General features: G+C 41.9%; 1 protein-coding gene across 2 annotated transcripts; it reads left to right on the top strand.

Moving 5' to 3' along the window:
- Positions 1–3,432: 3,432 nt before the first annotated feature.
- Positions 3,433–93,546, top strand: sec24a (SEC24 homolog A, COPII coat complex component). Of its 2 annotated transcripts, XM_068043705.1 has the most exons (23): positions 3,433–3,703; positions 8,494–9,075; positions 25,644–25,817; positions 27,974–28,051; positions 28,501–28,646; positions 30,212–30,393; positions 30,911–31,013; positions 31,384–31,510; positions 33,494–33,603; positions 38,013–38,125; positions 42,546–42,664; positions 46,606–46,661; positions 48,106–48,312; positions 50,196–50,319; positions 53,102–53,260; positions 53,499–53,672; positions 67,888–67,998; positions 70,048–70,232; positions 77,453–77,590; positions 77,680–77,784; positions 85,639–85,731; positions 86,028–86,131; positions 91,730–93,546. In XM_068043705.1, exons 1-23 carry the CDS (start codon positions 3,448–3,450, stop codon positions 91,842–91,844), a joined length of 3,561 nt encoding a protein of 1,186 aa, XP_067899806.1. In that variant the 5' UTR covers positions 3,433–3,447; the 3' UTR covers positions 91,845–93,546. The 2 variants fall into 2 exon arrangements, with proteins under 2 accessions (XP_067899806.1, XP_067899807.1); XM_068043706.1 differs by lacking the exon at positions 25,644–25,817.
- The last annotated feature ends 27,354 nt before the right edge of the window (positions 93,547–120,900 follow it).

Below are 120,900 nucleotides of genomic sequence, written 5' to 3'. Positions count from 1 at the left end.
TTCAGTGAAATCCATGATTTATTTTGGTTAAAACGTAAATCTCTTACCGATAATAAATTTTAGTCGGTTTACAATTTACATCGAGGTTTTGCAATAAAACAAGTGCCTCATTATGGCTTTGACAATAGTGCACTTTGCAAAATTGTTTGTAACTGGCAGCGCAGAAATGCTTTATCAACTGCACATGTAATTGTGGAAACCATAGGCTGAAAATTATTAAGAAGTGTTAAGTAATATTGCGCTCCAGAAATTACGCAATTAACATACATTTATCAGGATAATTTAATGAAACAAAAAAGCAAATTGTCTCTCTTAGACCAGAGTCAATATGGAGATTGTTGCCAAGCCAGGGAAATGAGAATATAAAGTGAGGGTCCGAGGCATGCATTTAAATGGTGAGGTGAGATGAGCTTTCATTCCTTTTTTTAATGCATAACTTTTTTAGCTTCTTCCCATAATTGAGATGACAGGTGGATGCCTGTTCCAAACCTCCCCTCAAAATGCTCTTCAGCCAATCACTATGAAGACTCCCCCGTCTGAGATGCATAAACTTCAAAAGCACAAAATTAAATTTTGCTGTCACAACTTGATTTCGCAATTCCCAATTGCTCTCCCTTCCCTGAATAGGCTGCAAGGGGAATTTTCTGTAAAAAAAAATTACACTTTGATATGCTTCTCATTTCTCTGGGAAGAAGCTTAAAAAAGTTATACACATGTACAACTCCTGTACAGTTAGATGTCTAAAAAAACAATTTGAGACTCTCCTTCGGGCTAGATGGAGTTTTGTTTTATAGTTGTGCATACTGTGATGCCATGCTTAATAATGAAAACATGGAAACAAGTCGACCTTCGACGGCATAGTTAATCCAATTCCAATGCCCTTCTTTGGTAAGCTGCATGGTTAGCTGGCTAAAGTAATACCCCAGCAAACACTTAGGAGTCCCTAAATCATGCACTGCCAATCTGTACCTAAACTTTCATAACTTAGATAAATGTCTGTATTGATCAAACAGAAACACTACAGATTTATTGAATCAGAAACTCATGGTGCGGTTTTCCGTGTCTATCAGACATTTATTTGGCTGACCAAAACAAACATCCTGGATGATAAGAACATAAGAAATAGGAGCAGGAGTAGGCCATTCAGCCCCACAAGCCTGCCCTGCCACTCAATATGTCCCAGGCTTCAACTCCTCTTTTGGGCCTGCTTCGCATAACCCTCGACTCCCCGAGATTTCAAAAATCTATCCACCTCCTCCTTAAATACATTTAGTGACCTAGCCTCCACAACTCTCTGAGGTAGAGAATTCCAGAGATTCACCACCCTCCGAGAGAAGAAATTCCTTCGCATCTCAGTTTTAAATGTGTGACCCCTTATTCTGTAACTATGTCCCCTAGTTCGAGATTCCCCCACCACTGGAAGCATATTCTCAACATCTACCCTGTCAAGCCCCCTTAAAATCTTATATGTTTCAATAAGATCACCGCTCATTCTTCTAAACGCCAATGATGATTGTACTGAGGAGGAAACAACAGCGCTGACTTATTATAGAATATTCAGATGAGATTTATCATCAGTAAGAGTGACACAGAATTGGTATAGCACGGAGGGAGGCCATTCAGCCCATCATGTCTGTGCTGGTTCTCTGCAAGAGCAACTCACTTCATCCCACTCCCCTGCCTTTTCTATGGAGCCTTGCAAATTTTTTCTCTTCAGATAATTATCTAATTCCCTTTTGAAAGCTAGAATTCAATCTGACTCCACCACAGTCTCAGGCAGTGCATTCCAGACCATAACGTTGCATAAAAAATAATTTTCCTCATGTCGCCTCTGGTTCTTTTGCTAATCACTTAAATCTGGTTCTCGGCCTTTCTGCCAATAGGAAATTCTATCTACTCTGCCCAGACCCGTCATGATTTTGAACACTTCCATTAAATTTCCTCTCAACCTTCTCTTTCCCAAGGAGAACAACCCTAGCTTCTCCAATCTATCCTTATAACTGAAGTCCCTCATCCCCAGAATCATTCTCTCAAATCTTTTCTGTACCCTAATGCCTTCACATCCTTCCTAAAATGTGGTGCCTTGAATTGGATACAATACTCCAGTTGAAGCCGGACCAGTGTTTTCTAAATGTTCACCATAACTTCCTTGTTTTTGTACTCTATGCCTCTATTTATAAACCGCATGATCCCATATGCCTTATTAACCGCTTTCTCAATTTGCCCTGCCACCTTCAATGATTTGGGCACATATACCCCCAGTAACCCTTTATACTTCTCTGCATTAGATTTCATCTGCCATGCGTCCACTCATTCCACCAGCCTGCCTGTGTCCTCTTGAAGTCTATCACTATCCTCCTCCTCCCAGTTCACAATACTTTCAAGCTGTGTGTCATCTGCGAATACTTACAAGTTTTATGTCATCTGCAAACCCATTTGAACAGATTTATTGTATGTTTCATTTTTCAGTGTAATCAATGAAAATGGATCCAATTTTCTCCATTCTTCTTTTGAAGGAACTATATACAATTGACAAAATAGAATAGTCTATTTGACCCAATGAGTCCATGTTGGTGTTCATCTTCTACATGGGCAGTAGTCCTAAATCCACATGCCTGTCCTGTTCCCACATCCCTTTTTCCTTTAACCATCTAAGCTATTCTTAAATGCAGACATGGTCTCTGTTTCAAACATTAACTTCATTTTGCATTGCACATCCTCAGTGTAAATGTTTCTCCTACTCTCTGACATTCAATCATATCTACATCCCTTCATTCTAGACTCCTCAATCTATGATTCTTTGAATTACTGGGAAGTTGTTTCCATATACTTTGTCATATGCCTTCATCATTTTGAACAACTCTAATCAAAACACTTGGTAAGCTAACTGAAAAAAACTCACTTTTTGAAGTTTTTCTTTAGATTTGAATGTGCTCAATCGTGGGGTTATGAGTCAACAGATATCTGTGGTTTTCCAGTTACTTGTCCATAGGGCCAAAATGTGTAACGCGAGACAGTCAAGTGTTGGCAAGCTATTTAATACAGGAACCATCAAAGCTGCCTGATCATGGCATCCCCCAGTAAGGACCAAGGATAGTGAGCAAGAACATGACTGATTTTCTCGCCAGTAACCCAGCACTGCCATGGCCAATTGTAGCATCTGTCCAATCCAACTGAGATCACAAAATTAACTCAGGCAGGGATTCCGACCTGCAATCTTTAGTTTTGTATAGCTCAGAGCTACACTGTGCAGTGCACACACCAATTAAGGCATCAGGGAAGAGCTATTTTTTTTTAGCCAGAGATACATTCCTGAGAATGACACTGGAGAGGTGTGTGCAAGGTATTAGTAACTGCAGGTCAAATACTTCGAGCCAGTGACGTATTTAGTTTCCCTGACTTCACTTTAAGGTGTGACGCCGGAACTGCCACGTGTACTGAGTGCGCATGTGCGGGAGTTGGGCGCTCAGTTTCCGCCAGCCCGATTTTCACCTGATCGGAAGCTGCGAGCGGCCTTCGCGGCTGCGGTGTCACAGCCGGACGACGTCACGGCGAGTGTTTGAGTCACAATCAAGAGGCTCGGAGCGTCAGAGCGGAGCGCAGGCCCGACACCCAGGCCGTACTGTCAGAGCCGGCATGTCAGGGGAGAGCACCGGCTACAACCGGCCCAACATCGGAGGGGCCGCACGGCCCTGTCTGAACGGTGAGTGAATTAGTCTGAGAAACCGGAGTGAACAGCAGGGAAAACCGCCAGGGGTCGTGAACCAGGCCCTGGGGGTGGGGGAAGAAGAGTGGCACTCCGGAGGAGGTGGTGGGGTGTTGGGGTGGGATGAGAACGGGCCCCTGGGGGTAGAAGAAGTAGGGGGAAAGGGGACTGAGGCTCCTAGGCCTGAACTCCCCCCTTCCCTGAGTGAGCCGGGCTGATTTTCCCCACCCTCACCCCTGATTTCGGACAGTTACTGAGCGGATCGTTAGGTGTGGCAGAGCTCTGCGCCCAGCTCCTGTTTCCCGGATTTATTGCTACTTGAATCGCCCTCTGTCCGAGAGCAGCGCCCTCCTGCTCCGCTCGCCCTCTGTTCCCTCACCCAGATCAGCCGCCTGCCTTTCCCGGGCCTGTAAACGTGTCAGTGAAACTCAGTGACGCCCCGACTCTCACCATTCCCCCCACCCCCACCCCCATTTGAACAGCTGCAGTCTTTCGAAACCATTGAGCTGAGAACACTAAACCTCCATGTTGCAGCTGAATGAGGAGTTACTTATTATCTATTCTGTATATGCATTATTTAATGTGTTTTTTACTCGTATCTTTGGTGTGTTCGTTTTCCCAAGTGCTTTGCAAATAATGGTGCAGCGGTGTCTCATTCAATCTTTAGTGGGTTTTCTGTGGGCAGTTATATGATTACATTCAGCTATCACAGTTTTTTCAGATTGTGTGTTGGCGGACTGGCCCAGTGTGTTCTACTCCCCAACTTGAACTGCGGGCTCACCATTGCACTATAGTGGCGGATGCCAAGTGTAGTAATGTAACCCAGTAGTACACGAATTCCAGAAGGGGCATTTTGAAGGTACTGTTGGAAGATGCCAGTAGCTTCTGTCCAGGTTATTGAAAGTGTTGGTGTCGGAGGGGTCTGGTGGATGCCACTTTTAGCTTGGATGTCATTTCTTTGTGACTAAACTGGGGGGAAAGGATGTTTGGGGGGTTGTCATCAACAACTGCAAAACCTCAATTCTATTTGTTGGGTTTCCATACATGATTCTCTAAACTAATTAAATTGCTGGTCAAGCACCCAGCTGACCGTAGGAAAGTCCCAATTTTTCACAGACTGAATGTACAACTATATATAATTAATCGTTTCCTCTTTCACACTATTGCAAAATACGGTCGGAAAGATCAAACTTTTGTATTCACCTTGTTTTACTTTTAGTGCCGATAGTGGAGAATCATAAATTTCTTAAAGCAAAAAACTGCAGATGCTGGAAATCTGAAAAACGAAAAGTGCTGGAAATACTCAGGTCTGGCAGCATCTGTGGGGAGAGAAACAGAGTTAACGTTTCAGGTCTGTGACAGTCTGTTTCTCTCCCCACAGATGTTGCCAGACCTGAGTATTTCCAGCACTTACATTTTTTGCATCATAAATTTCTTGTCATTGTTTCTCTGCTGGTGGCCCTTTTCTACAGTGCTTCTAAGATAAAAGCATTATGTAAATGCTGTCTGTTTTGGCGGGGTGGCAAGAGACAAACTTGCTGCACAATTAAAATGGGACTGGAGCCATTGGTGGTTATAACAGAAGATGTAAGAATGTTTATATCTTTACTGTACAGATGTAGTGAGGGTATTGTAGAAGTTTTGTTTTGATAATTTGGAGAATTTGTGTGCTAATCCTTTGTGGAACTACAAGACCTCTAAGTCAGAAGGTTGTGTGATCCTATCCTGTCTCTAGAGGCTTGAGCATATAGTTTAGGCTGTGCAGTACTTCAGTGCATTAATAATGGAGTGCTACACTGCCAGAGGTACTGTGTTTTGAAGAGACATTAAACCAAGGCACTCCCTGCCCCCTTGGGTGGATGTTAAAGATCCCATGGCACTATTCAAAGAAGAGCAGAAGAGTTTTCCCGGTGTCTTAGCTAATACTTATTGCCCAACAACATACCAAAAATAGGATGTTTGGTTGCATATCTCATTGCTGTCAGTGGGATCTTGTGTGTATAAATTGGCTGTCACATTTGCTTACATTACAACAGTGACTACACTTCCGATGTGGTTCATTGCCTGGAAAACATTTTGGCATGTCCTGACGATGTGGAAGCCTGTATATAAAAGCAAGCTCTCTTTCTCTTTAATTTGCTCTTGCAATGAGGTGACACTGGCAATTCAACTTTCTATTCCTAGTCTCTGAGGGCATAAAGCATCAAACATGTAATGTGGGGCTGGAGTTGCATGCAGTCCAAACAGGGTGGGATGACAGGTTTGCAGCCTTGAGTGACTTTTTAATGACAATCTGTAGCTTCTATATTTTTTGTTGTGAACCCATAAATGACCAGAATTATTGCTTCCACAACTTGCCATGGATTTGAAGTCTAAACCTAGCAGCATAACCAATAAGCTATGATACCCAGTTGTCAAATGAAGGTATGGCGAATAAGCAGACGGGTACTTAATATGCCAAGATTTGTTTTGCATGAGTCAATAGTGAGTGCTCTCAAATGTATATTTGGAATATGCAGCTGACAATGGTAAACTAAAATTTGCGCAACACTTTTTCTTCCCAATTTTCTTGTCTCACCTGGCTGTCAGCATGAAAATGTAGATTTTCATAGGGTTTAAAGATAATGGCCACATTCTCAGTGGGAATAAGAAACTTTAAAAATCAAAACTTGAAATAGAAGGTTCAGAGGGACTATGTGGGGGAAGTGGGTTCATTGTTGTGATGGTGAGTTATCAATAATATGGAGAGGCTTGCCTCCATAACTAAATGAGCATTTCAGTATTGGAAACAGGATCAGTTACTATTTGTTTGTCCTTGCAATTGATGGACTAAGTGATGATTCTAGTTTCCCCACTACCCTTGAACACCTCTGTAGTACCTTACCTTTCACGCGCTCTTCTTGCTTACTCTTGACCGAAGTGTAAACTTTAAAAAATACTTAAGCAACTGGGATGAAGAAATCGATGGGAATCCTGTTTTCACGAGCACAAGGTCACAGTCATATAGTGACATCACAAAGCCTTTTGCGTAAAATAAAATTTCTCTAGGCAAAAATTAGCTGTAAATCTGAATACTGGGTTTACCTTAAGTGCTTAACAAAAGATTTCCTATCTCGAGGCATTTGTTTAAGAGAAACATTAAGTTGTCTGGTCAGATTTCAGTGTCTCATTGCTGAAGTGCTGGCAGGGTGCTGTAGTTGAACCGTTACGGCAGCAATACTATGAGGCTAAATAACAGCCAATTATCCTGTAAGCCTCATTTGTAGAAACATCTCCCTATTGCAGGACAGGTTGATAATGAAACCTGTATTTTTCTTCAGATTTGATTATAGATTTCAACATTTAATTGTTGGGTGGGGAAGGGGAGATTAAAGATGTTTTAAACTTAAATTTTCTGTCTTTATGACTCAATTGGTTTATACCATGAATTGCTATGTGTCCCTAACAAGGAAGTTCCCAGGTTTGATTCTTAATGTGGGCGAGTAGCTGATTTCTGCCTCGGCACCATTGGTCAGAGTTGCTACTTCTGATTGCTTTCTTTCCCCTGTGCTGGAGGTCTACATGTGTTGGCATCAGATGAGGACAGTATTGAGCTTGACTGTGATGTCTGTACGTTCAGTAGCTTGCTAATGCTCATTGTCTAGGCTTACAAATGAAAAATAGCGACTGGAGCCTGTGTAAATGTGCCTCCCTAAAAGTCAAACTCCTTTTGGTGAGGAGCGAAAATTGATGATGAAAGCATAAAGAAAAACTTCATGCAGTGTGTCCAGAGGCTGTTTTGATTTAGGTTGATTCATTTCAGGCCTGATTAAAAATGGTGTTTTCTGTACTCTTGTCCGACTGGAATGGCAGACCAACTTGTTTGTAAGGTGTAACTGGGGCTGGTTTGACGAACCCTACCTTTCCATATATATTTAAGGGGAGGTGTTTACCATGCCAGTGAATATTCTGTCCTTTTGTTTGACATATGTTATTGACTTGTTAAAACCTCCAATATGCATACTTTATGTACAATACATGTTTAATCCTTTTGCAAACAAAAAAAACTACTTATTGCCATATAACATCTATGAAAGAACTGATTTCAAACCACAGTTTAAGTCATTTTGTTGGTGAATTAAGACTCCAAGATCATAAATGGATTTGGAAGCTACTTAAGATGCCCCTGCAGTATGTTTGTTCCATTGTAAAGGAAAAGTTGTATGGGGGTGGACTTGTCTCTTAAAGATCGACCATTCCCTCTCCAAGACTAAGGTTGAAATTTGTTTCTGTTCATGGCTGTATCTTGGTGTTCCCTTAAGTAGATTTTTTTTTAAATGGGTGCCCTCCTTGAGCGAATAAACTTACTTGAAGTATTCTCAGCTTTGAGTTTGCAAGTCTGTGGGTTGTCTCAAGTAATACGGAAGGACATATAGTTACATGCCAGAAAAAGGTGATTGTCAGGTTTTACGAGAGCGCAGATGGAGAACAGATAAACAAAGTTATGCTGCAGAGTATTTTCCCCTTATTTTTCATTGCTGTGCTCAATGTTTTGCAGAACTGTTAATGGACTTGAAAATCCACCTGAAATATTACCTTCACCTTTTTTCAAAAATTAAAATTAACTTTGTCCTCACTCTGCACAGGATCTTTTTTCAGCATCTTGGCACTTTCAGGTTGCTGTTTTACTGAGACAAATAAATTCCAGAAAAAGATTTGCTTGCTTCCTGTAGATCTAAATTTATCTACATCAGATTTTTAAATGATAGGAGTAGTGTTCTGATACCCTGCATATTATCTCTTTACAGGCCCTTTGATGAATCAACATCCTCCAATCCCCACTGAGCAAGGACATAATGTGGTCCCAGCAGCACCATATTCCCAACAATTACCAGCAAAGAACTTTCCACTTCTTGCCATTGAACATCATAACTATGACTACCATCAAAATCTTCAACCTATTGGTAATTTTCAGAGCTTTGGACAGACTGCCAGCAGACCTCCACTAAATGCTACCCAGTTACAGAAGGGTACCTCTGCTGATGGACAGAATGCACCTTTGGCTGCATATCCAGGTTCTTACTCAAGAATGCCACTGCCATCTCAAGGCTCATTTGCGCCTGCAACATCCAGCAACATTCACCCTGGAGCCTCAGTCCTTCCACAACCAAGCTGGCAGTATAGTCCTCCGCAACAGTCCCATCCTGTCAGCCAGCCTCCAGCAAGGATGCAAGCAAATCATGTAGTTTCAGTTGCAGGAATTGGTCAGGGGCAAGTACTTTCAGAGCCCTTGTCTTCGACTTATGGAAGTGTTGGTCCAAAGCCAGTGATGGGCAGTCAGTATGCAAATACAGCTGGAGGATCTGTTGTACAGAACTACACAAACCAAGGTAAGCCAGAATTTATGGTTCAGTTTCCTCTAATGGTGAAATATTGATATGGTTACTTATAAAGAAAGAGATGACTTGTACTCAAACAGACTGTCGTTTCTTCCTAAAATAAAAGCAGAATACTGCAGATGCTGGAAATCTGAAATAATAACAAAAATTGCTGAAAATACTCAACAGTTCTGGCAGTGTCTGTGGAGGGAGAAGCAGAGTTAATGTTTCAGGTCAGTGACCTTTCATCAGAACTGACAAAGATTAGAAATGTAATAGGCTTTAAGCAAATAAAGCGGTGGGTGGGACAAAAGAGAACATAAGGAAAGGTGTTGATGGGACAGAGGGTCACACAGAATAACTGACGAGGTCATGAGGCAAAGGCAAAGAGTGTGTTAATAGTGTGGTGAAAGACAAAGCGTTAGCGCAGGGAAGGTGTTAAATGACAGAATAATGAAAGACCTAGCCAAAAGCACAAACATGAAAAAAAAAAAGAGTGGCAGTCACATGGTTTTAAAAAAAAGAATGATGAAACAAACTGAAATAAAATAAAAATTAAAAAGGGGGTGGGGGGGGGGCTCAGTCATGCTCTGAAATTATTGAACTCAGTGTTCAGTCTGGTAGGTTGCAGCATGCCTAATCAGTAAATGAGCTGCTGTTCCTTGAGCTTGAGTTGATGTTCACTGGAACACTGCAGCCAGCCCAGGACAGAGATGTGGGAATGAGTGCAGGGGGGGTGTGTTAAAATGGCAAGCAACCGGAAGCTCAGGGTAATGCTTTCGGACTGAGCAGAGGTGTTCCGCAAAGCGGTCACCCAGTCTGCGTTTGATCTCTCCAATGTAGAGGCGACTACATTGTGAGCAGTGAATACAGTATACTAAATTGAAAGAAGTGCAAGTAAATCGCTGCTTCAGCTGAAAGGAGTGTTTGGGGCCTTGGATAGTGAGGAGCGAGGAGGGAAAAGGGCAGGTACTACACTTTCTGCGATTGCGTGGGAAGGTGCCGTGGAAAGGGGACGAGGTGTTGGGGGTACCGGAGGAGTACACCAGGGTGTCGCAAAGGGAACGATCCCTTCAGAATGCTGACAGGGGAAGATGCGTTTGGTAGTGGCATCACACTGGAGGTGGCAGAAATGGCAGAGGATGATCCTTTGGATGTGGAGGCTGTTGGGGTGGAAAGTGAGGACAAGGGGAACCCTGTCGTAGTTCTGGGAGGGAGGGGAAGGGGTGAGGGCACAGGTGTGGGGAATGGGCTGGACACGGGTGAGAGTCCTGTCAACCACAGTGGGGAGGAATCCTCAGTTGAGGAAAAAGGAAGACATATCAGAAGTATGTTGTGGAAGGTTGCATCATCTGAACAGATGCGTCGGAGACAGAGAAACTGGGAGAATGGAATGGATTCCTTACAGGAGGCAGGGTGTGAAGAAGTGTATTTGTGGTAGATGTGGGAGTCGGTGGCCTTATAATGAATATTAGTAGACAGCCTATCCCCAGAGATGGAGACAGAGGAGTCGAGGAAGGGAAGGGAAGTGACGGAGATGGACCATGTAAAGATGAGAGAAGGGTGGAAATTAGAAGCAAAGTTGATAGTTTTCCAGTTTGTGGCGGGAGCAGGAAACTGCACCGATAGTCATCAATGTGCTGGAAAAAGTGTTGGGGGAGGGGGCCTGAGTAGGACTGGAACAAGGAATGTTTGACATATCCCACAAAAAGACAGCCATAACTGGGATCCATGTGAGTATCCATAGAAACACCTTTTACTTGAAAGAAGTGAGTGGAGTTGAAGGAGAAGTTGTTCAATGTGAAAACAAGTTAACAGGTTCGGCCAGGCAGGGGAGGGTGGTGATGGATGGGGACTGGTTGGGCCTCTGTTCAAGGAAGAAGCGGAGAGCCCTTAAACCGTCCTGGTGGGGAATGGGATGGATGCTCACATCTCTGTTTTGGGCTTGCTGCAATGTTCCAATGAACATCAATGCAAGCTCGAGGAATAGCACCTCATTTACCAATTAGGCTTGCTACAGCTGACTGGACTGAACATTGAGTTCAGTAATTTCAGAGCATGACTGCCCACCCCCCTCCTTTTTTTATTAGATTTTTAAATTTTTTATTTTATTTTAGTTTGTTTCATTCAATTTTTTTTACCATGTGCCTGCCCATGTTTCTTTCTTTGTGCTTTTGGCTAGGGCTTTCATTATTCTGTCATTTAACACCCTCTCTGCACTAACGCTTTGTCTTTCACTACACCATTAACACACTCTTTGCCTTTGCCTCATGACCTCCTTGTCAGTTATTCTGTGTGACCCTCTGTCCTATCAAAACCTTCCCTTATGTTCTCTTTTGCCCCACCCCCGCTTTATTTGCTTAAAACCTGTTAGATTTCTAATCTTTGCCAGTTCTGATGAAAGATCACTGATCTGAAACGTTAACTCTACTTCTCTCTCCACAGATGCTGTCAGACCTGCTGAGTATTTCCAGCAATTTTTGTTTTTATGTTTCTTCCTGTAGGGACAATGCCACTTTGAGTAAGCAACATGTCTGCATTCCTCAAATAGATGCAGTTATTCAGTTTTGTTTTAGAATTAAAGTATGCTGTATGCTCTGATCCTTTCTGGGTCAAATTACAGGTGCCTATCACTTCTGATGAATAAGATTTCTCGAAAGTAAAATACAGTAGAAACAGATCGATGACCTAATCAGAGTTTGTGGCTAGTGCAGCATCTAAAGAACAGAGGTCTATATTTGTTTGTACAATGAGGATTCCAATGCACATAGTATTTGTATCAGGGCTGGGATGGAAAATGCATGTGGGGTACCTCAAATCTGCCTGCTTGTAAAAAGAGTAAATTCATTTTTCTCTGGTAGTAAAGCAAAATTGAACTGAATTGAGGTTTTTCTCAATGGGATTATTGAAAATGGTGTAAAGCTGTAATGGGACCAATCAGTAAAAGAGTAATCAAAAAGAAAATGCAACGATGATACCAGAACTGAGGAGTTATACCTATCTGGAAGAATTGTTCAGACTGGGGCTCTTTGCTGTCGGAAAGATAGCTGCGGGGTGACTTGATAGAGATCTTTAAAGCTATGAAAGGGTTTGATAGGGTACATGTAGAGAAGATATTTCCATTTGTGGGGAGACCAAAACTAGAGGTCATAAATATAAGATAGACACTAAGTGCAATAGTGAATTCAGGATAAATTTCTCTACTTCGCTATCACAGGGAGTAGTTGAGGTGACTAGTGTAGATGCATTTAAGGGAAAGCTAGATGAACACAATGTAGAAAGGAATAGAAAGATATGCTGATAGGTTTAGATGAAGAGCTGTGGGAGGGGGCTCTTGTGGAGCATAAATGTCAGCAGAGACCTATGGGTTGAACGGCCTGTTTCAGGAGTGTAAATGCTATGTAATTCTATGAATATAAGTTAAAACAGCAACGACTCTCTTTTTTTCCCCCCCCCCTGCCGCCCTCAAACTAAGTACCAAGGTTGAGGTTTTACCTTAAAACAGTGACTGGGCTTCAGAAGTACTTCATTGGCTATGAAGACTTGGAAATGTTTGGTTGTCATTGAAAGTGCTATATAAATGCAAGTCTCTTCTGGTAGAAATGCTGTGTCTGTGCCTATACCTATGCCCATGTTGGTGGTCTGCTTTTTTTTTTATAGGACATGAGGCCTCTTGTGCATTTCAAGCATTTTCCATTTCAGACATAGTGCATCTTTTAAAATATTTTCATCAATTTGTGTTTTTTTGCCCTTTTTCTTGCATAGGCCTTTCCTTGTGACCTTTCACTATTCAAGTGGTTTGGACCTTCTTTTGCGTAATGCTTTTTCATTGCCTGAGATGAGCTTTTGTATAATTAAGTTTTCTGCTTTTCTATTAAACTGTTTATAGATCATTCAGACAATTAACTCCCCTCTTGATATCTGGTTTTCCCAATCCCTCTAAAATACTTGCTTCTCTATTGCTCTGATGATTGTATCAGGGCTGTGATGGAAAATGCAGGTGGGATGATCTGTCTCCTCTCTTCACTGGCCTGCTGTAATTTTCGAACATTTGTGGTTTTGTTTCCTTTTAGTACCCAAGGTTGTGCCTACCTGGAATTGTGCATGCTATGTTACAAGCATCATATCTTGATTTGTGATTGATATTTTCTGACTTGGATTTAGCTCTGTGTGTTCTCATTTTTTTGATAGCTCCATTTTCCTTTGTGTAGTTGACATATTTTGAAAGATTAGTCATTGGTGCCTGCAAGTGTCCATATTTGTAGAGTGTCCCCCACATAATATTAGAAAATGACAGCTTTACAAAATACAGGCTGAGTTAACGTGGTTTCTTCAAGAGATTTCAATTAAAAAATATTAGTCTCAGCTCTTTTGGAGGCAGCAGAGCAGTTTAGGTGTTTAAACAAAGTATTAATGTCTTTGCAATGATTTAAATGAGATCTGGCCAATGTCTGAAGTTTTTTTTTAATAGTGCTCTGTAACTCAAGCCGTTACTGATGGTTACAATGCATTTAGAAAATGGGTTTGTCTGAGAAATGAAAGGAAACGCATAGCTGACAAGAAGGAAACTTCTTTCCCCTTCTAGTAAATACTTATTAAGTAGAAGTTTAAAGGAGTTGAAACATTTTAACATGCTGACTATAACTGGTTTATCCTTTGCATTGTGTGGCCTGTAACTTTGTCCACTATTGTATTATGCTTTAGGAAGCACAGACTTGCTTACTCATGGAAGGTGACTTGTTGGATCTCTCCTTATAGGATGGAAGTGAAAGGTTGCTGTTGTTGGAGGTGAACATTGACCTTAGTTCTGTTGAACATTAGGCAGCCAACATAGCCTGGAATGGTCTTTGTACTGAGTGAATATTGAACTGAATTGAGAATGCCCTTTGGCTTAATTATTTAGGCAATTTTAATTATTGCTAGCTGAAAAAACATACTGAAGTGCACACTTGTTCATATAGTATTCATGTTTCAAAAATGATCCATGCATTTTTCTTTTACTCTTCTTGGAGTATAATGCCATAGTGCCATTTCTGATCTGAGCATATAACCATAGAAAAGTTAAGGCATAGAAAGAGGCCATTCAGCCCATTGTGTCTGTGCCAATCTAATCCCATTTTCCAGCACCTGGTCTGGAGCTTTGCCAGTTACAGCACTTCAGGTGCAGGTCTAGGTGCCTTTTAAATGAGTTGAGGGTTTCTGCCTCTACCACCAATCTGGGCAGTGAAATCCAGACACCCACCACCCTCTGGATGAAAAAGTTTTTCCTCATGTTCCCTCTAATCCTTCTACCAGTCACCTTAAATCTGTGCCCCCTGGTAATTGACCTCTCCGCTAGAGGAAACGGGTCCTTCCTGTCTGCTCTATCTAGGCCCGTCATAATCTTGTACACCTGTTAAGTCACCCAAGTAAAACAACCGTAGCCTATCCAATCTTTCCTCATAGCTGCAATTTTCAAGTCCTGGCAACATTCTTATAAATCTCTTCTGTACTCTCTCCAGGGCAGTTATGTCCTTGTTGTAATGTGGTGACCAGAACTGTACACAATACTGTTAGAATTTTATGCATATATGCTGCATCCTGATCTTTGTTTATAGAAAATAATTTGTATTGCTTCAATGTATTGCTGGACAAATGTGGCTTGAGTTGGAAGTGATAAGGTGAGAGGAGGTAATCAGTTGTCTGTTTGGGTTCCATGGCCCCACATTCCCTGGGGATTGAGTGCTACTGATCAAAACCTAGGAGTAGGGAAATAAAATCATTTACGTTGCTTTTGCGTCTACAGCTGATGATTCAAACATTAATGAAGTTAGTGAGTGTAGCTCTGAATCTGAGGTACTATTGCCTGGACACTTTCAATCAATTTAGCTTGGAACTAAGAACCTGAACTCTGATTTAACAGAAATCCTTGAAATGAGGGCTAAAACCTTTCCCAAAAAAAAGCACTCTTATATTGGGGCTCATTTAGTTTGGATCATGGGAGAGTAGCATTTGTGTGCCAAATCCCTGCTTTTACATTGGTTCTGCTAGGCTCTTTATCCTGGGAACAGTTGTAACCCTACTGAAATGTGGGTGGAGGTGCTATACCTCCTAACTGGTGTGGTGAATGAGTTCTGGATTCTTTGAAAGTCTATGTCCAGCCATTTATGGATAATGAGATCCTAACGGTTCCTGGGGCATTCCATTAGCTACTTAGAAACATTTATTCGTGAATGTCCATACTCCTTGTATCAAAATAGAATACAATAGAGTGTACATGTTCTGTAGCTTCTTTCATGAGATTGAAACTTGTTTGCATAACTTGTCAGTGAGAGAGAGATTAAAAAAAAAACTGGTTAAGATTTGCACGGCTTAGACGCTCATATCTTCCATGTTGATTAACACTCTCTCTGGCTTACTCTTGTCTTGGTATGACTTTTGACATAAATTCCTGCTTACTTTATTACACTTAAATGGATTAAGCAATGTTTGGATGTTTAATGTTTGTATTCACACCTAGGAGGTAGATTGCCCCCTCTAATATTATACTTCCTAAATTTTAAGTACAGCAATTACTTTTCCTGTACATATGTTCAGGGAACATTGTAAGTTGCAAATGAACAAATATCTTGCATGTTAAATGTCTTGCATCTTAATACAGCTGGAGGGGTCTCAGTTAGTTGCAGATTTTATTCCATTTCTCAACCTAGTTGTATTCACTCATGGAGGTAATGCTGATCAGATGTGAAAGCCTGACCTCTGTTTAGTTCCTATGTTTTTCCTGCATCCTTTCACCTGGGTTGAGAACATTTAAAGCACTTCTTGCATCACATCTAAGGCTGGCGAATTTGCCATAATGTGAAATTGAAGCCAAGATTCTCCTGGTCTTTATGGCTCTGTATTGCGCTATGTGCTGCATATACCCACCAAACATTTGGGTGTAGCACTATGACAGTATGCTTTAACATGGTACAGCCTGGAGAGAATTTGGGTCATGAGTTTGTTTAGCTATGGTGTGTCTGACTTAGAAGTGACACTGGATTTTCCAATTGGAGTACTTTATTCCCTATGGTTTCTATTTTGTGGCTTGAACACAAAGGCACTTTAAATTATTGCTTGTATGTTGATTTATGTCACAGGACTGTATGAAACCCATACCAGTGTAAGTTAGCTCCTGGGGAGAAAAATCAAAAATAAACTTGTGACAGTACCGTTGACTTGCTGATTAAAAATGAACAGTTTCAGATTCTCCTCGTGTTAATTTTAAGATTTTGGGGAGGGGCGACTCAAGATTGAAGTTTAGTTTCTGAGCACAGTTGATAAAGCTTTAAAAATGGACAATATTTGACAAGTATTCTGTGCAAAGTGAACAGATTTGTGTCTAATAGCTATAAGTTGTGGCTCTTGCCACTTAAATACACAATAGAACAAAAATGAAGTGATTTTAATATAAGGCAGCTAATCCCTGACTTAAATTATAGAAAATTCATGCCATTTTGAGAAACTGTACATGAATAGAGCATTCAAGTTGGCTTCCCTTGAAACAAATGTAAAGTAAGCTGAATGGTGTTGAATTGAGTCATTTTCACATAGATCTGTATATGTTATATGAATCTGAAACTACTTATCTTGCCTAAGCTGCTGAATCACAAACTATCGTAGCTGTTGATTTTCCTTTGTTTTTTTCCCTCCTCCTCTGCTCCTGCAAATGACACTGACTTGTGTCTCGGGATGGTTCCGCAGGTACCAGATGCTCTGGCACCTCACCCATTGACTATTCCTCAGGAGAGCAAATTATGAAGATGGCAGATAAATGAAAGCATTACTCCAGAGTATGATCTGGTCATCCTTGATATCTTATACTGTGCTTTTTTTTCTTAAAGAATGTTTGGGTCGTGATCGGGAGTGGGTGGGTGGGTAGGCATCAAACTCAGGACTATCCTGGTTATGTATAGGTTGCACTTTTGCTAAATGAGCCATTGTGATAGCTGACCATTTGTCATCCTCTGGTAATTTAGGCAAGTGCTTGGGCCTTGAAACCATGGTGAGACTGGAAGGAGGAATGTTTAACTGTTCTAAGATCAATAGGACTTGTGTTTAAACTGAAAAATTACAACTGATAATTACTGTTTGGCTAAATATATGTATTGTGTTATTTATAAATAGTTATATAAAACAAATTTATGTATAAATGTGCTGATGGTGAGATCAGATGAACAGTTATAGAAGATGTGCAAGTGGTGTACAGAGGAAACTTCCCTGGTATCTTTTTAAGCCATTTAAAAGCTGGTTGATTTAGTGATTGTTGATTTAAGAGCAGTGATCGCTATAAGCAAGCAGTATTCTTTTGTGCTGGAAGCCGCCCACGTTGCAAACCAAAAAGATTTTGGGGAGGGGCGACTCAAGATTGAAGTTTAGTTTCTGAGCACAGTTGATAAAGCTTCAAAAATGGACAATATTTGACAGGTATTCTGTGCAAAGCGAACAGATTTGTGTCTAACAGCTATAAGTTGTGGATCTTGCCACTTAAATACACGATTGTAGCCAAAATGATGCATAATATGTTTCCCTGTGTTAACCCTCCCTCTGCAGTTTCAGGTAATTCTGTGTACTTAAATACTGTATTTTCGAAACCTGAATGTCCAGAAAATATAGCTTGTTTAGACTTGTTTGTTCTGTTCTGGGTTTTTTTCTGATAAAGATGGCTGCAAAGAGAGCATGAAACTGAAAGTACTACAAAGATATCATTTATTTAACTATAAATCACTGTCAAATATGAATCTTTTTTCAATTTTCTTCCCAAGCAATAGCCCATGCTGAGCTAAACAGACAGTGAGCCATTCTTCAGGTGTTAGCCTTAACAGTGAGTATGGAGAAGCTAATTAATGGGAGGGTACATTGCACCTGAGCTGGAACCTCTCTTTTTCTAAGTCATTCAGTAGGACATACGAACATATGAATTAGGAACAGGAGTAGGCCACTCGGCCCTTTGAGCCTGCTCCTCCATTCAATAAGTTAATGGCTGAACTGATTGCTCCACATTTCCACCTATTCCCGATAACCTTCCACCCTCTTGCTTATCAAAAATCTATCTACCTCTGCTTTAAAAAAAATATTCAAAGACTCCGCTTCCACCACCTTTTGAGGAAGAGAGTTCCAAAGACTCACGACCCTCAGAGGAAAAATTTCTCCTCATCTCTGTCTTAAATGGGCGACCCCTTATTTTTAAACAGTGACCCCTAGTTCTAGATTGTCCCACAAGGGGAAACATCCTTTCCGCATCCACCCTGTCAAGGTCCCCCAGGATCTTGTATGTTTCAATCGAGTCGCCTCTTACTCTTCTAAATTCCAGCGGATACAAGCCTAGCCTGTCCAATCTTTCCTCATAAGACAGCCCGCCCATTCCAGGTATTAGTCTAGTAAACCTTCTCTGTGTTGCCTTCAATGCATTTACATTCTTCCTTAAATAAGGAGACCAGTACTGTACACAGTACTCCAGATGTGGTCTCACCAATGCCCTGTATAGCGGAAGCATAACTTCCCAATTTTTGTATTCAATTCCCCTCGCAATAAACGATAACCTTCTATTCGCTTTCCTAATCATGTGCTGTACCTGCATACTAACTTTTTGTGATTCATGTATTGGGACACCCTGATCCCTCTGCATCTCAGAGCTCTGCAATCTCTCACCATTTAGATAATATGCTTTTTTTATTCTTATTGCCAAAGTGGACTATTTCCCACATCATACTCCATTTGCCAGGTCTTTGCCATTCACTTAACCATCTATATCCCTTTGTACCCGCTTGATGTCCTCTTCACAAGTTACTTTCCTACCTATCTTTGTGTTATCAGCAAATTTAGCAACCATACCTTCGGTCCCTTCATCTAAGTTGCTTATGTAAATTGTAAAAAGGAGTCACTGGATAGTGATAGAAGTCCTGAGACAATTGAAGCCATTACAGTGTCACCTGCGATCCATTAACTCCATAGACCAGCAAATGAACCTGGAATTTTATTGGGGGTCTCTTGGAACATAGCTTTTATACAGCAGCTGAGCAATACTGAATTAGATGCAAAAATGTGGAAACAAGATGAAATGGTATATAAAATGAAAATATTTTTTTAAAAACTTATTAGACTAAATTAATTACTTGTTCATCAAGCTTTTCTTCACTTGTGCTTTTAGTTGAAACAATAAGCTTTGAGTCTTAATGGAATATAAATGCTTTGTTAGGGCTTTGTGCTGAAACAATTCAGCTTTTTTCTAAAACAATTACAATTAACTGTATCCATGAGATAGTATCAGAAATTGGCAATCCATATCTGTGTCTTGTTGGAAATTGGTGCTTGGTAGTTCAGTTTATAAATTGCAGTCACTTGTCTTTCCATAATTTCTAATATGTGTATGTTTCTGAGGAGATTTTGGTATTGTCACAGAGCTTTCAGTTTTCATCAGGTTGGGAACAGGATTTTTATACAGGCTTTAAAGCATTATGATTAGAATGCTAAGTGGTTGGACGTTAAAATTGTTTCCACAATCATAAAACCATAATCAGTGCGTTGGCCTCTTTGTAGTCAGTAAACTGCTCACACCCATTGTGTTGGGAAATGCATGGCCCTGGGTGCTCAACCCAGATTTTTAAAAATCATAAATCAAGCTCCTCTTGAGCTTTGATCACAGGGAAATATGAAACAGACTTTTTAAAGTGGAAAGCCGTGAGGGGGCAAGCTTTCATCAGATTTAGAAGGTTTAGAAGCACAGGTACAAGTTAAAAGTCAAACAAGAAACCGAGGTAGAGAAGTGTACAGAATTTATTATTTGAAAGAAATTTGTACTGATTAAATTGAGTCTGATGATTGTTGCTTTGCTTGTTCACGTGCTGTGAAATAAAGTAGTTTAATTCATATCTACCACTATCTTGCGTGTTTTCTCTTGTCTACCATCAGAAAGATTGGTGAGGTATACAGGGCATGTGTGTAAGACACAATAATTTAGACTTATAGGGATGTTCTTGTTACACCAGTGGGTTATACTGTTATACTGTCATACTGTTGTTAGATATTGGACAGCATGGGCACAATCCCAATGTAAGACACTCAATGCTTCGAGTCGGCAGCACCATTGTACTTGTGAGGATATCAACATTAAATTAAGTGCACTTTATGATCTAAAACTGACATTTGGGTACATCTGGATACATTGAACTAAACATTTTTCTGTGCCAATGCTATCCATATTTGTTTCAGGAATCTTTGATACTGTTACAGCTTGGATTAAGGATCTTTAGTTGTTTTCATCTTCTGTTCGATAAACTGAGATTTTGTATGAAAACTGGTGGATCTCTCCCAGAATTACGTGGTTGACGTTGGGCTGTTTCTGGGGCTGGGTTTGGGTGAATTGGGGCTGAGTAGAGGCCATTGTAGCAGGTGAGAGCAAGGGTGGGTGCTAGTTTGAGGTGTGCAGATAGTGGAGCTGATGCTGGGGAGGCAGGTACAGAGAAAAATTCAAGATCAATTTTAATATATTTGCTAGTATTTCCATCAGTAAATAGATATAACATTTGACGCAAGAAGGCCCAATGATATCTCAAAGACACAAAATGTTTCATAACACAGTTGGTTGCCTGTTAGCTGTAAATTTTACTCACTTCTACCACAATAGAACATGCTCTCTGTGCTGAGAATATCAAAACTCAGTAGGGCAGCTAACTGACTAGAATTTGCTTTGATTTTATTCAGCAGAGTTGTCTAATATGTGTAGCCATTGTGCCCTGAAGAATATAGTAGTGCTCCACAGGTTTTTTTAAAGTCTTTTTATTTCAGTTGAAAATCAACTTCAGTGGGTAATATCAACTGATAACGTGTCTTTGTATATCAATATTTTTAACAGTGCATGTGTGTAAATACACAAAGTGTGGTGAATAAGATTGGTGAACTGCAAGCACAAATAGCCATGTGGGAATATGATGTAGTGGCAATATGGAAATGTGACTTAAAAATGATGAGGACTGGTGCTTAATAGTCAAGGATACAAAGTGTTCTGAAAAGATGGGAGAGGAATAGAGGGAGGTGGGGTGGCAGTACTGATTAGGGAAGACATTGCAATGTTGCAAAGAGAGGATGCCTTTGAGGGGGCAAAGATAGAATCTATTTGGTTAGAGTTGAGAAGCAAAAAGAGTGTGATCACGCAATTGAGGGTATTCTATAGGTCCCCAAATAATGAGCGCGATAGAGGAGCAAAGCTGCATGGAAATGACAGATGTGTAGGAACTATAGATTTGGTGATATTGAGGTACTTTAATTATTTGGGATAAGTAGAGATAATGGATGGGGTGAAAATTGATAACCAGGATGTTTTGGAAAGGCGGGCTATGCCTAGAGTGGATAGGTTGCCTGGTCCAGATGGTTTGCATCTCAGGTTGCTGAAGGGAGTAGAGATAGCAGAAGGCCTTGCAATAATAATCCAATCTTCCCCAGATATTGGAGGGGCTGGTGGGGAGGTGCCAGAGGATTGGGTGGCAAGTGTGACACCCTTATTCAAGAAAGGGTATAAGGGCACTCTTCGTAACTACAGGCCAGCCAGTTTAACATCAGTGATGAGTAAGGTTTTAGAAACAATAATCAGAGACCAACAGGCACTTGGAGAGGCTTGAGTTAATTAGGGAGAGCCAGCACAGATTTGTAAAAGGTAGATCATGCTTGACTAACCTAATTGAATTTTTTGATGGTGATAGAGTAGGTTGATTGAAGGGAAGGCAATGGGTGTTGTCCATATAGATTTTAAGAAAGCCTTTAACAAAATATCACTCAAAAGGCTGGTTTCCAAAATTGAGGCTCATGGAATAGGAGGGTCAATGTCAGCTTGGGTAAAAAAATTGGCTTAAGGACAGGAAGCAGCGAGTTGTGGTAAATGGATATTTTTCGAACTGGCGGATGGTACAAAGGGTGTTCCCCAAAGTTTCAGTGCTAGGACTGCTGCTTTTTTGATGTACATAAGTGACTTAGACATTGGAATGCAGAGTAAAATTTCAACATTTGCTGATACCAAACATGGAGGTATGGCAGATAGTGAGGATGATGCCAATCAATTGCAACAGGACATGAGCTAGCAGAATGGGCAGACAAGTGGCAGATGGAATTTAATAGAAATATGTGAGATGATGTATTTTGGTAATTCTTTTGGGCCTCCTTATCTCGAGAGACAATGGATACGCGCCTGGAGGTGGTCAGTGGTTTGTGAAGCAGCGCCTGGAGTGGCTATAAAGGCCAATTCTGGAGTGACAGGCTCTTCCACAGGTGCTGCAGAGAAATTTGTTTGTTGGGGCTGTTGCACAGTTGGCTCTCCCCTTGCGCCTCTGTCTTTTTTCCTGCCAACTACTAAGTCTCTTCGACTCGCCACAATTTAGCCCTGTCTTTATGGCTGCCCGCCAGCTCTGGCGAATGCTGGCAACTGACTCCCACGACTTGTGATCAATGTCACAGGATTTCATGTCGCGTTTGCAGACGTCTTTATAACGGAGACATGGACGGCCGGTGGGTCTGATACCAGTGGCGAGCTCGCTGTACAATGTGTCTTTGGGGATCCTGCCATCTTCCATGCGGCTCACATGGCCAAGCCATCTCAAGCGCCGCTGACTCAGTAGTGTGTATAAGCTGGGGATGTTGGCCGCTTCAAGGACTTCTGTGTTGGAGATATAGTCCTGCCACCTGATGCCAAGTATTCTCCGAAGGCAGCGAAGATGGAATGAATTGAGACGTCGCTCTTGGCTGGCATACGTTGTCCAGGCCTCGCTGCCGTAGAGCAAGGTACTGAGGACACAGGCCTGATACACTCGGACTTTTGTGTTCCGTGTCAGTGCGCCATTTTCCCACACTCTCTTGGCCAGTCTGAACATAGCAGTGGAAGCCTTACCCATGCGCTTGTTGATTTCTGCATCTAGAGACAGGTTACTGGTGATAGTTGAGCCTAGGTAGGTGAACTCTTGAACCACTTCCAGAGCGTGGTCGCCAATATTGATGGATGGAGCATTTCTGACATCCTGCCCCATGATGTTCGTTTTCTTGAGGCTGATGGTTAGGCCAAATTCATTGCAGGCAGACGCAAACCTGTCGATGAGACTCTGCAGGCATTCTTCAGTGTGAGATGTTAAAGCAGCATCGTCAGCAAAGAGGAGTTCTCTGATGAGGACTTTCCGTACTTTGGACTTCGCTCTTAGACGGGCAAGGTTGAACAACCTGCCCCCTGATCTTGTGTGGAGGAAAATTCCTTCTTCAGAGGATTTGAACGCATGTGAAAGCAGCAGGGAGAAGAAAATCCCAAAAAGTGTGGGTGCGAGAACACAGCCCTGTTTCACACCACTCAGGATAGGAAAGGGCTCTGATGAGGAGCCACCATGTTGAATTGTGCCTTTCATATTGTCATGGAATGAGGTGATGATACTTAGTAGCTTTGGTGGACATCCGATCTTTTCTAGTAGTCTGAAGAGACCACGTCTGCTGACGAGGTCAAAGGCTTTGGTGAGATCAATGAAAGCAATGTAGAGGGGCATCTGTTGTTCACGGCATTTCTCCTGTATCTGACGAAGGGAGAACAGCATGTCAATAGTCGATCTCTCTGCACGAAAGCCACACTGTGCCTCAGGGTAGACGCGCTCGGCCAGCTTCTGGAGCCTGTTCAGAGCGACTCGAGCAAAGACTTTCCCCACTATGCTGAGCAGGGAGATTCCACGGTAGTTGTTGCAGTCACCGCGGTCACCTTTGTTTTTATAGAGGGTGATGATGTTGGCATCGCGCATGTCCTGGGGTACTGCTCCCTCGTCCCAGCACAGGCATAGCAGTTCATGTAGTGCTGAGAGTATAGCAGGCTTGGCACTCTTGATTATTTCAGGGGTAATGCTGTCCTTCCCAGGGGCTTTTCCGCTGGCTAGGGAATCAATGGCATCACTGAGTTCCGATTTGGTTGGCTGTATGTCCAGCTCATCCATGACTGGTAGAGGCTGGGCTGCATTGAGGGCAGTCTCAGTGACAGCATTCTCCCTGGAGTACAGTTCTAGGTAGTGCTCAACCCAGCGGTCCATCTGTTTGCGTTGGTCAGTGATTATGTCCCCCGATTTAGATTTGAGGGGGGTGATCTTCTTGATGGTTGGCCCAAGAGCTCTCTTCATGCCATCATACATTCCTCTGATGTTTCCGGTGTCTGAGGCCAGCTGAATATGACTGCATAGGTGTTGCCAGTAGTCGTTTGCGCAACGCCTAGCTGTTCTTTGTGCAGTACTTCTGGCTGCTTTAAGTGCTGCGGATGTTAAATCGCTGGGGGCTTTCTTGTAGTTCAAAAGTGCAATGCGCTTAGCGGCTATGACAGGTTCCAACTCTTCATTATGAGATTGAAACCAGTCTGCATTTCTCTTCGCACTTTTGCCGTAGGTGGTCAAAGCTGACTCATAGATGGCGTCTCTGATGTGGGCCCACTTGGTCTCAGCATCCCCTGTGGGAGTGTTTTGAAGGGCTGTTACAAGTGAATTTAGAAATTTTTGTAACAGCTGTGGGTGAGAAATTCTGCTCGTGTTGATGCGCGGGTGGCCCTTCTGCTTGGAATGATGAAACTTCTTTGGTCTGAGTCTAACCTTGCTGCACACCAGGGAGTGGTCGGTGTCGCAGTCCGCACTGTGGAAGCTGCGTGTGATTTGAACACTGTTTAAGGCGGCTCGCCTTGTGACAATGGGATAGGGAAAGGCAATATAGACTAAATGGTACAGTTCCAAAGAGTGTATGGGGACAGAAAGACCTCAGCATTGATGTACATATATCTTTTGAAGGTGGCAGGACATATTGAGAGAGTAATTAGCAAAGCATATGGGATCTTGGGCTTCTTTAATAAAGGCGTTGAGTACAAAAGCAGGAGCTTATGCTGAACCTTTATAAAGCTTTTGTTAGGTCCAAACTAGAGTGTTGCGTTGAGTTCTGGTCATCATGCTTTAGGAAGGATGTGAAGGTGGTTGAGAGGATGCAGAGGAGATTTACCAGAATGGTTCTAGGGATGAGGGATTTTAGCTACAGGGTTAGGTTGGTGAAGCTGGAATTGTTATCCTTGGAGCAAAGGAGATTCTGTCATGTTTGCATAGGGTAGACAAAGAAAAGCTATTCCCATTAGCTGATGGCACACCTTGGTTATTAAGTTTTTAAGTGGCCAGTTGAAAACAATGAATTTGACTACCTGACTGTTTGTTTTACTACTTCCACAATCAATTTGCATTCAAAAACAAGTTTCAGTGCCAAGTGCAACCTCCGTTATAGACACTTCTTTGTAATGGGCACTATTTTGTGTAGTGAGGACCAAGTTTTTCAACTTCACCCCGTCTAGTAATACATAGTACTCCAAGCCCATTTAGTATATTTTTTATGAAACATGCAAACATGCATTTAATGTTTTCAGTTTTTATTCCAGTTATTAAATTCTGAGCTTGTTTATGGGTGTTTGAGATTCCATTCTTCGAAAACTTTTGATAGTGTAATAAATTTCAAGTAATGTAAAATAGTTGAAAAGCTTGTATGTGTAACTAAAAGTTTTATTTCAGTTCATTATTTCAATATTTCTGTAGGATCAAGTCATCCACCAGTCAGCCAGCCATTACATCAGATGTATCAGCCTGGCAGGACACCCTTAGGCCCCCCACCATCAAATAGAGGTCCTCCTTTGATCAGACCAACTCATCCTCTGGTAACCACTAATCATGATGCACCACTGGCTCAAAATCTTTCAAGAGACTCTGCAGGTAACGCTTCTAAGGGACAAAATCCTTAATTTTCATGTATGCTGGTACACATGAAGATCAGGGAACACATGCTAACTGTTCCACTATACCGACATGTTCAGAGCCTAAATGCATGCTAGCTCTAAATACGTGAAAACGCTATTCACATTACCATGCATCTCAGACCAGGAAACAATTAATACTTGTTAAGCAGTATATTTGTGTCCTATTTTGAAAATAGTTCGGAATGATACATTTCTAGTTTGAAAAGACTGCGAGGTTTTATCAGGGTTATTTGCTTAAAATCTTGTATATTCATACAGCAAGTTGTAGATAAGCTTACCATTGTTACATTTTATAATGCTATTCTGTGGAAAAGTTTTTATATTTTAGCCAATTTCCTGTTGTGGTGAAAGGATAGGCTATCTTAAACGAAAAGGAACATTCTACAATGTAAAGCATACGTTAGTCAGCTAATGATAGTTGTGTGCCCCTATAAGGTTACACAATCTAATTAATGTAAGTAAACACTGGGTTAATTAATTCAAAGGTTTCTGCTTCTGCTTTGGTTGTGTCGGCATCACGGGCTAACATCCGTATTCTGCCAACATTATGAATGTTGTTAGCGTTTGCTAAACCGGAAATGACCCACTGATATGGTATTCATAATGAGCCGGTTAACTTGAGTAGCTATAGAAGATTTTTTTCCTAATCTCATGATGCGTGAGCTAAAATCTCAAAATGGCTGATTGAATTTGCTGGAGCTGCTTAATGGTGCAGTATAGTCCTTTTGCAGATTACTTTCAGGGAACAGGAGGCAGAAAATGGAATATTATGTACTGTCAGTGTATTTCGAGCAGCAACGCAGTCTTTAGTAATTTATGTGACCTGTTAAGGATATAACAAAATTTCCTCAGAATAACCTATGCTTTTGTGTGCTGTTCTAAGTCTGGAACAGTTACTTTTGCTTACATTCCAACTGTGATGGTACTTGGGCATTGAACTGCTGCTCATAAGGTAAATGGTCCAAAAGCATCTTGAAGCAGGACTGGGGGAACTGCTAAAGGATTTCGGTGGCACAAATTTTAACATGCCTTGACCAATGACTAGCAGTGATATAAAACACAGTGAATTGAATAAGATGAAATACACATTTAAATTAAAGTCATATGTGCATTTTATTTAAAATAGTTCAGTTGGGACAGGCCTGTTGAAATGAAATTGAATATTCAAGCCCTAGCTGTGGCTAAATTAGTCTGTGCCTAATCAGTGTTCTATTAATTGGAGATGTGAACTTGATTACAGTCTGCAGGGATGGATAATGTGTTCTTCAATGGCAACCTTTCTGTTCAAAGAACAACTTATTTTCAGTGAGAGCTCTGTCTTGGTGGCTTAATTTTATACGGAAATAACTACCTAAAATGAAAAGTGAGACCTCTTGACTGCTTGAGGGTTTTGGAATGAACAGCGGAGTCCTTGTCATTTGACATTCATCATTTCCCATTATTATGCTTTCCAAGTATAGCTAGAGCAAGCTGGAATGAATTAAAATCTGCAATATAGAAGATTTACCCAGTAAATAATGGAAGACAATTATCCTACAATTGGGTAATTGTACCTACAAGATCAAGTCAAACAGCATTACAGTGTTTACTTTATAATAGCTGTGCTTTGGTGGATTTCATTAGTCTTTTTGAAATAGTTTTTATATAACAACTACTTGCATTTATATAGCAGTTTTAATGTAGCAAAACATCCCAAGGTGCTTCACAGGAGTGCTAGCAAAGAAAATTTAACACCGAGCCATATAAGGTGATAATAGGGTAGAAGAGGTAGATTTTAAAGAGCATGTGAAAAAAGGAAAGATAGACTGAGCTGTTTAAGGTGGGAATTCTAGAGCATAGAGCCTTAGTAGTTGAAGGCACGACCACTAACAGTGGAACGATTAACATTAGGGATGTGCAAGAGGCCGAAATCGGAGGAATGCAGATTTCTTGAAGAGTTGTGGGGCTGGAGGTGGTTAGAGATGGGGAGGGACGAGGCCATGAATGGATTTGAAAACTACAGAAATAAGTAATTTAAAGTCGTGATCATAATGCAATAGTTATAAAATATTTAACAATAAGTGTGGTTTGTTTTCAACTAAATGTACTTGATGCTTTTTAAAATCTTTTTAGGAGTCAACTCTGGATCGTCTGGTGATCAATCTGTAGCTCCTGACAGTTATGATACTGTAGAAGGAGGGGGTGAAATCAGTAAGTACTACACTTTTAACATTGTCTATTTTTGCAGTTAGATACAGGAGAAATTAATTTGTTTTGCAACTGGATTAAAAGTCAGGGACACTTTTTTGCTGGGGTCAGTGTAACAGTACTTTGCATTGACCTTTGGGAGTGGAGAAGATTATCTGTAAACACAGAAGGCTGTACTCTGGACAACAACTTCAAGTCTGTGTAGAAGCATGCCTATACTTATGAAGGAGGTTGCACTGTGATGCTGACAAGACCGTAGTTTAGAAAATGGATTTTAGCCTGAGATTGTTAGGATGCTTGGAACAATTTTTTTCTTTACACGAAAAGACAATTATATTTGTCCACACAGCTTTCAATGCTTCAGAGCTTGTAAATCCAAATGGAATGTTACTGTGTTCTGACCTACAATTTTTAAGTAAAGTTTAACAACCTGATTTTTATGTTCGCTACAGTGCAGCCAATTCAACAAGGTCTCAAGACTAGAAGGACACTTGGCCAGTCTTATCCCTCCTTACCCCTTGGCTACCAAAACCTGGCTAGCCCTGGAATTCCAGGCGGTCAGCTGGCAAACACAGCAGGACCACAGCAATTTTCTCAGGTATGTGAGGTGCTGATCCTAGCCCTGCAGTACCTCTTCCAGTTAGTGAGAAGTGATGATTAAGAACTGTCGATACTTGGAAATCTAGAACTTTCTTTGTAAATACAATGCAAGCCCTTAAATCCATGGACAGGCGGCACGTGAGTTCCTGCTGGCAATATCTTCTCAGTAGAAGTTCAAGTTAAGATCACAGCAGCCTTCCTGAAAGAGGGACAACTGGAGAAATCATCCCAGTTGCACCCCCCTTTTTTCTTGCTGTTGATTGTGGAGTAATGTTGAAGACCTGGTGCAAGTTGCTTGTGAACTTGCTTGGAGTGAAATATAAAGAGAAGAATTTTTTTTTTAAAGAAAATCAATTTTTTCAAACTGCAAATTCTCATTTAGTGAGAAATATGATCTTCCACCATGCACAAGCAGTAAATGTACAGTATATGTGTAATAAATGTGCAAAGTTTTGAATGTTTGAAAGATTTCTGATTTGCAATCCCACTCTTAATGGAGTTATACAGTAACCCATTTTAGTCAGAGAGCTCCTTCACGATTGTTTCTGCTCAAGTGTGGTACCCGGCTTGTGTAACACACTTAAACAATGTATGCTGAAGATTGATTCTCTGCCATTTTTTATTTACTGCACAATATTTTGGAATAGATTAGCTCTGTGTTTTTAAGACCCAACCCTCCCAATAGTGGAATAAAAACAAGAAATGCTGGAACCACTCAGCAGGTCTGGCAGCATCTGTGAAAAGAGAAGCAGAGTTAATGTTTCGGGTCAGTGACCCTTCTTCGGAACTGACAAATATTAGAAAAGTCACAGGTTATAAGCAAGTGAGGTGGGGGTGGGGAAGAGATAACAAAGGAGGTCTAGATTGAACCAGGCCAAATAGTGGTATTGATCTATCCTTGCAATATTATGGCAACCTTGTGGCAAAGGAAGTTTGAATCTATTTCTGTTGAAACAAACTGCATCCCTACTGCTATCCCATTTTAAAAACTGCCTGCCACTCTGAGGGGTACCTGCAGGGATCTTGAATTGAAATTTTCCATTGCATGATACAAAGGTAATCCCAAAATGTTTTATCTTCCTTTTTTTTTTTTGCGACATCATCTTGAGCAGTCGCAGACCTAGTCGCAATTCCAAAGTGGTTTTTGGTACTCTTGAGTTTTAATAATCTCATTACAATGGCACTCTTGAGATTTATTTTCACAGTCAGTGTACGAGCAGATGGTGCACATTTATGAAAATTTTAAAGCAATTGAGTTATCATTTCTGACAGTTCTTTTCAGTGGACATCATGGGTACTCAATTAAATGAATTTAATTTGCACGTATCACTAAGGAATTTTAAAATACGCTGGTGAGTTAGGGAAAATGTGCAATAATCACAATGTAGACTGACACAACCTGTTTCAATGTGGCAGGTGCAAAATCTTTTACAGCAGCCTATTTATTCCTTGCTGTTTTCAAGAACAATGCCTGCTTCAAAAACTCTGGAAAAGATGACTTATCTGTCTTTATGTTCTGTCTGTACTGCAGCATATTCTTATATTAAAACTTGTTCTCTTCAGGCTCCGCATTTTAATCAACTGATGACTGGCATGGGTGGGCTTAGCTTGCAGCAGGGCCAACAATCAGAGGTAGTGCGACCTCTAAATCTCCTGCAGGAAAGAAACATTCTGCCTTCGACTCCAATGAAAGCCCCTCATCCAAACCTGCACAAGGATCTACAGAAGTTAAACTGCAATCCAGAGTAAGTTGTAGTGGCTTCCAATATAGTTTTATTAACCATATAAAGGTTGTGAATTTGAAGATGGTGGTGAGGGGGGGGTACTTTGCAAGTCAAATCAAACCCTAATAGAAAATTAAGATTGCTGTCGACTCCTAGCCTCTTTCATTTCTTCCCCTTCCCCACATCCAGTTGAATTGACTAAAGTGTGTCCTTCGACTAATGAAGTAGTAGTTTTAATTACTTGCTGAATTATCAACTCATTCGGGTCTTGTTCTAGAACATTATCTGACTATTTTCACTTGCTGGAAAGAGGAACTCTGGATGACCTCAGCCACCAACCCTCCCTTTTTCACATAGGAGTTCGATTATAGTATCCTGACTGCTGTCTCTGCTCAAATCAACTGACTAGGAATATTGACTAGGAATTGGACCTGGAACCTTCAGTTCCTTTATCCATGACATCTTGGAAAAGTTCTGTATCTAAAAAAAAAAGAATGTTTGATAAAATTTGCTGAAATTAAATATTTTTCTATTATAGAGTGTTCAGATGCACATTGACCAACATCCCTCAAACGCAGTCCTTATTGAGCAAAGCTAAACTTCCTTTAGGATTACAGCTGCATCCATTCAGAGACCTATCAGTAAGTGATATGCTACTGAATTATTAGTTAACATGATTTATGTTTGAAAAAAAATGTGCATTGATTTGAGCATTCTCTACTCCACCCGCACTCCTCCTCCATGTCAGGTGGAGTAGCCTGTCTTACACTCATCATCTCCCTGCAGCAATGTGGTTGAGATCAGGAGCACAGTGATGGGCAAACGGGAAACTGAAGCTCTGTGCCAACACCTGATGGATGAATGTGCTGTGCTAACTTAATTTAATTTTACTCTTTTCAATCTTTATTTTAGAAGTACACTTTTTTTAAAATGGAAGTATTTTCTTTCATACAGTTTTAAAAAATGTCTGACTACATTATTGGTGCTTAGTATGTGTGTCTCATATTGCAGCAATTGCCTGTGGTTACATCGAGTACTATTGTGAGGTGTCGTTCTTGCAGAACCTACATAAATCCTTTTGTCAACTTTCTGGACCAAAGAAGATGGAAATGTAACTTGTGCTATCGAGTTAATGATGGTAGGTTCACTTAAAAAGAGCAAAAATGCTTAGAAAACATTGAATATATTTAAATAGAACTGTTTTAAGATGAGGAAAAACAAGATCAGGATAAAGGAGTGGGTGCTGAAGTGTTGTGGTCGACTTAAGAGTGATAACAGATTAGTTGAGAAATTTTTGAAGAAAATGGGAGGTTGTGAGAGTAGGACTAAGTCGGCTTAAAGTTCTGCAAGTTGTGGAGCAGATAAAGGACGAGACACGGGAGGGCAAGAGGGTATGTAGAAATGGTGATGGTTGTGATGGTTATGAGAGAAAGAAATGTGCATTTAGATGGCACTTTATGAATGTCTCAATCAATTACTTTAGAAGTGCAGTCCCAGTTATGTAGGCAAGCATGGTATCAATTGTCATGCAGCAAGGCCTCACAAGCAGCAATTAAATCACCAGGTAATCTGCTTTTGGTGCTGGTTGAGAAATGAATGTAGTAGAATTCATTGCTCCTCTTGAAGAGTCATGAAATTGTTTGTGCCCACTTTAGTAAGCAGAGGGAGCTGCAGTTTAACAAATCCAAAGGATGGCCCCTCCTACACTATAGGAATCCTCCAGTCTTGCACTTCAGTGTTGGCCTAGAATATGTGCTCAGTGGGGCTTGAATCCACAACCTACAGACACAGATGAACAGTGCCATCAACTAAGTCAAGCTGGCATTTAGCCCAGTTGGTGAGGTGGTACCATGGAAGGGTTTGTTGATGAGAATTTTAAATTTGATTGCTCATTGGTTGGAGCTAGTGCAGGTCATTTGGAACAGGGTAAGCATGGCTTAATGCAGGATAGAATGTAGGCAGTAGAAGTTTGGATGATCTGTAATTTATGGGCAGTTAGGAGATTATCAAAGAAATGATGCCTCAATATTAACACCCCCACCCCCCCCCCCAACCCTATGTCGGGCGGGAGTGTTGGTGGGTGGGGTGAAAATTTAAACGGGAAATGCATCCCTGAGCTTCTTGCTGTTTTTACTGCGGCAGGTTTCGTGCTGTACAAGTCTCCCATCTTGGAGAGTTGGGACACTTCATTAACATATTTAAATTAGTCTTGCTGATGGGCTTCTCTGGAGTAGAGAAATTCAAGATGCAATTTAAGTATACGTTTGCACTAACACCAGTGCAGAGCAGTTTCACCGATTCTGAACTTAAGGTGCAGCCTGACTTGGAAGGTGTCTTAGTCTGTTTCATATTGGAGTCGTTTTGGGCCTTTATATCTAATACAGAACTACAGAAGTTTTATGTTGCTAAGATGTAACTATTTTGCAACTATATTAAAATTGCAGTGTAAGTTCACTTTAATAGTGTTTAAAATTGTGACATGTTGCAAGGATAAATAGTGGAAGATCATTTCTACTAGTTGGCGAATTGATAGCAAGGAGCCTAAATTTAGGATTCGTAGAAGCAGTGTGCAGGAGGGTTAGGAAATATTTCACTAGGGCTTTCACACTTGACTGGTGAAGTGGACTCAATCACAGAATTTAATTTAAAAAAAATTAGACTGGAAGGAAAATAACTAAAAACTAAGGAAGTAGCTGGGAAGTGGGATCTTATTATCTTCAGTGTGGAGCCAGCGTCAGCACAGGCACAAGGTGTTAAATGGGCTCCTTTTGTGCTTTATATTTCTCTAATTCAGGATGAAATTGACTACTGGTGGCCACTTAATGGCTTGAATGGAAAATAGAAGCATGACAAACAGTAGAGATGAGCTTCTGAGGTTGATTTGAGCCATTTATAATGACAGGACACAAGTGTGTTGATTTGCTTCTAACAGCTGATCTGAGAGCTGGATGTAGGATCTAGGTACCTATAGTGGGAAATCTTCCAGTATCCAGCACTAACATACTCACTTAGATGAGCAAAAATTTACAAAAATGCAAGCCTCTTAAAAGATAACACTGTACTGTTTTGGTATTTGTGTATTACCTGTGTAAACTTCTGAAACTGTTACACTGATGCCTAGTTCCTGAAGAATTTATGTATAACCCTGTGACTCGATCATATGGAGAACCACATAAACGACCTGAAGTTCAAAGTGCGACAATAGAGTTTATTGCTCCTTCAGAGTACATGGTGAGTCTAGCTTTTTAATTTTTAGACGAATGTATATCTTCATCCTCTTTGCCCAGCTTTTGCAGTGATGCTGAACTGTGTCCCATTTTGTTGATGAAGCATGTTTATAGAGAAGTACTGTTAAATTCCATGAGATTTTAAATTGGCTTTAACAATATGTTTAATGTCTTGTCCATGACACACTTTTCTTAGCTATTTATTGTACTATGTGTGCACTAGTGTAGTGCACCAGGAACCTATTAGCAGCTATTGGTTAAATGGGAAATTTTCTACACAGTCTATTCTGTTCTGTTGAAAAGTAGAGTTATATAAAAGCAAGTTATTTCTTTATCAAATTTCATGATCTCCAGATGTCCCAAAGCGCTTTGAAATATTTTTGAAGTGTAGTCATTGTTCTAATGTAGGGAAATGTGGCAGCAATTTGCATAGTGCAGTGTCTTTTTTTTAAATTCATTCATGGGATGTGGGCATCGCTGGCTAGACCAGCATTTATTGCCCATCCCTAATTGTCCTTGAGAAGGTGGTGATGAGCTGCCTTCTTGAACAGCTGCAGTCCATGAGACGCAGGTACACCCACAGTGCTGTTAGGAAGGAAGTTCCAGGATTTTGACCCAGTGACTGTGAAGGAATGGCGATATAGTCCCACGTCAGGATGGTGTGTGGCTTGGAGGAGAAATTGCAGGTGATGGTGGTCCCATGCATCTGCTGCCCTTGTCCTTCTAGGTGGTCGAGGTCAAGGGTTTGGAACGTGCTTTCGAAGGAGGCTTGGTGCATTGCTGCAGTGCATCTTGTAGATGGTACACACTGCTGCCACTGTGCGTTGGTGCTGAAGGGAGTGAATGTTTGTGGATGGGGTGCCTATCAAGCAGGCTGTTTTGTCCTGCATGGTGTCGAGCTTCTTGAGTGTTGTTGGAGCTGCACCCATCCAGGCAAGTGGAGAGTATTCCATTACACTCCTGACTTGTGCCTTGTAGATGGTGGGCAGGCTTTGGGGAGTCAGGAGATGAGTTACTCACCACTGGATTCTTAGCCTCTGACCTGCACTTGTAGCCATGGTATTTATATGGTTACTGCAGTTCAGTTTCTGATTAATGGTAACCCCTAGGATGTTAGTGGGGGATTCAGTGATTGTAATGCCATTGAATGTCAAGGGTAGATGGTTAGATTCTTTCTTGTTGGAGATGGTCATTGCCTGGCACTTGTGTGGCAGGAATGTTACTTGCCACTTATCAGCCCAAGCCTGGATATTGTCGAGATCTTGCTACATTTCTACACTGACTGCTTCAGTATCTGAGGAGTCGCGAATGGTGCTGAACATTGTGTAATCATCAGCGAACATCCCCACTTCTGACCTTATGATTGAAGGAAGGTCGTTGATGAAGCAGCTGAAGATGGTTGGGCCTTGGACACACTTCCCTGATGAGCTCCTGCAGTGATGTCCTGGAGCTCAGATGATTGACCTCCAACAACCACAACCATCTTCCTTTGCGTTAGGTATGACTCCAACCAGCAGAGAGTTTTCCCCCTGATTCCCATTGACTCCAGTTTTGCTAGGGCTCCTCGATGCCATACTCTGTCAAATGCTGCCTTGATGTCAAGGGCAGTCAATCTCACCTCACCATTTCTTTAAAACTGAAATCAGATTCCTGACCAGATAATCTATTTTAATGATGTTGGTTGAGGGGTAAATATTGGCCAGGACACTGGGAGAGCTGCCCTGGTGGTTCTTCAAAATTTACATGGGATCTCATCTGAATACTGGCACGTTTTATAGTACAGCACTCTGTTAGCACACCACTGCAGTGTCAGCCTAGATTATACACTCCCGTCTCGAGCGCAACCAATCCACAAACTTCAGACTCTCAGTTGAGTATGCTACCACTGAGGCGAGGGTGACGCGATAAATGCTTTAAAAAGTTCCATATGCTTTCTGGGTCCCTGGTTATGCAAGATGTACTGTGCAGCAGCTGTGGAAGTGTCTGTCACTCTAGAATTGGCCTTTATAGTCACTCCAGGCGCTGCTCCACAAACCACTGACCACCTCTAGGCACTTGCCCATTGTCTCTTGAGACAAGGAGACCGAAAGGACTGTGTATGGAAAGTGTTCCCCTGTTTCTCTCCTTCCATACCACCTTGATTTAAAGTATGAGTGATGTGGTAATGCTATATTCTTGCAATAAACCAAACTATTAGAGTCGTAGAGTTATACAGCACAGAAACAGGCCCTTCGGCCCATCGTGTCCGTGACGGCCATCAAGCACCTATCTATTCTAATCCCAAATTCCATTTGGCCTGCAGCCTTGTATGCTATGGCATTTCAAGTGCTCATCTAAATACTACTAAAATGTTGAGGGTTCCTGTCTCTACCATTCCTCCAGACAGTGTGTTCCAGATTCCAACCACCCTCTGGGTGAAATTTGTTTTCCTCAAAACCCCTCTAAACCTCCTGCCCCTTTCCTTAAATCTATGCCCCCTGGTTATTGACACCTCCGCTAAGAGAACAAGTTTCTTCCGATCTATCCTATCTATGCCCCTCATAATTTTGTATACCTCTATCAGGTCTCCCCTCAGCCTTCTCTGCTCTAAGGAAAAACAACTTTAGACCATTCAATCTCTCTTCAAAGCTGAAATGCTGCAGCCCAGGCAACATTCCGGTGAATCTCCTCTGCACCTTCTCCAGTACAATCACATCGTTCCTATAATGTGGCGACCAGAACTGTACACAGTACTTCAGCTGTGGCCTAACTAGTGTTTTATACAGCTCCATCATAACCTCCCTGCCCTTATATTCTTTATCGGCCAATAAAGCCAAGTATCCCATATGCCTTCCTAACCACCTTATCTACATGTGCTGCTGCCTTCAGTGATCCTTTAGCTGATAACCAGTTTGTCATACAGCCGTTTACTCTGCTGCACTCATCAGAACGTTATAATTTTAAACCGGAGCATGCATAAAGTGCTGGAGTTCTGTCCTTCTGCACCCATCTATCTGGCTGTGCTAGAAGTGGCACCGGGTGAAATATGGCACTGGTAATTCACACATTTTACCTGATAGCTAAAAGTGGCAACATGTGGAGAAACTGTTGTGGGACTGCTGTAAGTTGCAGATGTAGTTAAAATGTATTTATTGTCAACATAATACTTTTAAACATGTATTAAATGTGTGCAAAGTTGCATATTCTGTTGCGTTAATCCATCTTTTTGATTAAGGTGTGTTCCCCATATCTATAGTATTAGGGCATGAGGTTAAGAAGCATGCTTGAGCAAGCAGCTGTTTCTCTACTACTCATGACAGTTGATGCTAGAACTACTGACTCCTTTAGTGGTTGAGCACCTGTTTCTAAACTAGAAATCCCAGTTTTGCAGCACTGCAGCTATCTGCCAATGCTGAAAAGTTGTTTTAAGAAATGGTAAAAACATCTGTCATTAATGGGGAGGAAAGGTATAATAAATACCAAATGAAACTAAATTAAGCTTTTGATATCTCAAAGCCAATATTGTATTAATAAGTTAGGTTGAAAATTTGACTTGTTTTTAAACAGCCTAATCAGCTGGGGATATTTCTAGAAACAAATCTACAGCAGTTCTAGATTCCATTTGCATCTTCTATCACTGAGTTAAACATAAAAGATCTTTAATTTGCATTTACAAGTGCTTCGATTTGTTTTACTGCATGATTGTTTTATAAGCCTCCATTACAGATATCAGGCATACTTCAGATTTTCTTTATTCTTTCATGGGATGTGAGCATCACTGGCAAGGCCAGCATTTGTTGCCCACCCCTAATTGCCCTTGAAGTTGGTGGTGGGCCTCTTTCTTGAACCGCTGCAGTTCATGTGGTGTAAGTACAACCACAGTGCTGTTAGGGAGCAAGTTCCAGGTTTTTCACCCAGCAACAGTGAAGGAACCGTAATATAATTCCAAGTCAGGATGATATACAGCTTGGAGGGAAACTTGCAGGTGGTTGTGTTCCCATGCATCTGCTGCCCTTGTTCTTCTAGGTGGTAGAGGTCACAGGTTTGGAAGTTGATGTCGACGGAGACTTGGTGAGTTGCTGCAGTGCATCATGTAGATGGTACACTGCTACCGCTGTGTGCCAGTGGCGGTGTGAATGTTTAAGATGGTGGATGGGGTGCCAATCAAGCGAGCTACTTTATTTTGGATGGTCTTGAGCTTCTTGAGTGGTGTTGGAGCTGCACTATCCAGGCGTGGAGAGTATTCACCACATGTCTGACTGGTGCCTTGTAGGTGGTGGACAGACATTGGGGAATCGAGAGGTGAGTTGTTTGCTGCAGAATTCCCAGCCTGTGACCTGCTCTTGTAGCCATAGTACTTATGTGGCTGGTCCAGTTGAATTTCTGGTCAATGGTAACCCCCAGAATGTTAATGTCAATGTTTGCCTTTTCCAGCTGCGACCACCACAACCTGCAGTTTATCTTTACATCTTGGATGTGTCCCATAATGCAGTAGAGTCTGGATACATAAATATTGTCTGCCAGTCGTTGTTGGATAATCTGGACACGTAAGTTTTTTTTTTTCCTTACAACATCAAGGGTTTTTAATGGAAAGCTTTTATATTTATTCACTTGACTGCTGTGAATCCTTGATACTCAGTCGTGTTTGCTGAATTATCTAGTCATGTGGTTCATTTACAAATACACATTGATCTGATTAGGACAAGAGAAGCACAGGAAACGGAATCTGTTATATTTTTCTGTACTCCTAGACTTCCATGGCACAAAAACTGGGAGCTTGTAATGGGTAGAATAAGATACTTCAGTTGTGCTATTTAGTATATCAAGTAGGTAGTCCTACTTCAGTGTGTCAAACTTTTGCTGAAGACTCCAACAAGCTTAGTTTCATTTCATGAAACGTTAGGATTTCATGCTAAGGCTGGGCCAATTTCAAATCAGTTGAAAAATGCTCCTTTTGACTGTCGAAGATTATTTAATTCTTTTATTGCCCCTTCTAAAAATAAAGATTGCAGAAACAAGCTTCATTTTTAAAATTTCTCAAATATTTTCCAGTTTGTAGTTCGTCAATTAAGGGAACATTACACACATCACGCTCTTTTTTTTTTTTAAACCAGACGCTTTCATCCATTTTTCTTTGCAACTTGTAACTTAAGCCAGTGTGCCTGAGAATTGTTAACTTAACACAGGCCAGAGTTCGAACATGGGACTTTGTGTCGGGTTCACTACTGCATTACATATGTTTTGTTCAGTGAGCCAACAAAGGAGCTCACAGGTTCTTTGTTCTAATTTTCTCAATTTTGCCTTCTGAAGGTGGCAACTCGTATTGTGGCATGTTTTAACAAATTTGATGTGTGTGCACTGGTGTAAAAGGGAGCTTTTTGTGTGATGCTCTGTATATATGCCTGTTAATGGGCAGCACTACTAGGGAAGCTGGAGAAATGTTTTTCTAACCTTTCTCTGGCTGAGGCATTGAGTTCTCCCTCAAAACATGTTTATTTAAGGAGACTTTTTTGATATAGGGGGAAAAAGCCTTCTTGATATTTGCCTTGGGGCTATCCAACTTTGTCATTGCCTTTTATTTAATCAAGCATTGTTGTAATTCCCAATGATAGCTTTATTATAAAGTCTGGTACTGACTGGTTTGAACTTTATAGCTTTCAGCATTATAACATGTGTATGTCTAAGTAGGAAGAATTAGACTACTGCTATTTTTGAGGGGGAGTAAAAATTGATGTCAAATATTTACCTGGCAGTGTTAACGGCATATGAATTGAGTAATGATCATTCAGTCTGTCAGACTTGTTCCTTGCATAGACCGTATGCAATCTACTCAGTCGTGGATGCTATCTAACCCAGTAAACTCTTGGCAAAGTTTCTTCCTGTCCCCACAGGTAAACTGAAAAAAACTCCTGTGCAACCTTGCATCCTACATTATGCAACGTTGGCCAGTTAGCATTTTCAAGATTCTGCACGCCTGATTATTTGTCTACCTCAATTAGTTGCTACACATCATTTTTTTTTTAGTAAGTGTGAACATGGCATTTGCTACTTTATCTGAACGATCCACGTATACTAAGTTCTGAAAAACATTAATATTCTTGGTTGATGCATGCTAATTTTATTCCGGTTGTTGCTTTAAATGAGTGCTTGCAATCTTTCACATTGAAATTCCTAACTGCCATATTTTTTGGTGCACCCTTTGGCTTCTTCCAACCAACAATCCCTTGAGATGGAGTTGAATCTCTTCCTGCATTCCCCACTGAATGGAATCTTTTGTTACCTTGTTTGTTTTTTGGTACAGTAAAAGCAAAATACTGCGGATGCTGGAAATCTGAAATAAAAACAAGAAATGCTGGAACCACTCAGCAGGTCTGGCAGTATCTGTGGAAAGAGAAGCAGAGTGACCCTTCTTCAGAACTGGCAAATATTAGAAATGTCAAAGGTTATAAGCAAGTGAGGCGGGGGTGGGGCAAGAGATAACAAAGGAGAAGGTGTAGATTGGACAAGGCCACATAGCTGACTAAAAGGTCATGGAATAAAGGCAAACAATATGTTGATGGTGTGTTGAAAGACAAAGCATTAGTGCAAATAGGGTGTTAACGGACTGAAGGTTGAACAGCAGCATGTACAAACATGAAAAAGAAACAGTGAGTAAGCAAACTGAAATGAAATAAACATTAAAAAAAATTTTTTAAAATGTAAAAAAGAAAAAATAACTAAAAATAAAAGTAAAATGGGGGGCCCGTCATGCTCTGAAATTAGTGAACTCAATGTTCAGTCCGGCAGGCTGCAGTGTGCCTAATCGGTAAATGGTATCCCTTCTGAATTTTTTGCTTATTTATTAATAATGCCTGAGTGATCTTGTAACGTGTGTTGAAGTAACTCAAGTGACTAGTAAACATATCATAGTTACATGATGAAATAAGTATGTATGCTCAGTAATGACTCCTGCTCATGACTGTTCAATAATTATTGAAACTGAGGAGAAAGGAAAATGCAGGAAATTAATTTCCACTAAAGGATAAAGGTATTGTGGGCATCCAGTCAAGTATTTGAAGGGATTGATCATATACCAGTTGGCCCGTTCTTCCCACTTGATTGAGTGGAACAGCTAGGTAAAAGGGACTTTTTACATAGGCTGGGAAACAACTCTTCCTGTTATTAAGTATCTGTGTTTTCTGTAGATAGGATCTCTCTGGGCCTCCAATGTGAACAAATATATTCACAAAATAACATTCCTGCAGATTAAACAAGCAGCATCTTGTAAAGTTGGCTTGCAGCTGTGGATCTCAAGAATATATATGTTCATACATATATTTATATATATATATATTTTTTTTACTTTAGAGATACAGCACTGAAACAGGCCCTTCGGCCCACCGAGTCTGTGCCGACCATTAACACTAATCCTACACTAATCCCATATTCCTACCACATCCGTCCCTATATTCCCCTACCACCTACTTATACTAGGGGCAATTTATAATGGCCAATTTACCTATCAACCTGCAAGTCTTTTGGCTGTGGGAGGAAACCGGAGTACCCGGAGGAAACCCAAAATTATATTCCAAAATTATTTGGCATTGGATGTTTGAGGAGGAAGGCAACTTTTTATTATGGATAATCACTTTTAAATTAATGGGACCCAAATTTTTAATTATAGTAGCAGAAGCACCTTTTGTGTTCATTGATGATTGCAAGTCCTGAAGCCAAAGAGTGCAATGCAGAGCATGTGCCATGAAAGCTAGCATTTCTTTAGGTGATAAATGCTAGCTAGGTTCTTTTCAGGATCCTTCCTTCATGTTTAGTTTCAGACATTTTTGGGTATATTGCTGCTGCCATTTGGTACATTAGGACCATTTACCCTGAAATTCTTTGACCTAATTGAATTTAAATACCTGGGATTTGAGATTGATGGTTGTTAAAGTTTTGGGTGTAAGATGTTTGAAGCAGTTTTACAATCTGTACTTCAGTCAGCGACCTGACACACAGTCGAGTGTCTTGAAGTAAAGGCTATAGTTGGGTTATTGCTCTATGTATTTGAGCCTTGGAATCAACAATCTAGTGCTTGATATATCTCCTAGCAGGCTTTGTTCAACAAAAATCACAAGTTAGGTTGACATAAACTGACTCGAGTTTCAAGCTGTGTGTTTTCTTTTCAGTGATTTACCCATAATTGAGTAGTGTGTTTGACATCTTGCTCTTGATTTGATCAGTTAATTCAGTGCACGGTGGGGCTTGTTTTATTTGTAACTTTCACCCCATCTGCCATTGCCAACAGCAAATTACTTGTACGTACCATATTCTGTTGTTGCTAAATGCGAACACAGAGCAGAATTCTGCATTATCATATTTCATCCATGAGCTTGAGATAATTTCAGCAAATGAAATTATGTATAAACGAAACTGCTGGCTGCTTAGATTGAACTACAAAGTGGTAGTGCTCAATAGTTCTTTTGGGAGGAAATAGTCTACGTGTGTGTTTTTATTCCCCCCCCCCACCCCCCCTTACTTTCAACATTCTGTAGTGACTATCACCTGTAACCCATAGTGGTTAAGCAACATTGACTTACAGGATTGATTAAAGCTGTGTGTCAAACAAGTTATAGTTCATCCTCGAGTAGAGTTATACTTTTGAACAAATGATATACCAGCTTTTCAGTGATTACTTTCATTACCAACTTTAGAAGTATTATAAATAAGATTGGGTCTATGAAACTGTGAAAGTAGATATCCTCCAAACCAAATTAGAGAGTTCTTTGATAATTATCACTTTGTATGTAAATTCCACTTTATCGTTTGTCTTGCAATTAGATGCAATTTTTGAAGCACAAACAGTGAGGACAGGTTTATAAAAACAGAAGTGCTTAAATGGATTTTAAAAAATGGACAGGTTTCTTGACCAGGAAATTGCAGTTTCAGAAAGATCCGATCCAGAATGATTCAGCTTCCTTTTGAAATTTTCAGATTACCCGGTGATTCACGTACAAGGATAGGGTTTATTACATTTGATAGCACCATTCATTTCTACAGTCTTCAGGAAGGCCTATCTCAGCCTCAGATGATGGTGGTCTCAGACATAGAAGGTATGTTTTAAAGAGGTAATTTTTCATGGCATGGTGTCTAAAGGTATTAGTTACAACAAGATGAATATTTTATATGATTTGTAATAGCCCGTGGAATGAATGTAAATAAATATATGATGAGTGAATCCCTTGATAATTGCAAAACCTGAAATGTAAATGGTATACATAGAAACTGCAAAGCCCCACAAAGCTTGCAAGAGTAATTGGAATGAAATTTGTATGTTATCAAGCTGCCTGATATTGAATTTTGGATGAGCCATCATTTTCTCCTGCTATACTTTTGTAAACTGAAGCCATTGCTTTTATACCTAATCACAAACTCTACACCCTCATCACTTGCCCCTCTCCCCATCCCAGGCCATTATGTCTAGCTAAAGCAGATAGTTTCCAACCTTTGCATCTTGTTTGTCCCCAAGCTGAGTTTCTGACCCTATGTCCTCCATCACAAAGGCTGCCTAGTTTCTCACCTCCAACAATAATTGCGATGACTTCATGGACTACTTTGCCTCCATGATTTAAACTAACCTATCAACTGCCTTTGCCACTTCCCTCCCTTCCCTGAGCCTGCTGGACCAAATGTCCTCGATAGCTCCCCCTGCCCAAGCCCTGAACTCTAGTTTCTCTGCGAACTTCCCCCAAGTGCTCTCTGCGCTCATCTTGTCCATGAGACCCACCTCCCGCTCCCTCAATCCTATTCCCACTAAACTGCTGACCATCCAGCTTCCTTCCTGGTTTCCATGTTAGCCAATATTGTCAACTCTTTTTTTTCTCTTTAGATATTGTCCCTCCTGCAAATCTGCTGTCATTACTCCTCTCCTCAAAAAAAAAAGCCCTTGGCCCCATCACCCTTGCACACTATCACCCCATCTCCAATTTCCCTTGCCTCTCCAGTCGTTGATCGTGTTGCCTCCCAAATCCCATGTTAATCTTTCCCAGAACTCGATGTTTGAATCCCTTCAATCAGGTTTCCATATCTACCACCATACCGAAACAGCTATTATCGATGCCACAAATGATATCCTATGTGACTGAGAAAGATAAATAACCAGTCCTCATCATTCTCGACGTCTGCAGCCTTTGGCGCAGTTGACCATTCTATCCTCTTCCAACATCTCTTTACCATCCAGTTGGGTGGGACCGCACTCGCCTAGTTTCATTCTTATCTAATCGTAGCCAAAGGATCACCTGAAATGGCTTCTCTTCCTGCTCGCTCTCCATTACCTCTGAAGTCCCCCAGGGTCTATATTTGGCCCCCTCCGAATTCCCACTTGCATATTGTCCCTTAGGGACATCATCCAAAAATACGGTGTCAGTTTCAAATGTAATTTGGCAACACCCAATTCTACTTCCTCTCTCTCGACATTTCCACTGTCTCTAAATTATCAAACAGCTTGTCCAAAATTTGGTACTGCATGAGTAGAAATTTCCTCCAATTAAAAATTGGGAAGACTGAAACCATTGTCTTCAGGCTCTGGTTGCTAGCCCCTGACTCCATTCCTCTCCCTGGTCTCTGTCTGAGGCTGAACCAGACTCTTCGTAGCCTTGGTGTTCTATTTGACGCTGAGATGAGATTCCGACCGCATATCTGCGCCATTACTGACTGACTGTCTATTTCCACCTCTAACAATTGCCTGACTTTGCCTTGTTTCAGTTCATTTGCTGATGAAACAGTGATCCACATCTTTGTTACTTCCAGACTTTACTATTCCAATGCAATCCTATCCAGCCTCCTGTATTTTACCCTCTGTAAACTTAAGATCATTCAAAACTCTGCCTGCATCTTATTTGCACCAAGTCCCATTCATCCATTGCCTCAAACCACTCCCCACCCTCTGCTCACTGACCAGGTTCCTGGTTAAACAATGCCTCATTTAAAAAAAAAAAGTCCTGTGCTCCAGAACTTGCTGTGCTCCTAGCCAAGCTGTTCCAGTACAGCTACAACACTGACATCTACCCTGAAATGTGGAAAATTGCCCAGGTATGTCCTGTACACAAAAAGCAGGACAAGTCCAACCCAACCATCAAGCAGCACTTGCTTAGCAATAACCTGCTCAGTGATGCTCAGTTTGGGTTCCGCCAGGGCCACGCAGCTCCTGACCTCATTATGGCCTTGGTTCAAATATGGACAAAAGAGCTGAACTCGAGATGAGGTGAGATTGACTGCCCTTGACATCAAGGCAGCATTTGACAGTGTATGGCATCGAGGAGCCCTAGCAAAACTGGAGTCAATGGGAATCAGGGGGAAAACTCTCTGCTGGTTGGAGTCATACCTAACACAAAGGAAGATGGTTTTGGTTGTTGGTCAAGCATCTGAGCTCCAGGACATCACTGCAGGAGTCCCTCAGGGTAGTGTCCTAGGCCCAACCATCTTCAGCTGCTTCATCAATGACCTTCCTTTAATCACAAGGTCAGAAGTGGGGATGTTCGCTGATGATTGCACAATGTTCAGCACCATTCGCGACTACTCAAATACTGAAGCAGTCAGTGTAGAAATGCAGCAAGATCTCGACAATATCCAGGCTTGGGCTGATAAGTGGCAAGTAACATTTTTGCCACACAAGTGCCAGGCAATGACCATCTCCAACAAGAAAGAATCTAACCATCTACCCTTGACATTCAATGGCATTGCCATCACTGAATTCCCCCACTATCAACATCCTAGGGACTACCATTGACTAGAAACTGAACTGGAGTAGCCATATAAATACCGTGACCACAAGAGCAGGTCAGACGCTAGGAATCCTGCGGCGAGTAACTCATCTCCTGACTCCCCAAAGCCTGTCCACCATCTACAAGGCACAAGTCAGGAGTGTGATGGAATACTGTCCACTTGCCTGGATGGGTGCAGCTGCAACAATGCTCCAGAGGTTCGATGCCATCCAGGACAAAGCAGCCCGCTTGATTGGCACCCCATCCACAAACATTCACTCCCTCCACCACCGACGCACAGTGGCAGCACTGTGTACCATCTACAAGATGCACTGCAGCAATGCACCAAGGCTCCTTAGACAGCACCTTCCAAACCCGCAACCTCTACCAACTAGAAGGATAAGGGCAGCAAATACATGGGAACACCATCACTTGCAATTTCACCTGCAAGCCACACATCATCCTGACTTGGAACTATATCGCTGTTCCTTCACTGTTGCTGGGTCAAAATCCTGGAACTCCCTTCCTAACAACACTGTGACTATACCTACCTCATGGATTGCAGCAGTTCAAGAAGGCAGCTCACCAGCTTCTCAAGGGCAATTAGGGGTGGGCAGTAAATGCTGGCCTGGCCAGCAACGCCCACATCCCATGAATGAATTTTTAAAAAAAAGTTTTACCTCTAACCCTTCTTCTCTTGCCTCCTCCAGACTTCATTATTCTAATTTTAATTCTTTTCTGGCCAGCTTTATCACCTTCATTCTCCAAACTCCTCATCTCAAACTCTGCTGTCTTTATACTGTACAATTCCCACCTCCACCCCACCCCCCCCCCCCCCCCCCAGCCAATCAGTTGTGCCCTTGCTGGCCTCTACTGGCCTTCAACTTTCCAATGTCTACATTTAAAAATCTCATGTTTAAATCCTAACACAGCCTATCTTGTAACTCAGTCCTGCAATACGTTTTCTCTTCTGAATCTAGTTCTTTGACTCCAGCCTCTTGAATTTCTGCACCACCCTTTTTCCCCACCTCTGGCTCTCTCTCACTTTCTTTAAGTGTCGACTTAAAACCCACTTCTTTGACCAAGCTTTTAGCCACACCTTCTGTGCTTTAGCAAGTTTGACAGCCAATTTGCATGCAGCAAGCGCTGTCAAACAGCGAAGAGAGAATGACCAGATAATCTGTTTTAGGTGTTGGTTTAGGTATTGGGGAAATCCGTACAAAGTGAAATTATAAAATTGCTTCAAACTGAAGATCCCAGCTTAAAAGAGAAATATTGCCTGTCTTTTGCAGATATCTTTATACCAACGCCGGACAACTTGTTGGTGAACTTGAATGAAAGCAAAGAGGTAAATATTGGAACGTGATAAATTTATAGAGAACCAAATGGATTTTTTTTGAAAGTACAGAATGTAGTCATCATGAAGACTCTGATAACTGCAACACGCGTGGCATTCATTTATCATGAATTATCAATCATTAGGCTTATCAGCATATCCAAAATCCTTCTCCAAAGGAAACAGTGGCTAAGATTAATGATAAATAAGCCTGATGTGTAACTTTGGGCTTGTTTATAATGTCAAATTGGCTGTTCACCACAGACAAAGATGATTTCTTCTCTTTGATGTGGAAAACTTCGACTTGGCGTAGCAGGTGCTACTTGCATTGCTTGGAGACTGACTGAGACCATATGCTGTCTCACATCCAGGGTTTGTTGTTTCTCCTGATCAGCTTGCAAGCAGCAGCTGCTGGAGCTCCATGCATCCAACTACTGGCATGAATTTCAGTGCAGTATGATGGGTGCCTATACTGTGAGTGATAGTGACAAAGCTTTATGGAGAGCTGTTCTCTTTTTGGTATTTTTGGTCTGACTAGTGAGAACTCATTCCCATATTTAATCTGGTGACTGGGTATAATCCTTACAGGATAGGATGCGTTGGATGGTAAGCAAGGACCCTTTGTGATTGAGGTGGCATCATTGGTGGTGCGAAATTGAAATGGTCAGGCCTCATAGCAGACTTTATAATCCAATACCTAACTTAGACAGATCTGTATTGCTGTAGGTCACTGTTGATTGGCCAACCAGACCAATTAGTTTTTCACCCAGCTCTGGCATTCTTCCCATTTGACTCCAGGTAATCTTGCAAACCAGTGCCCTAATGGATAAGGTGGTTTTTGCTGGTCAAGCAGCAGTAAGCTTACCAATGGGCTGGGCTGACCAGCTATACAGTTTTAGTTGGCTAATCTTAAGTGCATTTGAGCTCTTTCCAACCTACATTAAGCTTTCTGGCCTTGGGTAAATGAACTGTCCTTGTGGAGAGAAAGTGTTTACTCTGTTGGGCAAACAAACACAACCTTTGTGCATTACTTGGTTGATTAATTTGGATTGTCTTAATTATTTTGACACCCAACTGACCAAAATAAAAATAAAAGCAAAATACTGCAGATGCTGGAAATCTGAAATAAAAAACAAGAAATGTTGGAAGTACTTGGGTCTGGCAGCATCTGTGGATAGAGAAGCAGAGTTAACGTTTCATCAGACCAAAATAAAAACACTAGTCAGACTCATGACCCAGTGTACTATAAATTTCCATTTTGGGCTTCATTGTCTCATAAGCTGAAAATATAGTAATTTGTGGTTGAAGCTGTTGCTTCTACTTAGCAAATGTTGCTATTCAGTAATGAATCAGTTGTTGCAATACAGGAAATTAAAGACAACCAGGATAGTTCATTTTGTTGAGCATGTTTTCTTGGAGCTAAAACAGAGATTTATGTTTTCCTTCATGATTTCAGTTGATCCAAGACTTGCTAAGAACTTTACCTCAAATGTTCAGCAATACATTGGAGACTCAAAGTGCCCTGGGTCCTGCACTACAGGCTGCATTCAAGTTGATGTCTCCCACTGGTGGCCGTGCCTCTGTCTTCCAAACACAGTTACCTTCATTAGGTGTCGGTGCTCTAAAGTCCAGGGAGGATCCCAATCAGAGATCCAGCATAAAGGTAGGATGCTGCTCTTCCTCTCTATGTTTGAGCAGCAGGCGTAGTTTTTCATAGGAAATAACTATTACAGTTTACTTTCCATTGATCACCTTTAAAGTTATTTCATATAGAAATTACATACTTTTGAAGTGTCTTAATTAATCAGATGTTGCTTTGATGCATTTTTGTCTCTTGGGAAATTTATGTAATATGTATTTGCTTTGAGATTCCATTTCTTAGGTTTGTTTTAAGCAACGTTAACCTGTTTGATCCTCCTTTACATTAGCATCTTGGCTAAACTGGCTAGTTCCAGAGCCATGGAAGTGCTATCTACATATGTTGGCTTAAAGAAGGAAAAGTATCCGTATGATATTTTGCTGGTAGATAGTTTATTAGTTTCAAATATTAAAATGCCGCTATATTTTCCAATGGGGTGTGCTGAAGTTGTCTCCTGCATCTGCATGAAGTAACAAAGGTCCCAAAATTTTCTGGACAAAAAATGCAAAGGAAGTCTCTTTTGAAAACAAATGTTTTCAGCGAGTTGAATTTGATCAATAGTTAATAATTTTCCTCCTCCCTAACTAAACTAGAGCGATAGTCCAAATAGCAAACCTATCTTGATGTGATTGGTTCCTGACCACCTACCTGTAAGAAGCCTTGTTTTTATGAATATATTTTAGATGAAAAATATATGGGTTATTTCTGCATGAATGTAAAAATGTTAAGTTTGTGTCTAGTTTCCCTATCCATTTATACTCTGTAAACCTGTATTAAAACGTGGCTACCTGACCCGAACCCGACCAGACCTGACAAGTATCTGGTTCGGGTTGGGTCTTTCTTCCGGGTCCAGAGTTCGGGCTCTGGTCGGGTCAGGCTAGATGTGGACAGTGCTGCCTTGCTCTGGGAAGTAATTTTCAAATGAACATTCAGGACATCAAGGCAGGAAACGTGCAGTCTGGACTCCGCACTCTGCAGCAAAGCCTGGCTACCCGACCAAACCTGACTACATGTGTTGGGTTCGGTTCGGGTCGGGTTGTGCATTTAAAAAAAATTGAAGGACACTGACCCGGGTTGGTTTTTAATTTTATACCCGAGCAAGGCTTTAACCTATATGAGTGCTTTGGGATCTTCACAGCCAAACTGTAATGTCTCCCAATATAAATGAGCTGTTTTTTCTTAAACATGGTATGAATACGAACATACGAATTAGGAGTAGGAGTAGGCTACTCGACCCCTCAAGCCTGCTCCACTATTCAATAAGTTCATCGCTGAAGTGATCACTCCACATTTCCACCTACCCCCGATAACCTTTCACCCCCTTGCATTATCAAGAATCTATCTACCTCTGCCTTAAAAATATTCAAAGACTCTGCTTCCGCTGCCTTTTGAGAAAGTGAATTCCAAAGACTCACGATGCTCTGAGAAAAGATTTCTCTTCATCTCTGTCTTAAATGGGCGACCCCTTATTTTTAAACAGTGACCCCTAGTTTGAGATTCTCCCACAAGGAGAAACATCTTTTCCACATCCACCCTGTCACGACCCCTTAGGATCTTGTATGTTTTAATCAAGTCACCACTTACTGTTCTAAATTCCAGTGGATACAAGCCTAGTCTGTCCAATCTTTCCTCGTAAGACAGGCACCCATTCCAGGTATTAATCTAGTAAACCTTCTCTGTACTGTCTCCAACGCATTTACATCCTTCCTTAAGTAAGGAGACCAGTACTGTACGCAGCACACTTGAAAGTCAACAGGTGAAAAGCATCAGTGTCTCATTTTTCAAAGTAATCTTTAAATCTTTTTTTCTGATTTGTGAGCTTTTCTTAATCTGGTTGATCATGCAAACATTAAATGCATTTTTTAAAAATACAATATAAAATGTATCTTTTTTTTATATTTTCTAAGGATGTGCAGCATCTTTCTCCAGCCATTGATTTCTACAAGAAGCTTGCCTTGGACTGCTCAGGACAGCAAATTGCAGTGGACCTCTTCATGTTGAACGGTCAATATTCTGATTTGGCCTCTCTGAGTAAGTGAAACTAGAATTTATAAAATAGGAAGTTAGCCACTATTACAAGAGTTACACAGTAATTGCTCTACTTGTAATGAAGCTAGCATTGTAGTAATTTTTGTTTAATTCTAAAAACCCCTCCTGGCCACTGTTCGCAACTTCAATGTACTATTTGATCCTTAGCTGAGCTTCTGAATCCAAGAAGTCTGCGTTCATCCAACTCTTGGCCTCTTGTGCATTCCCCCACTTGCTTCGTCCTAGTAATGGTGACTGTGCCTTCAGCTGTCTAGCCCCTTGTAGAGATCCCTCCATAAACCCCTCTATCTTTACCAAAGAAGAAGATGCTGCTGAAGTCAAAGTGAAATAGTTGAGACATTGGACAGGCTAAAAATTGATAAAGAACTATTAGATAGGCTGGCTGTACTTAAAGTTGATACGTTACCAGGACAGGATGCGATAAATCCACGGATACAGAGCAAAGTATGTGTGGAAATCCAAACCTCCTTAAATACAGGGGTGGTGCCAAAGGAGTGGAGAATTGCAAATGTTATGTTCAGAGTTCTGAAGAAGAGTCACTGACCTGAAATGTTAACTCTGCTTCTCTCTCCGCAGATGCTGCCAGACCTGCTGAGTATTTCCAGCATTTCTTGTTTTTATTGCAAATGTTTTACCCTTGTTCAAGAAAGCTGTAAGGTTGAGCCCAGCAAATAGAGGCCAGTCAGCTTAACCTTGGTGGTGGGAAGCTTTTAGAAACGATAATTCGGATCTAAATTAAAAGTCACTTTGACAAATGTGAATTAGTTAAGGAAAGCCAACATGGATTTATTCAGAACAAGTCATGTTTAACAAACTTGCTTGAGTTTTTGATGAGGTAACGGAGGGTTGTTGTGGTGTACGTAGACTTCCAGAAGATATTTCACATAACAGGCTTGTCAGCAAAGTTAGAGCCCATGGAATAAAAGGGACAGTAGCAGCATAAATACAAAATTGGCTGAGTGACAGGAAATAGTAGTGGTGAGCAGTAGTTTTTCAGACTGGGAAGGAAAATATGCAGTCGGGTTCCCCACGGGTCAGTGTTTGGACCCCTGCCTTTCCTGATATATATTAATGGCCTAGACTTGGGTGTACAGGGTGCAATTTCAAAATTTGTGGAAGTGATGTGAACAGTGAGGAGGATAGTGATGAACTTCAAGAGGACATAGACAGGCTGGTAGAATGAACAGACAAGTGGCAGATGAAATTTAGTAGAGAAGTGTGGGTGATTGATTTTTGGTAGGCAGGACGAGGAGAGGTAATATAAAATAAAGGGTGCAGTTCAAAAGGGTTGCACGAGCAGAGGGACTTGGGGGATATTTATGCACAAGTCATTGAAGGTGGGAGAGCAGGTTGAGAAAGTGGTTAATGCAGCACATGGGATCCTGGGCTTTATAAGTAGTGGCATAGAGTATAAAAGCAAGGAACTTGTAATAAACCTGTATAAAACATTGGCTTGGCCTTAACTGGAGTATTGTGTCCAGTTCTGGGTACCGCACTTTCAGACTGTTGTGAAGGCATTAGAGCGGGTGCAGAGAAGATGCAAGAAAATGGTTCCAGGGATGAGGGACTTCAGTTACGTGGATATGTTGGAGAAGCTGGATCTGGTCTCCTTGGTGAAGAGAAGATCAAGAGGAGATTTGATAAAGCTGCTCAAAATCGTGAGGGATCTGGATAAAGTAGCTTGGGCGAAACTGTTCTCGTTGACGGAAAGATCGAGAACCAGAGGGCACCGATGAGCCAAATGGCCGCCTCCTGTGCTGTAACCATTCTGTGATTCTATCTCCGTCTCCTCCTTAAAACCCACTTCATTGATCAAGCTCTTAGTCACCCATGCTAATATTGTCTTTGGTCACGTGCAATTTTTTTTCAAAAACAAAATAGTGTGGTTGCTGGAAATCTGACATAAAAACAGAAAATGCTGGAAGTACTCAGCTGGTCTGGCAGCATCTGTGGAGAGAGAAACAGTCCATGTTTCAGGTCGGTGACCTTTCATCAGAATTGGGAAAACTTCGAAATGTAGTACGTTTCAAGCAAGTGAAGGGGGGAGGGTGGGGAAAAAGAGCAAAAGGGAAGGTCTGTGATTGGGTGGAAGACAGGAGTGATTAAATGACAAAAGAGCTGGTGGTTTAAGGCTAAAGGGAGCGGTAATGGGACAAGTGAAGAAAAAGATGGCCGGAGGAGGTGTGAATGGCGCAATGAGGTACAGCTGCTGTCCAAAAACAAGAGAAAAACCAAAACCTGCAAAGTTAAAAGAATCAAAATGGGGGCAGAGGTTACCATCTGAAATTGTTGAACTGAGAGTCTGGAAGGCTATAATGTGCCTGATGAGGTGCTGTTTCTCAAGCTTACATTGAGCTTCATTAGAACACTGCAGCAGGCTGAGGATAGAGAGGTCAGCATTTGCAAAGTAATCCACCTATCGTAGAGGTTCCCTTTGGTTCTTTTTCCCCAGCCTCTCCCCTTCAATTGTTTAAAACCTATTACATTTCTAACTTTTTCCATTTTTGATGAAAGGTCATCAACCAGAAACATTAACTCTGTTTTTCTCTGCACAGATGCTGCCTGGCCTGCTGAGTATTTCTAACGTTTTCTGTTTCATTTACTTTTGGTCTGATAATTCAGTGAAGTGCCTAAGGATGTTTTACTGCATTAAAGGCATCACACAAATGCAAGTTGTTGAAAAAAGGAAAGTGATTTATCGACTGCATTTTTTTGTTGTCCGACTATCTAAATTTGACAAGTGGAAGCTGTTAATGTTTTTCAGCTTGTATTTCGAAGTACTCGGCTGGTTGTATTTACTCTTATCCATCCTATCATCACAAACACAATCCTGTCCTGGTGGAGAAGTTTCAGAAGGACCTGAAGCGCTACTTGACTAGAAAGATTGGCTTTGAAGCAGTCATGAGGATACGATGCACAAAAGGTCAGTCCAATTCATCAATATTGTTGGAACTGTTGCGTTTAGCTGCAGGACATCTAACGACTGTAATTAAAACTGCATTGGGGATATTCAGGAGCTAAAAAACAAGTCCCTTTTGCCTCTCTTTTTGGACTGGGCTATTGAATTTGGCCTGACACAATTTTGTAACTTCAGTCAATGTTACATGACGCCCTATTTCCCGTGCTGAAACTGAAGTATCCATTTGTTTTTTACTCACCAGGTCTTGCTATTCATACTTTCCATGGAAACTTCTTTGTGCGTTCTACAGACTTGCTGTCACTGCCGAATATAAATCCTGATGCAGGGTTTGCGGTACAGATGTCAATAGAGGAGAATCTGTTAGATGTGCAACTTGTCTCATTTCAAGCTGCCCTGTTGTACACTTCAAGTAAAGGTATGAATAAGCAAGAATACTGGCTAAAATTTGTCTAACCACACATTTCAAGAAATTGTCTGAATTTTCCTAGAAGTTATTGCTGTGTAGAATTATATAGAATTTACAACTGAGGACTAGCCAGTCAGTCCAACTGGGCTATATCAGTTGTCAGGCAAACCCCCCCCCCACCCCCCACCCCCCTCACCTGCCAAGACTGAGGCACACATTATTTCGCCACATGAACATTAAAACGTAAAATTGCAAGCCCCTGACTGGAAAGACATTTACATAGAAACAGACAGTGTTGGATCAAGGGACAAAGGACCAATCCCTGACACATTCAACCAACTGTGGACTTTTGATTACCAGATGTTGATGGTGGGGGAGCTAGCTATCCAGGTTGACTGCTAAGAGAGCAGAATCCACAAACACAGAAGAAGTGGTAAGACCAGTTTTAGTCACATGACTGACTGTCGGAGTTTTTTGAATTTGAACTTCCAACAGGGAATTTGAAATCAGAAAGTTCTTGCTTTGAGAACATCTCTCTCCTGTCTGCCCTCATATCGCTCACACCAGCTTCGGAAACCATTGAGGACATGAGAACCTCAAAGAGAGAAAAGTCTCTGATGTTGAACGAGGTTTAAGAAGTATACTGGGCCCCAACGAAAAGTAAGAGCTGCCTACAATCAGAGACTGTACAGTGAGCTGGAACCACAGGAACAGTAAACAGAAACCCCCTTCAGAGACTGCCTCAAATCTTTCACCTTGTATTTTCCTCTCCTCTTTTCTGTCCCTATTTGCATGTGTGTATCGTGTGTGCATGCTAGCGTGGGCTCGTCGTATATCCGTAGGCGTTAACCGTATTAGAGTTGAAGTTTAAGGTTTAATAAATTTCACTTTTCTCCTTTAAACCGAAGAAAGCCTGTTTATGCTAATTTCTTTCCCTTATATTTGGAAAACTGTGAACAAGGAGTCACCAAAGGGGAGCTTTAAACACAGTGTTTAAACATTAAACCCTGTTACTGTCTTCACCTGATCTTATTGTAACGGACCCCTAGACACCTTTCTCATCTAGTTGTAACACTGTGTTTGTGCTCCCTGTGGGCCTCTTGCCTCTCTCATCTAACCCTATCAGCATATCCTTCTGTTCTTTCTCTTGCTTTCCCCTTAAATGCATCCATGCAATTCACTTCAGCTACTCCTTGTGGTAACGTGATCTACATTCTTGCTGCTCTTTGGGTAAAGAAGTTTCTTCTGAATTTCCTATTGGATTTATTGGTGACTATTTGGTACTTATGGCTCCTAATTTTGGTTTCCCAACAAGTGGAAACATCTCCACATCTACAACAAAAGCAAAATTCTGCAGATGCTGGAAGTCTAAAACTAAAAACAGAAAATGCTCGAAGTACTCAATAAGTCAGGCAGCATCTACAGAGAGAAAAACACAGTTAATGCTTTTGGCCAAAGTCCTTTCATGAGAATACCTTTCATCAGGGTTTCTTGCGAAGTTCATGAACCTGAAGTGTTAACTGCTTTGCTTTCCACAGATGCTGCTTGTTCTGCTGTGGGTACAAGACTAAAAGAGGATCTGTTGAGGGAGTATTAGCAGCTACAGGCTAAATTAAAAATCAGAGCCACAAAGGTAATCTCTGGGTTACTTCTTGAACCACAAGCAAATTGGGATCAAGTAAATAAGATCAGAGAGTTGAATGCGTGGCTCAAACGTAAGTGTGGAAGAGATGAGTTTCGATTCATGGGGTACTGGGGAAATCAGGAGCTGTACCGTTGGGATGGTCTTCACTTGAACCATGCTGGAACCATTGTCTTGGCCAGTCATATAACTCAGGCTGTAGAGAGGGCTTTAAACTAAATAGTGGACAGGGGGGAGGGTTCATGTGAGCGGAGATTTGGAAAGTTAAAGCGAAAGGACAGCAACAGTGCAGGCTACTGATATGGGTAATGCTAACCAGGAAGGGACAGACTGTACAAACATAAGTGTGTGCCAGCAAATATTATCAGAGTAGGGAAAAATGGCTTTAAACCAACAGAGGGGAAGGAGGGTTCTGGTGAAAGGAGATTTTTAAATCCAAAGATAAAAGTTGAGGCAATAGAAAAGTATATCAATGTGCATAAAGGCAAGCTGAGAGGGACAGAGTTTAACAGTAATAGCGTATCAGTGAGTAAGGGCCATGCAGGGAATAGTAGTAAAAAAAGAAATTGAAATTACTTTATCTGAATGTGCGGAGCATCCGCTATAAGATAGATGAACTAGTGGCACAAATAGAGATAAATGGTTTAGATCTTATTGCCATTACAGAGACATGGTTACAAGATGACCAGGGTTGGGAAATAAATATGCCAGGGTACGCAATTTCGAAAAGTCAGGCAGAATGGAAAAGAGGAGGGGTAGCCTTGATAATAAAGGATGACATAAGGACATTACTAAGAAAGGTTCTTGGATCACAAAAACAAAGTAGAATCAATGGGTGGAGATTAGGATAGCAAATGTCAGAAAACACTGATGGGAGTAGTTTATAGGCCCCCTAATAGTAATTATACTGTTGGTCAGAGCATTAAACAAGAAATTACTGGAGCTTGTAACAAAGGCAATGTAATAGTTGTAGGGGACTTGAATCTTCTTATAGACTGGACGAATCAAATTGGCAAAGGCGGTCTTGAAGATGAGTTAGTAGAAGGCTTTTGTGACAGTTTCCTGGAGCAGTATAATAAAAGCAAAATACTACGGATGCTGGAAAATCTGAAATAAAAACAAGAAATGCTGGAAATACTCAGCAGGTCTGGCAGCAGCTGTGGAGAGAGAAGCAGAGTTAACGTTTCAGGTCAGTGACCCTTCTTCAGAACTCTACTTCTCCCTCCACAGATGCTGCCAGACCTGCTGAGTATTTTCAGCATTGCTTGTCTTTATTATCCTGGAGCAGTATGTTGTGGAACCAACTAGGGATAAAGCTATTTTAAATCTAGTATTGTACAACAAGGCAGGGTTATAATAATGTTGCAGTAAAGCATCCGCTGGCAAATATTGATGATGCAATTGAATTCCACATTATTTGAAAACAATCTTAAACTTAAACAAAACCAATTACGTAGCTATGAGGGGAGAGCTTTATTCGGCCCATTGTGTCTGTGCCAGTCATCAAGCAGCTAACTATTTTAATCCCATTTCCAGCACTTGGCCCGTAGTCTTGTCTGCTCTGGCATTTCAAGTGCTCGTCTAAATACTTCTTAAATGTTGTGAGGGTTCCTTCCTCTACCGCCTCTTCAGGCAGTACGTTCCAGATTCCAACCGCCCTCTGGATGAAGTTTTTTTTCCTCCGATCCCCTCTAAACCTTCTGCACCTTAACCTTAAATCTATGCCCCCTGGTTATTGACTCTTCTGCTAAAGGAAAAAGTTTCTTCCTATCTAACCTATCAATGCCCCTCATACTTTTGTGTACCTCAGTCATGTCCCCCCTCAGCCTTCCCTGCTCTAAGGAAAACAACCCTAGCTTTTTCAGTCCCTCTTCATAGCTGAAGTGCTCCAGCCCAGGCAACATCCTGGTGAATCTCCAATGCAATCACATCCTTCCTGTAGTGTGGTGCCCAGAACTGTACACTACTCCAGCTGTGGCCTAACTAGCGTTTTATACAGCTCCATCATAACCTCCCTCCTGTTACATTCTATGCCTCGGCTAATAAAGGCAAGCATCCCATATGCCTTCGTAACCACCTTATCTACCTGTGCTGCTGCCTTCAGTGATCTATGGAAAAGTACACCAAGGTCCTTCTGACCCTCTGTACTTCCTTGGGTCCTACCATCCATTGCATATTCCATTGCCTTGTTAGTCCTCCCAAAATGCATCACCTCCCACTTCTCAGGATTAAATTCCATTTGCCACTGCTCCGCCCATCTTACCAGCCCATCTATATTGTCCTGTAATCTAAGGCTTTCCTCCTCACTATTTACGACACCAATTTTCTTGTCATCTGTGAACTTACTGATCATACCTCCTATATTCACGTCTGAATCATTAATGTACACCACAAAAAGTAAGGGTCCCAGCACTGATCCCTGCAGTATACCACTGGTCGCAGGCTTCTACTCGCAAAAACAACCCTCAACCATTACCCTGTGCCTCCTGACACTAAGCCAATTTTGGATCCAAATTGCCTGGATCCCATGAGCTTTTACCTTCTTAATCAATATCCCATGCGGGACCTTATCAAAAGCCTTACTGAAGTCCACGTAGACTACATCAACTGCTTTACCCTCATCTACACATCTCGTTACCACCTCAGAAAATTCAATCAAGTTAGTTAGACACGATCTCCTCTGACAAAGCCATGCTGACTATCCCTGATTAACCCCTGCCTCTCCAAGTGGAGATTAATCCTGTCCCTCAGAATATTTTCCATTAGTTTCTGACCCACTGATGTTAGACTCACCGGCCTATAATTACCTGGTTTATCCCTACTACCCTTCTTGAATAACGGTACCACATTTGCTGTCCTCCAATTCTCACGTACCTCTCTGTGGCCAGAGGGGATTTGAAAATTTGTGTCAGAGCCGCTGCTATCTCCTCCCTTGCCTCACATAACAGCCTGGGATACATCTCATCTGGGCCTGGGGATTTATCCACTTTTAAGTCCGCTAAAACAGCTAATACTTCCTCCATTTCAATGCTAATATGTTCAAGTATATCACAATCCCCCTCCCTGATCTCTACACCTACATCGCCCTTCTCCATATTGAACAGAGATGGAAAGTAATCATTTAAAACCTCGCCTACGTCCTCCAGCTCCCCACACACATTGCCACTTTGGTCCCTAATGGGCCATACTCTTTTCCTGGTTATCCTCTAGCCCTTAATATACATAAAAAGCCTTAGGATTTTCCTTTATTTTGCCCACCAGTGTTTTTTCATGCCCCCTCTTCACTCTCGTAATTTCTTTTTTAAGTACCCCCCCCCCCCCCTACACTTTCTATACTCCTCTAGTGCCTGCATGGTTTTCAGCGCTCTGAATCTGCCAAAAGCCTCCTTTTTTTTTCCCTGATCCAAAATCCTCTGTATCCCTTGACATCCAGGGTTCCCTGAATTTGTTGGTCCTACCCTTCACCTTAATGGGTACATGTTGGCTCTGAACGCTCACTATTTCCTCTTTGACTCCCACTGGTCTGATGTATACTTTCCTACAAGTAGCTGCTTCCAGTCCACTTTGGCCCGATCCTGTTTTATCATCTTAAAATCGACCTTCGCCTAATTCAGTACCTTTATTTCCGATTCATCTTTGTCCTTTTCCATAACTACCTTAAATCTTAGAGTTATCGTCACTATCCCCGAAATGTTCCCCCACTGACACTTCTACCACTTGTCTGGCTTCATTCCCTAGGATTAGGTCCAGTACTGCCCCTTCTCTTGCAGGACTTTCTACCTACTGGCTCAAAAGGCTCTCCTGTATGCATTTTAACAATTCCGTCCCCTTTAAGCCTTTTGCACAAAGACTATCCTAGTTGCTATCCGGGAAGTTGAAATCCCCGACTATTTTTACCCTATTATTTTTACACCTTTCTGAGATTTGCCTACATATCTGCTCCTCTATCTCTCCCTGACTGTTTAGAGGACTCTAGTACACTCCCAGCTAAGTGATTGCCCCCTTTTTGTTTTTAAGTTCTGCCCATATGGCCTCATTTGAGGAACTTTCTACGATATCATCCCTCCTTACTGCAGTAATTGACTCCCTTGTCATGCCTGAAGATTCTATACTCTGGAATATTGAGCTGCCAGTCCTGCCCTTCCCTCAACTATGTCTCTGATAGCAATAACATCATAATGCCATGTGCTAATCAATGCCCTCAATTCATCTGTCTTACTAGTAAGACTCCTTGCATTAAAATAGATGCAATCCAGCCTTGCATTTTTCACTTGTACCTTAACAGGTCTGTATTTGCTCTGCCTTCCAGACTGACTCTGTTTCTCTTCTATATTTGACTAACTGTGCATCACCCCCTACTGTAACTCCACTCTGTAGCCCTTCCCCCGGCCAAATTAGTTTAAACCCCCCCAACAGCACTAGCAAACCTCCCAGCAAAGATGTTGGTCCCGTTCAGGTGCAACCCGTCCAATTTGTACAGGTCCCACCTTTGCCAGAAACAGACCCAGTGATCCAGGAAACTAAAGCCCTCCCTCCTGCACCACCACCTCAGCCACGCATTCATCTGCTTTATCCTCCTATTCCTATACGCACTAGCACCTGGCACCGGGAGTAATCCAGAGATGACAACCTTTGAGGTCCTACATTTTAATCTGCTACCTAGCTCCCTAAATTCTTGTTGCAGGACCTCATCCCTCTTTCTCCCTATGTCGTTGGTACCAATGTGTACCACAACCTGACTGTTCACCCTTTCCCTTCAGAATATCCTGCAGCCGCTCCAAGACATCCTTGACCCTAGCACCAGGGAGGCAACATACCATTCTGGAGTCTCGTTTGCGGCCACGGAAATGCTTGTCTGTTTCCCTTAGAATTAAATCCCCTATCAGTATGGCTCGTCACTCTTTTTCACCTGCTTCTGTGCAGCAGAGCCATCCGTGGTGCCACGAACTTGGCTCTTGCTGCTTTCCCCTGGGAAGCTATCTTCCCCCCCCCCCCCCCCACGCCCCCCCCCCCCCCACAGTATCCAAAGCGGTATATCTGTTTGAGAGAGGGATGGCCACAGGGGACCCCTGCACTACCCGCCTGCGCCTACTACTCCTCCTGTTGGTCCTTAGTAAGGTTTGTTAATAGTAGTAAGTTTATTAGTATCGGTAAAGGCTTATTAGCAGTATCAAGGTTATTAACTAACAGATAAAGGAATGGCAGGGCTGCTCCAACCTCAAGTGCATATCCTGTGCTATGTGGCAACTCCAGGATGCTTCTCGTAGCCTGGATAACCATATGTGCAAGAAGTGTCGTCAGTTGCAGCAGCTTGACCTCTGGGTTTCAGAACTTGAGCAGCAGCTGGCAACACTGCGGTGGATTCGTGAGGATGAGAGCTTCGTGGATAGCATGTTTATAGATGTGGTCGCTCTGCAGCTTAAGGGTATGCAGGGAGAGAGGGAATGGGTGACTGCCGGACAGTCAAGAAGGAACAGGTAGGTAGTGCAGGAGACCTCTGAATACGTCTCACTGTCCAACTGAAATTCAATTCTGAATACTGAGGAAAGTGATGGTTCATCTGGGGAGTGCAGCCAGAGCCAAAGCCATGGCATCACGGCTGCCTCAGCTGCGCAGGGGGGCACAAAAAAGTACTGGAAGAGCGATAGTGATAGGAGATTCAATAGTCAGCGGAACAGACAAGTGTTTGTTTCTGTGATCACAGACATGAGTCCAGGATGGTGTTGCCTCCCTGGTGCCAGGGTCAAGGATGTTGCTGACGGCTGTTGAGCACCCTGAAGGGGGAGGGTGAGCAGCCAGCAGTCGTGGTCCACATTGGTACCAATGAAATCGGTAGGAAGAGGGATGTGGTCCTGAAGAAAGTGTTTAGTGAGCTAGCTAAGAAATTAGGAAGCAACACCTCAAAGTAGTAATTGTTGCATTACTCCCAATACTATGCACACGTGAATGTAGAAATAGGAGGATAGTGTAGGTGAATGCGTGGCAGGAAAGATGGTGTAAGAGGGGGGAGGGCTTTAAGTTCCTGGGACTACTTCTGGAGACGGTGGGACCTATACAGGCCGGATGGGTTGCACCTGAGCAGAGCTGGGACAAATATCCTTGCGGGGAGATTTGCTAGTGCTATTGGGGAGGGTTTAAACTAAATTGGCAGGATTGTGGGAACCAGGAGGAAATATCAGAGAGGAATACCAAGGTGCACAGAATACTGGGAAAGATAGATTGCACTGGAGCAGAGAATGGTAAGTTGTTAGATTGGGTCAGAGTAAGGGAGAAAGTAATAGTCTAAATCAGGGTTAATGTGCATGTATGTAAATGCACACAGTGTTAATAAGGTTGATGGGTTACAGATGCAGATTGACGCATGCAAATATGATGTGTCTATAAGAGACCTGGTTCAAAGAAGGGCAAGACTGGATATTAAATATTCCTGGATACAAGGTGTTCAGGAAAGATGAGAAAGGGGAAAAAAGGGGGAGGGGTGGCAGTATTGATTAAGGAGTGCATTGCAGTGTTGGAGAAAAAAGATGTCCCAGAGGGATGGAGGATAGAATCTATTTGGCTAGAGCTAAGGAACAAAAAAGAGCAGTTACATTCCTCGATCTTGTCTATAGGCCACCAACTAGTGTGAAGGATGTAGAGGAACAAATCTGCAAGGAAATTAGAGAGGTGCAAAAAATATAGGGTTGTTATAATGGGGGACTTTAATTATCCAAGCATAGATTGGGATAGTTGTAGTGTTAAGGGCAGTGAGGGGCAAGGGTTCCTAGAGCGTGTTCAGGAAAATTTTCGACAGCAGTACGTTTCTCGTCAAAAGAGAAAGGAGGCACTGCTAGACCTGGTTTTTGAGAATGAGGTGGGCCAAATGGATCAAGTGTCAGTAGGAGAACATTTAGGGGACAGTCATTGTATCAAGGTTTAGGCTGACTGGAAAAGGACAAAGATCGATTCAGCGTAAGAATAATTAACTGGGGGAAAGCCAACTTTACTGGGCTAAGAACAGATCTGGAATGAATAAATTGGAGTCAAAGGTTAGCAGGAAAAACGGTAGCTGAACAATGGGCTACCTTCAAAGAAGAGATAGTTTAGGCATAGTCAAGGCATGTTCCTTCGAAGGGGAAAAGTAGGGTTAACAAATTCAGAGCTCCCTGAATGACAAAAGAGTTTGAGATTAAGGTAAAGAAGAAAATGTGTGCTTATGACACCTGCCAGGTGGAGAATACTATTGAGAACCGGGCTGATTGTAGAAGGTTCAGAGGGGAAGTGAAAAAGCAAATAAGAGAAACAAAGAAAGAGTATGAACAGAGACTGACAGCTTATATAAAAGGGAATCCTAAAGTTTTCTATAGACCTATGAATAGTAAAAGGGTGGTCAAAGGAGGAGTGGGGCTGATTAGGGACCAACAGGGGTATTTTCACATGGAGGCAGAGGGCATAGCTGAAGTATTAAATGAATACTTTGCATCTGTCTTTACCAAGGAAGAAAAGAAAAGATTCATGAGAGTGGTTCCAGGGATGAGGAACTGCAGTTATGAAGATAGATTGGAGAAGTTGGGACTGTTTTCCTTGGAGAGGAGATTTTATAGAGGTATTCAAAATCATGGGTCTGGATGGAGTAGATAGGGAGAAACTGTTCTCTTTCATACAAGGATTGAGAAGAGGAGGGCACGGATTTAAAGTGATTGGCAAAAGAAGCAAAAGTTTTTATTTTTATTTATTTAGAGATACAGCACTGAAACAGGCCCTTCGGCCCACAGAGTCTGTGCCGACCATCAACCACCCATTTATACTAAGCCTACACTAATCCCATATTCCTACCACATCCCCACCTTCTCTATATTCCCCTACCACCTACCTATACTAGGGGCAATTTATAATGGCCAATTTACCTATCAACCTGCAAGTCTTTGGCTGTGGGAGGAAACCGGAGCACCCGGCGAAAACCCACGCGGTTCACTGGGAGAACTTGCAAACTCCGCACAGGCAGTACCCAGAATTGAACCTGGGTCGCTGGAGCTGTGAGGCTGTGGTGCAAATCTCTGCGCCATTGTGTAGCATTAGGAAAACTTCCATGCAGCGAATGGTTAAGGTCTGGAATGCAGTGCCTGAGAGAGCGGTGAAGGCAGGTTCAATTGAAGCATTCAAAAGGGAATTGGACTGTTCGATGAAAAGGGTTACGGGGAGAAAGTGGGGGAGTGGCACTAGGTGAATTGCTCTTTTGGCGAGCGGGTGCAGACACAATGGGCCGAATGGCCGCCTCCTACGCTTTAACGATTCTGTGATTGAGGTACCACACAATGTTAATACACTGTGCGGGCGGCGCAGTGGCTAGCACCGCAGCCTCACAGCTCCAGCGACCCGGGTTCGGTTCTGCGTACTGCCTGTGCAGTAAATTCTTCCTGTGACCGCGTGGGTTTTCGCCAGGTGCTCCGGTTTCCTCCCACAGCCAAAGACTTGCAGGTTGATAGGTAAATTGGCCATTATAAATTGCCCTTAGTATAGGTAGGTGGTAGGGGAAGGTGGGGATGTGTTAGGAATATGGGATTAATGTGGGTTTAGTATAAATGGGTGGTTGATGGTCGGCACAGACTCGGTGGGCCGAAGGGCCTGTTTCAGTGCTGTATCTCTAAATAAATAAACAAGAAAAGGGCTCATGGAGTTGGGGGTGATATATTAGCATGGATAGAAATTTGTTAACAAACAGGAAGCAGAGAGTAAGGATAAATGGGGCATTTCCAGTTGGCAGGCTGTGGCTAGTGGAGTGCTGCAAGGATCAATGCTGGGACCTCGGCTATTTACAATTTCTATTAATGAATTAGACGAAGTGACAGAGTAATGTATCTAAGGTTGCTGACGATACAAAGCTAGGTGGGAATGCAAGCTGTGAGGAAGACACAGAGGCTGCAAAGAGTTGTGAACAGATTAAGTGAGTGAGCAACAAGGTGGCAGATGGAGTTTCATGTGGGGAAGTATGAGGTTATTTACTTTGGTCGTAAGAATAGAAAAGCAGAATTTTTTTAAAAGGCGTGAAACTTGTATATGTTGATGTTCAGAGACTTGGGTGTACTCATACAAGCAATACAGAAGGTTAGCATGCAGGTACAGCAAGCAGCTAGGAAAGCAAATGGCATGTTAGCCTTTATCGTAAGGGGATTGGAGAACAAGAATAAAGAAGTCTTGCCACAATTGTGCATGGCTTTGGTGAGACCACACCTGGAATATTGGGCTGAATTTTACCAGCCCCTCGACGCGTGGATTGTGGAGGGGGGTGGGGGCGGCGGTAAAATTCTCCGGGGAGAGGTCTGTCTCGACCCCCGACGTTGAGAAGGGCCCGCCACATATTACCGGCGGCAGGGCCTTCATCCGGAGTTCTGAGGTGAGAACCTGGTGGGGAGGGAGGAGGAATGAAATTATCAGGGCTGGAAGGGTGGGAGAGCAGGGAAAAAGGGAACAAATTTCCAAGGGAGGGTGGGGTAAGTTGGAGTATTGATAACAGTTTTATGGGGGGAGAGGACAATTTATATATAAATTACCCATTTGGGGGGGTGGTGGGAGGTGGGATTTATAGTTGAAATAAACATTTATTTTTATCTCGTGGAGACTGGGACCTTTAAATATTAAAATGCCACTGAAGGGCTTGAAGCCCTTTAAAAATGGCGCCTACACAGTGGCACCGGACACCGTTGCCGGGAACGCGACGGCTGCTCCTCTATATCACTGGTGGCGGCCACTCCACCCCTTCTATTTAAATGAGTCCCCGCATGTAATATCGCAGGGGCTTAGCGGCGGCAGTTCTCTGTCAGAAGGCCGCTGATTTCAAAGAGTACTGCTAATAAAATCCAGCCCACTGTGCAATTTTGGTCTCCATATTTAAGGAAGAATATACTTGCTTTTGAAGCAAGGGTTCACTAGATTGTCGCTATGATGAGAGGCTGAGTAAATTAGGTCTTTGTATAAGGGGAGGCGGTGGCCTAGTGATAATGTCACTGGTCTAGTAACCCAGAGACCCAGGCTACTGCTCTGGGGACATGGGTTTGAATCCTACCATGGCAGATGGTGAAATTTGAATTCAATTAATCTGGGAATTAAAAAAATTAGTCTAACAGTGACCACAAAACCATTGTCAATTGTTGTAAAAACCCATCTGGTTCACTAATGTCCTTTACGAAGGAAATCTGCCATGCTTACCTGGTCTGACCTACATGTGATTCCAGACCCACAGCAATGTGGTTGACTCTTAAAATGCTCTCTGAAATGGCCCAGCAAGCCACTCAGTTCAGGGGTAATTAGGGATGGGCAATAAATGCTGGCCTAGCCAGCGACGCCCACATCCCACAAATGAATTAAAAATTCTCTGGAGTTTTGAAGAATGAGAGGTGTTCTCATTGAAACATTCAAGATTATGAAGGGGCTTGACAGGGTTGATATTGAGACATCATTTCCTCTGGCTGGGGAATCTAGAACAAGGGGCAGCAGTTTCAGGAGAAGGGGCCAATTATTTAGAACTGAAATGAGGAGAAATTCCTTCACTCACAGGATTGTGAATCTTTGAAATTCTCTGCCCCAGAGGATTGTGGATGTGCCATCATTGAATATATTTAAGGCTGAGTGTCAGGCAAGCCCCCCACCTGCCAAAAATGAGGAAAACTAATTTTGCCACGTGAACACTGATTTTAAACTATTGTTGGTGAAGAAAGAACTTGCTTTGAAAAACAATTGGAGCCCATGACTGGAAAGACATTTGTATGCTACCAGACAGTGTTAGAACAAAGAGCCCAGTCCTTGCTTCCCCAATACTCAGAAAAAAGTGGTAAGACCAGTTTGGTCACATGACTAGCTGACTTGGAGTTTTTTGAGTTTGAACTTCCAACAGGGAATTTAAAATCAGAAGGCTACAGTGAACAAGGTTTAAGAAGAATACTGGGCCCTAATGAAAAGTAAGAGCTGTCTATAATCAAGGACTCTACGGCGAGCTGGAAACAAACAGTAACAAGAAAACCCCTTCAGAGACTGCCTCAAACCTCTCTACTTATTTTTTTCTTCTCTTTTCTGTCCCTATTTGCATGTGTGCATGCTAGCATGGGCGTGGCGTATATCCATAAGCGTTAACCATGTTAGAGTTTAAGTTTAAGGTTTAATAAATTTCACTTTGTAAACATAAGAAAGCCTGTTTATACTCATTTCTTTGTCTTATAATTGGAAAGTGGTGAACAAGGATTCACCAAAGGTGGAGCTCAAAACACAGTATGTTTAAAATCAAACCCTGTTACAATAACACCAGCTGAAGACAGTAAAAGACCCCTAGACATCTTTCTCACCTGGTTGTAACAGAGGTACAGCCTTTTGGCCTCTGAGAGAATCAAGGGATATGGGGAGTGGGTGAGAAAGTGGATTTGAATCCCAAAACCAGACAGGTTCATATTGAATGGCAGAGCAAGCTCGCTGAGGCATATGGTCTACTCCTCCTCATTTCTTTTGTTCTTGGGCTGAGTGCTTCCAGCATTTTCTGTTTTTATTTCTCTATGGCTGCCCTGTCAAACCCTTTAATAATTTTGAAGATCTCTTCATTCACCCCTCAACCTTCTCTTTTGTAGAGCAAAGCTCCCAGACTGGTCAGCTTTTCCTAATAAGTATAACCCCTCATTTCTGGTATCAAACTTGTAAGTTTTCTTCATACTTTCTCCAATGCCTCCATATCCTTTTTATAGCTGTGAACAGTACTCTCTGTGATCTAACCAAGGTTTGATTTAAGTTTAATGGAATTCTGACTTTCAATTCTAACCCTTCAGAAATGACCTCCGTTGCTTATTTGCTTTTTTTTAATGGCCTTATTACCTGCGTCGCTGCTTTGTGATTTGTATATCTGTACCCCTAGATCCCTTTGCGCCTCTTCCATTTGGATACACTGCCGTGCAGCTTCATAATTTTTCAGACAGTTAACCTCAGTTGTTTCATCAATGGAGGCCCAAAGTGCAGGCCCAGTCGCCCTTCAGAGTGTGTTGAGCCTGAGTGATGCATACACCCACTTGTGATTTCAGTGTGGTATTGTGTATATTCAAATCTTTGTACACAGTGAATAGAAGCTGTCTCAACAAAAACCTGAGGGACATACGACCCACTTCCAGCCACTATGCGAAACTGCCCTTAAGTCCTAAACTTTGCTCTTTTTCATTTGATATTCAATCCCACCTTGTACCCTTCCCCATAATCCCTATTTTTTAATGCTGTCGTTTGTTTCCCTGGGTGGTACCTCTTTGGGGCCTTGCAGGTTTTAAATGTATTGTTTCAAATTCTACCTTAAAGCTCCTGCTGTTCACTTTTTTTCCCCTCTACAAGTTTCCTGCTCCTACCTCTGCACCCACGCACCCAGATTCCTTGCTGAGTCAAAGTTTCAGGGCAATCAAATGGCCATTCTTCTTGTATGAACCCAAACTTGGTGTCCATAGGCTAACAGCTAAATGGGCAGGGTACAACAGTCTAGTCTAATGATGTTCTGGTCTAATGTCCACCTAGGTCCAGAGTTTTGAAGTAATTCATATCAATATTAAAATATAAAACTTAAAGCTGTGTTGTGCCACAATACAGGTGAGCGTCGCATTCGAGTTCATACTTTGTGTCTACCTGTCGTGAACTCACTGACAGACATCTATGCAGGAGCTGACGTTCAGGCTGTCACAAGCCTGCTGGCCAGCATGGGTAAGTGTTTAAATTTAAATCAGGTCAAATTCTTAGAAAGTTGTATTTTTTTTTTTTGCTGTGCATGTAAATAAAAATGGCATCAGATTTTTCCCGTTTGGACAATTTTGCTACAGATTACAGAGCATCATTTTGTAGAGTATTAAAATTTTGGGGTTTAAAAATAGAATAAAGTTACACATGCACAGCATGTGATTTTTTTTTTAAAATACTACATTTGCCCCGACAGAGTACTTCCCTGACACTAGTTAGATTGGTGGTGTTACAACTGAGATGGGAGGATTACACTATCTTTTCTAGTTGCACTTCTTCGCAGGTCACAACATATATTTTAAAAATATTTACCCAGTTACCAATTCGGTCAATCATATATGCTCTTTATCCTAAAATAAAATACACCAACCAGGTTTCTTGAATAAAGAACAAAATTATAAGTTTATTATCAAATAAGACTTATCCAGTAACGAAGCAAAGCATTAACACTTAACAAAGCAAGTTCCCTTTTTGAATTCCCCACACACACTGGAGAAAATGCAGAAATTCTCTCTGCAGAGGTCTGTTACAAAAAAAGAGTGTGCTTTGGCTAAATACTTCCTAATTCTTGAAGAAAAAAGAAAAGATATGGAATGAAGTCAGTTGTCCCTTTGGATCTGGTGTCCACATATATGGAGATGGGTCATTGGGATCTTTTCTAAAGCAGTTCTTTTCAGGCGGAGTTGAGAATTAATTTGGCAAGATTTTCCAGCTTCTCGGGAGATGTAGACCAGGGATTTTAGCTCTCCCACAGTGGATCTTTGCTGGATTTCTTCAAGGAGGTAGAGAAAGAGGGTGAGCTGGGTGTTTTTTCCTTGGCAAGTTGATCTCCAACACAATTCACACCCCAACCAGAATGTCATCCTCCTGACCTCCATAAACCTTGACATGTGGCTTCTCTAAACATCTTCCCCTAGTCACCAAGGTTTCTGTTGTTTATTGAGCTTAAAGCACATGATTTCCAGCCCAGGTTGTTTCAAACAGCATCTCAAGTGTCCTTTCAGTGAACTTGGTTTAAAAAAAACACATCCATGGAATCTTCTCAGTTTTAACACAAGTCCTCAAATAAAATATTAAATTTATTTTTATTTTACTTAGAGATACAGCACTGAAACAGGCCCTTCGGCCCACTGAGTCTGTGCCGACCATCAACCACCCATTTATACTCATCCTACATTAATCCCATATTCCTACCACACCCCCACCTTCCCCCTACCAATACTAGGGGCAATTTATAATGGCCAATTGACCTATAAACCTGCAAGTCTTTGGCTGTGGGAGGAAACCGGAGCACCCGGCGAAAACCCACGCGGTCACAGGGAGAACTTGCAAACTCCGCACAGGCAGTACCCAGAATTGAACTCGGGTCGCTGGAGCTGTGAGGCTGCGGTGCTAACCACTGCGCCACTGTGCCGCCCCTAAAGGAAGCACTTTCGTAACAGTGTCCTATTCCAGTGTGTTTCCCAGCATCACTATTAAGCCTGCAGTTGAAGGGTCTGTGTGCTAAACTCGCAGTGATATGTTGGGGCAAACTTGCACATTGACATTCAATGGGGTAGTGAGTCTGTGCATGCAGACTACTTGTTGAAATGATATATTATGTTTCCATTCAGAAGGTGATGCTTTGCTAGTCTAGTACTGAAAGTAGGGCAATTGTTTCCCTCTCCAGCAGAGGTTCGAATTTTTTTTTATAGATCCTACTGTGAACACACATCACATCAGTTTTTTAATGTTTTGTAGGTGTGGTACTTGAGAACTACTTATTGAAATGTTTAAGGTACCTGCTTATTAAGGAATAAATGTGCAAAAATCTGAGGAACTCTAGTACCACTGTTAAGTCAGCAGTTGAAGGGTCTTTGTGCTGAACTTACAAGGAGACATTTAAGCTTTTAATATTGCTGTGACATTACAATCTTTTACTGTCTACCAAAAAACTACACTATTTAATGTTGATGCTAGATGCTGTGAGCTATCGGCTATGATTGCAACACTGTCTTGCCTCTTTTCTTGATTTAGCTGTTGATCGTTCAGTTTCATCAAGTTTGAGTGATGCAAGGGATGCTTTGGTTAATGCTGTGATAGATTCGCTGTCTACTTATCGTACAGCAGTTTTAAGCCAACAACAACAGCAACAGCCAGGTGTGATGGCTCCCTTCTCGTTGCAGCTGTTTCCCCTCTATGTGCTAGCTCTGCTGAAACAGGTATGGAAAATCTTTATTTCTTCCAAAGCTCCCCTTCCTGGAGCAGGGTGCCTAGACGTTCATGCTTGCACTATTGGTAGGGCTAACTGAAGTGCTCCAGTTAATAGAATCATCGAATCATTGAGTTGGGTAAAGTCCACAATTTTCTGTTACTGTCTGCAGGGCTTTTTTCTTTCACCCCTGCCACTCCCACCCACAGGCTAGAAGAGGACAAATGTTGCCCACATCTGTTCAAATTTGTTGGGTGTTTCAACAGTAGTTTGCATTTATGTAGTAACTTTAAGGGTTTTTTTTTTTAATTCCCAAGACACTTGAGTGTGAGAAAAAAATTGATCAATAAATGGGGCAAAGGACCACACTGAAAGGTATGGTGGAAGCATTAGGAGAACAGACTGAAAGCAAGATTAAAAGCAAGAAAAGTGGTACAGCAAGTGCACAGCTAGAGGGGTTTAGGGAAGCAATTCTGTTAATTATATATTAATTGTGTTTAATTATATCCAGGTGGTCGGCATTAACTAGGAGCAGACAGAAACTGTGGTTGTAGAGTTTTAGAGGTGCATGTTTATGATGTGTATCTCTAAATAAGAGCTTCTAAATGTGTCCAAAGATTAGGCCCCAGTTTTATCCTTCACTGCCTGGCTTTCTGGGATGTAACAAATTCCAGAGAATAGCTGAAGGCTGTCACCAGTGGTGGATTAAAGGCAAGAGAAGATGCACAAACACCAGAGCTCGAGGACAGAAGTTGGTGGGTTGATCTGAGGCTGGCGACGTTGCCAAAATTGGGTTGGTTGAGGCCTTGGAGGAATTTGAAGATGAGGAGTAGGATTTTACATTCAGTGCATTGAATAGGGTGATGGGTGAGTGACAGAGCATGAGGCAGGAAATGAGCAGTTGAGGTTTTATATGTCCATGCATGGAAGGTGGAGGATAGGAGATTTTCAAGGTGATCATTGGATAAATTGAATGTAGCAAAAAAACCAAAGTATTTTGGTAGTGCTGTGGCTGAAGTAATTGCAGCTATGGGTGGTTTTGAAGTGTGAAAGTAAGTAGTCTTCGTGGTGGACAGGATGTGGAGTTTGAACCTCAGCTGTAGGTCGAAGAGGCTACCAAGGTTTTGTGTGGCTTGGTTCAAGCTGACTGAGTGGTGGGGGGGGGGGTTGGTATGGTCAGTGACGAGGGGCAAGGAATTTTGGTAGAAAATGGAAACAGAAGTTTCAATATTTTTTTTTATTCATTCATGGGATGTGGGCGACGCTGGCCAGGCCAGCATTTATTGCCCATTCCTAATTGCCCTTGAGAAGGTGGTGGTGAGTTGCCTTCTTGAACCGCTGCAGTCCATTTGGGGTAACTATACCCACAGTGCTGTTCGGCAGGGAGTTCCAGGATTTTGACCCAGCGACAGTGAAGGAACGACGATATAGTTCCAAGTCAGGATGGTGTGTGACTTGGAGGGGACCTTGCAGGTGGTGATCCCATGTATTTGCTGCCCTTGTCTTTCTAGTTGGTAGAGGTTGCGGGTTTGGAAGGTGCTGTCTAAGCAGTCGGTGCATTGCTGCAGTGCATCTTGTAGATGGTACACACTGCTGCCACTGTGCATCGGTGGTGGAGGGAGTGAATGTTTGTAGATGGGGTGCCAATCAAGCGGGCTGCTTTGTCCTGGATGGTGTCGAGCTTCTTGAGTGTTGTTGGAGCTGCACCCATCCAGGCAAGTGGAGAGTATTCCATCACACTTCTGACTTGTGCCTTGTAGATGGTGGACAGGCTTTGGGGAGTCAGGAGGTGAGTTACTCACCTCAGGATTCCTAGCCTCTGACCTGCACTTGTAGCCACGGTATTTATATGGCTACTCCAGTTCAGTTTCTGGTCAATGGTAGCCCCTAGGATGCTGATAGTGGGGGATTCAGCGATGGTAATGCCGTTAAATGTCGACAACAGATGGTTAGATTCTCTCTTGATGGAGATGGTCATTGCCTGGCATTTGTGTGGTACGAATGTTACTTGCCACTTATCAGCCCAAGCCTGGATATTGTCCAGGTCTTGCTGCATTTCTACACAGACTGCTTCGGTATCTGAGGAGTCACGAATGGTGCTGAACATTGTGCAATCATCAGCGAACATCCCCACTTCTGACCTTATGATTGAAGGAAGGTCATTGATGAAGCAGCTGAAGATGGTTGGGCCTAGGACACTACCCTGAGGAACTCCTGCAGTGATGTCCTGGAGCTCAGATGATTGACCTCCAACAACCACAACCATCTTCCTTTGCGCCAGCTATGACTCCAGCCAGTGGAGGGTTTTCCCCCTGATTCCCATTGACCTCAGTTTTGCTAGGGCTCCTTGATGCCATACTCTGTCAAATGCTGCCTTGATGTCAAGGGCAGTCACTCTCGCCTCACCTTTTGAGTTCAGCTCTTTTGTCCATGTTTGAACCAAGGCTGTAATGAGGTCAGGAGCTGAGTATCCCTGGCGGAACCCTAACTAAGCGTCACTGCGCAGGTTATTGCTAAGCAAGTGTCGCTTGATGGCACTGTTGATGACACCTTCCATCACTTTACTGATGATTGAGAGTAGGCTGATGGTGCGGTAATTGGCCGGGTTGGACTTGTCCTGCTTTTTGTGTGCAGGAATTTCCACATTGCAGGGTAGATGCCAGTGTTGTAGCTGTACTGGAACAGCTTGGCTAGGGGCGCGGCAAATTCTGGAGCACAGGTCTTCAGTCCTATTGCCAAAATATTGTCAGGGCCCATATCTTTTGCAGTCATTTCTTGATATCACACGGAGTGAATCGAATTGGCGGAGGTCTGGCATTTGTGCTGCTGGGGACTTCAGGAGGAGGCCGAGATGGATCATCAACTCGGCACTTCTGGCTGAAGATTGTTGCAAATGCTTCAGCCTTATCTTTCGCACTGATGTGCTGGGCTCCCCCATCATTGAGGATGGGGATATTTGTGGAGCCACCTCCTCCAGTTAGTTGTTTAATTGTCCACCACCATTCACGGCTGTATGTGGCAGGATTTCAGAGCTTCGACCTGATCCATTGGTTATGGGATCGCTTAGCTCTGTCTTTCGTATGCTGCTTACGCAGTTAGGCATGCAGATAGATAGTCCTGTGTTGTAGCTTCACCAGGTTGACACCATCTTGAGGTATGCCTGGTGCTGCTCCTGGCATGCCCTCCTGCACTCTTCATTGAACCAGGGTTGGTCTCCTGGCTTGATGGTAATGGTGGAGTGGGGGATATGCCGGGCCATGAGGTATACAGATTGTGGTTGAGTACAATTCTGCTGCTGCTGATGGCCCACAGCGCCTCATGGATGCCCAGTTTTGCATTGCTAGATCTGTTTGAAATCTATCCCATTTAGCACGGTGATCGTGCCACACAACACGCCAGACGGTATCCCCAATGTGAAGGCGGGACTTCGTCTCCACAAGGACTGTGCAGTGGTCACTCCTACCAATACAGTCATGGACAGAAGCATCTGCAGCAGGCAGATTGGTGAGGACGAGGTCAAGTATGTTTTTCCCTCGTATTGGTTATATAATATTCCTGATGTTGGAGGAAATTTAAACTCCGCTACAATTTAATGGCAAGCAGGCAGGTTGACAGCAGAGACTTCATTCTTCAAGAAGGTAGCCTTGTATTTCAATAGCACCTTTTACGGTTTTGGGACGTCCAAAGTACTTTGTGGTCAATTAAGTACCTTTGAAGTGTAGTCACTGTAGGAAAAGTGGCAGCCAATTTGCACACAAGGTCCCCCAAATTGACGTGTGATAATGACATACTCTGCTTAAGTGATGTTGGATGAGAGAGATTTTGGCAAGGATGCTGGGGAGAATTCTCTTGCTCTTCAGGCAATAGTGCACAGAGGGTGGATGTGGCCCTGGTCAATGTTTTGTGCTTTCTCAGTGCTGCATTGGAGCATCAGCCTATGTTTTGTGCTCAGGTCTCTCGAATGGGGCTTAAACTTCCTGACTCAGGTGACAGTATTGTTTTGTTTGGTCTGGAGCTATTTTAAATCAACTATTGTTTTATATCATTACATATGTTATGAAGTTTTACATTGTGTACCTCAGCTGGCTTGAGAGAGTTTAAAGCACAATTTTCCAATTATTACATAATTTGTGATTGGTTTCATTTTGCACAGGCTATTGATTTTGGAATGAAGTTATGAATTTCTAAAGAACCTTGTCAACCTGTCAATATAAAAAGGGGCAAAGAAGACTGTCCTTTGGAGCTATATCTGACAAACTGCAATCTTGACAGACAGACACATTTTAGCTCATTCCTGCATCTTCTAAAGAGACATGGAAGGAATCTGTGTCCTTCAGTTTTGGTTCCTGCAAAATACTGTAGATGTGAGGATAATTGGAACTGTTAAAAGTGAGGGAGATTTTTTGTTAAGTAAAGGTATCAAGGGATATGGAGCAATGTCTGGTACATGCAGTTCAGATACAGATCAGTCATGATTTCACTGAATGGTGGAACAGGCTCAAGGAACTAAATGACCTACGGCCTGCCTTCTGTAACATGAGGTTTTTAGTGATATTTTAATTCCTGAGATCTTTGTTTCTGTGACTATACAACTCCAGTTTAACTCCAAACAACAATATCACAAAAATCCCCGGTGTATAAAATATAAACTATGCACAGATAGAGGAGTTTTGTGAAGTGTTATTTAGATCGCCAAGTAAGGGGGAAATTGCAAGAAATATATTGAACTGGTGCACTTGTATTTTGTGTGGCTCCTTCGTAATTGACACTTGTGGCAAATGGTTAGTGCTGTTTTACCGATATGGGTTATCATGATGCAATATAATGATGTAATGGATAGTGAGGGCCTTGTTTGTGAGGGAACAAACATTTTAAGCTAATATGGAATAGGATGGTGATCGATCCAGTGGCAGGGGAGGTGCAGTGGGTGGTGATACAGGGGTTGCTTAGTAATAAAAGTAAGCTAGTGGGGAGGATATTGGAGAAGTTAATTTCCAGGGAGTGATATGGTCACTGGAAGAGGAGGATGGTTAGCACTGTAAGGAGAGCAACAGTTAGCACGATGGGCGTGACGAAGGGAAATTATGTGCTAATTAGAGGTATGGTGGCAGCCAAAAAGGTTGAGGGGCAGTGTCAAATAAGGAGGGAGGATTGAGAGGGGCAAGGTGCCGAAGATTGGAGAAGTGGAAGGAAGCATGCTTGAATGAGAAGAAGAGGAGAGAGCAGAGCAAGGGCCCATAAACGTCCGTGAAGGGAAGTGGTATCCATCCAGAGCAGCAACCAAAATGTTCACATGGTGGGACATGGAGGAAATCTTAAATTACGTGAGTTAGTGGCAGAGAGTTAGGCTTGACGAGGAAGGTACATTGGGTAGCAATTAGTCATAGTTATACAGGACAGAAACGGGCCCTTCGGCCATCGTGTCTGTGCCGGCCATCAAGCACCTATCTATTCTAATCCCGTTTTCCAGCACTTGGCCCGTAGCCTTGTATGCTATGGCGTTTCAAGTGCTCAGCTAGATACTTAAATGTGTTCAGACAGTGTTCCAGATTCCAACCACCCTCTAGGAGAAATTTTTTTTTTTCCTCAAATCCCCTCTAAACCTCCTGCCCCTTACCTTAAATCTATGCCCCCTGGTTATTGACACCTCTTGCTAAGGGAAAAAGTTTCTTCTTATCTGCCCTATCTATGCCCCTCATAATTTTGCATAAGTTGATGTGATCAAGTCCAATATCTAAGATTTTGAAGGAGAAGCTGCTCCGCAAGTGGCAACAGTGGAGCAAAGTTTGGTTTGCTAGCCCAGAAGGGACCAAAGGTTCAACTTGGTGCAAGTGACAGGAAAACAAGTGTCTGGAAGCCGGTGGAGTAGCAAAGTCCAGTTTAGGAGCTATTAAAGAAGTGGAAATGATGCAATAGTTGTTGGAGAAGCAGACTGTGATCCAAGAAATTGAGGAACAGAATCTGGCTCAGGAAATAACCAGCTAAATGGGCATGAACTGTTAGTGGAAGGCAGAGCTTGCAACTAGTAGAGAAGGGGAAAGGAGCCCATAGAATCAAACGGAAAGAGTCCTAATGGTGGAAGCATCAGGCAGGTAATTGACAACAGCAATATTGTATAACAGCTTTCACTTGCAGGTTCAAGATATATCCAATGTTAGAGGCAGGGGGCCTCCAACAGTGAAAAGAAAAAGAGCAGGGTAGTGGATGAATTTGGGCTTAGCAAGGAACTGCTAGCCCAAGTGTCGTGTTGGGAAGGAGAAGATGATAAGCACTCCACAGTGATCATGCTCATCTTTGTTACAATGCTAAGATAACTTATAGTAAATTGATGCTTGGCGACCAAGACTTCAATACTATAAACTATTTAGTAGCTCAATCAACCCTTTAATCTCAGGTATCCAAGCACTTTCAGCTTCAGGGATTCATTCAATTACTGCCAAAGAAAATGGAGGAAATTACTTTTTCCTCCTTCATGCGATGAACAAATTTTAAGAGTATTTTGGCAGTACATGAAGGTGTCAATTTAGAGTAAGTATCTTTTCTCTCGTTTGGTATTGAATGCCTGTGTCTTTCAGCTGTATCTTCATCAATGTAGAATGTGCATAACTGTTGGAAAGAGTACACCTGTGCCTACAGTTAACGCCTTTAAAACTTTATATTGCGTGACTTACCCACCAAGACGGCATAAACCTGGTGATTCTGGTGAAACCTAACACATGTGTAAACAAAGAATTTGACTGGTTTGGAACTGAAGATGGCATTGTTGATTTTCTTTTTAAGAATAACAGCTGTATAAAGTATTCTTGCGACAAAAAAAAAAGTTATTTCCAAAGCTGTTAATGGAAATGTATTATTTGGGCAGATGCTAAGATGCAGTCAATTTAGAATATTATTCTAAGTTATTCCTTTAACTGTCCTGTCAAATATTTGCTTATTTTATGTTCTTCTGCTTGTATTGAAAATTGGCCTACTCCTCCTATTTCTTAGGATCTTAAATCTGAGATTAATTGTATTGCATAGAGATGACAACTTTAATTAAATTTACTCTTGAGAGCCTAAGTTTCAACTTTTTAAGTAGAAATGCTAGCATAATTGGGACATGATTTTATAAATATTAAGATCTAATTTTACTCAACAGGATTTTGATGCTTATCAATGTATATTTTCACATTGAGTTTTATTCTCTAGCTGTGGCTTGCAATGGTTAATGACTGTGTGTCTTTATTGCAGAAAGCTTTCAGAACTGGAACCAGTACAAGGCTGGATGACCGTGTGTTTTCCATGTGTGAAGTGAAATACCAGCCTGTGTCTTACCTTATGCTTATGATTCATCCAAATCTGTATAGGATTGACTATCTGTCAGATGAAGTAGGTTGCACTTTGCACTCAACCTCTTGTTAACCACTGCAAGTATAAAGTAACTTTGAGCTGCCATTTAATGCATTTTTTTGTTGCAGGGAGCCATTAACATTAATGATAAAACCATACCTCAGCCACCAATTCTCCAGCTGTCTGTGGAGAAACTAAGCAAGGATGGCGCCTTCTTAATGGATGCTGGCACTGTAAGTGACTTAATAATCTTTGAATCCTGTTTTCAACAGCCTTCTATTCTACAATTTGTTTCTGTTTTTATCAAAATCATGGTTTTTAGATTTTAATGTTATCCATAATTTGTCAAAAATATTGCAGAGCTGAAACAGACAGCCGTTAAAAGTCCAGATTTTATTATAGAAGTATCTTAATTATAGCCTTACTCCTTTAACAGTGTAAATCTCTTGCTTACAATGGAAAAGTCCCACTTCCTGGACACAGCTGTCCCAGTATATGGTTTAGATGTTGTGTTGAGTAGCTTGTTTTTGTGTTCTGACCATAATGTTTGGCCCTGCAACTGATTTAAGTGGGGTGAGATTGGCGCATAGGGGTGGTTTTGGCAAATGGGAATAACTAAGTTTGGTGATGTGCTGGATAATGGTGTTTCTTGAATCTTTGCCACTCAGTTAATGCAAAATTAGCAGAACATTTTTGAATAAAAGTATTGTTAGAATCCCAAGTTAAAGGTTTGCTCTCCTGATTTTAATTCTTCTGTTAAATATTAGCCATAATTTTTCAGCATTACTTGCTGAGCAAACCAAAGAAGCTACATCACCGTGACTAGTGGGGTACCGCAGTGATCGGTGCTAGGACCCCAGCTATTCACACTATACATTAAAGATTTAGATGAGGGAAGTAAATGTAATATCTCCAAATTTGCAGATGAGACAAAACTGGGTGGGAGGGTGAGTTGTGAGGAGGATGCGGAGAGGCTTCAGGGTGATTTGGACAAGTTGAGTGAGTGGGCTAATGCATGGCAGATGCAGTATAATGTGGATAAATGTGAGGTTAGCCACTTTGGTAGCAAAAACAGGAAGGCAGATTATTACCTGAACGGCTATAAACTGAGAGAGGGTAATATGCAGCGAGACCTGGGTGTTCTCGTACTCCAGTCACTGACAGTAAGCATGCAGGTGCAACAGGCGATAAAAAAGGAAAATGGTATGTTGGCCGTCATAGCGAGAGGATTCGAGTACAGGAGCATGGATGTCTTGCTGCAATTATACAGGGCCTTGGTGAGGCCACACCTGGAATATTGTGTGCAGTTTTGGTCTCCTTATCTGAGGAAGGATGTTCTTGCTATAGAGGGAGTGCAGCGCAGGTTTACCAGACTGATTCCTGGGATGGTGGGACTGACGTATGAGGAGAGATTGAGTCGGTTAGGATTATATTCGCTGGGGTTCAGAAGAGTGAGGGGGGATCTCTTAGAAACCTATAAAATTCTCACAGGACTTGACAAGGTAGATGCAGGAAGGATGTTCCTGATGATGGGGGAGTCCAGAACCAGAGATCATAGGTTTACCCAGTATCCTTAGACTTTCAGGACTGAGATGAGAAATTTCTTCACCCAGAGAGGGGTGAGCCTGTGGAATTTGCTACCACAGAAAGCAGTTGAGGCCAAAACATTGTATGTTTTCAAGAAGGAGTTAGATATAGCTCTTGGGGCAAAAGGGATCAAAGGGTATGGGGGCGAAAGCGGGAACAGGTTACTGAGTTGGATGATCAGCCATGATCATAATGAATGGCGAAGCAGGCTCAAAGAGCCGAATGGCCTACTGCTGCTCCTATTTTCTATGTTTCACTCCAAGTAGAAGGGCCGCCCGTGCATCAACACTAACAGAATTTCTTACCCACAGCTGTCACAAAAGTTTCTTAATTCACTTGAAAAAGCCCTTCAAAACACTCCTGCAGGGGATGCAGAGACCAAGTGGTCCCACATCAGAGATGCCATCTGTGACTCAGCAATGACCACCTTTGGCAAACGTGAGAAGCAGAATGCAGGCTGGTTTCAATCTCGCTCTGAAGAAATGGAACCAGTCATAGCTGCTCAGCGCACTGCACTGCTGAACTACAAGAAAGCCCCCAGCGAGTTAACATCCTTAGCACTTAAAGCTGCCAGAAGCACCGTGCGAAGAACAGCCAGGCGCTGTGTAAATGACTACTGGCAACACCTATGCAGCTGTATTCAGCTGGCCTCCAACACCGGAAACATCAGAGGAATGTATGATGGCATTAAGAGAGCTTTTGGGCCAACCATCAGGAAGATGTCTAAATCAAGTCTAAATCAGTGGAAACGATCACTGACCAATGCAAGCAAATGGACCACTGGGTGGAGCACTACCTAGAACTGTACTCCAAGGAAAATGATGGCACTGATACTGCCCTCAGTGCAGCCCAGTCTGTGCCAGTCGTTGATGAGCTGAATGTACAGCCATCAAAATTGGAACTCAGTAATGCCATCGATTCTCTAGCCAGTGGAAAAGCCCCTGGAAAGGACTGCATTACCCTTGAAATAATCAAGAGTGCCAAGCCTGCAATACTCTCAGCACTCCATGAATTGCTTTGCCTGTGCTGGGATGAGGGAGCAGTACCACAGGACATGCACAATGCCAATATCATCACACTGTATAAGAACAAGAGTGACTGCAGCAACTTCCGTGGAATCTTCCTGCTCAGCACAGTGGGGAAAGCCTTCACTTGAGTCATTTTAAACAGACTCCAGAAGCTAGCTGAGCGTGTCTACCCTGAGGCACAGTGCGGCTTTTGAGCAGAGAGATCCACCATTGACACGCTGTTCTCCCTTCGCCAGTTACAGGAGAAATGCCACGAAGAACTGATGCCCCTCTACGTTGCCTTCATCGATCTCATCAGCAGTCATGGTCTCTTCAGACTACGAGCAAAGATCAGATGTCCACCAAAGCTACTAAGTATCATCACCTTATCCCATGACATTTTGAAAGGCACAATTCAGCATAACGGTGCCTTATCAGACCCCTTTCCTATCCTGAGTGACGTGAAACAGGGCTGTGTTCTCAGATCTGTTTGGGATCTTCTCACTGCTGCTCTCGCATGCGTTCAAGTCTTCAGAAGAAGGAATTTTCCTCCAAGATCAGGTGGTAGGTTGTTCAACCTTGCCCGTCTTAGAGCAAAGACCAAAGTACGGAAAGTCCTCATCAGGAAACTCTTCTTTGCTGACTATGCTGCATTACCATCCCAAACGGAAGAGTGTCTGCAGAGACTCATCGACAGGATTGCGGCTGTCTGCAATGAATTTGGCCTAACCATCAGCCTCAAGAAAACAAACATTATGGGACTGGACGTCAGAAATGCTTCATCCATCAATATTGGCAACGACGCTCTGGACGTGGTTCAAGAGTTCACCTACCTAGGCTCAACTATCACCAGTAACCTGCCTCTCGATGCAGAAATCAACAAGCGCATGGGAAAGGCATCTGTTGCTATGTCCGGACTGGCCAAGAGGGTGTGGAAAAATGGCGCACTGACACGGAACACAAAAGTCCGAGTGTTTCAAGCCTGTGTCCTCAGTACCGTGCTCTACGGCAGCGAGGCCTAGACAACGTAAGTCAGCCAAGAGTGACATCTCAACGCATTCTATCTTCGCTGTCTCCGGAGGATCCTTCGCATCAGGTGGCAGGACCGTATCTCCAATGCAGAAGTCCTCGAGGCAGCCAACATCCCCAGCAAATACGCCCAACTGAGCCAGCGGCGTTTGAGATGGTTTGGCCGTGTGAGCTGCATGGAAGATGGCAGGATCCCCAAGGACGCATTGTACAGCGAGCTCATCACTGGTATCGGACTCACCGCTGCAAACGCAACATGAAGTCCTGCGACGTTGACTGCAGGTCGTGGGAGTCAGTGATCACCAGAGCTGGCGGACAGCTATAAAGGCGGGGCTAAAGAGAGGAGAGTCGAAGAGACTTTGCAGGAAAAGGCACAGAAGTGTAAGGACAGAACCAACTGTGTAACAGCCCCAACAACCAATTTTATCTGCAGCGCCTGTGGAAGAGTCTGTCACTCTCGAATTGGCCTTTATAGCCAGGCGCTGCTCCACAAACCACTGACCACCTCTAGGCGCGTGCCCATTGTCTCTCGAGACAAGGAGGCTAACGAGCTTGATCCAAGTGACTTATAGGGGAGATGGAGATAGGTGGCGTAGTGTTCGTCACTGGACTCTTAATCCAGAGGCCCAGGCTAATGCTCTCCGACAGGTTTCAAATCCCATCACAGCAACTGTTGGCATTTAAATTCAATCAATTAAATAAATTCAGCTACATAATTTTAAAAATTGTGGAGTTCAAAGCTAGTCTCAGTAATGGTGCTATGAAACTATCATCAATTGTTGTAAAAACCCATCTGGTTCACTAATGTTCTTTAAGAAAGGAAATCTGCCTTACCTTGTCAGGCCTACCTATGACTCCGGACCAACAGCAATGTGGTTGTCTCTTAACTTCCCTCTGAAATAGCCTAGCAAGTCACTCAGTTGTCAAGGGCAATTAGGAATGGGCAACAAATGCTGACCTTGCTAGTGGCACCCATATCCCATGAAAGAATTAAAAAAACAATTAGCCTGTTTGGAGCACAGGAACAATTGTAAGCCAGTTAGCCCCTTGAGCCTGTTCTGGCATTCAAGTAGATTTGTCCCTAAAGTCCATTTACATGCTTTTGTTCTGTATCCCTTTCGACCTTTACATAACAAAAATCCATCGATCTAAGTCTTGACGTTTCAGTTGGCCCAGCATCCACAGCCTTTTCTGAAAATTTTTCCAGATATGCAAAAAAGTGCTTCCTGAATTAACATAGGAACATAGGAAATAGGCGCAGGAGTAGGCCTGCTCCGCTATTCAACTAAATCTTGGCTGATCGACGTCAACCCCATGTTCCCGTACTATCTCCATTATCCCTTGATGCCTTTAATATCTAGAAATCTATCAATCTCTGTCTTGAATATACTCAATAACTGAGCCTCCAGAGCCCTCTGGGCTAGAGAATTCCAAAGATTCACCACCCTCTGAGTGAAGAAATTCCGCCATCTCAGTCCTCTTATTCTGAGACTGTGTACCCTGATTCCAGACCCCCAAGCCAGGGGAAACATTCTTCCTACATCGACCCTGTTGAGCCCTGTAAGAATTTTGTGTACTTTAGAGATCACCTCTAGTTTTCTAAACTCTAGAGATTACAGGCCCAGTTTCCTCAATCTCTCCTCATGGGACAATCCTGCCATTCTAGGGATCATTCTAGTGAACCTTCGTTGCACTCCCTCTATGGCAAGTATATCCTTCCTTAGGTAAGGAGACCAAAACTGCGCACACTTCTCCAAGGACAGTCTCACCAAGGCTTTATACAATTGCAGCAAGACTTCTTTACTCCTGTACTCAAATGCTTTTGCAGTAAAGGCCAACATACCATTTGCCTTCCTAATTGCGTGCTGCACTTTCATGTTAGCTTTCAGTGACACATGTCTAAGGACACCCAGGTCTCTTTGGACATCAACACTTCCCAATCTCTCTCCATTTAAGAAATACTCTGTCTTTCTGTTTTTTCTACCAAAGTGGATAGCTTCATATTTTTCCACATTATGTTCCATCTGCCATGTTCTTGCCAACTCACTTAGCCTTGTCCAAATCCCCTTGAAGCCTCTTTGCATCCTCCTCACAACTCTCATTCCTACTTAGTTTTGTGTCATGAAACTTGGTAATATTACATTTGGTTCCCACATCCAAATCATTGATATAGATTGTGAATAGCTGGGGCCCCAAGTACTGATCCTTGTAGTGCCCTGTTAGTCACAGCCTGCTAACCTGAAAATGGTCTGTTTATTCCTACTCTTTTTCTGTCCATTAACCATTTCTCAGTCCATGCCAGTATATTACTCCCAATCCCATATGATCTAATTTTGCTTAATAACCTGTGTAGGACCTTATCAAAAGCCTTCTAAAAATCCAAATACACCACATCCACTGATTCCCCCTCATCAATTCTGCTAGTTACATCCTCAAAAAACTCTTAACCGGTTTGTCAAACATAATTTCCCTTTCATAAATCTGTGTTGACACTGCCCAATCCTACCATTATTTTCTAAGTGTCCAGTTATCACATCCTCTATAATAGCCTCTAGCAGTTTCCCTCTTATTGAATGGCCTCGTTCTCATTTTAAGATTATGCCCCCTTGTCTGGCTTGCCCCTCCAGATGAAATAATTTATCTGTATCTACCCTATTGAACCCGTTTATCATTTTAAACACCTTAATTCGATCATTCAAACCATCTAAACTCCAGGGAATACAAGCCAGATTTATGCAATGTGTTCTAATCATTTAACCCTTCAAACCCTGATGTACTTCTGGTAATCTGCACTGTACCCAAGACCAATATATTCTTCCTGAGATGAATTGCCCAAAATTGAACATACAGCTGGATAGGGTGTGACGATGGATCTACAATTGAAGCAACGCTTCTTAATTTTTATATTCCAGTGCTGTTGACATAACCATCAACATTCCAATTGACTTTTTGATTACTTTTTGTACTTCATTTACTTTGTGATTTGTGTAACTGGTCACCTAAATGCCTTTGTTCTCCCACAGTTCCTAGTCACTTGCCACTTAAAGTATTGCCATTTGTCTTTCTCATCAAAAGTGGATAAACTCTCATCTCCACCTGTTGAAATCCATTTGCCTTTATTTTTCCTGCTCACTTATTTTGTCTGTCTCCTTTCGACTTACTGCTCCTATCAACATAACTTACTTGGCTCCTAACTTAATATCAGCATGCTTGGATATGCCACTCTCTATTTCTTCATCCAAGTCATTGCGATGCATCGTGCAAAGCTGAGGCTCCAGTACAGATCCCTGCAAATACCACTTGTTATATCCTGCCCATCAGAGAACGAACCCTTTATCTCTGCTCTTCGACTCCTACCCCTTAACCAATTACCAATGTCACAAGGTCACCTCTAATTCTGTGTGCTCTTATTTTTGCTAATCTTTTGATTTATCAAATGCTTTTGGAAGTCGATATAGACATCGATAGACACCTCAATCCACCACGCTAACTACCTCCTCAAAAAAAATTTCAACTCAGTTGGTCAGACGTGATTGTCACAAATCAGTGCTGGGTTTTTTTGACCAGCTGATACCTGTCCACGTTGCTACTAGGTGTTTCTGACTCACTTTGTGAATGCTTTGCCATGCCACTACAAATCTGTTTCCATATCAACTGTTTAGGTCAGAATAAAGCTGGCTTTTGTATATGGTTTAGCGGGAATCCTAAACATTGCCATTGATCATTGTTGGATTGAGGGGTTATTGTAGTAATAAAGTGTACTTGTGACAGGTTGGTCCTACATACACTGAAAACTGCTGCTACAGTCACAGTCCAGTATTGAAATGAATAATACTCAACATAATTTGTTCAATAAATTAATTTTGCTTAGGGATGTTAAATTACATTTGGACTGCAGAAAATATAATACTTTCTAGAACAAAACTGATTCTCATGATTTTTTACTAAATTTCAGTTTTCAACGTTGAAATCTGAGAGTAAAAAGTTCAGAGCACAGCCTTTCTTTTATAAAAAAAAAAATCATTTCATGCTAGTCAAGGTGAGGATGCACTTGTGGAAAGCAGTGTTTTTCATCCTAACCAATATCAAGGACTGTTTGATTAGATGTATTGTGCAAGGTGAAGCTCCCTATTTCTTCAAAAGTGTGTCTCTACTCAAAAACCTCAGAAATGTATTCTTTTGCACAGGTGGAAATTTATCCATTTTACATGTGACCTCTGAGGGAGACTGTTGCCTTTAAGATTTTGCCACTTAGAAATCCTCATTTAAAACTGCTCCAAATGTGTTTCACTAAGAACCCTTGCAGCTCATGTGGATAGGTTCATCAGTCTGTGTTGATTCAAACCTAGATCAGGGATGAAAGAATAGTGTGGCAACACACTGTGCCACCCAGTCTACAATTATAGCTTGAAGTAATTTTCATAATTTTGGAAAAAAATACAATAAAATTTTTCTGTCTTTCAGGCTCTCTATCTCTGGGTTGGAAAAAAGTGTGCACCAAACTTTGTGAACCAAGTTCTCGGCGCTTCCAATTATGTTTCCATACCACAAAACATGGTAGGTCATGTACATAAAAATCTTACAAGTAAAGTTCATTTTCCTTGTGGTTTTTTTTGACATTTTTCTACATTGAAGATACTGCATAAATGTAAGCTGCAACTGTCTAAGTTTACAGCATCCATTTCATAATGACTGCCCTTCTTCAGTCCCTAGGTTTGAACTATTGCCAGAATCTCAATATGTCTCTTGGATCTTTTTCCATCTGTTTTCAGTAGCTGTTTCAGGATCAGATGTAATTTCAGTTATTTTGGGATGTTTTTGCATTTATCTCAATGTTTATGTCTATTAAATAGTCACAGCTTCCAGAACTAGACACTGTTGAATCTGAACGAACTCGAGCCTTCATCTCCTGGTTGCGGGAACAAAGACCATTCTTTCCTGTGCTCCATGTAGTCAAGTAAGTGATGCAATTTACTATGCATGTTACATAGTGCTAACAGCGCAGAAACAGGCCATGTAGCCCACCATGTCCATGATGGTGTTTCAGCTCCACACGAACCACCTTCTAACCCCATGAACATATCCTTCTATTCCTTTCTCCTGCTTGTGTTTATCTAACTTTCCTTTACATGCATCTATGCTAGTTCCCTCAACATGCTAACCACACTCTACACAAAGGAGCTTCTCCAGAATTATCTATTTGATTTATTAGTAACTGTCTTTATAGTTATGGGCCCTAGTTCAAGTCTCACCCAGTGGAAACACTTTCTGTACATCTACCCTACCAAACCCTTCCATATTCTTGAAGACCACGATTGCGTCACCTCTCAGTCTTATATTGTCTGGAGCAAAGCCTGTTCCATCTTTTTGGGTAGGTTCAATCTTTTCTTTCAGGTGTAACCTCTCAGTTCTGGTATCATTTTAGTAAATCTCTTCTTAAATGTTAATTTTTTAATAGGACTAAACTTGGGATTTCATTTTAAGAAATAAGCTTTAAATGTTAAAATCCCTTTTCAGACTTCAACATTCTCGACTGATGCTGCTACTTGTTGCTTTTAATGTTTTTTTTATAGTTGGAAACCATTTATCAAAATGTTCCATCCAATTGATCCAGTCACCAAACTGTAATTCGATATGGCTACATTGAACTATTCCACTATTGTATATGCTTCTGTAGTGAATTAATATTTAACACAGTAGAGAATAGATTTATTGTGATCTATTTTCTGAGCTATTCACTTATTGGAATAGTAATGGTTTATGAATATTTGTGAAATGTGCAGTCTCTTGTTCAAAGTGCAAACTCAACTTTAGCTTTAGTCCAATACTAGTGCCACCAGGTAATTGTGAGCTCTTTAGGGAACCTTGATTGAAAGTTATAATCTTACAGGGTTAATATCAAACATAATTGTAAGAATTCCTTGTTTCCTGTTTTGTTATCATTATGCTGTGTCTTTTTACTTAGTCTTATCTTTGTCTCCCTGATTCCTTGTCTGCTAAAGCTGGTGACGCATATTATTGTGCTTTGCCACAGCATCTAAGCAACCTGCCGTCACCAAATTTAAAAGGCCCTTCGACTTTGGTGAAGGGAAGAAGGGCAAAGAGAGGGTATGGTTGTGCACCCAAGCCCAAACTTGCCCATGATCTGTCTGTGCTTTCACAGGTGTCAAATATACAGCATTGAGTGGGAATTTTCACTCCTTTTCTCCCCAAATCTCCTTTTCTGGTAATGCTGACACCATTTACAGCACCCATAATACTCTTGCTGAGATTGGGTAACTTAGCTGGAGCCTTCTTGGTGTGCATGACAGTCTTATCAAACACTGATTACTTTTCAGGCATTCTTAGTTTATTGCTGAATCCCCCACCAACAACATCCTGCTGTCACCATTGACCAAAAACTTAACTGAACAAGCCACATAAATACTGTGGCTACTTGAGCAGGTCAGAGATTAGGAATTCTAGAGAATTCTACTTGTCTCCTGACTCCCCACATGCCTGGATGAGTGCAGCTCCAACAACACTCAAGAAGCTTGCCATCATCCAAGACAAAGCAGCCTGCTTGATCGGCACCCCGTCCACCACCTTAAATGTGCACTTTCTCCATCACCAGCACACCGTGGCTGCGGTCTGTACCATTTACAAGATGCACTGCAGCAACTCACCAAAGCTTCTTCAACAGCACCTTCCAAACCCGCAACTCCGACTGCATAGAAGAACAAGAGCAGTATGGGAACATCACCACCTGCAATTTTCCCTCCAAGTCACACACCATTCTGACTTGGAAATCACCGTTCCTTCATCACTGGGTGCAAATCCTGGAGATCAGTTCCTAACATTACTGTAGGTGTGCCTATGCCACACGGACTGCAGCGGTTCAAAATGGCAGCTCACCATCACCTTCTTGAAGGCAATTCGTATGGGCAATAAAATGCTGGACTTGCCAGCAAAGCTCACATCCCATGAATACATTTTTAAAAATCCATGCAGAATAGGTTTATTTGGGAATAAATGATCTAGCCAATGTTCTTGCAGGTTTATTCTCCAAAGTTGCATCTTCTAAGCCCTGCCCACAAACTCGTCTTTGGATTTATTCTCCCAGTAGGAAAAATGTTGAATCCTTCTACTTAGAACTGGCCAGTTCTTTCTGAAGTTTTGGCACTGTTGTATTTGACGATTTTTATTATAATTCAGAAAATAGAATTGGTATGCATCTTTGAGGTAAGGTGAACCTGTAATTTTTTTTTAACCACAATGAGTTGTGATCTGGAATGCTCTGGTTGAAAGGGTGGTGGAAGCAGATCCAATCGGAACATTGGAAAGAGCATTGTATAAATACTTGAAGGGAAATTATTTATAGGCCTATGGGGTGTGAGCAGCGGAATGTGACTAATTGGATAGCTGTGGTAAAGAGCCCGCACGGGCAAAATGGGCTGACTGATCATAAGAAATAGAAGCTGGAGTAGGCCACTTGACCCCTCGAGCCTTTTCTGCCTTTCAGTAAGATCATGCCTGATTGTGGCCTTAACTGCACTTTTCTACCTGCCCACTATGACACTTGACTCCCTTGTAGATCAAAAATCTGACTAACTCAGCCTTGAATATATTCAATGATCCAGCCTCTGTTGCTCCCTGGGGAATAGAATTCCAAAGAAATTCTTCCTCATTTCCTTAAATGGGAGACCCCTTATTTTGAAACTCTGCCCCCTAGTTCTAGATTTCCCCACGAGGGGGAGCATCATCTTAGCATCTACCTTGTCAAGCCCCTCAGAATCTTATGTTTCAATAAGATCACCTCTAATTCTTCTAAACGCCATTGAGTATGGGCTCAAACTGCTCAACTTTCCCTGATAAGAAAACCCCTTCATCCCAGGAATCAGCCTAGTGAACCACCTTTGAACTACTTCCAATGCAAGTATATCCCTCCTTAAATAAGGAGACCAAAACTGTATGCAGTACTCTAGGTGTGGTGTCACCAATGCACGGTAAGTTGTAGCAAGACTTCCTTAATTTTATACTCCATCCCCTTTGCAATAAAGGTCAACATTCCATTTGTCTTAATTACTTACTGTACCTGCATGCTAACTTTTTGTGATTCATGTGAAAGGACACCCAGATCCCTCTACCACAGCATTCTGCGCGCACTCCCATTTAAATAATCTGCTTTTCTATTCCCGCCAAAGTGGACAGTGTCACATTTTTCCACATTGTACTCCGTCTGCCAAGTTTTTGCTCATTCACATAACCAATCTATGTCCCTTTGCAGACTCTGTGTCCTCTTCACAACTTGCTTTTCTACCTACCTTTGTATCATTAGCAAATTTGGCCACAATACACTTGGTCCCATTGTCCAAGTCATTAATATGAATTGTAAATAGTTGATGCCACAGAACTGATCCCTGTGGCACTTCACTGGTCACAGTTTGCCAACCTGAAAATGCCCCATTTATCTCGACTCTGTTTCCTGTTACCCTATCCTCTATCTACCACCATGAGTTCTTGCGTGCTATATCATTCACTGATTCTATGTGTATAGCAAGTTTCAAGTTTTGCAAGTGTTGTCTGGCATTGGATTTGATGGTAATGGCAGAGAGCATGTCATCAGTTTTACATATGGAAACCTACCCCATGCAAAGAGATAATGTCACTTAGGACTAGGAGAGAGCCAAGGGTGGAACTTCTAAAGTTCTAAGGATACCCTTGAAGTGCCCCTGGAGTGCAGGAGGGGAAGCTGTTGCTGTGTATACTGGTAGTTGTGCAAGCACATAAGGGTGATGCTATGCGCAAAGATGGGAGTGTCAGCAGTGTTGAAAACCATAGGTAAACCAAGGATATTTGGGGAGGTAACATACTGCCATCACATAGGATGTTCATGAGTTTGACCAGAAAACCTTGGTGCTATAGGTAGTCAGAAATCAGACTGAGGGAATTGATGGAGTGGTGACAGCAGTATAGGAAAAGGTCCTTCACAGGGCTGGGTATTCAGTTCACACTGTTCGTCTTCCTCAAAGCTTCTCCACCACCTACAAGGCACAAGTGAGAAGCATGAGAAATTACTCTCGGCTTGCCTGGGTGGGTACAGTTGCAGCAACTAAAACTCAACTCATCTGGGACAAAGAAATTTGCTTAATTGGCACTTCACCCACTGGCCTAAACACCTGTCTCTGTCCATCATCATTGGCTGTAGTGTGTACTATCTACAGGATGCACAGTTGCAATTTGCCAAGAGTTCAACAACTTGCAAAGCTATGACCACCACCACCTTGAAGGACAAGCACCATGGATGCATGGGAACACCATCACCTCCAAATTCCTCTCCAAGTTGCACACTATTTTGACTTGGAGATATATCGCTGTTCCTTCATATTGTTGCTGGATCACAATCCTAGAATTCCTCACCCAACAGCAGTGGGAGCACCTCAACAAGGAGACAGCAGCAGTTCAAGAAGGTGGCCCATCACTGCCTTCTCGAGGGCAACTAGTCATGGGCAATAAATGGTTTAAATGTATTTTTTTTCCAGGTACACCCACGTTCCAAGAATTAATGGAAAAAAACAGAATTTATTGTACTAAAAGTGTTAATGATTTCAACCAGTCATGTAGTTCAGCATGTAAAATATGTACAAGTAATTAGGTTTTCGGTAAATGCAGACATTTACAATCTGCAAAAGATGCTTCTGGTACCTAGTGCACTGATTGCACTAATTATTTTGGGGGGTGGAATGGTATGGACGAAAAATGTAAACTTTGAAGATGAGTTTACTTCTATGTTTTGCATTTTGCTTTGGCGTGAACCACTCCGAAGTGTGCAAATCATGTAGAGCTTGAAATTCCCTCTTCCGACCTAATGTGCTTTGAATTAAATCTTGAGTGCAGCAAAATGTGCTTTTATACAAGACATTTGCAGTTCCCACTTCAGGGAAAGTGACTGCTGTTTTGGTGTCTCAGAAAAGACCTGAGGATGGGACTTTTACTTGGTTTGAGTGGGCAAGGAGAAGATGGCATGACTTTTACAAGCTTCAAGAGGTTTAAATTTCTAAAAGGAGCAATATCATAACTTTCTCTGGACACATTTTAAAGTATATGGTGCATGTGCTGTTAGATTGTGATAGTTAAGGAACCTTGCAATTCCATTACTGCAGTTTTATTTCGGAATTGATGGTTTGAAATTCTAAAACTACCAAATGAAGCGAAACGGCATCTTGCTCCAATTTAGTCTTCAAATTCCAATTTTACTATTTGATCATCCCAAAATGCAGCAGTTCATTTTTTTGTCATTGCATGGATTTGCATCAATGTCCAAGAAATGGACAAGTCTCTTGACTACCGGAATGGTAGAAGGTGAACTAGGTGGACCTTAGTCTTTTTACATCCAGCAGTTGCTAGTTAAATATTAAGATCCCTAGATTTTCTTGGAAGCTAATGTTTCAAGCTTTTAGAATAAACTTATTTGTATACCTATTCACTAACTAAATCCAGTTTAAAAGTTTTGTGTGTATAAATATTGCAGGTTAACAGTAGTAACTGAGGTTTTTCACTTATTTCCTTGGCACAGGGATGAGAGCCCTCTTAAGGCCAGCTTTTTACAGAACATGGTTGAAGATCGAACAGAGTCAGCATTGTCTTATTATGAGTTTCTACTTCACATACAACAGCAAGTGAACAAATGAGCCACAAAGATATGCAAGCTTCAGCTGAATGGAGATAGCTCATGTTGGTGCAAGGAGTGCCAGTATTTATATTTGCTTAATAAAAATAATTAAATATTGGTATCCTTGTAAATCAAACATTCTAGCTTTCATTGAGCCAACCAACATTTTCCATTTTCCACACAGTATGGAAACATTTAATAGAGTGGATGACAAAACGTTATAAGTAGAATGAAGCCATTTTATGTTAACCTTTTGAAGATTTACCTAGTTAAACCTAGCTGCATACAGTTGTGAAAACCTAGGTGTACCAGTTCTGTTCATCAGATTTGGGTTTCTACTGTTGGGAGTGTGGGGCTGTTTTAAAATGCCACACGGGTGTAATAGCATGGTTTAAATATTCTGTAGTAAAAGCTGTGGAAACTAGAGCAAATCATCACTGTAGAATTTGGTGTAAATTTCTGATTTCAAATCAAGCAATGGTTGAATGTCTCCTTCCCCAACCCCCAAAGACCAGACACAATATTACAGGGGATACTTGTAAAGAATACAAAAAATGTAACAATGGAATTTTCTCTCTCTTGCTGTGCACGTGCTCTTCACACCTGGCAATTTAAGAGATCGGACAGACTTGAAGTCATCATTTGTAATCTTAAATGCTGATGAAGCAGTTTTTAGACTCCAGTCTTTTCACCTATAATTGCTTTTCCTGTACAATTGTATCTGGTCTTGAATCACTGGAATATGACCACATTCAATGTAACATTATCTTAAATTTGCTATATTTTTCTAGTTTCTCCTGCTTTTTTTACTAGGAAAATACAGATTTATGCAAAAGTGACTTATTTATGTAATTCACAACATATGGTAAAGTGTGATTTATATTGATGTTGCCGTATTGCTAATATTACCACATCTTTGTGCTTGGAGTATCATGTGTATCACCTTTTTAAATTTGTCTTGATATTTAAGTTTGAATGATTCTAATACGCTAATCGGCAGAGTCTGTAACATTGCCTGCCATGTCTGATATTTCTACTTGAAGAGAACACTTTTGAAATCATTGAGACATATGTATTTTACAGACATGCTTTTCATTACAGAATTGTTTAAATTAGTGAACAAAATTGATGCTGCAAAACCTGCTGTAACAGTATCTGGGACCACAAATAGTCATTTGAAAGTCCATACACTATGAAATGTAATCTGTAAATAGTAAATTGCATTTTGTAAAGTAGTGTACAAAATTGTAACAAATTAAATCCTAATTCTCTTTAAAGGTGTCTAATACTGAGGCCTTGAATGTTAATGAGTTCTGCAATTCCTTAGTTTTTTTGGGGAGGAGGAATTTGGAGCACATGAGTCATACATAACCTTCCACTCAGTAGTTGGTACCTACGCTTTTGAAATTATTGAACAAGAGGACCATTTGTAATGTGCACTCTACCTCATTAATTAGATTTTTTTTATGGGAGTCGGGTGTAGGAGAAATTTGCAAAGTAACACTTCTGTGAAATGACTGTCTTAACACTGCTGAGTTTAGCAGCGATGGAAGATGATTGCTTGAATGATGGAGGTGGAATAAGGGAAAAAATTGTTTAAAGCCTGGCAGTTTCTGTGGTTGAAATAGCTCAAAACAAAATACTTGTAATTGTATTCACACATGCTGTGTTAATATAGTTTTCTGATCATCTGTTCTCCAAATAAACGCATTCAAATTGGAGTTAAATGTCACTACTGAGGGACATTTTTGTCTTTATGAGCACTTATATATATTGGGTTGTTTAAAGAGATGCTGCTGGGAACTGTTTTACCTAAGATAGATGTTTCAGGAAATTAATCCTAGTTATTGACAGGAGCACAAAGTATTGGACAAGTTGTACTGCGCTAACAAAGCTCAACAAATGCTAACACTCTAAGTTGATGTGCATAAGATGTTATCTGAGAGTATTCTTTACAGTTTTGCTGCTGGTACTTTGCTCTGTCTTTTTGGAATGGTGAGGGTTGTTCAAATGCAGTTGCATCAGCTTTTATGTTTCGGTATAATCAGGGAATTGACACTTAAAACAGTTAGCTCTTGTGATACTGCTCCAACTCTCCATAGAGGAAGTCATTGTGCTTCAGAATACAAGTATATTATTGAGATTTGGTTATTGAATCTTTGTGCTGTTGTATTAAGCCCAAGGAAATGTCCAGAGTCCAAATTTTGTTGTCTGAACTACCTTACCTGAAGAACTTTCCATTATCTGAAGATTTTTCCTGTTAAATATTGAATTTTTAGTACAATAGACTGTGTTTCAGAGGGAGGAATCTATGATCTGACCTGGAGTAAGAGTTACAAAGGAGACCTTTGGTAGTACATGTCCTGTGGACTAAATTCAACCCCTCTCCCATGGACTACAAATTGTAACCTGCTTGATGGAGCTCTAATTACAGAATTTTATTGAATAAAGCCATATGCTTTGATATGCAATCACTTGGATAATTAACTTTACGAATAATACTTAATGTAACATTTGCATCGTATTTATGGCAACCGGTTCAATAGATGTAGTCACTTTTCACACATTGTATCTTGCTGTATTTGTATATTTCTGCCTCATTTTACAGATTTGAAGGGAGATCAGATTTTAAAATCTTTGGAAAAAGCTGTTACTCGGAAGAGAAGAACCTTTTTAATCTGTTGGTTGTCATTATGATTGTGTTTCTCTATAATTTTACAAGTAATGTAAATATGCAGCGCCTCAGTTATTTGAAACTCAGATTCCAGAGGTTTTGCAAGGTTAATTTTTTTTGCACAGGCTGGGATGCAGGCCCATCACTCTGATCAAGGTGGATTTAAAAACACAAATCTTCCCCATTGTACTGATCCTGGAGACTAGTGATTTCTCCCTCACATTTCCTCCCCCCCCCAAGCCCCACCATACTGTGACCTCTTTTCTTGTTCCTGCCTCTCATACACCCCTTCCTTTGCTCCAATATGGGCGACAATGACTTCACCCACTGAATCCGACTCTAACATTGCCTGCCCAAACCTGTCCATCCAACTTGTTTTTAAAAAAAAGGCCTCAAAAATCCATCTTTGATCAGGCTTTTGACCACTGTACCAAATCTTTCTTGGTGCAGTGTCCCTTTTCTGTTTGCCTATCTTGTGAAGTGCCTTGAGGATTTTTTACATTAAAGGTGGTAGATAATTGTAAATTGCGGTTGACTTTTGCCCTGTTCTGTTGAATTTTTTAAGTTTGTAAAGTTCATCTCCAGCCATTATTTAGTTCTATCCAGAAGGGCAAACCTACCCTGCAACTTTTAGGCTGGTACTGTGCCAAACATGCAGTGTGCCAGTGCCAAACTTGCAATATAAAGCTGCAAGTGTGGGCCACAATCTGAACAATCAAAGACATCTACAAGAGACAGTGCAACATTCTTGATTTTGGACTAGTTGCTGAATGCTGGGTCTAAGCTTGCTTTTAGATTTATATTTATCTTTAAAAGCTCAATTCTGTTTCCCACAGCATTGCTCTATTTTTACATTTGAAAATGTTGACTCTAACTGGACTGTGAAAGATTCCTTTGAGCAGCAATGCCAGTTTCCACTATACAGGTATGTGAACAATTGGGTTAAGCTCAGCTTGAAAATCAGTATGGTATTCGATAGTCAGGTAAATGTGTGAGCAACTAACTGCTGAGCCAAGCCAAGTCAGTTTAAATAGGAATAATCAACTCCAGTTGATCTAGTGTGCTCTAATCTGAATTGGCTGTAATGTTATGTGGCTTTTGTTCAGGGTATTTGTCAGATTATGACCAGAAACTGAACTGGAGTAGCCACATAAATGCCGTGGCTACAACAGCAGGTCAGAGGCTAGGAATCCTGCTGTGAGTACTTCACCTCCTGATTCCCCAAAGGCTGTCCACCATCTACAAGGCACAAGTCAGGAGTGTGATGGAATACTCTCCACTTGCCTGGATGGGTGCAGCTCCAACAACACTTAAGAAGCTCGACACCATCCAGGACAAAATGGCCCGCTTGATTGGCATGCCGTCCACCAACCTTCATTCTCTTCACCGACGCACAGTGGCAGCAGTGTGTACCATCTACAATATGCATTGCAGCAACGCACCTAGGCTACTCGGGCAGCACCTTCCAAACATGCGACATCTACCCCGTAGAAGAACAAGGGCAGCAGATGTGTGGGAACACCACCACCTGTAAGTTCCCCTCCAAGCCCCACACCATCCTGACTTGGAACTCTATTACCGTTTCTTCACTGTCGCTGGGTCAAAATCCTGAAACTCCATTCCTAACAGCACTGTGGGTGTACCTACCCCATATGGACTGCAGCAGTTCAAGAAGGCAGCTCACCAACCCCCCCACCTTTACAAGGGTAATTAAGGATGGGCAATAAATGCTGGCCTAGCCAGCGACGCCAACATCCCATGAAATGAATTTTTAGAAAGTGATATGGAGGACTTTGTTCACTGACCTTTGTTACCATGTGTGTAAGAATACACAAAAGATAGAACTGAGACAGAATTCGACTGTATTTAGATGTGTTTTTTCAGTTTGCAACCTTGTCTGCCCTGAATTTCTGCCTTCCTTCCCATTTCTAACCACATGTGAAACTACCATCTGCCTCCTGGCTTTAGTTGCATCTGCTAAACACATTATATCTGCTTACTGTAAAGAGCCTTGGGCTCCTTCTGTTACGGTTTCTTTTTAATTATCCATTGCAAAGTTACTTGTTTGAGGGAATTAGTTATACGTGACAAAAAATATTAATTGTGGAGAAAGAATGGATAAGTGTAGGATTGCAACGATGAGCTAGTGGGATTTGTGTAGTTAGCACTGAGCCAATGGGATTTGTAGAGGTAACACTGGTGGGCAATAAAGGCTGTTTTCTGTGTTGCAAATTCTTATGATTCAGAGGTATAAGTTTGGTGTGGCTACCCTCCTATGAAGATGACTAATAGTTGTGTAGATAAACTGTTACTTTGAAAGTGTTTGCTGTGGGTTCTTCAGAAATTCCATACAAACTTACTTTCCTGTGCAAATGTGTTCAAATGTGACATCAAGAAGTGACAAGGTATTGGATACTGCAAAGGCTATGGGCCCTGACAACATTCCGGCAATAGTACTGAAGACCTGTCCTTCAGAACTTGCCGCGTCCCTAGCCAAGCTGTTCCAGTACAGCTACAATACTGGCACCGACCTGGCAAGGTGTAAAATTGCCTAGTTATGTCCTGTACACAAAAAGCAGGACAAATTCAACCTGGCCAATTACCGCCCCGTCAACTTAATATCGATCATCAGTAAAGTGATGGAAGGAGTCATTGACAGTGCTATCAAGCGGCACTTCCTCAGCAATAACCTGCTCAGTTTGGGTTCCGCCAGGGCTATGCAGCTCCTGACCTCTTTATAGCCTTGTTTCGAACATGGACTAAAAAGCTGAACTCCAGACGTGAGGTGAGGATGACTGCCCTTGACATCAAGGCAGCATTTGACGGAGTATGGCATCAAGGAGCCCTAGCAAAACGAGTCAATGGGAATCGGGGAAAACTCTGATTGGAATCGTGCCTAGCGCGAAGAAAGAATGTTGTGGTTGTTGGCGGTCAATCATCTCAGCTCCAGGATGTCACTGCAGGAGTTACTCAGGGTAGTGTCCTAGGCCCAAGCATCTTCAGCTTCATCAATGACTTTCCTTCAATCATAAGATTAGAAGTGGGGATGTTTGCTGATTGCTCAATGTTCAGCACCATTCGCGACTCCTCAGACAGTGAAGCAGTCCATGTAGAAGTGCAGCAAGACCCGGAAAATATCCAGGTTTGGGCTGATTAGTGGCAAATAACATTCGTGCCATACAAGTGCCAGGCAATGACCATCTCCAACAAAAGAGAATCTAACTATCTCCCCATGACATTCAACGGCATTACGATCGCTGAATCTCCAACTATCAACCTGCTGAGGGTTACCATTGACCAGAAACTGAAGTGGAGTAGCCATATAAATACTGTGGCTGCAAGAGCAAGTCAGAGGCTAGGAATCCTGAGGTGAGTAACTCACCTCCTGACTCCCCAAAGCCTGTCCACCATCTACAAGGCACAAGTCAGGAGTGCGATGGAATACTTTCCATTTGCCTGGATGGGTGCAGCTCCAAGAAGCTCAACACCATCCAGGACAAAGCAAGCCATTTGATTGGCACCCCATCCACAAACATTTCCTTCCTCCACTATTGACACACAGTGGCAGCAGTGTGTACCATCAACAAGATGCACTGCAGCAACGCATCAAGGCTCAGGCAGCACTTTCCAAACACGCGACCTCTACCACCTAGAAGGACAAGGGCAGCAAATGCATGGGGACCCCATCATCTGCAAGTTACCCTCCAAGCCACACGAGATCCTGACTTGGAACTATATCACTGTTCCTTCACTCTAGCTAGGTCAAAATCCTGGAACTCCCTAATAGCACTGTGGGTGTACCTACCCCACATGGACTCCAGCGGTTCAAGAAGGCAGCTCACCACCACCTTCTCAAGGGCAATGAGGGATGGGCAATAAATGCTGGTAACTATATATAGTTACGACCAAGGTGGGAGTAATACACTGTTAATTCAGTCCTACTACTCCACAGGTCATAGCATATCAAATAAGGTTTCCCACCTACTGAAGAATTGCCAAATTAAACACTTTATTTTTCCCCCAGAATAGGGCACACCAAACCAGGTTTCTTTAAACAACATTAACTATTCATTAGAAAAGAAATAATAGGTATTAACTACAAACGATGGGATGTTTTTGGTATGGTGAGGTGTCCCAGAGTGGAATAGTCAGATGCCCCCCACAGTCTCCAGGTGCTGTTGAGGCGTTCAAGGCAATTTGTTTGCAGCAGGCGTCACACAGGTCTTTCAGCAGGGGTGCAGCAACTGATCTGCTTCAGTTCTTAAAAACAGCAGTCGAGCAGCAGAAGCTTTCTTGAGATTTCAGAATCTCTCAAAACACAGGAGGCGGTAGGAACCACATCGATGCAGGAATTCCTCAGATGAGAGGCGATGGGAATCTGCCACCTTTGAAAAGGAATCCTGCATTTGAAGAGATGCAAGTCTCCTTTAGAGAGAGGTAACACCTTTCTGGGTTTTTCTTGCTCCAGGCAGTTGAAATCTTTGCTTTGACCTGCCTGCCCTTTGTCCAATTTACAGGCTTTTTAAAGAGTCCAAGGTGAAAAAAGAATTTTCCTGAACATGGTCACATGTCCAGACATGGTGTCTTCCCCCATCACTCAAAACTGCCCTGAAGAAAGGTCAAACCCCTGTGGTTACCATGAAATTGCTGGCTTTCCTGTTCTTGTACAAGTTCAACTTCCTTTCAAAGCACCCATAAAGTTCAACTGTTATCAACTTCCTTTCAAAACATTGCAGGAATTCCAACTATTTGCAGGTTAGTGTCCACTGAGAAAAAACCCTTTACTCAGTACTTTTTTTAAACACACGGCATTCTAAGTTTCTTTTAAATACAAAAACAAAACACTTGTAGTGTTTATGTATGTGTATATATTATAATATATTTTTATATGTATAAAAATAGAACAATTGTCCTGTCACTAAGTGTAGGAACACAAATATTTGGATAGAGAAAAGCTTCACTTCACTATTAATTCCAAGATGACTGAAGATGGCCATCAATTGCTTTCAAAAAATTTGTAAATTAGTAATTGTTTAATAACCTGATGTGCACAGATGATCTACTCATCCCCGAAAATGAGCAAAAAGCGCATGAACCTGTATACAGACTGGCCATTGTTAGCAGTTATCATAAACTCACAAGTGAACTCCAAGAAAACAATTAATGGTTTGTTGCAAGCAATCAACAGGAGTAGTCATGGAGGATTGAATAAATCACAAACTTCTATTTGGGAATTTGAGTCTCAGTGCAGAAGTATTCAGAAAAAATAAGAACTACACTGTCCAGAGCAAGAAAGGCAGGAAAAAAGTTTGGAATGAAGAGGGAGGGCAAATAGCCAGTGGTCGTGATACATGTCTGTACCAACAATATAGGTAGAAAAAGGGATGAGGTCCTGCAAGATGAATTTAAGGAGTTGGGAGCTAAATCAAAAAGCAGGACTTCAAAGATAGTGATCTCAGGATTACTTCCTGTGCCACATGTTAGTGAGTAAAGAACAGGAGAATAGACCAGATGAATGCGTGACTGGAGAAATGGTGCAGAAGGGGGAGGGATTTAGATTCTGGGGAAGGTGGGACCTGTACAAGCGGGACGGGTTACACCCAGGCAGGACCGGAACCGATATCCTCGCAGGGGCGTTTGCTAGTGCTGTTGGGGAGGATTTAAACTAGAATGGCAGGGGGATGGGAACCTGAGCAGGGAGACTAAGGAGGAGGAAACAAGGATAGAAATGAAAAACAGGAAACAAAAAGGCAAAAGTGGAAGGTATAGAAATCAAGGGCAAGAAACAAATAGGGCCATAGTGCAAAATAATCCGAAAATGATTAAGAATGTTAAAAAGACCAGCCTAAAGGCATAGTGTCTCTATGCGCAAAGTATTTTCATAAGGTAGGTGAATTAACCATGCAAATAGATGTAAATGGATACGATATAGTTGCAACTATGGAGACATGGCTGCAAGTGACCACGGATGGGAACTGAACAGCCAAGGGTATTCAATATTTAGGAAGGACAGACAAAAAGGGAAAGGAGGTGGAGTAGTGTTGTTAGTTAAAGAGGAAATCAATACAATAGTCAGGAAGGATATTAGCTCAGAGAATCCTGATGTGAAATATGTAGGGTGGAGCTAAGAAACATCAAGGGGCAGAAAATGTTGGTGGGGGTTGTATATAGACCCCCAAACAGCAGTGATATAGAGGATGGCATTAAACAGGAAATTAGAGACACGTGCAATAAGGGTGCAACTGTAATTATGGGTAATTTTAATCTACATATAGAATGGGCAAACCAAATTAGCAATAATACTGCAGAGGAGGAATTCCTGGAGTGCGTACGTGATGGTTCTTTGGACCAATACATTGAGGAACCAACTCGAGAACAGGCCATCCTAGACTGGATATTGTGGAATGAGAAAGGATTAGTTAAAAATCTTGTTGTGTGGGGTCCCTTGGGGAACAGCAACCATAACATGATTGAATTCTTCATTAAGATGGAGAGTGAGAGAGTTGATTCCGAGACTAGGGTCCTGAATCTAAATAAAGGAAACTATGAAGGTATGAGGTGCAGGTTGGCTATGATAGATTGGGGAATGTTACTTAAAGGGTTGACAGTGGATAGGCAATGGCTAGCATTTAAAGAGTGCATGGATGAATTACAACAATTGTTCATTCCTGTCTGGTGCAAAAATAAAACAGGAAGGGTGGCTTAACCGTGGCTTACAAAAGAAATTAGGGATAGTATTAGATCCAAGGAGGAGAAATATTAAATGGTCAGAAAAAGCAAAAAACCTGAGGATTGGGAACAGTTTAGAATTCAGCAAAGGAGGACAAAGGGATTGATTAAGAAGGGGAAAATAGAGTATGAGAGTAAGTTTGCAGAGAACATTAAAACTTACTGTAAAAGCTTCTATAGATATGTGAAGAGAAAAAGATTAGTGAAGACAAATGTGTCAGAAACGGGGGAATTTATAATGAGCAAAGGAATGGCAGACCAATTAAATACATACTTTGGTTCTGTCTTCACAAAGGAGGACACAAATTACCTCCCAGAAATATTGGGGAACACAGGGTCTAGTGAGAAGGAGGAACTGTATGAAATCAATATTAGTAGGGAAATGGTGTTCGGGAAATTGATGGGATTGAAGGCTGATAAATTCCCAGGGCCTGATGGTATGCATCCCAGAGTACTTAAGAAAGTGGCCCTAGAAATAGTGGATGCATTGGTGGTCATCTTCCAAGATTCTGACATCAGTAGTGGGGAAAATGCGAGAGTCCATTATAAAAGAATAGAAGAGCACTTGGAAAACAGTGACAGGATCGGACAAAGTCAACCCAGATTTATGAAACGGAAATCAAGCTTGACAAATCTACTGGAATTTTTTGAGGATGTGACTAGTAGAATAGATAAGGGAGAACCAGTGGATGTGGTGTATTTGGACATTTAGAAGGCTTTCGATAAGGTCCTGCATAAGAGTTTAGCGTGCAAAATTAAAGCACGTGGGATTGGGAGTAAAATACTGACATGGATAGAGAACTGGTTGGCAGACAGGAAACAAAGAGGAGGAGTAAACGGGTCTTTTTGCAAGTGGCAGGTAGTGACTAGTGGGGTACCACAGGGATCAGTGCCAGGACCCCAGCTGTTCACAATATATATTAATGATATAGATGAGGGAATTAAATGTAATATATTCAAGTCTGTAGACGACACAAAGCTGGGTGGGAGTGTGAGCTGTGAGGAGGATGCGGAGAAGCTCCAGTATGATTTGGACAGGTTGAGTGAGTGGGCAAATACATGGCAGATGCAGTATGGATAAATGTGGGGTAATCCACTTTGGTGGCAATAACAGAAAGGCAGATTATTATCTGAACAGCGATAGTTTGGGAAAGGAGGAGGTGCAGCGAGACCTGGGTGTCCTTGTGCACCAGTCGCTGAAAGTAAGCATGCAGGTGCAATAGGCAGTTAAGAAGGCAAATGGTATGTTGGCCTTCATAGCGTGAGGATTCAAGTACAGGAGCAAGGATGTCTTGCTGCAATTATACAAGGCCTTGGTGAGACCACATCTGGAATATTGTGTGCAGTTTTGGTCTCCTTATCTGAGGAAGGATGTTCTTGCTATGGATGGAGTGCAGCGAAGGTTCACCAGACTGATTCCTGGGATGGCAGGACTGACATATGAAGATAGGTTGGGTCGATTAGGCTTGTATTCACTAGAGTTTAGAAGAATCAGAGGGGATCTCATCGAAACCTACAAAATTCTAACAGGACTGACAGACTAGATGCAGGAAGGATGTTCCCGATGGTGGGGGAGTCCAGGACCAGGGGTCACAGTCTAAGGATAAGGGATAAGCCATTTAGGACTGAGATGAGAAGATATTTCTTCACCTAGAGAGTGGTGAACCTGTGGAATTCTCTACCATGGAAAGCAGTTGAGGCCAAATCATTAAATATATTCAAGAAAGAGTTAGAGATAGTTCTTGGGTCTAATGGGATCAGGTACGGGGAGAAAGCAGGAACAGGTTACTGAGTTTGGATGATCAGCCGTGATCGTTTTGAATGGTGGAGCAGGCTTGAAGGGCCAAATGGCCTACTCCTATTTTTCTATGTTTCTAAAAGATGGGGGTATACCTTACAGTAATGACTGCTGAGAAAAGATGTATTTATGATGTAAAGTATAACATAGAGGGACAAAAATATGGTGGATGCTTTTGATTAGGGGATTAATACATCTGTATAGTCACATAGGCTGCAAGAAAGTGTAAGGAAAGAATGCTTGAAAGGTAATGAGAGAAAATGCTGGAAATAGTCAATGTCAGGCAGCATCTGTAGAGAAATAAATGGTTAACGTTCAGCTCAGTGACCTTTCATCAAAGGTTCTTGAAAGGTCATTGACCTGAAAAGTTAACACTTTCACTCTCTCCACAGATGCTGCCTTACCTGACTCTTTCCAGTATTTTCTGTTTTTATTTCAGATTTCCATTATCTGCAGTATTCTGCTTTTGTGTAAACAGGCAGAGTCAACATTGTTTTATGAAAGGGAAATTGTGTTTGACAAATTTATTAGAATTTTTTGATGATGTAACAAGCAGGTTGGATAAAGGGGAACCAGTAGATGTAGTTGAGACATCGCTCTCAACTCATTCCATCTTCGCTGCCTCCGGAGAATCCTTGGCATCAAGTGGCAGGACCGTATCTCCAACGCAGAAGACCTCGAGGCGGCCAACACTCCCAGCCTATACACGCTACTGAGCCAGTGGCGCTTGAGATGGCTTGGCCATGTGAACCATATGGAAGATGGCAGGATCCCCAAGGACGCATTGTACAGCGAGCTCGCCACTGGTATCAGACTCACCGGCCGTCCATGTCTCCGCTTTAAAGACGTCTGCAAATGCGACGTGAAGTCCTGTGACATTGACCACAAGTCGTGGGAGTCAGTTGCCGGTGATCGCCAGAGCTGGCGGACAGCCATAAAGGCAGGGCTAAAGAGTGGCAAGTCGAAGAGACTTGGCAGTTGGCAGGAAAAAAGACAGAAGCACAATGAGAGAGCCAACTGTGCAACAGCCCTGACAACCAATTTTATCTGCAGTGCCTGTGGAAGAGTCTGTCACTTTAGAATTGGCCTTTATAGCCACTACAGGCGCTGCTTCACAAACCACTGATCACCTCTAGGCGCTTACCCCTTGTCTCTCGAGACAAGGAGGCCAAAGAGAGAGTTGATGTAGTGTTTTTGGATTTCCAAAAAGGCATTTGATAAGGTGCCGCATAAAATGTTACTGCACAAGATAAGAGCTCATGGTTAATATATTAACATAGATGGAGGATTGGCTAACTGACCGGAAATGGAGTCTAGATAAATGAAATGGGGCATTTAATTGTAACTATTGGAGTACTGCAAGGATCAGTGCTGTGGCCTCAACTATTTAAGATCTATATTAATGACGTGGATGACGGGACCGAATGTATTGTAGCCAAATTTGCTGATTATATAAAGATAAGTAGGAAAGCAAGTTGTGAGGAGGACACAGTGTCTGCAAAGGGATATAGATAGGTTAAGTGAGTGGGGAAAAATTTGACAGATGGAGTGTAATGTGGGAAAATGTGAGGTTGTCCACTTTGGCAAGAAGACTGGCAAAGCAGAATATTATTTACATAGAGACTGCAGAATGCTGTGGTAGAGAGGGATCTGGGTGTCCTTGTACACGGATCACAAAAAGTTTGCGTGCAGGTACAGCAAGTAATTAGCAAGGCAAATGGAATGTTGGCCTTTATTGCAAGGGGGATGGTGTATAAAAGTAGGGAGCTCTTGCTACAATTGTACAGGGCATTGGTGGGACTGCACCCAAGTACTGCATTCAATTTTGGTCTCCTTACTTGAGGCATATAATTGTATTGGAAGCAGTTCAGAGTAGGCTCACTAGGCTGATTCCAGGGATGAAGGGGTTGTCTTATCAGGAAAGATTGAGCAGGTTGGGCCTATATTCATTGAAGAATGATGGGTGATCTTATTGAAACAAGACTCTGAGGGGGCTTGACAGGGTCAGTGCTAAAAGGATGTTCCCTATTGTGGGGGAATCTAGAACTAGGGGGCATAGTTTCAAAATAAGGAGTCTCCCATTTAAAACTGAGATGAGGAGAAATTCCATCTCTGAGGATCATTAATCATTGGAATTCTCTTTCCCAGAGACCAGTGGAAGCTGGGTCATTGAATATATTCAAGGTTGAGTTAGATTTTTGATCTACTTGGGAATCCAGGGTTATGGGGAACGAGCAGGAAAATGGAGTTAAGACCACCATCAGATCAGCCATGATCTTCTTGAATGGCTGAGCAGGTTTGAGGGGCCGAAAGGCCTACTCCTGGTCATATTATGTTCTTATGTGCTTGAAAGGCATGATCACTGAGACAAACATAAGAACATAGACCTAGGAGCAGGAGTAGGCAATTCAGCCCCTCGAGCCTGCTCCGCCATTCAATACGATCATGGCTGATCTCATCTCTGCCTCAACTCCACTTTCCTGCCTGTTCTCCATAACCCTTCAACCCTTTACTAATTAAAAATCTGCCTATTTCCTCATTTAAATTTACTCAATGTCCCAGCATCCACCACATTCTGGGGTAATGAATTCCACAGACTCACAACCCTTTGAGAGAAGTAATTTCTCCTCATCCCTGTTTTAAATCTGTTACCCCTTATCCTAAAACTATGACCTGTCGTTCTAGATTACCCCACAAGAGGAAACATCCTCTCTCTCTCTACTTTGTCAATCCCCTTAATCATCATATATACCTCAACTAGATCTTCTCTCATTCATCTAAACTCTAGAGGGAAAGGCCTAAACTGCTCAATCTCACTTCATAAGACAAACCCCTCATCTCTGGAATCAATCTAGTGAAACGCCTCTGAACTGCCTCCAATGCAACTACATCTCTCCTCAAGTAAGGGGATCAAAACTGTACGCAATACTCCAGGTGGGGTCTCACTAATGCCTTATACAGTTGCAGCAACACTTCCCTACTTTTATACTCTATTCCTTTAGCAATAAATGCCAAAATTCCATTTGCCTTCCTTATTACCTGCTGTACCTGCATACTAGTTTTCAGCGAATCATGTATGAGGACATCCAGATCCCTCTGCACCGAAGCACTCTGAAGTTTCCCTCCATTTAGATAATAATTTGCCTTTCTATTCTTCCAACCAAAATGGATAACCTTGCACTTATCCACATTAAACTCCATCTGCCAAATTTTAGCCCATTCACCTAACCTATCCATATCCATTTGTAAATTTCTTATTTCTTTATTGCAACTTACTATACCACCTATTTTAGTGTCATCTGCAAATTTGGCTATCGTACCTTCTATCCCTGCATCCAAGTTATTAATATAAATTGTAAATAGTTGGGGCCCGAGGATTGAACCTTGTGGCACCCCACTAATTACATCTTGCCAACCAGAAAAAGACCCATTTATCCCAACACTGTTTTCTGTTGGTTAGCCAATCCTCTATCCAAGCTAATAAATTGCCCCTAACCCCATGTGAACCTACCTTTTGTGCGGCACCTTATCAAATGCCTTCTGGAAGTCCAGGTATACTACATCTACAGGATCCCCATTATCTACTTTGCTTGCTACAGCTTCCAAGAACTCTAGCAAATTAGTCAAACACGATTTACCCTTCATAAAACCATGCTGACTCAGATGGATTGCGTTTTGACTTTCTAAATGTCCTGTTATTAACTTCCTTAATAATGGATTCAACAATTTCCCAACGACAGATGTTAAACTAACTAGTCTATAGTTTCCTACTTTCTGCCTCCCTCCCTTTTTGAATAAGGGCATTATATTAGCTTTTTTCCAATCCACTGGGACCTTTCCCGCATCCAGGGAATTTTGGAATATTCTAACCAATGGATCCACTATTTCTGCTGCCATTTCCTTTAAGACGCTAGGATGTAGGCCATCAGGCCCTGGGGACTTTTCTGCCTTCAATCCCAATAGTTTGCTCAGTACATTTTCCCTAGTGATGATGATTGTTCTAAGTTCCTCCCTTTCTATAACCTCTGCATTACCTTTAACTATTGGGATGGTACTAGTGTCCTCCACTGTGAAAACTGAGGCAAAATACTGGTTTAGTGTCTCCACCATTTCTGTGTTCCCCTCTATTAACTCCCCTGACTCATCTTGCAAAGACCAACATTCACTTTAGCTACTCTCTTCCCTTTTTATACTTACAGAAGCTTTTGCTATCCATTTTTATATTTTGCACTAGTTTTCTTTCATAATTTACCTTTGCTCTTATTACTTTTTAGTAACCTTTTGTTGATCTTTAAAAGTTTCCCAATCTTCCAGCCTGCCACTAGCCTTTGCAATATGGTATGCTGTAGTTTTTATCTTTATGTAATCCTTAATTTCCTTGCTTAGCCATGGATGTTTTTCCCCCTCTTAAAATCTTTCTTCCTCTCTGGAATATATTTTAGTTGGAAGAAATTGAATATCTCCTTAAACAAAGACAAGGATACTGCAATATTTTGTATATTTCCAGAGGAAAATTAGATTACCTAAGCAAGGCTATTATGCTGGGAGAAAACCAAAGGAAAAGCCAAGCTTGATATAAGAAACTAGAGAGCAATGCTAAACTGGTAGTTATAGCATAGCTGATATTTATCCAGGATTGTGCATATATATGTCTAATTCCAGATATGAGACTGGTGCTTAAAATTGATTCCAAATAATTTTCGGGCCTGTCTACCTCAAATTACCCTAGAAGGGTAAGGCATCTCAATTTAAGCAACTGGTGAAGCTAGCCTTTTCACACTGCTACTATGCAGTAGTAACATGAGTAGTATTTTCCATTAACAGGATGCTCTTGTTAAACCAAAAAGATGTCTGCTTACCATACAAATGAGTAATATGGTATATGAATTTCAGAGCCAGTGTGATGCCAGGTACGCAGGCTGTATGTCCCAACAACTGGTGGATTGTATCAAACCGCATGCCCCTCAGCTGTTTGCAATAAGCAGTGTACTGACTATATTTGCAAAATTCAGAATACAATGTATGATGCTAGTTGTGATTCTGTGACTGGACAGCACTTACTGAACACTCCCGAGTGTGCTAAAAACTGCACTAAAACAATTTAAGATTATTAGTTGGGTTCGCAATGTGGCTCACTTACGCTTGCTAGAAGCTACATATATTCATACGCAGGGACCTGCCCAGGCATTGTGCCTATTTTGAATCAAACAAAAGCGTGGGACAATAGTTCCCTGCTGCATTCACCATCACAATGCCTCGACCAATCAATCACACCCTTTTCTCATGCAGTATAAATTGTTAGTCCCTTTGAAATTTGGCATTCTTGCATCTGTTCTGATGAATGCAAGATGAAAAGCTTTGACAGTACGTCTCTTTCAGCAATATGCAATTGATGGTTCTGTATAAAATATTGTTTAGGATGATGCAAAGGGAACCTAGCTCTGCATAAAGGTATTGCTGAACGGCCAATTCTCAAGCCGGTCTAATGAAAAGTGAAATAAAAAAATTAGAAATGCTGGAAATACTGAGCAGGTCTGACAGCATCTGTGGAGAAAGAAGCAGAATTAATGTTTTGCGTCAGTGACCCTTCTTCAGATATTGAAAAGTTACCTGGATTTTGTTTCACATTTATTGAGGTGCTGTAACAGTTGGTCCTTGAACTTCTTTCTTGGGTTCTAATTGGTCCTTTTTGGGTGTATCTAACATTTTTCATTTGACAACACTGACCATCTATTGCATGGAAATGCTTCAAGTCCATTAAGATCATAGGTAATGATTTGTAACATTGCTCACAGATTTATTTAAGCTTACAGGTAATGCGCTGGCAGTACCTGGAACAGAACCCTCTTTAACTTTAGCACTATGTGTATTTGGGGCATTTTGGATATGGCATTAACCCTTTTCTGAGCCAATTACATACCTTAACCCCATTCCTCAATATTCACATCATGGTAATATGAGTTATAAAATCTGCCTTGTATGTCCTGTCATGTCATGTCACAGTTTTAAAATCACTTCAGCCAGTTAATGGGCAATATTCCTTAGGATTCATTTTGAGAGGGATAGAATGGAAAATCAGAGAAGTTATGTTAAACTTGTATAACAACTTAGTTAGACCACATTTGGAGTCCTATGAACTGTTCTGGTTTCCATAACGCAAAAAAGGATGTTGAAACACTGGAGAAGGTGCAAGTAAGATTTACTAGAATGACCCCAGAACAGAGAGATTATACCCGTCAGGAAAGATTGAACACGCTGGGCCACCTTTCTCAAGAAAAGAGAAGACTGAAGGGTGACCTTTTAAGAAATCTTCAGGAATATGAAACAGTTGGATAAGGTAGGCATTGAGATGACGTTGCTACTTGCAGGCAAATAGGGGTCATAAATATATAATAGTCACTAATAAATCCAATAGAACATTTAGGAGAAACCTCTTTACCCAGTTGTTAGAATGTGGAACTTGCTACCACAGTGACTAGTTGAGGTGACTAATGTTGATGTATTCACAGGGGCTCTAGATATGCATGTAAGGAAGAAAGGAACAGAAAGGATATGCTGATGGGGCTAGATGAAGAGGTGTGGGAGGAGGCTTATGTGGAGCATAAACACCAGCATAGACGTGTATGGCCAAATGTTCTGTTTTTGTGCTGTAAATACTTTGCAATATTTTATAGGATGTCAGTTTATCTTCCTTCTTTAAATAGAGGTAAATTTTCATATAAATCAATGTGTTTTTATATGTATATTAAACTATGGACCAGTGCAATTGCTCGGTTGTATCGGTTTTCTTGAGTGAGACTGAAAGTGTGATCAATTTTGTACTTTGGATTTAGCTACTGGAAATAGTTCAGATTTCTTCAACTTTATATCCCTGAAAAGCTTTACAGCCGGCTGAGACAAAATACTTTATCCCATTAGCCTTTGGTGGACTTTTCAGCACAAAAATGCCTGCAAATCTGCATAATAGTGTCAATCACATTCCAATGTTACAACACAGGCCTCTACTCGACAATGTGGAAAACTGCCCAGGGATGTCCTGCCCACAAAAAGCAGGACAAATCCAATCTGGACTATTAATGTTTTTTCTGTCGACTCTCCATCAGCAAAGTGATGGATGATGTCAATGGGGTCATCAATCGGCACTTAACAATCTGCTCACTGATGCTCAGTTTGGGTTCTGCCAGGATCACTTGGCTCCAGACTTCATTACAGCCTTGATCCAAACATGGACCTGAATTCCAGAGGTGAGGTGAGAATAACTGCCCTTGACATCAAGACAGCATTTGACTGTGTGGCATCTGTTACAAGAGGTTTTATTTCTGCACTAAAATCTTAGAAATCTATGTGTTTTTAAAAAACTGAAAGAAGGATTTTCAGTGGACTTGGACACCTGCAAATAGCTGAAATTTTTGGATGTATACTTTGTATACAAGAATAGGAAAAGCAAGCAGTTTCAAGGAAGCCAACCAGGGGATTTTTACCTCCTCAGAGCAACACTTTAAATGACAGGGGAGACACTGTGTCTGATCATGTGATCTGCTCAGGACAGTTTTTTTTTGGACCCTTTTAAAAACTGGTGAGTTGGACAAAGAGCAGGCATTTGAAATTTGGTTTCTGTCTTGCCTTGAGATTAAAGTGGAAAACCCAGAAAAGACCCCTCTCTGTAAAGGAAACTTGCATCTTTTGAAAAGAAACCCTGTATTTCAAAGGTGGCAGATTCTTATTGCCTCCTGCCTCTGAAGAATTCCTGCATCCAGTGTTGTCCCTGTTGCCTCCTGTGTTTTGCGAAATCCTGGAACCTGAAGAAAGCTTCCATCGCTATACTGCTGCTGAGAGTCCTAACCCGACCTGTTGCTACACCCCTGCTGAAAGACCTATGAGACGCCTGCTGGAGTTGAATTGCCTTGAACACCTATGCATCACAGGCTGTTCATCAACCTCGCCTGGAGAGGCTTCAAGTGGCATCTGACTATTCGATTCTGGGACACCTCGCCCAACCGAAGAATTTCCTACCAGAACGTGACAAACTGAATTATTTTATTATTCCTTCTGTTCCTAAGAAACAGATGTAAACCAAAACCCTTTTTTCCCAGTTAACCATTTTTTTATGTAGTTGTGTGTGCATGAGGGATAGGGAAACGAGGAGCTTTCATGTATATAGATTTATCTCATTAGTGGTTAAGACTTTTTTTTCTAATAAATAGTTAATGTTGCTATTTAAAAAAACCTGGTTGGTGTGTTTTATTCTGGGGGACAAATAGAGTCTAATTGGCTATTCTTCAGTAGGTGGGAAACATTTATTGATATACTGTGGCCCGTGGAGAAGTGGGACTGAATTAACAGTGCAATTCTCCCACCTTGGTCGTAACACATCAACGAGCCCTAGTAAAATTGAAGTCAATGGGAATCGGGCAAAACCCTCCACTGGCTGGAGTCATAATTGATCACAAAACTCACTGGACCAGCCACATTAACTACTGTGACTACAAAAATAGATCAGATGCTGGGAATTCTACAGTGAGTAACTCATCTGACTCCCTATCTACAAGGCAAAAGTCAGGAATGTAATGGAATAGTCTCCACTTGTCTGGATGAGTGCAGCTCCAACAACATTCAAGAAATACAACATCAGCCAGGACAAAACTGCCGGTTTGTTTGGTATCCACCACCTTAAACATCCCTCCACCACCAGCACACTGTGGCGGCAGTGTGTACCAGCTACAAGATTCACAGCAGCTACTCACCAAGGGTCCTTCAACAGCATATTCCAAATCAGTGACCTTTACCACGAGAAGAACCCTGGCAGCAGATGCATGGGATTACCATCACCTGTAAGTTCCCCTCCAAGTCACACACTACCCTGATTTGGAAATATTTTGCAATACCTTTGCTGTCGCTGGATCAAAATTTTCAAACTTCCTCCCTAAAAGCACAGTGGGTGTACTTACACCACACAGCTGCAGTGGTTTGAGAGGGTGGCTCAGCACTATCTTCTCAACGGGAATTAGGGACGGGTAATAAATGCTGGCCTTGGATGCCCACATACCATATCAGATAAAAAAAGACATGAGAAATGGGATAGTAACCTTAATGCTGTAGTTTTTTTGTTGCCTTGATACAGAGAAGAAGGATCCTTAACTTCATCTAATCTGTACATTCCCTGAATGGGGAGTGTTTAATTGTAAAAGCCCAAAATGAAAGTGTATCATTTCATCTTGAGCAAATGAAAAATAAAAATGACAGATTTGAAAGTGCAGTTTTGCTGGTCACTAACCCATTGTAATAACATACTTTGCCACATGAGGGAGCATTCTACTGCATTTAGAACTAAAAAGTATAATTGATACAATGGGTGAAGATCCTGAACTTGAATTCTGCATTTGAAGATATTAAGAGAAATTGCATTTTCACTGCATACTGAGGTGAAACAAAACAATACAATACAATTAACGCAATTGTGAGGAAAAGTATTAGCTCTGATGATGTGGAATCTGTATGGGTAGAACTGAGAAACACTAACGGGCAAAAAACGTTAGTGGTGGTTGTATATAGACCCCCAAACTGTAGTGGTGATGTTGGGAATGGCATTAAATAGGAAATTAGAGAAGCATGCAATAAAGGAACATCTGTAATTATGGGTGACTTTAATCTGCATATAGATTGGGCAAATCAAATTAGTCACAATACTGTACAGAAGGAATTCTTGGAGTGTATATGGGATCGTTTTCTGGACCAATACGTTGAGGAACCAACTAGAGAACAGGCCATCCTAGACTGGGTATTGTGTAATGAGAGAGGAATAATTGACAATCTAGTGGTGCGAGCGACCATAATATGATAGAATTCTTCATCAAGATGGAGAGTGACGTAGTTGATTCTGAGACTAGGGTCCGAATCTTACTAAAGGAAACTATGAAGGTATGAGGCACAAGTTGGCCATGACGGATTGGGAAATGTTACTTAAAGGGATGACAGTGGATAGGCAATGGCAAACATTTAATGAGTGCATGGATGAACTGCAACAATTATTTATCCCTGTTTGGCGCAAAAGTAAAATGGGAAAGGTAGCCAAACCATGGCTTACAAGGGAAATTAGAGATAGCATTAGATCCAAGGAAGAGACATATAAATTTGCCAGGAAAAACAACAGATCTGAGGATTGGGAGCAGTTTAGAATTCAGCAAAGGAGGACCAAGGGATTGATTAACAAGGGGAAAATAGAGTACGAGAGCAAGCTTGTGGGGAACATAAAAACTGACTAAAAGTTTCTATAGGTATGTGAAGAGAAAAAGATTGGTGAAGACAAATGTAGGTCCCTTACAGTCAAACAGGGGAATTTATTATGGGGAAGAAAGAAATGGATGACCAACTAAATGCATACCTTGGTTCTGTCTTCACAAAGGAGGACACAAATATCATACCTGAAATGTTGGGGAACACAGGGCTTAGTGAGAGAGAGAAACTGAAGGAAATCAGTATTAGTAGAGAAATGGTGTTGGGGAGATTGAAGGCTGATAAATCCCCAGGGCCTGATGGTATGCATCCCAGAGTACTTAAGGAAGTGGCCCGAGAAATAGTGGATGCATTGGTGGTCATCTTCCAAGATTCTATAGACTCTGGAACAGTTCCTACAGATTGGAGGGTAGCTAACGTAACCCCACTATTTAAAAAGGGAGGTAGAGAGAAAGCAGGGAATTATAGACCAGTCAGCCTGATGTCGGTAGTGGGGAAAATTCTAGAGTCCATTATCAAAGATTTTATAGTAGAGCACTTAGAAAACAGTGGTAGAATCGGGCAGAGTTGGCATGGATTTACGAAAGGGAAATCCTGCTTGACAAATCTACTGGAATTCTTCGAGGATGTAACTAGTAGAGTTGAAAGGGGGAGCCAGTGGGTATGGTTTATTTGGACTTTCAGAAGGCTTTTGACAAAGTCCCACGTAAGAGATTAGCATGTAAAATTAAAGTGCATGGGATTGAGGGTAGTGTATTGCGATGGATAGAAAATTGGTTGGCGGGCAGGAAACAAAATCGGTCTTTTTCCGAATGGCAGGTAGTGACTAGTGGAGTACCGCAGGGATCGGTGCTCGGACCCCAGCTATTCAAAATATACATTAATGATTTAGATGAGGGAACTAAATGTAATGTCTCCAAATTTGCAGATGAGACAAAACTGGGTGAGAGGATGAGTTGTGGGGAGAATGCCAAGAGGCTTCAGAGTGATTTAGACAAGTTGAGTGAGTGGGCTAATGTATGGCATTAGTGACTTAGTGCTAGGGGCTTGGATGGGGCAGAATTTCTGAGGAGCATCCAGGAGGGCTTCTTGAAACAGTATGTAGATAGTCCAACTAGGGATGGGGCCATTCTGGATCTGGTATTGGGGAATAAGCCCGGCCAGGTGGTCGAAGTTTCAGTGGGGGGGCATTTCGGGAGCAGTGACCATAATTCCATAAGTTTTAAGGTACTTGTGGATAAGGAAAAGAGTAGTCCTCGGGTGAAGGTGCTAAATTGGGGGAAGGCTAATTATAACAATATTAGGCAGGAACTGAAGAATTTAGACTGGGGGCGACAGTTTGAGGGTAAATCAACATCTGACATGTGGGAGTCTTTCAAACGTCAGCTGATTAGAATCCAGGACCAGCATGTTCCTGTGAGGAAGAAAGGCAAGTTTCGGGAAGCTTGGATAACACAGGATATTGTGAGCCTAGTCAAAGAAAAAGGAAGCATTTGTAAGGGCTGGAAGGCTAGGAACAGATGAAGCACTTGAGGAATATAAAGACAGTAGGAAGGAACTTAAGCAAGGAGTTAGGAGGGCTAAAAGGGGTCATGAAAAGTCATTGGCAAACAGGATTAAGGAAAATCCCAAGGCTTTTTATACATATATAAAGAGCAAGAGGGTAACTAGGGAAAGGGTTGGCCCACTCAAGGACAGAGATGGGAATCTATGCGTGGAGCCAGAGGAAATGGGCGAGGTGCTAAATGAATACTTTGCATCAGTATTCACCAAGGAGAAGGACTTGGTGGATGATGAGCCTAGGGAAGGGAGTGCAGATAGTCTCAGTCATCTCATTATCAAAAAGGAGGAGGTGTTGGGTGTCTTGCTAAGCATTAAGGTAGATAAGTCCCCAGGGCCTGATGGGATCTACCCTAGAATACTGAGGGAGGCAAGGGAAGAAATTGCTGGGGCCTTGACAGAAATCTTTGCATCCTCATTGGCTACAGGTGAGGTCCCAGAGGACTGGAGAATAGCCAATGTTGTTCCTTTGTTTAAGAAGGGTGGCAAGGATAATCCAGAAAATTATAGGCCGGTGAGCCTTACGTCAGTGGTAGGGAAACTATTAGAGAGGATTCTTCGGGACAGGATTTACTCCCATTTGGAAACAAATGAACTTATTAGCGAGAGACAGCATGGTTTTGTGAAGGGGAGGTCGTGTCTCACTAATTTGATTGAGTTTTTTGAGGAAGTGACAAAGATGATTGATGAGGGAAGGGCGGTGGATGTTGTCTATATGGACTTCAGTAAAGCCTTTGACAAGGTCCCACATGGCACACTGGTGCAAAAAGTGAAGTCACACGGGATCAGAGGTGAGCTGGCAAGATGGATACAGAACTGGCTCGGTCACAGAAGACAGAGGGTAACTGGATGGGTGTTTTTCTGAATGGAGGGATGTGACTAGTGGTGTTCCGCAGGGATCAGTGCTGGGACCTTTGCTGCTTGTAGTATATATAAATGATTTGGAGGAAAATGTAGCTGGTCTGATTAGTAAGTTTGCAGACAACGCAAAGGTTGTTGGCAGGTGGGAGGTATACAGTAAATGGCAGAACCCTTAGGAGTATTGACAGGCAGAGAGATCTGGGCGTACAGGTCCACAGGTCACTGAAAGTGGCAACGCAGGTGGATAAGGTAGTCAAGAAGGCATTCGGCATGCTTGCCTTCATGTTTAGTTTAGTTTAGAGATACAGCACTGAAACAGGCCCTTCGGCCCACCGAGTCTGTGCCGACCATCAACCACCCATTTATACTAATCCCACACTAATCCCATATTCCTACCACATCCCCACCTGTCCCCATATTTCCCTACCACCTACCGATACTAGGGGCAATTTATAATGGCCAATTTACCTACCAACCTGCAAGTCTTTTGGCTTGTGGGAGGAAACCGGAGCACCCGGAGAAAACCCACGCAGACACAGGGAGAACTTGCAAACTCCACACAGGCAGGACCCAAAATTGAACCCGGGTCGCTGGAGCTGTGAGGCTGCGGTGCTAACCACTGCACCACTGTGCCGCCCACATCGGTCGGGGCATAGAGTATAAAAATTGGCAAGTCATGTTGCAGCTGTACAGAACCTTAGTTAGGCCACACTTAGAATATTGCGCGCAATTCTGGCCGCCACACTACCAGAAGGACGTGGAGGCTTTGGAAAAACTCTGATTGTTTTCACTGGAACGACGGAGGTGGAGGGGCGACATGATAGAGGTTTACAAAGTTATGAGCGGCATGGACAGAGTGGATAGTCAGAAGCTTTTCCCAGGGCGGAAGAGTCAGTTACTAGGGGACATAGGTTTAAGGTGCGACGGGCAAAGTTTAGAGGGGATGTGCGAGGCAAGTTTTTTACACTGAGGGTGGTGAGTGCCTGGAACTTGCTGCCAGGGGAGGTGGTGGAAGCAGATACGATAGCGACGTTTAAGAGACATCTTGACAAATATATGAATAGGAAGGGAATAGAGGGATATGGGCCCCGGAAGTGCAGAAGGTGTTAGTTTCGGCAGGCATCAAGATCGGTGCAGGCTTGGAGGGCGGAATGGCCTGTTTCTGTGCTGTACTGTTCTTTGTTCTTTTGTTCTTTGCAGTATAATGTGGATAAATGTGAGGTTATCCACTTTGGTAGCAAAAACAGGAAGGCAGATTATTATCTGAATGGCTATAAACTGAGAGAGGGGAATATGCAGCGAGACCTGGGTGTTCTTGTACACAAGTCGCTGAAGGTAAGCTTGCAGGTCCAACAGGCGGTATAAAAGGCAAATGGTATGTTGGCCTTCATAGCGAGAGGATGCGAGTACAGAAGCAGGGATGTCTTGCTGCAATTATACAGGGCCTTGGTGAGGCCACATCTGGAATATTGTGTGCAGTTTTGGTCTCCTTATCTGAGGAAGGATGTTCTTGCTATAGAGGGAGTGCAGCGAAGGTTTACCAGACTGATTCCTGGGATGGTGGGACTGACGTATGAGGAGAGATTGAGTTGGTTAGGATTATATTCGCTGGGGTTCAGAAGAGTGAGGGCGGAATCTCATAGAAACCTATAAAAGTCTAACAGGACTTGACAGGGTAGATGCAGGAAGGATGTTCCCGATGATGGGGGAGTCCAGAACCGTGGGGTCATAGTCTTAGTATACGGGGTAAACCTTTCAGGACTGAGATGAGGAAAATTTTCTTCGCCCAGAGAATGGTGAGCTTGTGGAATTCGCTACCACAGAAAGCAGTTGAGGCCAAAACATTGTATGTTTTCAAGTAGGCGTTAGATATAGCTCTTGGGTCTAAAGGGATCAAAGGGTATGGGGCGAAAGTGGGAACAGGCTACTGAGTTGGATGATCAGCCATGATCATATTGAATGGCGGTGCAGGCTCGAAGGGCCGAATGGCCTACTCCTGCTCCTATTTTCTATGTTTCTATGTAATACAATATTTGATATGTAGACACAAAATTACATGTTCTACATAATTCACTAAATGGATGCCATATTTGAAAAAAGCAGACCAAACATTGATTTGTCAACAATGAAGGCATGTCACAAGTGGTATAACTTCTGTCTTGGGTCTTTTGTAATATGCTCTTCATCTAATTGTTCTTAAAAGATGTATTTGATCATTCTGTTCAACTGAGATCATTGATTTCCTTTGGAATGCTTAAAGGAAAATATTTTGGACATTAATATATTACATAAAACTGTTATGAACTGATCTAAGGAAATCTAATTATAGAATGGCCTTTTTTTAAATACAAAAAACAATTGTGGCAATGATCTTTTCAGGAGTGGAATAAATGTTTAAATTACCAGCAAAGTTAAGTTACACAGTCAATGAATGCTGTTGATTGAATTTAAATTCAATGAAGCTTTTCATTCACATGCAGGGGAGAGTGGACATGATGAATTGGGGATGAAGTTTCAGTAAAATTCCCCACTTACTTCAGTGTAAAACACGATGGGGACCCTGTCCTACCTAGATATGCGGTGGGAGTTTGATCAAATAAAAACATCCTTGAGATCAAACGTACTCTGTATTTACCCTGAATACACTTGGAGGAAGTGCTAATCCCTCCCCCCCCCCCCACCCTCCCTCCATGTCCCAGTTTGGTCTCAAGAGTTTCACTAATGGTCTATGCATTCTCTTCAAACTCTCCTCTCTCTCAACTTCAGCACAGATCTGGCCTATGCTTTTGGAAGTTAGGGCCAGAATTTTTTTTATTCATTTGTGGGCATCACTGGCAGATTTCCTTCCCTAAAGGACATTAGTGAAGCAGATTGGTTTTTACAACAATTGACCACATGGTTACCATTCAACTAGCTTTTTTTAATTTCAGATTTTTTATAAATTGAATTCAAATTTCACCATCTGCCATGGTGGAATTCAAACCCATGTCCCTGGAGCATTAGCTTGGGCTCTGGATTACTAGTCCAGTGACATTACTACTACACCACCACCTCCCCTGATCCATATGAGTTTGCCTTTGCCCCTATAGTGGATGTTTCATGAGCTGTCTGTATCCAGCTTAGTGTCTGATAAAACTTCTGCTTCTATTCAACATTCTTATTGATTGGCTGTACATGTAATTCAAATATTCATTCCTTATATGAGATTGGATGTTGTTGCATTTTGGGATCTCTTCATGTTTCCGCAGGTTTTGGGGAAATGGAGTTACCTTTAAATGTGTTTTAAAGCACAGTGCGTGCAAACAAATATTGAAAAAAGGTTTAAAGATGCTCATGAGATACCTTTGATAATACTTCCCAACAGACTGTAAATAAAAAATAAATTGTTAGCCTGACTTAGTAATTGAAAAACACTCTCACATTCATTGTCTTAGAAAGTCCTTGCTTCTTTTCTGCTTATGAGTATAGGGAAAATAAATACAGTGATGGAGAAAGAGGTAATCAAATTTTTGTGACACAAAGCTGCATGGTTGTGAGACCTGTTAAAGACTGTGGGAAGCATAAAGTTAGGAGTTATCTGAATAGATTTCATCTTCACCATTAAGCTGTAATCTGGTGGAGTAAATTTTTTGTTCTTTAGCCACCTGATTTCAACCCATTGAAATCAATTTTCAATGGAATGAAGATTGGACAGGCTCTATAAAAAGTGGTCACTCTGCTATATCAGAATACCACCCAGGTGGTGAAGATAAAAATCTACCCCCTTCTATTCAAGTCAAGCAAGACAACCCACTAATATGGGGAAGCATAGCGTAGCATGTTCATTAATTCGTGTTACTACACAAAGATAAATTGTATTGATTGATTCAAGTGAAACTGATAATAACTGTTGCCGGAAAAACAGAAAGGGCTGGTAATACTCAGCAGGTTTGACAGCATCTTTGGAGAGAGAAGCAGAGTTAACGTTTCAGGTTGATGACCTTTCATCAGAACTGGCAAAGGTTAGAAATGTAATAGATTTTGAGCAAGTGAAAGTGGGGAGGTGGGAAGAAGAACAAAAGGGAAGGTCTGTGATGGGACGGAGGGTGGGAGAGATTAAATGACAAAGATGTCATGTATTAAAAGGAAAAGAAACTAGTAATGTTATAGTAAAAGATAAAGCATTGGTCCAGAGGGAGTGTTAATGGTAGAATAATGAACAGCTCTGTCCGAAAGCAAAAACATGAATAACAAGTTTAAGACCAGGTCAGGGTCTGAAAACATTAAACTCAATGTTGAGTCCAGGAGGCTGTAACATGCCTAATTGGAAGATGAGGTGCAGTTCCTCGAGCTTGTGTTGAGCCTCTGGGCAGGTTGCGATTCTTGGTCTGATCTGAAAGGAAAATGGCAAAAGGTAGTGTGTTGAGGGGTGAGGGGTGTCGATGGTAGAAGCAAGAGGAGCGTGCTTACACCATCTGCAGCTTGTAAATCAAAAGAGAATGTGGGATGGGAGAGAAGTAAGCTGTGAGCAGGGAGATTATATATGAGCATACTGTGATCTTGGATCTTTTTAGCTCTGACAATTGCTACAGCCTCAGTCACGGCCATTCCAATGATGACTAATCGGGGTGAGGACATGCAGCTGTGCCACTTAAGTGCTGCTGCCTGCAGTTGTGCACCACCTTGTCCTGCAAGAGAAAGGGAAGTATGTCAGTAGACACCATACAATGTAATTGGGTGATGTGTCTGCCATGGTTGAATAACTGGTAGTGTGTGCATGCTGTGAGATGTAGGTGTGAGGCTTCCAGCTGTGCAAAGTGTGTAAGGGTGAGGTGAAACTATGAATATGAAGTATGAATCCTGATTGATGGAAATTGCTGGAAGGTGAGTAAGGTGGCAGGAGGTGGGGGCGGTGGGGTGGTTTGGTGATGTGTTTAGGGTGGTGGCGAACTGAGCATTGTGTGAGGCTCTTGGTTCAGTTGTAAGGATATGTCATTTGGAGATCATTTAGTGATTTTGGCCAATTGTGCGAGGTTATTAAACTTCTTGCGTCACTGCATTCAGGTCCTTGGGGGCTACACTGTTGGCATTGACCACAACATCTACCTGCTCCCACTGCCTTCGCAGTGTCACTCTGGTGAGCCTTCTGTTTACCTGTGGGTAGAATGCCAGTCTCCTCCTGCCCACCTCCTGCACCATGGCCTCCAGTGCAATATCAAAGAATCTTGGTGACCACTTTCT

This window comes from Heterodontus francisci, chromosome 12, assembly GCF_036365525.1.
Source record: "Heterodontus francisci isolate sHetFra1 chromosome 12, sHetFra1.hap1, whole genome shotgun sequence".
NCBI classification, from domain to species: Eukaryota; Metazoa; Chordata; class Chondrichthyes; order Heterodontiformes; family Heterodontidae; genus Heterodontus; species Heterodontus francisci.
This window is presented reverse-complemented; position numbering and strand designations above follow the sequence as displayed.

Bases quoted from the DNA above. Each gene is read 5' to 3' on its own strand.
- sec24a (XM_068043705.1), top strand. From the start codon at position 3,448: ATGTGCGGGAGTTGGGCGCTCAGTTTCCGCCAGCCCGATTTTCACCTG. The intron at 42,665-46,605 runs GTATGTTTTAAA...TGTCTTTTGCAG, and splicing joins GGTGGTCTCAGACATAGAAG to ATATCTTTATACCAACGCCG. The intron at 85,732-86,027 runs GTAGGTCATGTA...TCTATTAAATAG, and splicing joins TTTCCATACCACAAAACATG to TCACAGCTTCCAGAACTAGA.